General features: G+C 37.3%; 6 protein-coding genes and 3 long non-coding RNA genes across 9 annotated transcripts; 2 read left to right on the top strand and 7 right to left on the bottom strand.

Annotated features, from left to right (window-relative positions):
- Positions 1-4,422: 4,422 nt before the first annotated feature.
- LOC126818653 (uncharacterized) lies at positions 4,423-7,463 on the top strand. Its single transcript, XR_008787775.1, has 3 exons — positions 4,423-4,561; positions 5,757-5,882; positions 6,795-7,463. It is a non-coding gene; the product is annotated as an uncharacterized LOC126818653 (long non-coding RNA).
- Positions 7,464-30,280: 22,817 nt separating this feature from the next.
- Positions 30,281-33,268, top strand: LOC126818689 (uncharacterized). The gene is made up of 3 exons (XR_007679305.2): positions 30,281-30,514; positions 32,382-32,501; positions 33,029-33,268. It is a non-coding gene; the product is annotated as an uncharacterized LOC126818689 (long non-coding RNA).
- Positions 33,269-36,237: 2,969 nt separating this feature from the next.
- On the bottom strand, positions 36,238-40,989 carry LOC126818646 (inactive pancreatic lipase-related protein 1). Its single transcript, XM_050546171.2, has 7 exons — positions 40,907-40,989; positions 40,321-40,616; positions 39,697-39,925; positions 39,139-39,255; positions 38,574-38,696; positions 37,092-37,328; positions 36,238-36,400 (listed from the first exon to the last, which is right to left on the bottom strand). The coding sequence occupies exons 1-7, from the start codon at positions 40,956-40,958 to the stop codon at positions 36,387-36,389; spliced, it is 1,068 nt and encodes a 355-aa protein (XP_050402128.1). The 5' UTR covers positions 40,959-40,989; the 3' UTR covers positions 36,238-36,386.
- A 2,988-nt stretch (positions 40,990-43,977) lies between these two features.
- On the bottom strand, positions 43,978-49,980 carry LOC126818645 (inactive pancreatic lipase-related protein 1). Its single transcript, XM_050546170.1, has 6 exons — positions 49,898-49,980; positions 48,718-49,016; positions 46,926-47,274; positions 45,662-45,781; positions 44,769-44,998; positions 43,978-44,048 (listed from the first exon to the last, which is right to left on the bottom strand). The coding sequence occupies exons 1-6, from the start codon at positions 49,941-49,943 to the stop codon at positions 43,995-43,997; spliced, it is 1,098 nt and encodes a 365-aa protein (XP_050402127.1). The 5' UTR covers positions 49,944-49,980; the 3' UTR covers positions 43,978-43,994.
- Positions 49,981-50,024: 44 nt separating this feature from the next.
- LOC126817831 (pancreatic lipase-related protein 2-like) lies at positions 50,025-78,719 on the bottom strand. The gene is made up of 9 exons (XM_056100195.1): positions 78,710-78,719; positions 76,665-76,957; positions 75,926-76,268; positions 75,535-75,654; positions 74,663-74,848; positions 57,765-58,109; positions 55,386-55,505; positions 54,402-54,631; positions 50,025-50,030 (listed from the first exon to the last, which is right to left on the bottom strand). Exons 1-9 carry the CDS (start codon positions 78,717-78,719, stop codon positions 50,025-50,027), a joined length of 1,653 nt encoding a protein of 550 aa, XP_055956170.1.
- A 1,895-nt stretch (positions 78,720-80,614) lies between these two features.
- On the bottom strand, positions 80,615-85,242 carry LOC126818647 (inactive pancreatic lipase-related protein 1). Its single transcript, XM_050546172.1, has 5 exons — positions 85,088-85,242; positions 84,469-84,761; positions 82,720-83,068; positions 81,932-82,051; positions 80,615-81,059 (listed from the first exon to the last, which is right to left on the bottom strand). The coding sequence occupies exons 1-5, from the start codon at positions 85,134-85,136 to the stop codon at positions 80,824-80,826; spliced, it is 1,047 nt and encodes a 348-aa protein (XP_050402129.1). The 5' UTR covers positions 85,137-85,242; the 3' UTR covers positions 80,615-80,823.
- An 8,051-nt stretch (positions 85,243-93,293) lies between these two features.
- LOC126817829 (inactive pancreatic lipase-related protein 1-like) lies at positions 93,294-98,172 on the bottom strand (the record flags this gene model as incomplete). Its single annotated transcript, XM_056100194.1, has 4 exons — positions 93,294-93,302; positions 95,134-95,261; positions 97,199-97,547; positions 98,089-98,172. Coding segments are annotated over 4 exons (570 nt in total), but the record flags the coding sequence as incomplete, so codon positions are not given.
- A 16,771-nt stretch (positions 98,173-114,943) lies between these two features.
- Positions 114,944-117,936, bottom strand: LOC130012348 (uncharacterized). Its single transcript, XR_008787776.1, has 3 exons — positions 117,620-117,936; positions 116,951-117,070; positions 114,944-115,145 (listed from the first exon to the last, which is right to left on the bottom strand). It is a non-coding gene; the product is annotated as an uncharacterized LOC130012348 (long non-coding RNA).
- An 8,816-nt stretch (positions 117,937-126,752) lies between these two features.
- Positions 126,753-130,687, bottom strand: LOC126818598 (tripartite motif-containing protein 59-like). Its single transcript, XM_050546084.1, has 2 exons — positions 130,598-130,687; positions 126,753-130,037 (listed from the first exon to the last, which is right to left on the bottom strand). The coding sequence occupies exons 1-2, from the start codon at positions 130,681-130,683 to the stop codon at positions 128,270-128,272; spliced, it is 1,854 nt and encodes a 617-aa protein (XP_050402041.1). The 5' UTR covers positions 130,684-130,687; the 3' UTR covers positions 126,753-128,269.
- Between the last annotated feature and the right edge of the window lie 12,073 nt (positions 130,688-142,760).

Below are 142,760 nucleotides of genomic sequence, written 5' to 3'. Positions count from 1 at the left end.
TCGTTTTTTTTTTATTTTTAGCTTTTAGTACAAATGTATATTCTACCACTGTAATGACTGTACGGTTTGAGCAGTGGTGGTCGAAATCATGTCGTTGGTTTTGCTCTCTCGGTCCAATTTATGAAAAAAAGAAAGAAAACAATGAAATCAGTAGTGTCGAAATTAGTACAGTGGCGTGAATAATTTAACTAGTAATTCAATAGACTGAAGAGCAGTCTACCTATTGTATTATAATGTTTTTTTTATGCACCTGTAATTAATTAAGGAATAGCCTAGCCTTGTGGGTTTTCTCCACGTACCCCGGTTTCCCCTCCCTTATAATTTCTCATGAGTGCAAGCGAAAATATTGAAATAAAATTTTACAATATGTCAGTCCCGAAATAATCTTGTTTATGTTGAGTGAACTTGAAAAATGAAAATAAAAAAAAGTTTATATTAACCAAACACATCTGCACGAAAATGAAATATAAAAACCGAAAAAAAAACAAACAAAAAAAACAACCAGGCGTGTACAGGATCTAAAAATAGATATGTCATTTTATCCGTCTTCACTAGCCCAGTTGGTGCAGAAAAGTAGGACGTTAAACCCAATAACATTTCAAGTATTTTTTTTTTATCTTTATCGTTCTAGATTTTGTCATATGTGAGTTTAACAATGTAGTCCTATTAATTAAAACGTGGGTTATGGATGTAAGGCTACACTATCTATGACATGTTTATTAGGCTACTTCCAAGCATATTCTGGCTAACAAGGGGTGTGTATTACTGCGTTAAATTCTTTAACTTACCCACGTCAAGGATTGAATAATTAATATAAGGGGTTTTTATGTTGAAGATTTCATTGCTTCCCTTTTGTTCAGATAACTTTCGTGTTAGATTCTTGTCATGACCGTTACAGTATCCCTCTTGTATAGCAATAGCCTTTATCATCCAATAATATATTAACAACGGATATCTACTGCAATATCCAGGGAGACAGATTATGACCTTTTGTGTCAGTCTACCTTCGAAAAGTCAGTATGTTTTATTTTTTCCCCCAGTTTATCGTTTATTGGGTGATATAAATCAAATCTTATACTCGTCATTTTTGATAACAAATATAACGACACTAGTTGAGTAGATAGCGTATTGGTTTTTTTTACAGTATCGACTTATATTCGATATATATGATATCAAAAAGACTTAGCGAGATTCTCTAGAATGTGTGAAATAGCTTTATTTAACGTCCGCTTCCACCGGGGTGATATCGCAGACAATTTCTCTACGATGATGATGAGTTAGTTGTATTTTACGTCCGCTTCCACCGAGGTGATATCGCAGACAAACAAACCTTTGACTAAAATAGTCTAGTTATGTAAGGTAGATAACTCCAACAAACAACGTTGAAAAATATAAACTCAAAATGAATAATACGTGTTGCGATCTTCCATTCTACTAAAATTAAAAGTCATTTTAGTGTCGATCAAATTTACAAAACTGCCGTGTACTGAATTCTCAGGTGCGAAAATGTTCGTTTTGTGTTTGACTTTTTTGTAGCAAGTATTTGGGATACTTATGTCGAATTGGTTTCTTTTTTCATTCACAGCCGGGAATAAGAAATCGGATAGAGTGGAGTTTAATGTCCTACATTTTTGCACCAACCGCCTTTCCGCGTACTCTTTCGTTGAATTAACTGCCAATGGTTAGTTTCCGTGCACGTCAATGTTTATACGGGGATATTTTTTCGTCCTACTCCAACGATTACCCCTTGTTCCTTTTTGTTAAGATAACTTTCGTGTTAGATTCTGGTCATGACCGTTACAGTATCCCTCTTGTACAGCAATAGCCTTTATCATTCAATAATATATATTATAACTGCAGATATCTACTGCAATATCCAAGGATATCTACTGCAATATGACCTTTTCGCGTCAATCTACCTTATTTACATTTCTATCATTACATACATGGCCATATAAAAACAACATGCTCAAAATAACCGAAGTATTTTGGTTGACGAGACGCTAAACTCCATTCATACCCATTCCCATCTGTGCCTTTAAAAGGATATCTTTTGTTGCTATAATTGAAAAGGTACGACAAGACGGATATATTCAAGTTAAACATACATGATGCAAGAGCTAAATCTGTCTATTGCAGGTCTTTCTTTAGGCCTGAAATGTTTTCTAAATTATTTTAATTAGACATTAATTAACCTATCCAGACCATAATCAACTCTAGATGGCATCGCTAGTCTGCGATCTTTAGTGGATTATGAGCCGATTTACTGCATAACTTTCCTTCACGATTTAACAATTAAGTGGATAATTGAGACTATGCTGTTTATCGTATTGACTTTAGTAATGATGAATGAGGCTAGGCGGAAATTTCATTCGCTTAGTTCTGGGTTCATAGTTGATCAATTTGAATGAAATTTTCAGCAAATTGCCTTTACGTTATCTAGTTTTTAACTATTATAATGAGAACTGCCAACCCGTTATCGAATCTCCCATAATGTATCTTTAATATTTCAAAAAAATATATTATACCAAGCACGACATGATTAAAACGAGACGCTAAACTCTATTCATACCAATTATAAAATGATATTTTTTTGTAGCTATAATTGAATAGGAAATATAAGACGGATATATTCAAGTTAATATTTAAAAAGATATATTATACCAACCAGGACATAACTAAACTCAAGATGTCTGATTTTAATCATTGAGGAGTTGAACTAAGATAATAACAGTTATATAGGGAAGGTCTTATCTAACTTGTTTACTTGTGTGTATATGACTCGTATCACTAGTGATAACGATTATCTCATGTGAACAGTCATGTCTCTGAACACTTGATTATGTGAACGGTTTAACAACGATAAGCACGTTGACGCGTGTTTGTGTACGATAGTATAGGTTTCCCTGGTGTGAGTCTATGTGGCTTGGAGATAGGGGCGTCCTTTCAACCACATTGGTTTACTCCAGGTATTCCGGTTTCTTCACACAGGAAAGACCCATGTGTATGCACTGAATATATTAAAATAAGACAATTTGTCTTCGATATCACCCTCGGTGGAAGCAGACGTTAAACCTACTAACAACAATAGACATGGACTTTAACATCCACTCAACAGTTAGATACTACATAGTCGACCCCATTTCTTGATACTTACAATTATGTGATCAGGTCCATATTTCTTACATCAAGCACATACATCTAAATATCTTTAATTTTATATAAACCCAACTATTCGATATCTTCCATATAAAGTGGTATTTGGTGTTCCAGTAACAGTAAAGATACCATGCCTTATAAATAGTAGACAACTTGCTATATAATGACTATGTAAAAAAACACTTACAGCTTTGCTTAGATCTTGTCGAAATAACCATGATTTAAATTATCGCTACATATCTTTTCTACGTAAAACGCACGCACCTTGAATACGGATCGCCTAATTTAAGCACACTTATGGACAAAAACATAAAAGAGTCCAAATAAATAGCAAGTGTTCTACAAACTGTGTATGCATATCTGATGCACTGTTTGTAGTCTTTGGAACTAGTAGTTTGACCCGGTTTTCAAATAGTAACGAGTTATATAATTGCATATGAAAATATTATTTCATATTCCATTGACAACTAAAATTTATTTTGTAAAGGAAATAAATACCACAGTAACCTTTCATCTGCCATTGATTTCATGATACACGCCGAATCAAATGTTCGGTCCACATGTTCTGGTGACGTAGGTCTGTTAATATTGCAGCAGTTTCGAGCCAAATTCACCAACCACAACGATCAAATAACATCATTTATTTTCTTTACCTTTTAGGATTAAAAAGCTTGAAATAATTTAGATCTCCACATATATAGGAATAAAACATAAGCTGTATACGTTTAAGAATAACAGCAATATTTCGGTATCGTGGTTTGTCTCGGTACCCGATTGGACACTATACGGAACTTATTTTTTTACAAAAACACAATGTATAATGCTATTCTCAATAGAATAAAATAATCCTAATAATATGAATTAAAAAAAGGAAAAAAGGAAATGAAATAAAATGTGGTTTAACGTCCTACTGTTCTGCTTCGACTGGGCTAATGAAGACGGGTATACGCCATACAGTGTGATATGAGGGAAATTTTGTCCGGACAGTGGCACTATGATGTACTCTTATATCGGATCTGTAATCTAAAGTTAGGAATATTTTTTGCATTATTCTAAATATTTAAGATGGCGCCTGTCAGTTGTTAACAAAACGTGCCAAATTTAACACTTTTTTGGTCGTATTTTTACACGGAAATATGGTATGACATTAAAATAATATTATGTCATAATTTAGACAAAGGCCAACCATTGGATAACTCAAGTGTAAATAAACACTGGTGTGAACATAAGGGGGTTAATGTGAACACAGCCAATAGACGCGGATGAGGTTCGTGTGCAAAGTTAGTTTATAAACTCGGGTCAAAACCGACAATTTTATAGATTCTGTTGTTGAAACAATTTGGAGTTAATTCCTGGAACGTGAATTATACATTTCCTACAGCGATGTCTGATAAAGCTACATGTGAGTACATTTTAATATTGTTTTGTGTATGGTATATTTGACAGGATACTGAGGCCATTGTAGCTGCAATTAAAGGACAATATTGGTGCCAGTCATTATCACATATGTGATAGAACTGGTTAAACACGTTCCAAATATTATTTTTTCACAGAGATCATTGCTACGATAGATGAGTAACCAATGTTTCAACAATAGGAAGTGACGAACGCAAAAGGAAAACACGAGTTATCCCTCTATAAAACTGGCTGAAGTGACGGGTGATAACAGATACATGGGCGAATTTCTGCTCACTAATAATTCCTTCGAAGACCAAAAGTTGTTGTATGGGACTGTGAAAGGATATCTGACAATTCATAAACAAAATTGACTGTCACTAGATAAGAGAACATGAAAGAAAAATAGAAAAAGTCGTGCATTACCATGTTTTTATAAGTATAGAATGAATAAACACCCGTGAATGTACGGACTGTTTCTATTTTTCTCGTGTTCTCTTATCTAATGACATTCAATTACTTTTTTGAATTGTCAGATATACTCTTACAGTCTCATATAACAACTTTTGATCTTCGAACGAATTTTTAGTGAGCAGAAATTTGCCCATGTATCTGTTATCACGCGTCACTTCAGCCAGTTTTATATAGGGATAACTCGTGTTTTCCTTTTGCGTTCGTCACTTCCTATTGTTGAAACATTGATTACTCATATATCGTAGCAATGATCTCTGTGAAAAAATAATATTTGGAACGTGTTTAACCAGTTCTATCATATATGTGATAATGACTGGCACCAATATTGTCCTTTAAATGAAATGAAAAGGTGTGCAACGTCCAACCGTTCTGCTCCAACTGGGCTAATGAAGACTGTGTATACAGCGTGCTCTGAGAGAAATTCTGCCCGGACAGCCCGGCTACGGTCTACTCATATCGAATTTCAACTGCCAAAAGATCTTTTACGCGCATATCAATATGTACACGGGACCTCGGTTTTTCGTCACTCTGCCCTGCACCACTGACAAGGGCAAACCACGTCGGAAAACCCCGATGAACTTCCCCGGCCAACACTGGGGTCGAACCCCGACCCCAAGACTAGCGAGCCAGCGCCTTTCTCACTTAGCCACCGTGGCTCCCAGCTACAATTAAACCCACCCACGTGTATTATTTTAAAATTGACTGTAAGATAATAATATTTTGATTAGGTTGTGAAGGTGAGACTGATTGTTGTGCAGATAAAGATTGCTGTACAACAGAAACAGATTGTTGTAAAACTGGTACCACGTCTACATGTTGTACTACTATGTCCGATTCCTGTAAATGTACAAAAGGTAAGTCAACAACAGATTAATTTTTTCAAATGTGGTTTTAACGTTCTCTTTGCACCCCAATGTATACAAGCACCTTGGCTTTTCGTCCCATCTGAACGTCTAGACGATCTTACATTTCAAGCATTCACCCCACCACCTCCTGTTCTTCACCACTGACTAGAAGAAATCAGGCTGGACAATCCCGAGGAACGTCCTCGGCCAACATCAGGATCTAATCCAGGACCTCCATGTTGGTGAGATAGCGCCTTATTCACCTTGCCATTGTGACCCCTGAGTTTTTATATATATAAATATATATATATATATATATATATATATATATATTAGTGAACGGTGTCCTAACTTAGCATGATTTAAATGATTTAAACAGTCACCCTTTGATAGCCTGTTTACAGTACGTAGCTAAAATTGCTACAACATAATATTCAACCATAAAAAAACCCACAAAAAACAAATGGCTTCTTCTGGTCCTCTATGTGCCCTCTTCAATCAAATCTCCATTTCCGGCTGTATGCCACCATGCATGTTAACAGCTTAGAATCCAAATCATTTCAAATCAAATAATACTTTTTTATCTTCCACTTTCTGTCATCATGTTAACAACTTCCAATCCAAATCAGTTCAAATTAAATAACAATTTCCATCCCCGGCTGTCTGCTATCAGGGCCCTGTTTCACGAAATTTTAACTAAAGATAAAATCCAAATTTTAGTAGATACTTCAATTTTGATTGGCTAAGCACTAAAATCAATCTAATATTATCCAATCAAATTACTAAAATTTGGATTTTATCTTAGTTAAAATTAACAACTTCCAATCCAAATCATTTCAAATTAAATAGCAATCTCCACTGGTGGGTTGTTCTTGCGCAAATGCCCCAAAAGCATAATGTATGTTTTGTACATATTTTCAGACAACTGTACCTGTGGATCGGGATGCACTGGTACGTCCAACTGTAAATGTGGCCACGGCTGTGCCTGTAAATAATTCCGGAGGATATATTTGTTTTATTTACATTATTTATGTATTATAGTCTATGATACAATCGTGTCCTACGATAAATTAACAGAACACAGTTTTTATGTGAAACAATCACTGGTTTATTCTAAAAGCACGACGTTTCGACAAGTATCCTCTTATCGTTATCAAGCACAATGACATTTAGTAAACTTAGGATGAATATATAGGAGTTGCATGGTATAACATAGTTTGAGTTAATAGAAATAAAATGTTGCATCCAGATCATGTTTTATTTCTATTAACTCAAACTATGTTATAATCATAATTTGGGGACCGTGTCCAGCGAACAACTGTGGTTGTATGAAAGATACAGAATAGAGTAGTGGCAGCCGAATTCTCTCCAGTTTGAACCAAGTACAGAACCAGTCAAAGTCAGAAAGGTACGTTAGCTTTGTTATTTGTTATTTTTCGTAAAAATGGCTGAACAAGGAGATGTTTCTGCGCTATTTCAAGGTTTAACTGGGGAGTTAAAAGGCTTGTCAACTACTTTAAAACACCATGGCGTTTCTCAGTTAGTCGAAACATATTCAGGGGAAAGACAAAATTTTGAAACTTGGATAAAAAGCATAGAGAAATATGCAATTTTAGCTGAAATTGCCATTGAAAAAGTGAAATTAATCGCTTATCAATCCAGTAAAGGTTCTGTTAGTGACTTTTTAAGTAGACATTTGGCCGACAATCCAAATTGTACTTGGGAACAATTAAAAAAAGAACTATCGAACAGATATGGTTCAGTTGCTGACCCTCAGTATGATTTAGTAGTTTTACAAAACGCCCGTCAAGGTAGATACGAGAATGTTCAGATATTTGCTGAGAGATTATTAGATTTAGCTAAAAAAGCATACAATGCACAAGAAATTGTGTTAGTACCAATACAACGACAATTAGTAGGTTGTTTTATAACTGGAATAGGCAATGTTCAATTAAAAATGAAATTAATGAGAGAAAATCCTGCTACGTTACAAGAGGCAACTGTTTTGGCAATGACGGAACAAAATTTACAAGAACGATTTGCATTAAGGATGAATCCAGATATTTCAGATCACTGTCACGAACCCATGGAAGTAGATCATTTAAGACCTATGCGAAAATGTTTAAATTGTAATAAACATGGTCATAAAACCCATGAATGTCGTTCTGCAGCAACTATTAATACAATCTCTAATAAAAGAAAGTATGACAATAGTGCAAGTAAAGTCAGGTCAAATTTTAATAGTCAACCAAATCAATTTAGGTTCAATTCTAATAATTACCCAAATCAATCTCATTACAATTCGAAATCATATATAATTTGTTGGAATTGTAATCAGCGCTTATATTACCTCCATTGCCAACAGTTTGTGAAACAAAAAAAAAATATAATCACCCTATCCTTAATGGATATAAAAAAATAATATATATATATATATATATAAAATTATTTGAAAAGTTCCTCTGAAAAATTGTTATAATGATGATCCAATTTTAACACATTAATAGTTCACAGTGTACACTAATTATCCACGGAATAAAATAAAACACACACAACAGCAACAACAGGATCCACAAAATTATCGGCACATCTATTCAGATCTTCTATATACAGGCCCGTTCAACGTTGATTCAACAGGAACTATTTATATTTCCTATAACTGGAACAGCCAGTTTGTTCCGTATATCATTTGTATCAATTTTCTTCCTCTTACGACAAAGTTAACGTAGGATAAATTAACTTTTCTTTTGGTGGTGTGGAGCTAATATCTTCTCCTTGTAGCGTAATTTCGCCCTCGGTCTTCGCCGACACCATCTCGGTCAGAGCAGAAATAAAACATGATCTGGATGCAACATTTTATTCTAGCATACTAGATATACTATAAAGTCGTACCTGGTCAGCCGCCAAAGCTGGTCTGATTTACATGAAAAACCAAAGCCAATTTATACTAAATTCACTTTGATAACACGGGTAATTAATAATATGGAACAAAAGGACTTATGTAAAGACTACATAATTAAATCATTTGTCATTGATAGATTATCTCACTATAAGCATATGGCAGGCTTCAGAACAATTGATGTGTGACAGCTAACGCTAGTAAACGTCATTAGTGATCAGCGGATTATCTAACTTGACCATTATACATATGGCAGCATCTGGTTCTTTATTAAATGAACAATAGTGTGGTCAATTAGAGAACAGTGGAGAGTTTATTACTCATGCGGTCATAGGATAATTATAATCTTTTACCTATCACTGTCTCTCACACTATGTAACAATGGTGAAGCCATTTACAAAGATTAATAAGCCTTTCATCTTGTTTGTTTTTTTGTTTATCTTTTACTCTTATTGTTTTGTTATTTAATCTCTGTAAATCCTAAGTTTACTAAATGTCATTGTGCTTGATAACGATAAGAGGATACTTGTCGAAACGTCGTGCTTTGAGAATAAACCAGTGATTGTTTCACATAAAAACTGTGTTCTGTTAATGTGTTTGCCAATCGCTAAATGCCACTTAAAGATTATGCCCTACGATAAACCATGAATCTTTGCCTCATTATTTTTTTGTAAATTGTAAAAAAACTTCTAAGTGAACAGAAATAATTCAGACAATTAATGAAGGCAGAATAGGATTAGAGTGGATAAATCTATATTCTTTAGAACCTAAAATGGAAGAAAATGGGTCCGAAAGTACATATTTATACAATATTAGTGTATAGAAAATGTAATTTCTAATCAGATTTGTTCGTCAAAATACGCGAGCAGTCTAAATTGATGGCAGTTGCTCGTGCCTGGTTGGTCTAGTCTACATAGGAACTACAGTTTGACATTTCACTTACACACTTATGTTTTCCCTCGGTCACCAAGACACCCTACACAGAGTACACGCCGTTGTGTACTTGTTTTAAAATTGTTCACTGTTTCTTAAATATCTGATACAAGGAGACCATATTTTTACGGTAAGATTACAACATCAACGTAGATTCAAATGCACCAATATTGTTTGTAATGTTGAGAAGACCGTGGATAATGTTGAGTTAAAGCTTTACGTCCTTTAATGCCTGTCTTTCGAAAATATCCCATTAATAATTTCATGTAGATGTAATAATTTTGTGTTTTATAATGTCAATGTCATGAGATAAATCGATGTTTATTTTATATATGACAGAAATTCTAAACGCTATTATAATTATGCATTTGATTGCTCCGGGAAGTTTCATTGTATTTTGTACATCTCTATTAATTTTTTGTCAAATTTCTACACGTTAATATATGAATTTGATTGCTTGAAGGCTTAACATTTATTTTGTATATTCTTTAAATTTTTGCCAAATGTCATTTTTTTATCCATTGCATCTTTCATCATTATAATCTTTTTTGAATAAAATAATATACCTACAATTCTTTAGTTTTTCAGTATTTGGCCTATTCGGCTATTTCATTCAACGCTGCAGTGGTGAGTATCACTGGCAGGTCGGGTATTGTATTCACTCTTCATAGAGGAATATTTTTAAGATGAAAATCAATGGCTTGAATTGGACAATTGGACAGTTTCGCCTCCATTCGAAAACGTGTTGGACCACCGACAAATTAACGGAGGGACTACTGTAATTAGACAATATAACATTGCTGGTTGCGGAAATTCTTTCATGACGTCATTGTTAAAGCAGGTGGTTTCTGATTAATTTGTTTATGAACCGATACTTCCATTTCGCACGACCACATAATGAATAGCAGTGATTGGTTGGTTGGCTGTGCAGTCTCAATATACAAATCAGAGGATAGTGAGCGGTGACGAATCATCGTCTGGGTTGGAGAGAAAGAGAGAGAGAGAGAGGGGGGTAACGTCCACTCGACACAAACTGGATCATTTCGTTCGGGACTAACTTATCGTTCAATTTTTTATTTCAATAATTCGCTTGTGCTTAGGGGTCTTTAGCAGTGGGGGGAAACCGAAGAACCCGGAGGAAGCCCACGAGATTTGACAGGCGACCCTACTCCTTTTCACGTACAACCGGGCAATCGAACCACGCCAGTTGACTCAATGACAGACCTTATGATACAGCGCGCACGTGCTAATCATTCGGCCATTCACCCCCCCCCCCCATCTGGATTGGAGAATGTGATAGTGAGAGATATGTTGATGACGTCGTTTTAGTACATGGATTGTAATCACAAGTCTACCGAATACCAACATGGACGCGAGACTATTACATATGCTTTTGGGAGCCACGGTGGCTAAGTGAATAAGACACTGGCTCGCTAGCCTGGGGGTTGCGGGTTCGCTCACGGTGTTGGCCAAGAAAGTTCTGGCGTGGTTGATTCCCCTTGTCAGTGGTGCAGGACGGAGGGCCTGACAAAAACAGCTGTCTAGTAGTTCGGATGGGACTAAAAACCAAGGTCACGTGTACACATTCTTGTGCCCGTAAAAGATCCCTTGGCAGTTGGAATTCGATATAAGAGTAGCCCGTAGCGCCGCTGTCCGGACACAATTCCCTTATAGCACACTGTATGGCGTATGCCGGTCTTCATTAGCCAAGGCGGAGCAGAACAGTTGGATGTTAAACCCCATTTCATTTCATTTCATTTCACATAATAATGCTCTTTTAAATTGCCTGTACAGTATGATTTGTCCACTTCCTAACTACCTTGGTAAGACTAGGGATATCACTTTTGTATTACTAGCTGATCGAAGATGTACTTCCGGTCTAGAATCAAATATCCACTAAGAGGAAATAAAGTTGTAGAAGGCCGAGGTAAAATTATAAATTATTAAACCCATACATATTGGTTAGACAGGTTGTGTTCATATTGGAATTAATAAATTCGTTTAATTCTCGGGGAAAAAGTCAGGCCTGTTAATTAATCCACGCTAGGGGTCATTGTAACAAACTGATAGTATAGGCTATAACAAGGAACTTCAGGGGAGAAATGAAATAAAATAGGGTTTAACGTCCTACTTTTCTGCACCAACCGGGTAGATAAAGACGGACATATACCATCTGCGGGTTATGGGTGAATTTTTGTTCGAACAGCAGCGTTTCCGTCTAATCTTCTTCGAATTCCAATTGTCAAGGGTTCCTTTTGCGTGCATGCCTTTTTCCGTGACAGGCCCTTCGCAATGCACAACTAACCAGAGAGGAGAGGTTCTAAAGAACCCGCAAAGAAGCCACAAGGAGCCGATTAGATCGTTCACAAATAGTCTCAAGCCATAAAAAAATATCTTCCTTAATAAGGTAAAGAATATCTTCCTTAATAAGGTAAAGAATATCTTCCTTAATAAGGTAAAGAATATCTTCCTTAATAAGGTAAAGAATATCTTCCTTAATAAGGTAAAGAATATCTTCCTTAATAAGGTGAAAAATATCTAAAGAATATCTTCCTTAATAAGGTAAAGCATATCTTCCTTAATAAGGTAAAGCATATCTTCCTTAATAAGGTAAAGAATATCTTCATTAAGAATGTGCGGGCTCACCCCCAAAAATAAATAACAAAATTATTATTACTTTATTTGTCTAAGACTATTAAAGATTGAAGCGTAAAATCAATAAAAGTTAATTTTAAACCATAGAAGGAAAGTGAAAGTAGAAACGTATTTAAATATTATATGTTATAATGCATTTTGTCTGCTTGTCGAATTCTGATCTTGTCATAAAGTTTGATCTAAATATGTCGATATGCTGATAACTCCTGTGAAGGCTAAGGGTTGTTATAAGTTTTGTTTATATATGGAATGTGTTTACCCAGTTCTATAACATATGTAAATTTGTTAGACACAAACATTGCCATTCATAGTTTGAACTTCAGAAAAGGAAGGTGAATACAGTTCTAAGCATCTGCGTTCATGGATTATTTGGATGTGAAAAAAAAGACCAATATTTTTAAAATAAGACCACAAGAAGTATATAATGTCAAGTCGCAAAACTATGAACTGTAAGCCATCGTGTGCAAAAGTAGATGGAGATCAAGGACGGCGTCCGCAATGTGAAACATTGGCAAGCCGCCACATTGGGAGATGACGACGCAATCACGTTCACGTTGATAATATCTGAATAAAATCCATGGACACATTAGCCCAAGTTAAAATATTGTTTTCGTAATCAAATTTATAAAGTCGTTAATTCAACAAATAGGCGATTTAATAAAGGTTTAGATTTCTCTGAACACGTAGACTGCGTGTGTGTGTATGTATTTTTTTAAAGCAATATTTATTCACAGAAACTGGATTGGAGAACAGGCAGTAAATACAAACATAAATATATGTTGAAAAAATTAAATTATCGTTATAGTCAAATTATTACATGGCTACACACAATATATACATGATATGTGCATGCCACAATCAACAATTTTATATTCCATACATTCAGAATCTTTGGGAGATGTCGAATAATAAAATTGTGGAAGTTTTGTTATTGTCGCAGATCGTGCATCAATATGTAAAGGGCAAATTAAAAGAACATGTCCAGAGTCTTCAAAAATTTATTTAGTCAGAGAAATAACGATATTATAGATTCTTCCATCATGAGATTGTAATATTTTAAAGAGACTTGTTGAATGCTGCGGAGGTCGGGTGTTCGATCCCTGCATTGGTCGAGAAAGTTCATCCAGATTTTTCGGCGTGGTTCCCCCTTGTCAGTGATGCAGGACGGAGGGCCTGACAAGGACAGCTGTCTAGTCCTTCGGATGAGACGAAAAACCGAGGTCCTGTGTATACGTAAAAGATCCCTTGGCAGTTGGAATTCGATATAAGAGTAGGCGATAGTGCCGCTGCCCGGGCAAAATTTCCCTCATTGCACACTGTATGGCGTATGCCCGTCTTCATTAGCCCAGTATAGGAGCAGAACAGTAGGACGTTAAACCCCATTTCATTTCATTTCATTTGTTGAATGCTGCAATGTGAAGCTTTAAAGGGGAAACGGTTAAAGATACATTATGTAAGATTTAGATAAACAGCTAACCATTCTTTCTATAATAGCTCAAAATAGATAATCCAAAATGAAAATATTGAAAATTTCATTTAAATTATTTCATTCTGAGTCACGTTATCACTGCTTGTAGTTTTGACAAGATGTGTGCATTGTGGTAACCAGGGCACTGGCATATTCGAGACTTAGCCTCGCTTTCCTATTTTTAATGGCGAACCGTTCTAAAACATCTCGAGTATCCTTTGGCATCGAGAGTTGATTATGGTCTTGTTTTGTTGTTTTGGTTATAAATGCCTAATTAATTATTTAGATAACATTTAAGGCCTACAGAAAGATCTGCAATAGGCAGATTTAGCTCTTACATAATGCAAGTTTAGTTGTTATGGACAATACAGTGGTCAGTTAAATGGGGTTTAAAGTTCACCTAGCGCAACCAGGTTATCACGAGACTAATAACATATCGTAAATCTAAAAATTCACATGCAATTGTTAGCAGTGAGTGATTGTAATTAGGTTTGCGTAGAATTGTAAATTTTATTTTTTGAAAAAAGAAAATTGATAATAAATCTTTATCGTGAATGATTTGCACACGATATAAACATAGAGTAGAGTAACGTGAAACTGGGGGATTGTTTTAAGATAAGAAGATAAATCTACGGCCTTAAGACTGACATGGGATATTTTCAACACAGGACGTGAATCATCTGTGTCGTGTGCAAAATTATTTCCCTGTAGATAAATACGCAGACGTTCATGAATCAGTCAGTCAGACGCCCACGTTCAGATCACTAAAAACGTCAGAAAAGAAAATCAGAAAAGATGTCGTCCGAAAAAGCAGCTTGTAAGTATTGTCAGTTTTAATATGATTAATATGATTTTGTTTTGCGACAGGAAGGCTTCTGTTTATGATAAAGAGTACCATGTCCATTACAAATATCATAATGTAGGCCTCTTTATTGATCGATGAAAGGAGGTTTAACGTCTTACTTTTCTGCATCAACCGGGATAATGAAGACAGTTATACCATGCAGCGTATTATGATGGACATTTTGGCCCGGCAGTGGCGTTTTTCGCCCACATTTCACAAAATTCCTACTGCCAAGAGTTCTTTTACGTGTGCGCAAATTTGAACACGGGATCTGGGTTTTTGATCCAATCCGAACAACTAGGTGCGCTGACCTTGCCAGTCCATGCTGCTTCGTCTAGATGCGGGTGTGTCTTTATCAAGTCATTTTTGACTATTAGAGTAAATTTACATGGTTTAACAAGACAGGAACTGACGAAATTAGTTACTAGTAGTTAGTTTTTAATTTTTAAAATATATATTTACGGACCGCGTAAAGAAATGGAGAGGCAGATTTGAGCTCTTGTTTTTATATTTATTTCAATAAAATGTTGTAAGGACTGTTGGTTTTATAATACCTGTAGGGAGACGCACCTATTGTAGGTTTCATTGTCTCGGAATTTATAAGTATCCTGCTAATCTACATAGGCTTCATTTTATTTTATTAATAAATTTATTATTAAATTGACATTGTTTATACCGTTTTTTACTGTTATTGGACCCTTCCTTATACTTTTATTTCACTTTTAGGTTGTTTGGCAGAATATGAATGCTGTAAAACCAAATCATGTTGTGCAAACGGACCAGAAAATTGTTGTAGCCCTGGTAGCACCGTAGATTGTTGTAAATCGAAAAACACTTGTAAATGTGAGGGTAAGTAAATAGTAATTAAACATTCACCTTAATTTGAACATGTGAAGGGGGGGGGGGGGCTGCATTTGTGTATGCGGGTTGGGTTGTCTTGATCTAAAACATTCCGCTGTAGATTTCGTGTGCTGTGCCAACATGGTTGTTGATTCATACTCACGGCTGTATATAATATAATATCGGTTCTAAGGCTTCTCTCGGCTGTCTTGTACAGAATGGCGCTGAACTTACGAATGTTTATATGTTAAAATAATTGAGAAATACTCGTAAAGAAGGTGTTTTCGGCACAAGAAAAACAAGGACAAAAAACAGTTATTTTCTACAATTTCTGTGAAACGAAATCTTATTCTGCTGCACCGTATTCCTTGATATTATTCAGCACCGAATGCCCCAATGTTATTCAGAATCGTGTTCCACAATGTTATTCAGTACCGTGCTCCCCAATATATTGGCACCAGATACCCCAATGTTATTCCGTAACGGATTCCTCAATCTTATTCTGCAGCGTATTACTCAATGCTGAGAGGGCCTACCAATTAGTCTTGAACTTTGTTCATTTTAGCCATCATAAACAATGTTTCGAGATGGTATCATTCCATCTGAACGACTAGGTACTACTTCCCTTGCCAGCCCCGTCACCTCTGCCCCTACGTCTGTTTTAGCCTCAGGACGTTCAGGTCTATTTTTCAGTCGATGACAGTGAGTGTATGACAGCCAGAACAATTTGTCATTGTTAACCAGCCTTTCAGCATACTAAATATTGAATCTGTAATATTAAATTAGAATTTCTAACGGTTTATGTAAGCTCAAGTACTTGCAATATTCTCAAATCACGTGGCTAAGTGGGTAAGACGCTAGCTCGCTAGCCTGGGGGTCGGGTGTTCGATCCCTGCATTGGCCGAGAAAGTTCATCCAGAATTTCCCCTTGTCAGTGATGCAGGACGGGGGGGCCTGACAAGGACAGCTGTCTAGTCGTTCGGATGGAACGAAAAACCGAGGTCCCGTGTACACATTGGCGTGCACGTAAAAGATCCCTTGGCAGTTGGAATTCGATATAAGAGTAGGCCGTATTGCCGCTGCCCGGGCAAAATTTCCCTCATAGCACACTGTATGGCGTATGCCCGTCTTCATTAGCCCAGTTTAGGAGCAGAACAGTAGGACGTTAAACCCGATTTCATTTCATTTCGTTAATTTCACTTATTATAAACACACGTTATTTTGGATGTTAAACGTTACATTTGAAAAAAGTAGTAGTTTATAGCGGGGCAAATACTTGATGCGTTTTTTTATAAATTAATAACACTATTAATATTGGATACACTTGCGTTATATTGAATTTATTGTCAATTTCAGGGAACTGTGCCTGTGGGGCTGGATGTACAGGAGCAAACTGTAAATGTGGTAGCGGATGTTCCTGTAAATAGTACGGAACACGAGTTCAACGATAAACTTTTTAGTGCAATGACTGATTAGGCTAATTCAACATCCTGTATTCATAAAAGTCTAAAAAAGTTACATCATATCATTTCAACAACTGATCTTTGTTCATTTAAAATAATAAATTTATACTTTATCATCGTTTTGTTACTTGTGTCTTTTATCCCCGGACACACTAGACGTGTTTTTACGACGAACTTCCGGACCTGCGACATTCGTCCAAGCTTCGGCCGATACATTTTGCCAATATCAGACATGTTTGATATTTAACGCCCGAATATTTATTTGTCTGAAAACGTATCGGCGCATGCATGAATTAAGTTTCAAGCAACTATTTCGCCATGTTTGTCCTCTGCGTTGCACTAGTAACTTCGGCGTATCTGGCAACTTTTCACCGAATTACAACGACCAGGAGTTACGTCTTATCTAGTCGACTAGATGTTCAGAATTCTTACTTACCAGATCACCCGTTATGCAACACCGACAAGGAGGAACAAGGTTCCAAAGGTTAGTGAGGCAGCGTCCTACCCACTTAGTCACAGTGGCTCGCAAGTTTATAAATAAAGCAGCGGACGATGTCTTGGTGTGGTTAAATCAGCTGTCTTTTGAATAGCTGTTTTCCGTACACCAGCTAAGAGCATTGACTACAGTAAAAAAGAAATACGGAATATAAAACGAAAGAAAATCAAAAACTAATTACTCCCCCCCACCCACCCAAAAAAATCTGGTTTTAATCAGATTGCATGAGGTCCCACATTAAAGTTACAATTTCATATTTTTAAGTTATATTTTTAAAATATATTAAAATAAAGCCCTAAAATAGACGGTATCTATAAACATCCCTACCTTGTTAAAGAATAATCCTATTAATCCTATAATTCACTATGGCCAGTTGAGAAATTGGCAAAAATATCATTTTCAACTTCAAATTCAAACGTTTGCAGATAGCTATTCCATGGTGGGCAATAGGAAAACAAGGGGGGTAATTGGGAGGTAATTATGTTATTATTTCCGGTGTGAAGATTTTTAAGTGTGAGAAAGATAACCTATGATCATATAATAGTGAGTTGACAACCTATTGAGCAAAAGACATAGAAATAATTATGTTTTGACTTTCTTAGAAAATATGAAATTGTAACTTTAAAAAATCAAACACGGTCGATTCTAACTAATCAGATAAAGTATCCATTGGATAACTTAAGCAGATACTGACTTAACATGAAGTTAATTCCATAATGGGAAGTGGTACCGTCTGTTCCACAGAGTTAACAACTTCTGCTACAAATCATTTCAGATCAAATAGCCATCTCTAGCACCCTACTACGTGTTTTTACGTGTAGGTGTGCAACGTCGTGTAACATCTTTCAATTCAAATCATTTCAGATCAAATAAACAATCATTGCTCCATTTACTTTCCACCATCTACAGCTGTTAGCATTTCAAATAAAATGCCAATCAATACCTCCTTTATTTCCGGCCCCATGTTGGCATTTTGACATTCCTCTTTCCCTTTTTACTTCCGGTTCTCTATGTTTACACGTGTTAGCATTTTCTAATCCATATGAACACCCACTTTACTTCCGGTCATCTGTCGTCGCGTGAACAACTTCGAATCCAAATCATTTCAAATCATATAGCAATCCCCACCACCGATACTTGCCTTACATTGCGTCTACATATTGGAAATAGGTGAATTTTCACATTATTTCCTGAACAATTGTGCAAAAAGCATAACTCATATTTGTATATATTTTCAGTCGCAAATCGGGATGTACTGGGAGATCCACGTGCCATCGTGGTTGTTCTTGCAAATAATTCTAGGTCAGGGTGAGTTTAATTCTGAATGATTATCTGATTCACATTAATATCACAGATGTTTACATTTAAAATATGAAAGAAAGAACAATAATTATAAACGTTATTATAGGCAAACCTCGGCAGATTCCGTCACTCTACATCTAGCCTCAGCTGTATGACGGTAAGTTATATGTACCTACACCCATACAACTGTTTTGCGGTTATCGATTTGCTTATTAGGAAAACTTGCCGCTTTTAGAAATAAGTTCTCAAAATTGCGTCGTTCGAAGAGCGTGTAGAATTTTCATTGCAAATTGGATAAACTTGAAAGAAAAACAGCTTCAGACTTTGAAAGCTTTGTATGATAAAACACTCTTCAAATTCGTCGTCATGGGCGACGCCGTTGGTAATCCGGGGACTTGAAAGTAGTTCCAATGGCGGACTTCGGCATACAGCCGAGGCAAGAATCGTGATAGTGGGAACCTAGCATTAAGACGGTTGTATTAACACCTTTTAGTTCTGTGTAATTATTGTAAAACCTCACTCGTTTGCACGAAAAAATGAATAGTCAGACCTTTAATGCTCCTTAACGCCGTCACATGTGCAAAAGAAAAATAGATATTTGAGTAACATCCTTGTTGAATAAGTGTGACAATAATAATACTCTTCAAAAAAAGTAGGGGATATTCAGAAACAATACAAAACTGCGGAAATGCACTGCTGTTTTTATTAGAGGTAACCAGTGTATGTTAATAACAGGCCAATTGCCTACACAAGAACATAAACAGTTCATATGGGCGGCTTATCTGAAGGCCCAATTTCACTCGCAAAGAGATTCACCGTCAAAAGTGAAAATGGACGTTTTTGATTTTTGTCTTAATAATGTGTAATTGCTCCACCAATCCTGAGACATTCAGCAATTCGTCGTGGCATGCTCCTAATCAACCGTCCAATCACGATTTGCGGCAATCTGACCCACTCCTCTTGCAGTGCCACGGTCAATTCTTGCAGTGTTGTCGGTTGACGTTGACGTCGACGACCACGTCTCCCGATCAAATTAAACGTAACACACTAAAGCAAAGATACACTAAACAGTAAATCTTATGCAAGAACCGATACGAAAGCAAACATGGATAGATAAATCAGCAGGCGGCAGTTTTCATCGACTCTTCCTTGAAGTGTCAAATTTGACAATGACCCCCCCCCCCCCACGTGTATGGCGCTATTGCGTGTCGCATGTGCAGCTCAGTGATTCTGTTGGGACGACAAGTTCTTCATCTGTGAACATACTCTCAAAGCATGTCAAATGTCCATGACTATTTATCATATCGCAACCTGCATAGGTATTTGCATTTCAATATCCCCCACTTTTTTTAAGAGTATATATGACTTTTTTATAACCAGAAACCTTTTATGAAGGGTGTTTCACCATTCACCGGTGTCCTCGTACCAAGATAAATCTAGAAATATCAGATAAATTCATACATAAAATGGTCCCGTGATGCATAGGCGTACGAGGTCGATCTATGTAGTCCAATATAGCCTGCCTTAACCAAGCAATCGTCGCGGGGTATGGGAGACCCGCGCTTCCCGAGGAAATTTTGAAAATTTAACCGCCGCAAATGTGTTTTTCTGCTATTCTAGCCCCTGAATTAAGCACCTTCAAAGTTTCCAAACGGGTTGCAACCGAAATCCCGCTCTATCCCGACCTGAATTCCAATCAACCAATCAGACTGTTGCAGCTGCATTCACAAATAATAATCGATGTCCGAAAAATGTCGCACAACGTAGAGTGGCTCCAGACAAAATGCTTTAATCCATAGTAAATTCAGTACAAGTTCGTGGTATTCAATTAAAAGAAAACTAAAATTAGTGTTTTATTAAATTTCGGGCACTTTATTTTGCCAAATAGATGAAATGATAATTTTTGTTTTCACTTTAGCCGTCAGCTTGCCCGAAAGCTAGGGGGGAAAGTTGCCCCCATCCCCGCCCCTCGTACGCCTATGTTTGCCGAGTGCTAGAGTATTGTCCTTGTATTTCGTAAATCCTTTAAATTGTTGTCAAATGTCATAGCAGTAATTGTATCATTTTTTTATTCACTGAATCTTTCATCATTAAAAATAAAAGATACCTACAATTCACTAAATGGCATACTCGATTTTTCATTTAACACGTCATGTGTTAGTCTTAAAAATTAGAACATGTAGTAACACTCTCGAATATGAGATTATTCTTGTGGAGCAAATCCTTTGATCCATGTCAGCCCCATTGTACAACACTGTGACTACTGTAATGGTTGAGGAATGTTTTATATGTTGTAACTGTCCGAGTAAGGTCATTCTGAATGGTATGTTTATGAACCTATACTTCCGTTTCGCCGGACCACCGGACGTTGGTGAACGGTGGTCGGTTGGTTCTACAGCCTCGCTACAAAAATGGCAACAGAGAACGTTGGGGGGTATTGAGCAGTAGCGAGTCTTTGTTTGGAATGGAGAATGCGAGCGATTGTACATTACGTTTAGTGAAATGAAATGAAATGGGGTTTAACGTCCTACTGTTCTAGCCTAATGAAGAGGGGCAAACGCAATACAGTGTGCTATGGGGGGGGGGGAGAATTTTACTCGGACAACGGCGCTACGGCCGACTCTTATATCGAATTCCAACTGCCAAGGGTTCTTTATGTGTACATGGATAACGTTTAGTGGGAGACAAGATAAAAAAAAGAGCATATTGTAGAAATATGAAAACAAGAATTGTGTAAGGCAATGTCGCGCACGTGGATTAGAGAATGATTACTCTTTCTAGAACACCCTTGTCCATATATTTGAATAATATCTATATCAAAAATAAATTGATTCACATGTTTCACGGTTTGTGACTCATTACATCGTCAACTACATGTTTTTATCTAATGGAAAATAACATGTTTCACATAACTATGAACAGTGTGCAAAAGTAGATCAAGTTCACGGACAGGGTTCGCAATGTGAAACATTGGAAGATTGCCAAATTTGAATATAACTGCGCAATCATTTTCACATTGCGTATAATATATTACCAGCCTAAGTCAAAATTAATTTTTAAATCCAATTAATAAAAAAGTTAAATGAACAATTTACGTTGTTGAAAGCCGGGATTTAAACCGGATGGTATCCATGTGACATGACCCTACTCTTTGTCACGTAAAAGCATGAGATCAAATCCACGAAATGCATGTCAACTTTAACAAGTAACATTTGAAAGTTTAAGGGGCGTAAATGTAAGCAAATCAATCAGTATGATCGATATGCCATATTAATTACAGTACAGATCTATGATATCCCGAAATAATTAAGATACATTTCACAATTTTAAAATAAATCTTATTTAATCAGAGGCAGTATTAAAGTGTTAACACGACGGTATATGGATTCTAGAGTATTCCATCAAGTGATTGTAATATAGTACTGTAGCTAGATTATTTGAATGCTGCAACGTGAAGCTTTAAAGGGACTCAGCTTATTTTTTTACAATGGGGTTTAATGTTCACACAGCGTAGCTAGGTTACCCTGCGACTAATATATGGCATATCTTTATTCTATTAATGCGCAATTTATTCATTTGTTCAATAATATGTCTATATCTGAAGAACAAAAGATTTAACATTTAATTTTCCGATCTATTGGGTGGCGAAGATTTGCAATATAAATCACATACGCATTTTGGTATAAAAAATACAGATGGGAAGTTTCTAGTTTGTGGTAGTTATTTCTTTTCGAACAGAGTGGGATTTGTATATTTGGTTTTATAAAGGCGTGAAACAAATACAAATATAGCCACAAGCTTACCCCAACCCTAACCCTAACATAACGCTAATGCTACCGTGGTTACGAAAGAATATATCTTACAGGTTTTTATCAATAACACCACTTTAACATTTGCAATGTGAAACAAACTTAAACGTTTACATTATTATATAATGTTTATTGCATAAAAAATAATATAAGTTGCTAATTTTGATTTCACAATTTAAGGTTCCCCAATGCCATATCCCCCACCACCCTTCATCCCGACCAATTCCCCATTCCCACCCGTAGCAATCGTTACCCCAAGTATTTTATGACTAGTAGCCTACTTCATGATATTGTCATTGCGTTTGTGTATTATAAATTCAATAATTTGAAGAAAAAAAAATATTAAGACGAACCTTTGCCTTGTGCGATTTGCACACGGTATAGAAGTAACGTGAAACAGGGGATTGTTTTAAGATAAGTAAATACATATACTATGGCTTTATGTCATAGTACGTGTCACATAGAGATTTATTGACATTGAATATTTTCAACCGGGCGCGAGTTATTTTGTGTCGTGTGCAAAATATGTTTCCGCAGATAAATACGCCAAGCGAACAGACGCCCTCAGTCAGATCACTAAAACGCCAGATCAATAGACAGCGTAAATAACCAGAAAAGATGTCGTCTGAAAAAGCAGCTTGTGAGTATCTGTGTATTTTTTGTGTGATTAATTTGATAGCGTCTTGTGACACGAAGGTTTCTGTTTATGAAAGAGCATGTCATGCCTATTTTACACATCATACTATAAAGGCCACACGCCTACAATAGAGTAGATAGTGTGCGTATTGAGAATGAAAACACTGATGGGTCACGCTAACCTTGATAATGAAAACTACGGAATGCTGTAGAGGCGATACTTTATATAGGGAATTGCTATTAAAATCCTCTGTCCATGCTATTGACTAATACAGTATAGTGGTTGGCGTCAGCGGGAGGATCCTCGTGGGTTTTCTCCGGGTCCTCCGGTTTCCTCCCACTGCTAAAGACCCCTACGCGCAAGCGAATTGTGTAAATAAAATTAAACCATATGTTAGTCCCGAAATGACCTAGTTTGTGTCGAGTGGACGTTAAACCCCATTTCTCTCTCTCTCTCTCAGCGGGAGGATCATCAAATCTCTTGACTTTATGACCTGGGTATTTTGAAAATTCGCCATATTGTTTATAAAACAAGTCGCATATTGACATAATTAGGTGTCATACATGCACAATTAAGTCATGTTATATATACCGATGGCGCGTACACAATTTCGTGTGTTGCATATAACTATATGAAAGGTAAACTGGGAATCATATATTAGAATATGTTTGTGGTGGTGGGGGGGGGGGGGTGCTTAGTAGTAGTAGACCTGTTTAATTACAGGTGCTAATTATGATATTCTATTTAAAACGTCTTTTTTAATCCGAGAAAGTATTCTACATGTAGTGTTAAAACGAGGATACAAATTCTACATTCTTTCATCATCTAATTGAGTTATTTTAGATAGACTAGTTGAATGCTGCAATGTTAACAGGATAACGCTCAATGACAAGGCACGCAAAACAATGACGAAGTGACCATATGATGACGGACTAGGGGGTCAATATGTGGACGCGCAATGACAAGGCACGCAAAAACAACGATATGATGGCGGACAATTGAGTCAATATGTGAACCCATGACGATTTATTGCACTGCACAACTACTTGTATTAAAACATATCACTGGTTAGAACCCGACCAACTTAGTTTCTAGTATTTAGTTGAAATAAATATATATTGGGGCCGCATAAGATGCATATTTTGACATTTGTTTCTAGAATAAAATATTTCAACAAATGTTTTAGAGATGTTGGACCTTTGTTTATATTGTTTTTTTACTGCTAGGTTGTTTGATTGGACCTTTGTTTATACTGTACTAGCAGGATACCCGGCTTCGCTCGGGGGTCATAACTCCGAAACCTGAAGTGGTAGACTAACGCCACCTGGCCTATGTTACTCCCCGGTCCGAGCTACCCCTATACCCCAAATTTCAGACTCGGGGCAGACCTAGTGTAGCCGCCAACAGACAGACAGACAGACAGACAGACAAACGACAGTCACAAATATATCTATATATAGATTTTACTGCTAGTTTCTTTGATTGGATCTTTGATTATACTGTATATTACTGCTAGATTGTTTGATTTGACCTTTGTTTATATTTTATTTCACTGTTAGGTTGTTTGATTGGACCTTTGTTTATACTATATTTTACTATTAGGTTGTTTGATTGGACCTTTGTTTATACTGTATTCTACTACTAGGTTGTTTGATTGGGCCTTTGTTTATACTGTACTTTACTGCTAGGTTGTTTGATTGGACCTTTGTTTATACTGTATTTTACTGCTAGGTTGTTTGAGTGGGCCTTTGTTTATACTGTATTTTACTGCTAGGTTGTTTGATTGGACCTTTGTTTATACTGTATTTTACTACTAGGTTGTTTGATTGGGCCTTTGTTTATACTGATTTTACTGCTAGGTTGGTTGATTGGACCTTTGTTTATACTGTATTTTACTGTTAGTTTCTTTGATTGGATCTTTGTTCATACTGTATATTACTGCTAGGTTGTTTGGTTTGACCTTTGTTTATATTTTATTTTACTATAAGGTTGTTTGGCAGAATATGAATGCTGTAAAACCAAATCATGTTGTGCAAACGGACCAGAAAATTGTTGTAGCCCTGGTAACGCCGTAGATTGCTGTAAAACGCAAAACACTTGTAAATGTAACGGTAAGAATATAATTTCTTTACAATTTCTTTAATTAGCACGATGGCAGCTGGTCGTGTGTGTGTGTGTGTGTACTGGACTGAAACGTTCCGCTGTAGATTATGGTTGTACCGGTATAGTAGTTGGTTCGAGCCCATGTCAAAGATTAAGTTCTATGCGCTCTTTTCAGGGTGCTAATGTTTTCCTCAACTACCAAACTGCCCTGTGCTAAATGGTGCTGGAGTTACGAATTATAATTTGCTATTGTAATTACGAAATTCTCAGACTGTCGTGTGCGAAATTGAAGTACTGAAATTACGAATTACCATATGTTAGTAATGAAATGTTGTGGAAGTGGGCGTTAAAAACCACTCACGTAATAAGGGTAAACTGTCAACTGCCACCAAGGAAACGCTTTGGGCACACGGTCAGACCTCGGTTTATCACGCCACACTAACTTTCCCTGTAAGTTCCTTAGGCGCTACCTCGGGATCTGGACGTTAAAAAGATTCGTCTGGACCCGGGCCTGATTCTACTAACTGTGAATTCTTGTCTGTTGTTGGGGGTTTGAAGGGCGAATGGTTAGCACGTGCGTGCTGTATCATGAGGCCTGTCATTGAGTTAACTGGCGTGGTTTCGAATCCCCGGTTGTACGTGACACGATTGCCTGTCCAACCTCGTGGGTTTTATCCGGTTACTTCGGTTTCCTCCCACTGCTAAAGACATCTGCGCGCAAGCGAATTATTGAAATAAAATTAAACCATATGTCAGTCCCGAAATGACCAAGTCTGTGTCTAGTTGACGTTAAACCATCTCTCTCTCTCTCTCTCTCTCTCTCTCTCTCTCTTGTCTGTTGTGCAAGGCTATACATACGATATCTGTGGATATAATTATTACGTATAAGCGCATAATTTCTTTATTTTTCATTACAGGAAAATGTGATTGTGGTGCTGGATGTACAGGGATAGACAGCTGCAAATGTGCTAGCGGATGTTCCTGTAAATAGTACGGAACACGAGTTCAAAGATAAACTTTCTAGTGCAATGAGTGATTAGGCTAATTCACATGCATTATTCATAAAAGTCTAAACAAGTTCTCTCTTTATCTCTTATAGCATATCATTTTAACAACTGATGTTTGTTCATTTAAAAAAATAAATTACTACTTTATCATTGTTTTGTATTTTTATACGCCCACAACGAAATGTGGACGTATATTGCCGTCGCCCCCGTCCGCCCGCCTGTCGGTCCGTCGGTCCATCGTCCACAATTTCTTGTGGACGCTCTAACGCCAAAAGTTATCATCCAATTGATATATGTTGTTTACATAAGTGAGATGAAGAATCCTATTTAATTTCAATAATTTCCGTGTATTACGTCTAGAGTTATGGCCCTTGTTTCACTTTGTTGAACCTTGTAAACGCTCTAATGCGAAAAGTTAACTTCCTATCTTTGTGAAATTTATATGCAATATTTAAGTTAGTGAAACAAAAAAGCCTATTGAATTTCAGCAATTTCCGTTTATTACGTCTAGAGTTGTGGTCCTTGTTTCACTTTATTGAACCTTGTGAACGCTTTAACGCCAAAAGTTATCATCTGATCTTTCTGAAATTTATATGCATTATTTAAATTAGTGAAACGAGGAAGCCTATTGAATTTCAGCAATTTACAATAATTACTTCTAGAGTTATGGCCCTTGTTTCACTTTATTGAACCTTGTGAACGCTCTAACGCCAAAAGTTATCACCCGATCTTTGTGAAATTTATATGTATGATTTTAATTAGTGACACGAAGAAGCCTATTGGATTTCCGCAATTTCCGTCAATTAATTCTAGAGTTATGGCCCTTGTTTCACTTTGTTGCACCATGGGAATGCTCTAACGCTCTGTCGATCGGTATGAAATTTACATGTGTCATGTAAATTAGTCAACAGTCGATTATTACTTCTAGCGTTATGACCCTTGTTTTACTTTGTTGCACTTTGTGAACGCTCTAACCTCTAAAGTTAACTGCCGATCTGTATGAAATTTATATGTGCCATTTAGGTTAGTAAAAAGAACAATCCTATTGAATTTCAGCAATTTCCATTTATTACGTCTAGAATTATGTCTCTTTTCACTTTATTAAACCCTGTGTACTCTCCAACGCCGAAAGTTATCATCGGATCTTTGTGAAATTTATATGCATTATTTAAATTAGTGAAACCACGAAGTCTATTGAATTTCAGCAATTTACAATAATTACTTCTAGAGTTATGGCCCTTGTTTCACCTTGTTAAACCTTGTTAATGCTCGATTGATGAAAGCTATCCATGTATGAAATTTATATGCATCATTTAAATTTGTGAAACAGAGGTCTATTGAATTTCAGCAATTTCCGTCAATAATTTCTAGTGTTAAGGCGATTGTGAACCTTGTGAACGTTTGAATGACAAAAGTGATCATGTGATCTGTATGAAATTTATATGCATTATTTAAATTAGTAAAACCAAAAAGCCTGTCAAATTTCAATAATTTCTGTAGATTACTTCCAGAGTTGAGACCCTTGTTTCAGTTTGTAGTATCTTGTAAACCCTCAAACGACAAAATTTATAATCTGATCTACAAAGGAATAAATATGCAACAACCCTTGTCGACTGCACGAACGATTTAGCTGCTGTGGGCGTATGTTTAGTTGCCTGGCAACATGTCATTGATATACGCTAGGAGCTGAAGCATGACCAGACAATAAATAGTGGGGTGGGGGTGCGAGTTGTTGGATGTGGGTCATCCATGAGGGAGGTTTTGCCGTTCGATCCACTCCGGGTTTGGTACCTTATTCGAAATGAAGTGTTCATGGGGGTGGGGGCAAATCGATTGAACAATTTTAAACGATATTTTAATACTTTATTGACCTCTTCCTTCTTATAGTTGTGCCGTTCCGTATATACAGCTATATATGATATGGAGGCATCTTACAATATCAATATGTGGCTTTGTAAACAAACTGCTCCCCAATCTCCAACTACGGTGGCGTAGCGGGTGTGGCGTCGTGTCACTAATCTACGGAGCCCCGGTTCCATCCCATTATTGGCCAAGAAGGTTCCTCTGGATTTCCCTATCTTGATATCCTTTGTTAGTGGTGTCGGCCTATTGCCGAACAAGGAAAAGCGTCTAGTCGTTCGGGACGGCAGTTAAAGAAATAAAATGAAATGGGGTTTAACGTCCTACTGTTCTGCTACGAACTGGGTTAATGAAAACGGGCACACGCCATACGGTGTGCTATGAGGAAATTTTGCTCGGACAGCAACACTACGGCCTACTATTATACCGAATTCCAACTGTCAAGGAATATTTTACGTGCACGCCAATGTGTACACAGGACCTCGGTTATTTCATCCCACCAGAACGACTAGACAGCTGTCCTTGTCAGGCCCTCCGTCCAGCATCACTGACAAGGGGGAACCACGACGGAAAATCTGGATGAACTTTCTCGGCCAATGCCGGGATCGAACACCCGACTTCAAGGCTAGCGAGCCAGCGCCTTACCCACTTTGCCACCGTGACCCCTCTCGGCAGTTAAAAATTAGACGAAGAATAACCTGAAACCACGTAGGAACTTTCTATGTCAACACCGGAATCGAGAGAGAGAGAGAAATGGGATTTAACGTCCACTCGACACAAACTATGTCATTTCGGGACTAACATATGGTTCAATTTTATTTCCATAATTCGCTTGCGCGTAGGGGTCTTTAGCAGTGGGAGGAAACCGGAGGACACGGAGAAAACCCACGAGGTTGGACAGGCGACCCTACTCTTTGTCACGTACAACTGGGGAAACGAAACCACGCCAGTGGTCTCAATAACAGACTTTATAATACAGCGCGCACGTGCTAACCATTCAGCCCCCACCCCCCGAATCGAACCCAGACCTCCTAGTTAGTGAGCGAGCGCTATCCCTCCCACATTGTTACTAACCATGAGCAACACCCAAATCCAAAACACCTTTCCGACTCTCATGCTTGGCAAAACAATATTCACTACTTGAGGCTGGCTAGTGGCTACACCACGGTAAGGGTGAATATATTATTTTCCAACAGCTAATACAAGGTGGTGACCCTTGGATACAAAGGTCAAAAGTTCAATTCTACACTTGTGTGTTATCATTCAAAGGAAAATCTCAATTTCATCAATTTCCTAATCTCTTTAACAGCAACTTGTTAATTGAGTTTTAAATATGATTTAACAGTGCGCGACTGTGTTATGCTTAGAATAGAATGGGACATACTTCCGTCATTTTGAGACAAACGTGTAATATTTATTTTCTACATTTTGTCTGGACAAGGCATTCGGCTTACTTTTCATCGGGTTCAAACTGTCGAGAGACCCTTTACATGCATGGGAATTTATACAAGAGAAGGCCAAGGCATACTTTCGTTGTCGTCCCGACAGCTTGACATACACCGATGGTTCTTCATAGCCCAACCCTGGATTTGAACCTGGGAAATTCTTGTAACGAGCCCAGTGTCTTGATCGCGTGGCTATCGTTACCCTCACTGTATATAACGAGCAAAAACAACACAGTGTACAAGCAAGTACCATATATGCAGGGGAAGCAACGGTGGCTCAGTGAGTTAGACGTTGGCTCGCTTTTCATAAATAAATGGGATTGGAGAAGAGGCGTGGCTTATTTAACCGCTCTCCTAGAGGCAGTCGCTCCAGGGTTCAGATTTGAAAGGAGACACATTTTCCCGTCTTCATTAGCTCAATCGCTGCAGGTCCAACCTCGTGGGTTTTCTCCGGGTCCCCCGGTTTCCTCCCACTGCTAAAGACCCCTTCGCGCAAGCGAATTATTGAAATAAAATTAACCCATACGTCAGTCCCGAAATGACCTAGTTTGTGTCGAGTGGACGTTAAACCCCATCTCTCTCTCTCTCAGTCGCGGCAGACCAGTAAGACGTTAAACCACATTTAATTTCGTCTTCATTAGCCTGGTAAACGGAACCCGATTTATAAAAATGAACGCGTCAGGCGTCCGCGCGATTTACAGTGTAGTTTACGTAAATCGTGTCATGATTGATACATGATTTCATTCACGTATAGATATGATACGAGGTCGAGTTTAGTTGGTTACCTATCATAAAGTAAAAAGAGGACAGTATACGTCTACCAGTATTATATATCAATATCTGTATATCGAGCTAACAATGTCGTCTCAAGAAACATCATGTAAGTTTTAACTAACTATCTTGGTTTGGTGAATTATTATGTAGTTTTATGCAGCAATGTTTACGTGACATGTACAGTGTCGAAAGAGAAAATTTGTACTGTGTAATGGATATATCTATCATGTCGAGTCTAACACTGATAACAAAGCTAACCTATAAAGGTAGAAGTCTGTTTTGATAAATCAATTTTGTTTACTTTGTACGGTTACATATGCAATGGGAGGATCACGTGGCTATGTGGGTAAGACGCTGGCTCGCTATCCCGGAGGTCGGGTGTTCGATCCCTGCATTGGCCGAGAAAGTTCAAGGACAGCTGTCTAGTCGTTCGGATGGGACGAAAATCCGAGGTGGCAGTTGGAATTCGATATAAGAGTAGGCCATAGCAACGCTGCCCGGGCAAAATTTCCCGCATAGCACACTATATGGCGTATGCCCGTCTTCATTAGCCCAGTTTAGGAGCAGAACAGTAGGACGTTAAACCCCTTTTCATTTCATTTCATATGCAATGCGTGGAGAATTTTTGGGCTGCAACTCGACTAGTCGGAGGTGTTTCGAATTCCAATAGCCTTTGGGCAGTTAGATGGGCGAATGGATAGCGCGTGGTCGTTGTATCATAATGTCAGAAAGTACGTGCACACCAATGTGTACACTAGTGGACATCAGTTTTTTCCCATCCTAACAACTAGACACAATAGCTTACCTTATCATCCCGGCAGCGCCAACTGTGACAAGTATGAACTGGGCTCGAATTATACACATTTTATTAAAACAACTCACTGTTGATTAAAATATCAAGTCTTACATCTAATCAATGTATTCAAGATAAAAGACCAAGTATTTACTGTAAAACACTTGAAATAATTATCTTACTGGGCCTCAGAGTTATCTTTTATTAAACCAAACAAGTTATTCTTTTATTAAACCAAACAAGTTATTTTTTGTCACTGTACTTTTTAATATATACTGATGTCCAAAAGAAAGTATACACACTTAAAGTAAGACTAAGTTTTGTTTAGATTAAAAACATTTGATAAGGCATTACTGAGTTTGTCTCTTGCGTCCAAACTCAACATTTCTAAGCAAAATAAAAATGTGAAACAAATTGACATTCTACCCAAATACCGTATACCATGGAAAAACGACTTTGGTTGATGCAGCACAAAATGCACAGTGTATACTTTCTTTTGGACATTAGTATATATGCATTTATTGTGTTCAAGATACCTATATTTGTACTTGTTAACATTGTTCCAACCTCGTGGGTTTTCTCCGGGTCCTCCGGTTTCTTTCCACTGCTAAAGACCCCAACGCGCAAGCGAATTATTGAAATAAAATTGTACCATATGTTAGTCCCGAAATGACCTGGTTTGTGTCGAGTGGACGTTAAACCCCATTTCTCTCTCTCTCTGTTAACATTGTGTGAGCTATATCTGTATATTTTAATGTATAATGTCTTCGATATTACATTAAATCCAGCCAATTTGGTTTCTGAAACCCAAATCCCAAATATTCCTACATAATTATAGTTATAGGTGCCATGCATAAGACAGAATGCGTACTCTTTCTAGAACGACTGTTAACACGACCCCATTTGAGGAGTTCCCATAGCTAACGATTATATTTTGTATTAGAGTGTGATATAAAGGTTGTGAAAGTAAATTTATTAGGCCAGGGACAGATCCACCTTTTTCGAAATTGAGTGGAGGGGAAGTGGGGCCACCGAAATAAACATTCATTGACTAGGCCAAGGGGCATAGCCTTCGGGGACATTGGCCGGAATATGTAGAATCTCGGATTATCGATGAACATAAACATTATGTTTGTAGATATTCGCTAAATCCGCCTCTGTATTGTTGTATTTTATGTAGATTGTGCAGCGGGGAACAATGAATGTTGCAAGACAGAGTCTAAAGATAAATCGGCTAACTGTTGTAGTTCTAAAAACAACGTAGAATCTACAAAAGGGATAACGTTACGTAAATGTTCCGGTGAGTAAAAATGAATTTTATAGATGGAAGGGAGGTAACTATAAATTGTTATGACTTAAGGGTACAGACCACCGTAAAAATTCACATTGACTTTAATGGCAATGCTAGTAAATTGGTTCATCTGGAATCGTTTCTCAAAATTACGTTGGTCAGTAGGTTTTCTATCACAAATAAGCTACATGTACCAATGTCTTGCTCTAGAGCAATAGCAAGCAAGTCAATGAATGAAATGGGGTTTAACGCACCAACTGGGCTAATGAAGACCGTCATACGCCATGATGCAAGTCAGTCCTAAAAGTGATTATTTAACATTGGATTCAAAACGGGGCCCACCAAAAGATTTTACCCACCACGCATAGGTGGTGCTAAATTGTTTTTAGTGTCCGGATAGGATGGCGAATATTGTGAAAATTTTAATTCACCATATTCGGAACGTTCAATTTTCACATTATTGTACTTTGCAGCGGGCAATGGCGACCAGCAGCGTTAAACAATGCAAACAAATAACTGTCATTTTCTTACTACAGGTAAATGCGATTGTGGTACGAAATGTTCCAGTCCTGACTGCAAATGTGGCTGTGGATGCCTGTGTAAACTTTAGTAGCGTTTTTTCTGCTGTCTTCCAAAACATTATCTCGCATACACATGTACAAAAAAGAGACAAACCTTTCCTCACCATTTTCTGTGTTACTTAGACAGAATGTAATGATTTTGAAGTATTAATTGTAGTGTTGATAATAATTAGAAGTTAAACAGATTTTGTACTTTGGGTTTGTTGGGTTTTTTTTTGTTTTGAGATGTTTGATGGGGAGGAGGCAGCTAGGTTCTGGCAGGTCCCCTCAGATGGATTAAATAGATAGGTGTTGTACTACTGAAGCAACATGTTGATTTATCTTAAAGGAGAAACGTATATTGATATGTTTAAATATGTGTACACCCCCCCCCCCCCCAGGAAACCCGTTTTGGGATAGCCCCACCCCGGGCGTGAAATATGCTGTCAGCGACGAGGTTCAAAATCAGATTGATTCAGAACCTGTAAAGATATTGTTTAGGTCACTAAACCTGTTTTGATTTTATGGAAAAATTTGCGCAATGTTAAGCACTGTTATATGTAGCTTAGGGGATTTCTGTCTTAAATTATCAAATCTGTAGCATAAGTGAAAATGATATCGAACCGCCCCCTTTTAGATAGCTGCACAACACCCCTTAAGGATCTCGATCTTTTCAAATTATTGTCCGATTGCCGCAATGAAAAACATATGTTTATCCCAAAACGCAATTTTTGATTTTGACTTAATACGCCCAGATCTAGTAAGTAATTTATTTGATAACAATTATTGGTTGTTCTCTTCAACGATCTACTTATTTAATTTTCAGACTAATTCAAATTTTCGACTTATCCTCTGATGTTTTACTTTGCATTTGTATTAAACGTGGTTATAGTAGACTTCCGTGACTTATCGCCAACCATATATAGACAGTCAACTTTGTTATCTCTACGAAAAAGTATTAGATAATTATACAGGACTGGGATAAAGGTCTTTATGACTCTTCAAAGCATAAACAACTCGTTGGATTCTCTATCTGTAACATCCCTTTGAGCGTTCAGGAAATTCATAGTTCATCTCAATCCATACAACAATCGCAGAGGAATTAAGAGCGAGTCCGCGAGAAAACCATGCAGAAGGTGCTAAGGCTTCAATCACAGATTTTGACCAAATTTGGTTTATAAGTTGGGATAGTCCCAAAACACATAAATGTGCAATATTAGATAAATCTTTCAATTACTGTATGAGAAAATTGAAAAAACATTTTTCATATGGTGAAATTGCCAAAATCTGTCTTTTCTGAAATACCAACTTTGGCAAGTCCTTACACCTTTACTATACGTAGCAGAAAGACCAAACTCGCACAGTTTATCGATGACTCAGTGCTGTTACCACAATATAAACTTCAGACGATTCGGGCGAACGAGATCTGTATACGGACTGGATATCAAAGCCTGTCTAAATTCCCCATTTTTCGTCACCCAAAGTTTGACGCCCTATAGCTACTTCTTTCATGGGGTGGGTTTAAAAAATTTATGCTCACGTGAACAAGCAACCTCCCAACATTTGATACAAAATATAAAAATGACCGGAATCGACTTGACAAAAACGAGGTAAAGGAAACAATAACCCATGAAATTAACCTGTAATTTCCCTATTTTGGAGATAATTAACCGTAGTAGATAAAACAAACTAACAATTTATTTTCCTTTTCATTCATATGGTGTTTACTACCAGCCCTAAAATACATTAGTATCTGTTTTATAAAAATATCTTGAAAAAAAAAATACTTTCAAAGGCCTGTAATCGTTCATGGCTCATCTGGCGTCAACGGGAATTGACTTCTGCAGTTGTTCACGACCTTCCATTGGAGTTTCGAAGTGCTCAATCTTAACAAACATATCCATTACTCTCAAATAGACATTATTTTAAATAAAATAATCCAACGAAAATGAAAAATTCACCTAAAAGTGAGATTCGAACCACCAACCGCTGACTTCCCACGACCCACCTTCTCACCGAGTTGCTTGTCCCAGGGCCCCAAGGTCCATGTCGTGGGCCCTGTTCAGGGGGTTTGCCTAGGGCCTCTCTTATTCTAAATCCGGCCCTGAAGGTGCAACTGACAGTGCCCGAGAGCTGTAGCTACCATACTACACTGTTCAATGTCACCCACTTCGACGCAATTAGGCTTCGTTGCCGTTAATATTTAAGCTTCCACATTTCTGTATTGTAGAAATCAGTGGATGTGTCCCAAAATGAATAGTGGAATCATGCTCTGAAATTAAACATTTTGTAGCTATTTTCGGTAACTTGTTTGAAAATGAAATCTTAAAGAGACAATACAACAAATATGTTAAAGGGACAATACGACAATACCAAATATACAATAAATACAAATACACACTTATATAGAGTACAACATGGTACAAATAATGGCTATGGATATGATGAAAACGTATAAAAGTCAAAAAATTTCTCTAATTAAATTCGCAAAAAAAATGTATCACAAAAGCTTTTTTTTAGCACTTTTCAATAAGCTGTATATTTTAAGTATGTTGCATTCCGGTCATTTTTTTTACACCTATGGATACTATGTGCTTAGCACTTCAAAACCATCCAAAGAAATTTTACTTGCGACCATGAAAGAAAAAGTTACAGTGTATCTTTTTCTGCACTATAAGGACAATGTGAATATGGTACCCTAAAACAAGTCCACACAAAATTAGTATGTACTGATTTTTTTTTTCAAATTAGTGCTGGGGTAGAAGTTGACCACCCGCTTTATCAGACAGGGTCAAAATTAGAAGGTTGCTATTCCACCATAGAATGCAGTCTGTGCTTAAAAAAAGGTGATAAATACACATATGAAAACCGCAATTTTACCCATAAAATGAATAATTCCTGTACAGTCCTTTAGAGCGACATCAGACTGTAACCACTTCAGCATGTTACCTCATGCCCCTAGGGGGTGTCATACCATAAGTTTAATCAAAAACTTCTGACCCCCCATCTTAGCACTTTTTGCGATTTTTGCATGGTCTTCTCACGGATACACTCTTAATAGTTGAAATATTGACAATACCAAGTTGTAACAACACACGCAAGGGACACGAAGCTAGGTCCTTGACAAAGTCTGTTTTTTGTGCTTAGCCAACCTCTAAGTCAAGTTTGGGCCGCACCACCAAGAAGATATCTAATCAGAAATGCCAATGTACCTTAGTAAATACATGTATAGTAATGGTTAATGATAATAATCGTAACCATTGCTTTGGAGAACTAAAATGGATCAACTTCAATACAAGTGTACGTATCAAATAGTTCTTTATTTGTCGCCAGATTAATATATATTTTCTGTAAAAAAAAATGAAAATACAATTAGATTTCGAATTAGCATAATTTATCTTATCGCCTACTTTTGTGTGCCCCACCCACTACACTCATAATAATCCATTTCTCACATATGTATCAAGGTACGTCTTCAGTATGACAATAGTCTCAGACACCCATAATTGTCTTCAACGTACGGGGGCCTGGTCCAGTTGTTCACATTTGGCGATATGTTACAGGATAATCTAGACATAAAAAATCCAAACCCGCCTTCACACATGGGCATATATAATACGGAGGATCTGGTCCAGTTGTCTATATTTGGCGATATATGAATGGATAATTCACCACGTAAAATACCAAATCAACCAGTCACCTATGGGCTATAGAACGTTTTAGCTAAAGACAAGAAAGCAACAGAGAAACATTTTTACAATAAAAAACTTAGGAGCATTGTAGATTTGTATGACATGGTATTTCATTCTTGAAAATATTTCACGGGGGTCGCCATGTTATTTCAGTCGTATTGCCTCCCTTATTTCGCATATGGTAACATAAAAGACCGGATAAACTAAACCATATATGCTCAAATGTTGACAATTTATCCAGACAGATATTCGTAGAATAGCCAGTTTACATCCGTATATTGGGTATTAGTAGTAAGATGGAATGCTCCGTTACAGTGACTTATGGTTACAATATTTATGATACTTACGACAATATGGAGACTGGGGATTAGTTGTGAGATAGAATTTTCCTTGACGGTGACTGTTAATAGAGCCATAACCAAGAACTGGACATGGACCATCACCACAGCTGGTGCATTTTCCTTTTACATAATCATCATAAGAAGAACAGGGATGACCCGCCATCTGGCAAGTTGTATTTTGGAGAGACTCGATAAAGTAGTTAATAGACCGGTGATGGCTACACGATACATCTGATGATAATTCTGGAAATAGGACAAAATAAGGGTTTCATAATAGGGGGACTGCACCACACATAAACAATTTCACAAGACAAACCTACGGACAGGACACAATATACACAGACACCACAAGCAACAAACGCACGCATCAGATCAAGTGAAAGGATCGATGGGCTAGCCGTAAGCACCCAATACGCTGTACAGTCCCGGTCATGTAGTGATACAGACTTCACTCAAAATGAAAAAGAAACTAACCATAACGGAAGTAACTCAAGCCAAACGGGGGAATACTTCCCAAACGTTGTATAATACAGGTTTGAGTCTTATCCACAAAGTATCTATCCGTCCTGTCGTTAAATGTATTGTTAGCACACACCAATCTACAATAACCCATGTACCATTTTGAAATTGATAGGAGTTGTCGATTTCATTGGCATAAAGTAGCATGTTGACTTTCAACGATTTTCGATAATAACTGCTAGAATTATTCCCCTTTGTAACACAGCAGTGTTGTCCTCAGATGTTTTAATTATAATTCGATTATTCTAAAATGTATATTTGTTGTCTATCCCATTGCAAGGAAGGGCTTATTCATTTTTAAAGATATTCCTATTTACGAAGTCTTGCCACCACCCTAGAGATTTTAGTTATTATTCGATCGTTTTTAATATAATATTGGTTGTCCATCTTCTTGACAAGAAGAACCCTATTGATTATTATCGATTTGTTAATGATAACGTCGATAGGTATATGTCTGTTTAATGTGAAGTCTACGTCTGTCTTTCACATTCCTTCCTAATACAATATGATAGTTGGGCTAACTCATTGTCAGGAAGAAACGCATTCTTTTCAATAATCACCCCCAGAGTTATGCTCCTTTGTTACTAAATCTTGTTAGAACTCTATATGCTTCAATTATTAACCAATCATTCTGAAATTATGTTGATTTTCGATAATAACTCCAAAGTTATCTCCCTTTGTTGAGAAATATTGGCGGCTGTCATTGAAATCTGATTTTTTTTTTATAATTTGTAGGAGTTGGTGAGTTCATAACTGATTGATGATTTAGCTGCCGAAGGGTTTATGCTTCGTTGCCTGACAACCTACGTTTCCACTAATCACAGATTGGTGAGATTGATTTTTAAAATCCACGCGTGAATGATATATAACACGATACTATGCGTATCTCGATCAGTAGGTTGAAATTGATTTTGATCTCCCATACCATTTGTGTTCGAATCTCTAAGCAGTATTAAGACTAGAGCTTACCGGAAAAGTGCAACGCAAAAATATCCTTGGCGGCTCCTTCAGCGGGCAATGGACAGCCTGGTTGGTTACCACCTCCATTTGGGTAAAAATCTATATTTCCCCATGCTTCCGATGTTCCTAGACCTAAAGTCGATAAAAAAAATAGTGGCGAACTGACTGGGAAGAAATATATTGACTCTATCTCATTGAAAGCTCTCAAAGTTCGTATTGTCTAACTAGTTAACTGGTTGAATGTTTATACATTTAAGGTGATTAAAAATGATTTTGCGTGACTAATCGATCTCTAAATTTGCACATACTAGGATAATTATGTAAGTACATTGGAATTCAGACTGACAAACATTATGTTCAAGTTTTACGACATTTAACCAGCTGTATTTTAAACTTATATAATTATAATTTACTAAAATAAATATAGTTTGATTATGTTATCTTTTCCCCGTGACATGACGAAATTTAGGATATTGACCCAAGTTTATTTTATCTTAAAGTACAGTCCAACATAGGTTTTCTGATAACACTGACAAATTTGTAATATTATAACGTCATGCTGTTTTATACTCACCTAAATCATACAATGGTAGACCATCTGAATGAATACAGTCAACAAATGTAGCATCAGTAGCGTCCAGATGAACCTCATTATCAGTTCCATCAAATAATGGTCCAGCTGGGTCTAATCCTAAAAAAATATATTGATACTTCTTAATGGAAAGCGCGTCTTTATTAACCCAATCGGTGTAGGAAATTAGAACGTTAAACCTCATTTCATTTCATTTTGAGGTTCATCCGCATATTATTTCGCTGAAAAGTCTCATGTTTGTGTTCAGAATCACAATTAGTAGGCGTTCTAAAAAAAATGATTAGACTACTCAGAGGGACACAGGCTAACTATGATATTGCTTTCAGGAAACGTATGTCAGTCAGCAATCTGAATTTGGTAGTTTTTTTTATATTTTATCTACCCTTATTAAATTACACTTTTACGGTACTTGGATTATCCTTGGGTATCACAGTAGTTCAATGCGTATGGCGCTGGTTCATTAAACGCACGGTGTTGGCCGAACAGTTTCCCCAGTTCACCATTCTAAAGACTGGAAAATATCAAGAAGGTTTAAACTACCTGTTATTCTGCCTATATTTTTAACTCCACTGCCAATGTATCCGGCGACATGAGCACCAAGACTATGTCCTATGACATGGAAAGAAGCTGGGTTCGCCTGATAGCTGTCTTTAACTAGGTTGACAAACGTTGCCACAATGGCTCCTACTAATCGAGTATTGGCAACCGCTTTCGGGTAAAATTTGTGAGCACCGTCACTCCAGTCGACAACAATAATATTCATATCATCCTGCAATAAATTATTTATCAGGGTAATCCCCCCCCCCCTCCACTCTCAATTTTGAAAATATGAAAATATATTTTCAGAATTAGTAATTTTACATTTCAAGATTTTGATTATATAATTTCAATTCCAACTCTGGCTTGCTCCCTAGCTTTCAAAGGTTATTGGATTAATCTATATTTTGAATGTTATGTTTCAAGATTTTGGTTGTGTAATTTTAATTCCAACTCTGGCGTGCTCCCAAGCTTTCAAAGGTTATTGGATAAATCTATATTTTAAGAAATTGTGAAAGTTATGTTTCAAGATTTGGGTTGTGTAATTCCTTCTCCGATGTTATCTCAGATTTTTGTAAAAGTATTTACTATAACCCAATATCATTGTAAAATTATTGTTAGACGTACTATTTCCAAAAAGCTTTTGGTCAGCTGAATCATGTACTCTTGGTGTCCATTGCTAAGAAAGCCGTGTACAAGAATCTTGGTTGGCATGCGTGGGTTGTAATTAGAGTTGCTTATCGTAGTTTTATCCTGGTAACGTAATAACTGACTAGTGATGGGGTTCTTCCTGGTGAACAGGTTTAAAGTGGCGTTGACAGCTTTTGGGGAATCGGGAAGTTCATCCAGTGCGTTGTTGAATGGTTCTGCATTCATGAAGCACCCCAGCTCATGGTAACACACTTTGGACTTGAATAAAAGACCTAAATGACAATCAGATAAAAGAGTATATGGTCATTACTATGAGATATAATTATATTTATCTGGGCCATCTCTTCAATTATCGACATATTTTCTAGTACCTACACTAAACTGGCCTGAGAATCACGGTTATCGAGCAACCAGAAAACTTAATTCTCAGTGAGATCGTATAACGTCTTGTGGTATAACGCCCACTCCCTCTCATTCCAAACGTAACAACATCAGGTCAAATAAGATTACCTTACCTTAGTTTCAAAATTATCAATCTAAATGGTCAATTAACCGTCCTTACCTTGTGTACTTAAGGCTAGCAGGAGGCAACCCAAAATACTGAAAGTGGCCATTCTTGTTAATTCAACTGGTATAAATGTTGAATTGAACGCTATCGGTACCAACCTTATCTCTTATAGTCAACAAACTAGATCACGTGACTATGTTTAAAACTGATAAAACTTAATTTTAATATGCCCATAAATACATCCTTTACTAAATTTTCTCTATTAATACAAACAATACCACAGGAAGTAAGATGTAAGGAAATAGACCACTAATTTTACTGTGTCAATATCCATCTTTTTAACAGAACACAATGTTTATGGGGAATATCACTGGTTTTATTCTAGAAGTACGATGTTTCGACAAGTATACTCTTATCGTTATCAAGCACAATGTATTTGTTGTTTATGGTGAATGTCAGGAAATAGATCACTAATGTTACTATGCCAATATCCATCTTATTAATCTAAATATTGGTATGTAGATATAAATATATAGACATATGTCCCCAAATACGTACTCAAGTATATATTATTAATAATAATAATAATGTCATTTATATAGCGCTAGTCCCCACAGAGTATGCCCATAGCGCTTGTGATTCAGTTCTGTACAATAAAAGTTCAATACCAAGGCACCACAAAACATAACGTTTAAATAAATATGTCTTCAATGAGGTTTTGAATGTCGATAAGGATGGACATTTTTTGAGGTGGATAGGAAGATTGTTCCTGTATACTGCAGCAGTGTATTTAAAAAACCGCGCACCAAAAGATTTCAAGTTGTAATTAGGAATCGTTAGAAGAGGTTTATCATTTGATCGAAGGTTTCTAGACGAGGAATGGTGATGGTAAAGCTCTTGTAGGTATGCAGGTGCAGTTCCATTCACTGATTGGTATGTCAGACACAGCAATTTGAATTCATTCCGCTCATTTTCCCGAAGCCAATGTAAAGCAGTCAATACAGGAGATATGTGTTCACGTGGGTTCGTTTTACAGATTATTCTGGCGGCTTTGTTTTGTATTCTTTGTAAAAGTTGTGATTGTTCATGTGTTATGCCAATTAAAATACTGTTGCAGTAATCAAGTCGGGAAATGACCAAACAACGAACCAATGTTGACGCAGCATCTTCAGTGATCAGATGGCGTATTGATCCAATATTCTTGAGATGATAACTACATGGTTTACAATATTCCGAATATTATTCTAGTAGCTAAATAAAACCACCTTGCAAAACCCCCTCCCCACCTTCATCCGATAATAGAATCATAGACCTTACGTCCTGATAAAATGCATACCTTTAGGAACTCCCTAGTTTTATTCCTACATAATTTAAATGATTTCATACAAAACTGAAACAAAATCAATATTGATAATTAAAGCTTTAACGTAGATGGACTGATTCAATGCAAGCCGTTTCTATTTTGAGATATCCCCATTTAAAGGGGAAATAAATGTATGCTAGGTAGAATAATGTGACGTCATAAATCAGCTTTTAATCATACTAATTGTTGAATATGGATATTAGTTTAGCAATTCAAACAGTTTAAGCTCACGTACATGCATTCTACTTCATTAAAATACAGATGTGACGTCATCCTTTGATGTTGGTGTAGCATTATTTTAAATAATGGTATGGGCAATATGCCAAGCTTACATTATTTATACTAGTTGAAATATTGGACCCGCGTGACGTATTTCATTGATATGCACGTGCTGGATAGTGTCGGTAATTTAAGTTGTTTAATGGTCTCGTGCAAGATATTGCGAAATATATAGCTATAGACCCCTTGCTGAACGCACTCGTGCAATCTCGCACTTGACCATTAAGCTACACATAATGTCCATTGTTTATCTCTATGCAGGAGGACCGCACTACACGTAATACAAAAATCTACAAGATAAACCGGCGGACAAGACAGAAAACAGACATTGCACCAAATAAACAAATATCAAATCAAGTGAATGGATCCGGGGGCCAGTCCTAAGCGTCCACTGCGCTGTACAGTCCCGGGCCTGTAGTGACACAGACTTCACTCAAATTTGTAAACAATCAGGAATACAAAAAAAGACGTAACAGAAATAATGCGACCAATCTTGACAGTGGTCGTCACCTCAATGGCACTTACTGTAACCTATGGAAACCTGCTGCGACCTTTTTGCAAATTCGTCATCATCGACTTCTTGCTTTTGAAAACTCTCTCCTTCGACTTGATTAAAAAATGGCCGCAACAAGGTGCAATAATACCACAGTAAAGAAACCTTAAGAATAAAGTTCTCAAATGTGGAGATTTTTAAGATTCACTATTTATAAGCTTGCAGGGACCATAATATAACATTTTTAACTCCATGGAAAGGTTGGGGGTGGTTGGTTTTATAAATGAATAACAATAATGTTTCTTTAATATTTATCCTAAAGTAGTCACAGATCTATCTAGTAATGTTTCATGTATATTTCGTATCTTAGTCCTTGTCTGTGTTTGTATCATGTTCAGTGTTGAAAAAAGATGATTTGTTGAGACATTTATGGACCCTTAACCCACTTTTTCAAAGTTCAGTTATCCATATACAATGTAATTCATTTTTTTTTATGAAATCATTTATATTTAGGATATGGTGTGTAAAATATGCATATCAATAGCACATCTTTGATTCTCGGTCACATTTTGCAATACTTTGGGCGTTATTGAAAAAAAAAATAGTCTTGTCGGTTCTTATACGTAGCCTGGCTGGACGAACAAAGAACAAATTGTCCCCGCCTCGTCTACAACAAATATTGACCTGGTTAAGGGGTAACCCTGGACCAAATAGCTGTATGGGTACATAGTTCAAGTAATGAGTTTTAATGGAAATGTCCCTCTCCACCGGTTAACAATACATACTTCCAAGACAAGGGGGCGGCCACGCTTCCACTCACGCAATCAAAAGAAGTACGGATATCTGCGTTTGCTCTTTGACACTGGATGGGGAAATCAAACCTTACAAACTGGAATACAATTGGAGAGTGGCGAAACCCTTTGCTGTTCGGAACTATATTGATATTTATTGTTATTGTAGTGATTATTGTTAAACATTAAATGAGAAATATTTCACTTGTACTTCATTTATTGTTTAAAGAAATTTTCTATTCCTCTGCGTAAGGACCTCCTAGATTGGGTCTGAAAATATATAAAAGTTTGATAGTCAGGCTAAAATCTCAACAACTAAGTAATACTAAGGGCTCTGATTATCACAGTTTGTTATTTAGGTGGGGGACGGGCTGTTTGAAACAGCGGACTACAGCCAAAATTATCTTTACGACCAAGCTACCCTTGGTCCTATAATTCACTGTATATCCAATATGAAAATCGCCACTCTGTACGCTTTCCGTTTCTCGGGATTTCTGAAACGACCTTAATCACCAACTGGATTGACTGTTTTCCCAGTTTATTCGTTGATATTCTAATAATATGCGCATAAGAAATATTGTATTTAAAACCTTTATAACTTACACGGGGGATCACGTGGCTAAGTGGGTAAGACGCTGGCTCGCTAGCCTGGAGGTCGGGTGTTCGATCCCTGCATTGGCCGAGAAAGTTCATCCAGATTTTCCGGCGTGGTTCCCCCTTGTCAGTGATGCAGGACGGAGGGCCTGACAAGGACAGCTGTCTAGTCCTTCGGATGAGACGAAAAACTGAGGTCCCGTGTATACATTGGAATGCACGTAAAAGATCCCTTGGCAGTTGGAATTCGATAAAGAGTAGGCGATAGTGCCGCTGCCCGGGCAAAATTTCCCTCATAGCACACTGTATGGCATATGCCCGTCTTCATTAGCCCAGTATAGGAGCAGAACAGTAGGACGTTAAACCCCATTTTATTTCATTTCATTTATAACTTACACAGAATGGATGGTGACTCTTTGTATTCAGATAGAAACTACCATGGTAATGATGTGGTTGTGTGTGGTATCCCATTACAGCGCAACCATGACCACAACTTTTACAATGGCCACTATTATATTGACTCTCAGAGCTACAGGGATGGGATGTAAAGACACACCCACCATTGATAGACTCCGTAAAATAATCAATGGCTCTGTGATGATTACACCCAACCTTGCTCGTTATAGCTGAAAAAATGGAAATATGGTTATTCTGAGAATAAAATATGCATATTATTACACCTATGGTTAAGTATACAAAGCGAGTGATCTTATACTTGCCATTTCGTCACTGATAGAAATAACACGTAAGAACAACCGAATTCAACAATGTATTTTGACCTACACCAGAGAGACTTAATTCTGTAGCTCTTTTCCCATAATTGAATATGGCTGGATGCAAATACTCTATATTGATTAAATGTTGAACTGATCATATTTTGTTTATCTCCCTTGATTCGAGTCACTGGAGGAGAACGATGGAAATGCCTGGTACAACAAGTAATTGGATAAACTATATTTGTGCATACAATAATCTCATGATGTAGTCACAATCATCAGAAAATTCGTGTTCAACCACGGTTGACATTGAAAAGAGGATTCGTGTTTTAAATTTAAGTGAATCTTGTATAACCGTAGGCCCGGAACATTACGTTCAACGCAGTGGATGATTACGACCGCCCTCACTTATTTGATCAGATAGTACTGCTAATTTTATTGCCAATGAGTTTTTTTTGTATGGTGTGGTTTGTCCACGGGGTTATCGTTTGGTCTTCTATAGTTTCGCTAATACTACTTCTAGCAGTATTAGCGAAACTATATTTTTGAATGTAAAAAATCCTAACCACTTACTATCAATTTGTCCGGTGATGAGATCGAGAGCATGGTTACCAACGTGGGGACATCCTGGTTGATTTCTTCCACCGTTTGGATAAAAATCTGTGTCACCAATTGCTTTAGCTAAACCAAATGCTTAAAGGGTAAACAAATTACAATGTTAATGAGATATATTAAAAGAGCCCAGGTCGCTGCAATGTAATCCTATTTGGTAATTCATGCGAAATTGCACTAGGCAAATATAAGTAATATGTGCCCCAGAGGAAATGATTTATAATTTGATAAATACCTAAGTTTTATCTGTCTTCTCCATTGTCAAAATATTAACCTGGATATGAGTTTATTTGAAAACGCAAATTAAATTGGTTTTGAAATATTGCGAAGAGTACTCGCGTCATTAAACATGAGTGCCAATCATTATAATTAATTACGTCATATTTGATTAATTAGATAATTGAAATTCGAAACCCAAGTGTAGAAAACCACCAGAGGTCTGAGCGTTAGAACAGACACAATGTAGATTCTTAGAGGGGAAGATGTAGCATGTTCTATCAGCACAATCGCTCTTGCAAGTTTGGATGGGGGTGGCATTGAGAGAATGACTTTATTGGGGTCTATGCTTGTAACCTATGTATCCACTGCTTGACATAACCATGTAGAAACGAACTGTGGTATTGTTATTCCTATAACCATAAACTGAGAATAAATTCACAACGTTTAAAGTGGAATCTAAGTAAAAAAAATACAAATACAACCAGAGACAATACTAATAAAATGTCTAGCAGAGCATGCTGTGGGGATGTTTTGGAATGTGGGCTTTCGACATCTAACCGCTGACGCGTAGTGCTTCATAATCGCTCTTCGGCGGATATCGATCAAGAGAAAACATTGGTGTTTGTCCTTCCCACGTGCATCTGTTATATCCCTATGGCACTAACCCTATTTGTAAGATAACCACAAAAGGCACACTCTCCACTTCTATTTTAGAAGAACACGTGGAACTGTCCAAAAATGTTTATTCGAACCAATCTGAATGAGCACCACCCAATCCATAGAGAATGTAAAGATAGTCCTTTGGGCTTTTTGGTTAAAAATGGCAATCCATTTTGAACGTTCAACATATTTTAAATCGTCAATCGATTTTTTTTTAATAAAATAAAATCAAAATATTTTAAAACTGATACATGATACATGAATTTGGATACATGGAACCACGTAATACAAATGAAAAATTTTGTATACCATATTAATAAAGATTAAGAACAAGTTGAAAATATACCCAATGTAAAAAGAGTTCCAGCATCTGAGTGTATTACATCCACATAAGTAGCATCAGAAGGGTCAAGTCTGACTTTGACATCATAGTTTTCAAAAGACAAACCAGCAGGATCTAAACCAGTTATTCTTCCCAACCCTGGAATAATTTCTCCAATGTATCCAGCAATATGAGAACCCAGACTGTGACCAATGACGTGGACATTGGAGTAACTGATTCCGCCAACTGACCTCAAATCTTTGATAAGTTGAGCAGCTACAGCACCAACTACTCTTGTATTAGCCACGGCTTTAAAATAGTTGACATGGGCAGCGCCTTTCTGCCAATCAACACCTATTACGTTGACGTCTTCCTTTAAAATAACAATAGAATTTTATAAAGGGACTGCAGTGGTATGTTCACTGATCGTTTCGGGTTCGCATGCTTACGTGGGCAGAAAGAGCCTAGTGTCTTTTGAAGCCTAGTTTCCACTCTACATGAGTGGTGCCTAACAAGTAAAGTGTTACCCAGTCGTTATTCTTCCATTAAATGCCCAACGAGTTACAGCAGACACGTAATGACAGTAGAGAAAACCTAAAATGCCAGGTTAACACGAACAACCGTATTGCCCAAAATAGATTGCATTGATAGATGATACACGTGGTCTAATTTCAAGCAATGCCCAACGAGATGCAGACATATGATTACATTACAGAAACAGCCATTTGGCCCACCTACATTGTCTGAATAAACCAATCGGGTAGAGATAATATCAGTCTTGTTCAATCATAGCTTGAAAAAATGCATATGCTGATATCTCTAGCGGGCTGGGATGGCCTTGAGTGTCGCGCGTCAAGCGTAATGAGATAGGGGCGCCTTCTCAACCCCTTGGTCTCATTCCGGGTATACGGATTTCCTTCCACCGGCAAGACGCATGTGCATGCGCTAAGTGCAATAGAATAAGACTTGTTTGCGATATTACCCTCGGTGGAAGCGGACATTAGACACCATGAACATCAATCACAACAACCCGCTACTTCGTTAAACGGAATGGGGCCTTTATAGTTATAGATAGTCCCGGCTAATAAAATTGAAGAAAGCAAGGCTGGTCACACATCTGCCTTCTCTCGCCTATAAGCTAATTGACAGTTCGGCCCGGATTAAAAACCAAAAACTGTCAAATATAGAAACGAAATTTATTAAATGAAATAGGGTTTAACGTCCTATTCTGCTCAGAACTGGGCTAATGAAGACGGGCATACGCCATATAGTGTGCTATGAGGGAAATTTTGCCCAGACAACGGTACTACGGCCTACTCTTATATCAAATTCCAATTGTCAAGGGATCTTTTACGTGCACTTCAATGTGTACACGGGACCTCGGTTTTTCGTCCCATCCGAACGACTAGACAGCTGCCCTTGTCAGATCCTCCGTCTGGCATCACTGACTAGGGGGAACCACGCCGGAAAATCTGAAGGAACTTTCTCGGCCAATGCAGGGATCTAACACACAACCCCAGGCTTCGAGCCAGCGTCTTACCCACCGTGACCTCCCGAAATTTATTAAAACAAATGAAATGAAATGAAATGGATTTTGACTACCTACTGTTCCGTTCCGACTTTTCTAATCAAGACGTATACGCCATACAGTGTGCTATGAGGGAAATTTTGCCCGGACAGCGGCACTTCGGCCTACTCTTATTTCAAATTCAAACTGTAAAGGGTTCTTTTACGTCCACGCCAATGTGTACACGGGACCTCGGTTTTTCGTCCCCTCCCTAATATATGTATGATTTCAAATATTAAACATACTTACGTGTTTGAGAATTTCAGAAGCCATGGTCACAAGCCAATCAACAAGGCCATTGCTAGTAAAGCCATGTATTATGAAAACTGTCTTTGCGTGATGTTTAAAATGACTTTTCTGAATGCTGGAATGGTCATGTTCTCTGATTGTCTGATAACTGTGGCCACTCTGTCGGGTATACAGATGGAAGGATATTTGCTGGTGTTGTGGGGAATCGGGTAGATTACTCTTCGCGTTATTAAACGGTTTAGCATTGGAGAAACAACCATAAGGCTGGTAACATGTTTCTTTTGAACCGAATATTAAAGCTGCAAAAAAGAGGGATATAATCACACATAGAAATCAGTTAAACACCTCAAAATGATCAATTACATGTTTAAAAATCCCAATTGTGTATCTTGAAAACGCTCACATTTTGAAACAAAGCACAGCTGAAAAATAGATTGTGCGTTGTTTGGAGAAGGGGAGTAACTCTTATGCCCTTATATCGTTATTCAGATTAGATTACAATTCTCCGCTCACGTAGAATTAAGCAAAACATGTATGGATTTTGTTCATTCTTATCGCTTCACCTGGGTTTGATTTATTTCATAAGGCTAACGTCAAGTTTAGTCACGAGTTGTAAACGGAGCTAGCGATGATCCTAGCCCTAAAGCTTACCCAAACCTACAATCTCGCCACCAATGACATGCTCTAACCGTGTTTGCATCTCTTGATTTGGCCTTAAGAAATAGATCTAGCCTTTCACCTGGCAAGGGGCGTAACTCTTATACCCGTATATCATAACTACAAAAATGAAATGAAATGGAACGGGGTTTAACGCCTTACTGTTCTGCTCCTAAACTGAATAATGAAGACGGGCATACGCCATACAGTGTGCTATGAGGGAAATTTTGCCCGGGCAGCGGCGCTACGGCCTACTCTTATATCGAATTCCAACTGTCAAGGGATCCTTTACGTATATCATAACTACGTTTAGACCACAATTCTGTACAGATGTAGAAATAGGCAATACAATATGTGTTGAGATTTGTTCGCCGGATGGTAGAAAATCAGAATTCAGTCCCTAGTATACAAAGAATATGACACTTTCGTGGACTTTCGCTATGAAATCAAGCACAGCCCGAATAGGTAGACCCACATCCGAGATTATGTGGTCTTGTATTTGATGTCATGCTCATTTGCTTACCTTGTGAAACCAAGCACAGCCCGAAGAAGAAGACGACCCTGAACATGGCGCTGATCTGAATGTGAAGACTTTCCAAGGTATTGCTAACAGATAACATCGTGGGATTCACACAGACGATAAATGGCCATTATCTCTAAATCACTTGCATAAAAATTATTTTATCATAAATCTGGGTTGTGGATCGAAACAATATTTTTTTCCTTTCCTGGTATGATTTCTTTATTAGCACTTTTAGAAAACGTCATATATAGGAAGGTCTATATATCAGTAGCGGAACACGGGTTCTTAGCTTCAGTGGGGTAAAGACACCTTTGGCGCGCCCATCCCGCTACGCCACTTGTATATTATACGTACAATTACGTATCAGTACATTCAATCTGATTAAAACACAGATCCTATCGTTTTGTTTTTATAGTTCAAAATTTCGTTTTACTGGTCTTTCCTACATTAGGATCTGGAAGAGTTGTTATCTTTGACGTGTTCTGGCTGATGTGAGGGATTAGTCAATGAAACGGTCTGTTACGGCGAGCTTTTAACCTTTTGGTGCACGGAACTGTGGGTAAACCACTAGAAACATCAACACTGATTGATTAATGCCTGACGTCATAGGGTCAAAACCCGCTCGTTTGACCCCTCTACGTGAACTCCCACTATAACTTGACAGATCTTCATGTAGTGTAGGCAATCGAAAGTATAAAACACGAAACGAAATATAGATCTGTATTTTAATGAGATTGCAATACATTTAGTGATAGGAATATATCAGTGGCGGAACACGGGTTCTCAGCGTCAGTGGGGCAAAGATACCTTTGGCGACCACATCCCACACCCTGCTACGCCACTGTATATTAATACATTTAGTGATAGTAATTATACATTGAATTGTAGCATGCAATATATCCGGGAGAGAGAGAGAGAGAGAGAAAGAGAGAAATGGGGTTTAACGTCCACTCGACACAAACTAGGTCATTTCGGGACTAACATATGGTTTAATTTTATTTCAATAATTTGCTTGCGCGTAGGGGTCTTAAGCAGTGGGAGGAAACCGGAGGACCCAGAGAAGACCCACGAGGTTGGACAGGCGACCCTACTCCTTGTCACGTACAACCGGGGATTCGAAACCCCGCCAGTTGACTCAATGACAGGCTTTATTATACAGCGCGCACGTGCTAACCATTCAACCATCCAACCCCCCTGCAATATATCTAGTGATAGTAATACATTGAAATGATACCATATCCGTACATCTATTGACAGTAATACATTGAAATAAAAGCATATCAATACATTTGGTGATGGGAATACATTAAAATAATAGCCTATCAAGACATTTGGTGATAGGAATACATTCAGTGGTAGGAATACGTTGAAATAATAGCATATCAATACATTTGGTGATATGCTTTGAAATAATAGCATATCGATACAATTAGTGACAGAAGTGCATTGAAATAATACATTATCAATACATTTAGTGACAGAAATACATTAAACCGATACAGTATCAATATATCAAGTTATAGTAGTAAAACATTGAAATAATAGCATATCAATACAATTAGTGATGGCGATACATTGAAATAATATTTTTGTCCCCCGCCTTTCGAAGAAAGCAGGGGACTATTAAAATGGGTTCGTCCGTCTGTCTGTCCGTCTGTCCGTCTGTCTGTCTGTCCGTCTGTCCGTCCGTCTGTCTGTCCGTCACACTTTTTGGGACACAATAACTCTCTTCCTAATTGAGCTAGAATGTTCAAACTTGGTGTATGTGTTGATTAGGTCAATGCCTTGATGGAGTTCGAAGATGAGCATTTTCCGCTTAGGGTAAGCAGAGATAAGCAATTTGATTGGTTGATGCTTTGGGACACGATAACTCTCTTCCTAATTGGGCTAGAATGTTCAAACTTGGTGTATGTGTTGATTAGGTCAATGCCTTGATGGAGTTTGAAGATGAGCATTTTCCGCTTAGGGTAAGCAGAGATAAGCAATTTGATTGGTTGATGCTTTGGGACACGATAACTTTTAATTGAGCTAGAATGTTCAAACTTGGTGTATGTGTTTATTAGGTCAATGCCTTGATGGAGTTCGAAGATGAGCATTTTCCGCTTAGGGTAAGCAGAGATAAGCAATTTGATTGGTTGATACTTTGGGGCACGATAACTCTCTTCCTAATTGAGCTAGAATGTTCAAACTTGGTGTATGTGTTGATTAGGTCAATGCCTTGATGGAGTTCGAAGATGAGCATTTTCCGCTTAGGGTAAGCAGAGATAAGCAATTTGATTGGTTGATGCTTTGGGACACGATAACTTTAGTTCTAATTAAGTGAGATTGATGAAACTTGGTGTATAGTTTCATTACAGTAATACCTTGACTAAGTTTGATAATGAGCATTTTCTGCTCAGGGTAAGCAGCAATTTGATTGGTTGATACTTTGGGGCACGATAACTCTCTTCCTAATTGAGCTAGAATGTTCAAACTTGGTGTATGTGTTGATTAGGTCAATGCCTTGATGGAGTTCGAAGATGAGCATTTTCCGCTTAGGGTAAGCAGAGATAAGCAATTTGATTGGTTGATGCTTTGGGACACGATAACTTTAGTTCTAATTAAGTGAGATTGATGAAACTTGGTGTATAGTTTCATTACAGTAATACCTTGACTAAGTTTGATAATGAGCATTTTCTGCTCAGGGTAAGCAGAGCGATACGCAATTTGATTGGTCGAGACTTTGGAAAACAATAACTCTCCTACTTTGATTGTTAGACTATAAGTAAAGATATACTGTTTGATTGTTCAATACTTTGTAAAAGATAATTTGTGATAAATTTATATGTGTCCTCTAATTATTTTCCTTTTCGGCGGGGGACATCAGCCTCACTGTTGGCTTGTATCTATAGAATTTGGCGATAATTGAAATAATATCATTTCAATACATTTAGTGATAGAAATACATTGAAATAATATATCAATACATTTAGTTATAATAATACATTGAAATAACAGTAAATGATAAAAATACATTGAAAATCAACACATTTAGTCGTAGCAATACATAACGTGTTTAATGTCAATATTATCTAAATTCCGGTTTACTAAGAAAAACATAAAATTTGAAGATCTGTTAAATCTTTACTTTTTATTTTGTTTAGGAAAAAATAATTTAAAAACAAAATACTTCATTGTTTTTACGTTTAATTAGCCTGAAATTTAATTTATCAAGATACCGAAAGGTACGGAGGTACAAGAATGATTACTCTACTTTACTCAGTACCTTGAATACCTCGTTTCATCTTACTATTAAGCAGCGAACTTCGACTTCAAAGATTTTTCTTAACTCATAAGAAAAAGCGCAATTTTATGAACTCCTTCTTCTAAATCTTGTATTTCATATTGTGAGTTATGTGTAAACTGTGATGATTATATTTTTTGTATAAGTTTTAATATTGATTTTAAAGAAGGAAGGCCAAGTCGTTCACTCCTAAGCTCAGCGGTAGCAACACTTTATTCAGTCGGATCACTTCACATCTCATATCTGAGATTTTCATGTAGAGACAACATTCTGGACACCCTTGAACAATATGGGAATGTAAGTATCGAAGGGCAATGAAATGGGGGTTTAACTAGACTGCACCACTAATCGGGCTAAAGAAGATAAGCATACGCCATTCAGTATGATATGAGCGAAATTTTGGCCGGACAGCGGCGTTTTTCTGCTGCTTTTCATTGAATTCTTACTATCAAGTGTTATTTTACGAGCAGCCAATGTGTACACGGGCCATCGATTTTTCGCCCCATCAGAACAACTAGACACTTGCTTACCAGGGCCTCTTTGCTGCATCACTGACAAGAGGAAAACATGCTGGGAGATCACGAGTTTTCTAAGCCAACAACAGGAACGAACCAAGGACACCTTTGTTAGTGAACCAGCGCATTATTCACCAAGCAACCGTGACTCCATATATAGAAGTGTGTCGACTGCATGCCAACACGATTTGTCGACCATCACAGCGACACACCGTGGTAGTTGCAATCAAAACAGTTAACGAGAAACGATTCACTTGTACTATATTTATTGTTTAAAGACATTTTCTATTCCTCTACGTAAGGACCTCCTAGATTGGGTCTGAAAATATATAAAAAGTTCATAATCAGTCTGAAATCTCAACAACTAAGAACTATTAAGAGCGGGAATTTTCAGTTTGTCATTTAGACGGGGGGGGGGGGGGGGGGGAGGGGGTGTTATTGATTATTGATAATCAGACTAATTTAAAACGAGTCGCGATTAATTGTCTTGAATTAAAGATATCTCAAGAACTAAGTTATATTAAGAGCCCTAATTTTCAGTTTGTCATTCAGGAGGGGGGAGGGGGGGGGTCTCATTTATATTTGAGCGAGTATTCCCAATAGAATCAAATGTTTACTAGTTCTTTCGTTGATATTTTAATAGATTTCTCATTGAAAATAATTAAAAACAATTTCTAGATTTTAAAATTAAAACCGCATAACTTACACAGAATGAATGCTGGCTCTTCGTAGTCAGATAAAAACTACCATGGTGATGACTTGATTGTGTGTGGTATCCCATTACAGCACAACCATGACCACAACTTTTACAATGGCCACTGTTAAATTGACTCTCAGAGCTACAGGGATGGGATGTAAAGATACACCCACCATTGATAGACTCCGTAAAATAATCAATGGCCCTGTGGTGACTACACGCAACCTTGTTATTTAAAGCTGAAAAGATGGTTAATTTGAGAATAAATATGGATATTATTATTACTATGGTTACATTCAATGGCCCCGTGATGACTCCATCCAACCTTGCTAGTTATAGCTGAAAAAATGAAAATGTGGTTATTTGGAGACTAAAATACGATTATTACTTCTGTAGTGAGGCAATCTTATCTACGGTTACTATGGTTACACACAATGGCCCCGTGATGACTACATCTAACCTTGCTAGTTATAGCTGTAAAAATGAAAATGTGGTTATTTGGAGAATAAAATACGATTATTACTTCTGTAGTGGGGCAACATTAGTTTGCAAAAGGTCGTTATCGTAACGGCCACATACCTATAAAGACACGCATGCCTTGCCAGAATCTTCAAGAACAAGATTTCTGAACTTTTCTATTAATGTAAAAATAATGCATTAGAAACGAATGAATTAAATGAAGATTTTATGGCACGTCAACTCCAACCGGGCTATATTGCGCCAAACACGTTATGATCTTAACGAGACAAACTAAACAATATACTTATATACATAAATAAAAACAAGCATCCACAGACAATAAATATGTGCTTTATAAATATAAAAAGTTAAAATGACAATACATGTTACATATATGTATGTATATTGTATATATTATATACAATTTTAACTTAAAACAAATTGATAATAAAAGTTTGTCTCTATTAATAAGTTTAACGATTTCTCATAAAGCTTCGGTTAAGCAAAAAAGTTAGAAAAAACCCATGTCCTTACAATCTAGCTGTCCGGTGATGACATCGATTGCATGGTTACCAACGTGAGGACATCCTGGTTGATTTCTTCCACCGTTTGGATAAAAATCAGCATCACCAATTGCTTTAGCTAAACCAAATGCTTAAAAGATGGACAAATTGTAATTTTAATGAGATAATTACAAGAGCCCGAATCGGCTCAATATATTAATTACTTTATCTTATGTTTACATCTTGAGATTAAGAAAACATATCTGCAGTTGTCCTTTCAGGGTGCCACTGATATATCCCAATGGTACTATCCATGTTTAAAGTCTGGTTAAGTGGAAAATATCTAATTTTCTCCTTCAATATGCCCACAGACGTCACCTGCCCCACCTCTAGTTCAGGCAAATAAGAGGAATTGTCCAAAAATGTATAATTTTGACCTATAATTCTTAGTTCTATGGGGTCTTCAAGCAGTTTAGCAGAAGTGAAAGATGTCCACAATTAGTTCTTTTAAAGTGTCATTTGTCCTCCAAGATGTCTAGGTGAACAAATATGAATAAGCATAACTTAGGCAACATATCTACTAAAGTTGGTTCAATTCCTTTTAAGTAGTTCAGAAATTCACCCCTTACTTAAAAGGTAACCTGCCCACCCAGCCAGTCCCAATTATATCATGGCAATACCAAAACAAATCGAAAATGTATAAATTATCTCTTGAAGGAGCCCTTGTTCCTTTCACAATGGGTTCGACCAACTTCGTTTCATCAAATCTTAAAACACTACCAAGGATGGGGTGACCCGTGCACCGTACAGAAAGTTGATCTCGACAGTGGCTTGTCTAGAAGTGATTTCTCGCATACACTACGCACTATGAGAACACTCAGCGGAAGAGTCTATGATCCTATAAATAGCCATCGCACGTGGAATTCTCTACACATCTATCAACTATTACAGCCGTAAAAAAATCTATTATTGACGATTCTGAATAGCAGTAATATTTAGCTTAGTTATTACAGCAGCTTTAGAAATTACGTTCGTTTTATTTTTTAAATTGCTTTATCATTAACTGTACCATTAGGAGCGGCGTCTTTTGGTTGAGTGCAAATAATATCTCTGAAATACTTGTGTTGGACAAGAACATGATACTAGGAGTAGTTTCATTTTAATTTTACAGAGAGATAAATGGGGTTTAACGTCCACTCGACACAAACTAGGTCATTTCGGGACTTGCGCGTAGGGGTCTTTAGCAGTGGGAGGAAACCGGAGGACCCGGAGAAAACCCACGAGGTTGGACAGGCGACCCTACTCCTTGTCACGTACAACCGGGGATTCGAAACCACGCCAGTTGACTCAATGAAAGGCTTTATGATACAGCACGCACGTGCTAACCATTCGGCCATCCAACCCCCCTTTTACTTTTACAAGAGAGAGAGAGAGACAAATGGGGTTTAACGCCCACTCGACACAAACTAGGTCATTTCGGGACTAACATATGGTTTTAATTTTATTTCAATAATTCGCTTGCGCGTAGGGGTCTTAAGCAGTGGGAGGAAACTGGAGGACCCGGAGAAAACCCACGAAGCTGGACAGGCGACCCTACTCCTTGTCACTTACAACCGGGGATTCGAAAACACGCCAGTTGACTCAATGACATGCCTTACGATACAGCGCGCGCACGTGCGAACCATTCAGCCATCCAACCCCCTTTACTTTTACAAGGTTCTTAAAACAATTGTTGAGTTGCCCAACGTGCGTGTTTCTAAATTCAATTTATTGTTCCAGCTTTCTGTTATGTTTCGTAAAAAAAAGTAGTCTTGATTATCCCGGCCTGTTAATCAAACGTAGAATGGTCGGTAGACGGGTTAAGGGAGACTACTGTGCTCGGATGTTATGGCCCACACTCGGAACCAGCTTTCAGTGTATTATTTACGGATGATTAAATTGTCATATTAAGTACAGCATATTAAGTACAGCATAACCGTTTATTTAGTGACTATAAATGTTTGAAGCTGATTTAAGGCTTGGTGTATATATAGATATTGTGGTGTAATTGTCGCGAGATTTGGAGATATTTATTTATGGTGGGGCACCCTACCACCGAAACTTTTGTGAACAAATCTTAAATTGCCCAGTTTAGGTGACCCCGTCAAGTCCATGTTAAGGCGAACAACTTTCTTTTGTCAGATCTTAATAAGCGCCGCCATACCTACCAGATTTGGTGGCAGTCCATCAAGCGGTTCAGGGTAAGAAGTCTAATCTGAAAAGTTAACGGCCGACGGCTAACGGGCAAGCGATATGGAAGAGGCTAAAATTGTCAACCCATATGTCAGTTGAAAACATTTCAGAGCATGCTTATTTTTACGTTAAGCCAGGTTACAATTGTAAATTGATCATAGAATAGCTGAAAATATACCCAATTGAAAAAGAGTTTCGCCGTCAGTATGTATGACATCCACATAAGTAGCATCAGACGGGTCAAGTCTGACTTTGATATCATATCTTTCAAAAGACAAACCAGCAGGATCTAAACCAGTTATTCGTCCCAACCCTGGTATAATTTCTCCAATATATCCACCAGTATGAGCACCCAGACTGTGACCAATGACGTGGACATTGGAGTAACTGATTCCACCAACTGACCTCAAATCTTTGATAAGTTGAGCAGCCACAGCACCAACTACTCGTGTATTAGCCACGGCTTTGAAGTAGTTGATATGAGCAGCGCCTTTCTGCCAATTAACAGCGATTACGTTAGCATCTTCCTTTAAAATTAAAACAGTATGTTATCAAAAGATTATGGGGCCACTGTCGTCAAGCGTTAAGATCATTGGGTTCGCATCGGCATCTCGTCTACAAAGAACCTCTGGATTATACAATCCAGGTTCCCACCTGTCAAGAGTAGTGCCTGCAAGACCGACAAGTGAAGCATTGACTAGCCGTTATTCTGCCCAACGAGTTATAGACTCACAAATCAAAAGAGACGTAGATATCACAAACAGTATTCGCAGCTCTCTGCTTTAACAATAGTGATATCGCAGACAATGAGAAGTTTAGCAATCTGTCCATTGCATGGTTACTGGTATAGTGGGAATTTCGCCCCATTATCTATAAAAAATATAGTGCCCTCAACTGGTGGTGGATCTTATAGAAGGCATTTATTCTAGCTGGCTCACTAACCTTGATCCCTGCGTTGGCCGAGAAAATTTCATCGGTATTTTTGGCGTTGTTCCCCCTTGTCTGTGGTGCATGACAAAGGTCAGTTAAGGGCCAACGTATAGCCAATCGGATGTACACATTGGCGTGCACGTAAGCGGCCTCTTGGCAGTTGGAATTCAATATAAGAGTATGCAGTAGCGCCGCAAAATTTCCATCACAGCAATATGTAGGGCGTATACAAGTGATCTAGCCAAGTTAGGTCAGAACAACGGGACGTTAAACCCTATTTCATTTCATTTCTAAACTGATATCTCATTAATCGGAAGTGGACCTTTATACGACAAGTTATTGTTATGTTAACTAAAGTCATAGATAGTGCCGACTATTAAAATCTAAGAAAACAAGCTAGTCACACCTTGCCCTCTCGCCGAATATTAGTTAGCGAATTGAAATTTCGGCATTAAAAATCGACAACGAACTTATATCACGATTACAATGGACTAAAGTTATTAAAACAAATGACAAAAGTTAAGCGTTTTATTTCAATCAGACTTACGAATTTGAGAATTTCAGAAGCCATCTTCACAATCCATTCAACGTGGCCATTGCTAGTAAAGCCATGTATAATCAAAACTGTCTTCACATTATGTTTAAAATGACTTCTCTGAATGCTGGCATGGTCATTTTCTTTTATTGTCTGAGGATTGTGGGTATTATGTCTGGTATACAGATGGAAGGATATTTGCTGGTGTTGTGGGGAATCGGGTAGATTACTCTTCGCGTTATTAAACGGTTTAGCATTGGAGAAACAACCATAATGCTGGTAACAGGTTTCTTGGGAACCGAATATTAAAGCTGCAACAAAAAGAAGCAGAATATGATAATTCGTACCATATGATACTATTTGATAATATACTATTCAAAAAAAGTAGGGGATATTTGATTTTGGGGGCATAATACTAAAATATGCAAATGACTACGAAAAAAGTCACTATAGAACCTAACAGAAGAAACATTTCCAGTTACATGTGACGCCCAAACGCACCAATAGCTACCGCATGGAATGCAGGTGATGCTTGGGATCATCATGGGGGGTCCAACCCAAGATTTGCACGACTCTGACTTTGAATGTTACAGTCATTGTGGCATTGAATTCCAGGGTGGAAACATCAGTTTAATTGTTTTAGTGACCAGAAAACAAATTTTGATATGCGTCGGCTTACCCAAAATGAAAGGTTACGTGCCCTTGGCATGCTACAGATCGGCACAACACAGGCGGTTGTGGCGCGGACGATGAATGTTTCTCAGTCTGTCATAAGCAGGCTATGGTCCGGATACCGTGATACACAATCTGTACAGGACAGACCACGTTCAGGTCGACCAAGGGCGACAACTCAAGCCCAGGATCGATTTATCCGTACCTTGGCCTTGAGAAATCGTGTCATCACAGCAAATCAGATCAGCGCTCGTCTTCAAACAGACACTGGTGTGAGAGTGAGTGGCCAGACGATTCGGAATCGACTGCATAGGGGTCACCTTCGCGCCCGACGTCCTCGCGTGATCCCTTGTTTGAGAGATCATCACATTCAGGCAAGACGTCGTTGGTGTAGGGATCGTCAACACTGGGATAATCGACGCTGGAGCAATGTGATGTTTTCAGATGAGTCAAGGTTCACTGTTGATTTTTTGGACAGACGTAGGAGGGTGTGGCGTCGTCGAAACGAGCGCCTCCAAGACGTTAACGTCATCAGACATGATCGATTTGGGGGTGGTTCTGTTATGGTGTGGGGAGGCATCACTGTTGCTGGAAGAACGGCTTTACATGTTGTTGCAGGGCGTGTTACAGGCCAGTACTACCGGGACAACATCTTGGCAGTCCATGTTGTGCCGTTTGCACGACGTCATGGCCGCCGTTTCATCTTCCAGGATGACAACGCAAGATGTCACAGGGCCAGGATCGTTACAGGTTACCTCCAACAACAGAACATCACCACATTACCTTGGCCAGCACTGAGTCCCGACCTCTCCCCCATCGAGCATGTCTGGGACATGCTTGGACAGAGGTTACCTCAACGTCAACAACGTCCTGCCAATGTCCAAGAACTTGCTGCTGCGTTGCAACAGGAATGGGACAATCTGGACCAAAATGACCGTAGACGTCTCATTAGGAGTATGCCACGTCGGATCAATGCTTGTTTGGCAAACAGAGGAGGATTTACCCGTTACTGACTTGGTTGTGATGCTGTGGTAACTTTGCTGTTTGACCCCGGGTATCATTTTACCCTTATAATGGTCAGTCTGTGCCTTACTTAGTCTAACGATCATTTGGAATAAATCGATGAATGTGAACTTCATTTCATTTTGTCATTTGTTTCTTCGTCAGTTTCATTAGGTGACTTTAATAACACTTAAAAATCAAATATCCCCTACTTTTTTTGAATAGTATATAATAAGAGCCCAATTCTCCACCCCAGAATTCTCAAATACGTCAAAATACAAATCACAGCAGACAATTGTTTCGTGCCGTGGTAGGGATAAGGAATGGGGGTAACTTTTATGACCAGGTGTCGTAACTGAGTTTAGGACCACATTTCTCGACTGATCTAGAATTATTATGTTGGTGACGTTTTTGGGGTTTCTTTTTCCATTCCTACCCTTTCGTCTGAAATTATGATCATGATCAAAACCATGTTAGAAAATCGGAATTCAAAGCCTACCTGAATCTATTTTGCAAATAAGTTGACCTGCAGCCGAGATTATGTGGTCTTGATTTTGATGTTATGTTTATGCACTTACCTTGAGAAACCAAGCACAACCCGAAGAAGAAGACGACCCTGAACATGGCGCTGATCCGAATGTGAAGACTTTCCAAGGTATTGCTAACAGATAAGATCGTGGGATTAACACAGACGATAAATGGCCATTCCCTTCTCGGTCACTCGCATACTGATTTTTTTAATCAGAAATCTGGGTTCTTTCACTTGTTGACTTCTTTATTTAATATCCATTTTTATAGCGCCAAATCAGCGGCACAACAAGGGTTCTCGGCGCCCGGGGGAAATGACACAATTGGTGCTCATACACAGTTTAGTCATAATTTCGGCCTATTTAACTGACTTTACTATTTTACGCCACTGATATAATATACATACCAATTCATTTTTCGTGCCTCGGGTAATTTCAATTCTAGATGTAACATGTCTAATATTAATATTATTGGGGCATTTTTTTTCGTTTAACATCACTTTACGAAGATATACATGTATATACAATTAAATACATCCTTCACCGTGTTGTTCTCTCAATTTTTTGGGAAAATCGTATTTGAAACAGATTTTGGACATTCAGTTTTCTCCCCCTTGAAAGGGGGGTGGGGGTCAAATAGTGTAATTTCGATTCCCGCTTGTAGCGATAAGAAGTAGGGTCGTCTGTCCAACCCTGTGGGATTTTTCCAGTTCCTCAAGTTTCATCCCACTGCCCCCCCCCCCCCAAAAAAAAAAAAACCAACTATGCACAAGCGAATTATTAAAATAAAATTGAACCATATGTTAGTTCCGAAATGACCTAGTTTGTGTCGAGTGGACGTTAAACCCTCGTTTTTTCCCCTCCCTCTCTGTCTTTCCATTGAAAAGTGTAAATGATAAAAGATAACCTATTTTATTTTAGAGGTCTGTACTGGCACGATCAGCCAAGAATAGTAAACTGACCAGTTGTGGATTTTCTTTATATAAGTGCCAAGTCATCATTATTATTCATGACATACTCTTAGAACTTGAAAAAATATTCGTGATGACATATCTTCGCAAATTTCAGATGCGTTAAATTTTCTTTCACATTTTGATTTTTCAAGTTTGTGAACACAATACAGAACAGATTTTTGCGTGAAATTTTTTATTACTTGGAGAGCACGTTCATAAGAGCAAAATTCAGAACGTTCGGAACTGTGGATTTATCTCCATATGTATGTTTGACCCTGGATGATTATGAACGTGTTACAGGACAGGGTTAATAATGACATTTTATAGTTGATTTTTTAAAATAATATTGTAGCTTAGACACAATTTTATAAATCTACTTATAGCGGGGTTGGGGGGGGGGGCGAATATTCCTATCAGGTCCATGAATCCTGTTGGTCGTCTAAGTATAGAGACAGACAGGATTCGGATGAATCTATGTTTCCGATTTCATGGCCTATTGTGTCTAGTTCATCAAGTCGTAAAGTTTTGAAATATTGACTATTATATCATACAATATTATTCCATCATTTCGAAGGCTTCGGTGTGTAAATGCATTGGACTCATTCAAGAATAAATGATTTGATACTGTTTGTCTTCTGGGATAATAGTTATCTATTACGCTGACTTCTGCACAACCCAGATGGTTCACCTATTGTTTATTGTTCTGTAATTTGTACAAAAAAGAACGCTACGACAAAAACGATGGCGCCCTGAAAGCCATAGAAACAGCAGTCAGGCAGTATTTCCAGATACTAATCCAAGTATCATTCTTTGGTTTGTGCATAATGTTATAAAGAAGAACCAGCCGATTATAATCTATTCTTGTGACAAAAAAGAGAGGGGTTCACTAGTCCGCGGGTTCACTAGTCAGCCGCTATAAATATGGTGCAGGTATAATAAAAAAAACACCAAAAATAACCAGATGGTATGGTGGCTGATTGGTATCATGTCGTGAGGTCGCCCTTCATAAGGCGACAACCCAACATTTTAATCCGACACCGCGACAACCCGACATCACATTTTAACCCACGTGACAAGGAGTAGGGTCGCCTGTCCAGCCTCGTGGGTTTTCTCCGGGTCCTCCGACTTCTAAAGACCCCTACGCACAAGCGAAATATTAAATTAAAATTAAACCATATGCTAGTCCCGAAATTACCTAGTTTGTGTCGGGTGGACGTTAAACCCCATTTTTTTCTCTCTCTCTTCTCTCTCTCTCTCATTTTAACAGGACACTACGACATTAAAAATGTCGGGTTGTCGGCCATCTTCCTCTCAATGTACAGTTCGATTTTTTACACTGATCAAGTAAGGTCCCCGGGAAATTACAGCGTGGTTTCTCCTTTTCGGTAGTGCAAAGAAGGGCCTGGCAAAGAACAGTGTCTAGTTGTGTAGATGGGACAAAAAAACAAGAACCAGGGTACACATTGGCGTGTACATAATATAACGCCCCACAGTAAGAATTCGATGGAGAAATGTCCATCATAGCACTCTGCCTAGCGTATGGCTGTCTTCAATACTCCAATTGGCGTAGGAAAATGAAATGCAGTGGGGTTAAGCGTCCTACTGTTATGCTCCGAGTGGGCTATATAGTGTACTAAGAGGGAGGAAACCAGTTTACCCTTATATTGAATTCAATCAATTCTTGGAAAAATGGTTACATACCATTGTCAGTGTGGGTGCGTTGCGTACATACCATTGTCAGGGTTGGTACATTGCATTGTCGGGGTTGGTGTATTATAATGGTGATAATATTGTGAACTGTTGGTATTTCCTTCTTTCAATATTTCATTCGTTCATTATTCATTCTTTCATTCAAACATTTCTTTTTTTCTTATGTTTCTCTTAATCCTGCGTTGTTACTTAGACGTTAAGCTACTTATCTAATGACTGATCGATGACAGCTGACACATTAATGAGTTTAATTACTATCTTATTGTTTATTTTATTGCAATGTCTTGTATAGTTTAATCTCTCCTCTTAAATGTTAATAGTAACCCTGGTGTATATTATTAATTCCTAAGATACCATTTTATTATAAATACCGATTTGTACATTGACAAAACATTCTAGGTTTCATACTGTTTCCAGGACAGTTACTCTGCTTGTCGGACGTGCTGTTCTCCGTATATGATGTTTAATGTTTCCGGTAATAAATAGTTTCAAGGATAGTTCAAGTCTTTAGTTATTACCGAAGATTTACACTGCTACAGTATTACATTTCATTGCCAGTGTGGGTGCGTTAGTATTATTGTCAGAGTGTGCATTTACATGTGATCATCAATCGTAAAAATGGCAATAGTGGATATTGGCGGAGTAGTGAGCATGCCTCTCCCCCACCCAAAGTATCAACATAACATAGCCAAGTTTCCATGCTACTCTAGTTCATTAAATGGACACCCTTGTCATCCATATAGTTTCTGAAAGTACAAAAATATATAAAATAGTTTGCTCAAAGTGTGTTATTTTACAAATGTTGATATTCGGGACCCCCTTCAAAAGTTGTAGTTACCCAACTCATTTATGAACATAATAATATTTTCTATACGCCCACATTTTCATGTGGACGTATATTGTCGTCGCCCCTGTTTGTTCGTCCGTCCACAATTTGATTGTGGACACTCTACAAGTCACAATGTTTATCCGATTTCAACGAAACTTGAAATATAGGTTTATCAACCTAAGATCTCGGTTCCTGTCGATAATGGCAGGTATCGGATCGTAACTTCGTGAATTATGGCCCCTGATTTTCATGAAACTTGAAATGCATGTTTATAACCCAAAGATGTTGGTTCCTGTCGATATTCGCGCATATCGAATCGTAACTTCCTGATTTATGGCCCCTGATTGTACGAAAAATCGCGTTTATGGCTTGTGGTCTCGCCAGAGGTCACAATTTTTATCCGATTTAAAAAGATGTTTGATTATAACACCGTTACACCGTAATGAAAGTGGAGTTCGAATTTCGTGAAAATCGGACCAAAATTGCCAGACAAAATGGCCGCCGCTTGTACGCGAATAGTGTAAAAATATGGAATATCAAGGTTGTGGACCCTGTAAAGGTCACAATTTTAATCCGATTTTGATGAAACTTGGAATGCATGTTTATAACCCAAAGATCTTGGTTCCTTTTGATATTTGCGCATATGGAATTGTAACATCATGAATTATGGCCCTTGATTGTAGGCAAAATCACTTTCTTTTTAGCTTGTTCTCTATCCATCTCTCGAAAATGTGGGTGTATCCTGCCTATTATTTTCAGTGCGAAAATAGTTAGGGAAGAAAAATATCAGACCTAATATGAGACCAACTACTGCTTGTCAAAGTGGACGTTCTAAAAATGATGCAGCCCCTAGTTTAAGCATTTTATGTGCTTGCAGAACACTGGATATTTTGTAGCGCATATACTATCACTACCAACCATATCAAAGAGAATATACCAAGTCTCTACACAAGGAAAAATGAAAAATATAAAGAGAATGTTAAACTATTTTTAAAACACTGAATCTTCTGAACCGTTTGATATCCATTGTGACGATACAGGGGTTAGAAAGCGCCTAGAAGGTTTTCATTTTGTGAAAATGGCTTTTGTCGAATTGGATTTCTTGGAGGATCAACGAGGCGAGAGGACAATGGTATTTGAAAACTTTACTGATAAACAGTGGTTAAAAACTATGGAGACATTGACCTACACCAAAATGCTGCTCTAAACGTTTTTTTATGCATTCCCTCAAAGATTAAGAAAATGTAACTCCCATGCCAGTAAGTAAAATATCGTAAATGTCCATATCGAAAATACATTAAAGTATTATTTTAATAAATCACCAATATATTGACCAATATTTCTAGGTTTAAATCCAGCTAACAGTCTTGTGTTGGGCCAATGTCGGCAATGGTTGGCCAGCGACAGTGTCGCATGGCCAACGTAAGCCCATTAATTATTGGGCCAACATTGTACATACTTCTTGTAAATTTTCACGTTAATTATCACGTGACTTTAATGTGGCAGTGGCTAAATATCACGCTCGTCCCTGCTGTTTCTATTATAATCCTAAACTTTGACGTGGAAAAAACAGCTACAAGGCACCTTGTTTGATGTCTTTTTGGGCCAAATTGCGGAACTGGACGTGCGAGAGCTCTAAAATTTGAGGCCGTGGCCCAAAACAGCCCCACAAACTGAGCCGCATAGTTCAAAGCACCCAACTTCGGCCCCTTTGGGTTCCAGGGCCCCCAAAGGTCCTATTTCAATCATTATTTTTCCGATCTTCCCCGGAAATAGTCCTCGCGGCAACCCCCACTAAATCGACCCTTGTGCGCCACGTGGTGCCCTTGAAATCGTGTCATTGAACACGGCGAATTTGTACTACATTGATTGTGGATTAAAACATTTTGTCGGATCCTACTCGGCGGGCGACATCGATAATTTATTTGTTTTATTATCTTTCGGGAACCATAATTAACTGATAAATGCATTAAAGTTATTAGTGTAATAAACAGGCGATACTGGCCTACTTTCATGTTGCTGAACACACGTGTTGGGAAAGCAAGAAAAGGCGTTTGCGTCCGTCAAGTATTACTCCCGCGCCTATTTGTCACGGTTTTACATTCGGTGTTTTCAATTGAAATAATAACACAAAACACAGAAAATGGTGATAAATGTATACTGCGTTGCAGTGCGGCGTTTGCTACACACATTCAGTGCATAATACGGACCTAAAACAGGAATTGCAATGCGCTTATCTATAGAAATTGACGTATGATCTCGGGTACAGTTTTATTGGTTAACGACGTAGATCGAGATTTAATAACACCAGATGAGGACATTTCCTTGACTTTTTACAGATACTAGAATGTTATTGAATCGTCTGTTTGGCTTGTTGTCCGTCGTACAAAATGTTAATGTATCTTTCATGGTAACCACTTGTTATTTATTGGAAATATAAAATGACATTTATTTTTACAAAAAGAAACAGATAAATGGATTGTAAATATACTGAGCGCCATGGAAAACCATCACTTTATTTTTCCAAATATTTTATTACTAGGTGGTTTTGTATGTATAATATAATGCAATACTATGAACTATTGTTTCACACAATGCTCCCAAACGCAAAAAATATCGGCCCGTGTGCACAAAAAAAAAAAAAAAAATTGCATTGTGTGTGAGCCCTTTAAAAGCATGTTTTCAACTTAATGTGCAGTAAATGAACTGTGAAACGTCAATCTGTCGTAATTTGTTGTTGGACGTGTGAAGGAATCGAGCTAGAGATGCCGAGACTTACTGAAAATCAACGGAATGGAGCCATGGGAATGTCCTGGACTGGCATGTCTACACGTGCTATTGCCAGACACTTCAATTGTCATCAGTCCACTATTGTAAGGTTGGTGGAACGTGTTCGAGTTACTGGATCAACACGTGACCGTCAACGTCCTGGTCCACAACGCGTTACAACCCAGGCTCAAGACCGCTACATCCGGGTCACTCATCTGCGTAACAGATTCCGCCCAGCGACTCGAACAGGTGCAGCAGTCGTCGGAAGACAAGAACCAGTAAGTGCCAACACCGTAAGACGATACGTCTAAGAGAAGTAGGACTCCGTGCACGACGACCTTATGTTGGAGCTATCCTCAGGGATCATCACCGTCAGCGGCGTTTGATATGGGCTCAAGGACACCAGACATGGAGAAGAGTAGACTGGCAAAGTGTGCTCTTCAGTGATGAGAGTCGCTTTCATCTTTATCACGCTGATGACCGTCAACGTGTGTGGGAAATGTCTTGGGGAACGTCTTGCAGACTGCTGCGTCTTCCAAACGAATCGATGGGGTGGGGGAAGTGTAATGGTGTGGGGAGGCTTCACATTTCATCACCGGACCGCTCTACACATTTGCAGGGGTCGCGTTAATGCTGTATACCGTGATGATGTCTTGCAAGCAATTGTTGTTCCGATGTTTCGAGCGCACCCATAAGTTCAGCACTTCCAACAGGATAATGCACGTCCGCATACCGCCCGTTTTAGTATGGACTACCTGGCTGCTAACAACAATGTCTTGGACTGGCGAGCCATGTCTCCGGACATGGCACCGATAGAACATGTCTGGGATGAGATTGGACGCCGTCTGTATCGGAGACCACAGATGCACACCATTGCTGCTTTAGAAGCTGCTCTTGTCCAAGAATGGAACAATTTGCCCCAGGCCTTCTTTCAAACATTGGTAAATTCCATGCGACGTCGCTGCACAGCGTGCATAAGAGCCCGTGGAGGACACACGCGCTACTGACATATGTGTCGTACTTTTGGTTTTGACCCATCTGACTTTGTACCGTTGATTACAGATTAAACATCCATAAGTGTACAAATGTGTTGTTATTGATGTGTTCCCATTTGAATATTGTTCACAATAAGAAGCAAAATAAATAAGATATGTTTACAGGATCATTTTGTTATACGAAAAACTAAGTGATGCGTTTTCCATGGCGCTCAGTATATAATGCATTTTAATTAAGGCTTATTGTAAAACAATCTACAAGTTGACAAACGTCTCAGTTAATTCTTCAATGAATAATCTGGTAACCCCAGCGTTGTATTTTGCCGCGGAAACGGATCACGTAATTATAACGTTGCCGCGAAAGCTGTTTCTGGGACGCCTTATTCTTTTTTTGGTTCGTGCGGATGGTAAGTTCAGTTATTTTAACTCTCAACTGTGTATGTGGTTAGGATATAAAAATCGCCAATTGTGTCTTCTATTACTACCAAGATGAGATCTGACAAGATTTTATTGTATCTAAACACTCCATTATTAGAAACAGAATACAAACAAAACATTAGGCTAGAGTACGTACGTGATACATACCGGTACGATGGACAGGCAAGGGCTAATTAAAAAAAACAAACGGCGACTAATTTACGTATGTAGGCTTATACATGAATGTAAAACACGCACAACTATATGTAAATAGATGTAGTAACACTAACGGGCTACTAAATCGGCATTATTCTAGAGCTAAATATGAAAGCTGCCCGAATTTGTTTAGGCTTAGGCTAACCGAAAGCTGAATACTAATACTAGAGTAGTTGTTGTAAGCTTGGAGTTGTATTACGATGGCGATGTAAGTGGCGACCTTCATTTCAAAACACACTCAGACTGCTGCTGAGTGATCGTTTATTCCTTCTTAAAATCTATGATCTACTTAAATTATAATTTCTAGTCATCACGGTGAGCGATAATCGCTTACCTATCGTGACCCATGCAGATGGCCTAGAGGATTGGGGAGTCGTGTTTAAACTAGCTGGACCAGCTGCATTATATTGTGTCAATCAGCTGAGACTGTGCTAGTCTAGGCCTAGCGACGCAGAATTTAGAATCGACGTGATCTCTAATCTGATTAAAATACAGATTTATATTTCGTTTCGTTTTTTTATACTTTCGATGGCCTACACTACATGAAGATCTGACCAGTTGTAGAGATAGGTCGCGTCAGGTCATACGATCGGCTGTCAATCATATCGAAAGAAACCGAGATCTTTGGGATATAAATGGGTCAAATCAAAAATACCCCTCCCTGTTACAGACGGGAATCACACAAAATTCAAAATATTCAGCTATACTTGAAAAGCCTAGTTACGTCTTACTTGATGACGAATAACAAACGAAATGGGAATGTGGACTGATGTTTTCCTTTTTTTAGTGTTACAAAAATAACTACAGAAGCTAATTTTAATAATTATATATTTTTATAAATTAACAAAAAGTAACATTTTACATCATCAAACAAAACTCGACAAACAACAATATTTAATCCTAGAAAAAATAAATTGTCAATTTATTAAAGTTAATTTAATTCAGGCCTATACAATAATTTAGAATTAAAATTCTTAGAATAATCAGCCACCATTCCTTTTCATATATAATTATGGATTATGGCCCCATACAAAAATGCATAAAATTATCTTTATTTCAGACTGGTCTTGGTTGGCATTTGGATTGAACCTGAGAATTAAGTTATTTCCCAAATCCTGTCTTGCACAAACTTTACCTCATTTTATTTATTTAAAAGCTTATGTATGGCGTATAGCAATAAAAAAATTTGTGGACGTAGTATTCTTCGCCATTAGAGGCGTAGCCGTGAAATATATATGGGAGGGAGAGTGGGGGAGGGTCTTCTGACGGGGGTGCCGTATTCATATTTTTTTCATGTTACGCTTGAGTTATGAACAACACGACAAAGAGAGTTTAGTAGGGGAATTTTTATGAGGCGGATCCAAATGAAACAAAACTTGATCACATAATTTCAGTTTATCAGGATGCATATTTGACAATCACCAAATTGTTAACTACAATACATATACACATTGACATTTACAAGAAAGTTGTATAGGTATTTAAATTATTTTATACATTTTGTTTATTATAAATGGATATGAAAAAGTAAACATAAGTGTTTGTGGTTTAATTTGTACATTTTTTGTATGCAGAAAGAATCTTAACTTATCCTAATAATTGTTGTAAATAAATAGGAGTTGGGGCCTACTATGTAAATTGGGGGGGGGGGGCAAGTATATTCAGACCCCCCCCCCCCGCCCGAAAAACAATTGGGAGGGGGGGCGGACCATGTGTGACGCCTATGATCGCCATGCTCAGAAACGAGCAAAAGAGATTTTAGATTCTCTGACAGAAAATAATCTTATTTTAATAATTCGGAAAATACATTACACAAAGACAATAGTTTTGATAATACTATAACAGTGCAAAGAAATGGAGATGTATCTGTTGGTGAATATATGGATTTCATTACAACTAGTATTAGCAACGATATTGAATATGATCAATTTTCATCTTATATGGAAAGCGAAAGCATTTCTACATATGATGAATCAGAGCAGTCTGGGTAGGAAAGAGATCTTAAATCCAAATTACAGGAATGGGCTGTTAATAGCAATGTTCCTCATTGCCATATAAACACTTTACTAGATATTTTACATCTCGAAAACCCAAGGCTTCCGAAAGATCCCAGAAAATGCAGGGGGTTTTTATTTTTATTATACTTTCATTATGTACAAAACTGTCTCTTCAGTTAAATATTGATGGACTTCCACTTTTTAAAAGTAGCAATACACATTTTTTACCGATTTTATGTCTTTTTATGGAAGAGAAGATAAAGGTGCGCTCTGTCATTGGGTTGTTTGTAGGCCAGACCAAACCAAAAGATGTCAATCAATATCTGAAGTATTTCATTGATGAAGTAAATGAAAGACACCAAAGAAAGGACAATAGTTCAAGTGCGTGGTCTCCCAGTTGGAGTTGATATTTTAAATTTTGCCTGCGATATCCACGCTAGAGCAAATGTCCTTTTTTGCAGATCCTCAAATGCAAACACAAAGGAATTCGTCGACAAGAGCCTCTTCACATCCGGTAACCCAATTTGAAAGCTGTTACCTCAGTAAGTATTTTGAAAGTATCAAAATAGTTTCGGGTAACTCTTTTTTAGCTTATATACTGTAAACCATTGAAATTAATGTACCTTATGATTTATTATAGTTAACCATTAATGAAATTTGTCCTATTATACACATAAAATGTAATATTATTTGTTTTAGATACTCCGCAGCAGTCAAGAACTGACCCCAACTGGAAGCCGTTGCCTCAGTAAGTATTTCCATGTTATTAAAATAAATGTTCGTAGAAGAATGGTAACTGCCTTAGATCATATGTTGATGAATGTTTGGATTGATTAGTTCGAAGCATAATAAACCAGATGAGGACATTTCCTTGACTTTTTACGGATACTAGAATGTTATTGAATCGTCTGTTGTGCTTGTTTTCTGTCGTACAAAATGTTAATGCATCTTTCATGGTAACCACTTGTTATTTGATCATAGTTACCGGATAATAATAATAAAGGGTCATAAGGAGATATAGCGAAAGAGAAAATATCGTACCAAAGCTGCTGTTTTTGTCTGAATATTTGTTTTATCCAGGAAAAGGATTTACATGGTATATGTTCCTTTAAGTTCACCATTTTTAAGCCACCGGAAGCATAATCTTTACATATGACCTCGCGCTTGATTTTGTCCTTGCCATTCCATACGAATCGATAAAATATCGTATTCAATTCATCGATAGTTTTGTCAGGTATGTATAAGGATTGTAATTGATGTGATAGCATAGAGAGGCAAAAAAGTTTTATAATGATAATTTTACCACTTAATGAGAGGTTTCTGAAAGACCATTTGTTATTTAACATGTTTTTGAAGTGTTCTAGTTTATTGTCAAAATTAAGTCTGTTTCGCAGGTTTGTGTTAAATGAGAAGAAGATTCCTAATATTTTTTATGGCTGTAGAATTTACTGTCAAATTGAAATTTATTGCAAGCTGATTGCTTGAGTTTAGATTTTAGGCTTCAGTTTTAGAGTAGTTGAAAGAAAGACCAGAAATCAGCCTGAATTGATTTAAAACTTCTAGAAGGTGACGTCCCGACTTAAAGTCCATTAGCAAACAGGTACGATCATCAGCGAAGGCAACAATTTTAGCACTGTTTTGTCCAAAACCTATTCCTGTGATGTTCCCGTCGTTTCTTATACATTCGCATAACGCCTTGATAATTAAATTAAATAGATTTGCAGACATCGGATCCCCTTGTCTTGGTAGTGTACCCATTGTTTATTACAGCACATTCTATGTTGGCGTACAGAATCTTAATCCAACTTATAAATTTTCTTTTGAAGCCAAAATGGCAAAATACTTTAAACACATATGAATGGGAGATTGAATCGAAGCTTTACTGAAATAAACTGCCAACAGAAAGCCTGTAATACGCCTTTGTTGAGCTAGGGAAAAGCAGTCGTCTAGAATTCTAATACTTTCATAAATATGTCTTCCAGGCACAAATGCCGTTTGATTGGGATGAATTAGTTTTTCTAAAAAGGGTATCAATCTATTGCATAGCGCTTTACTGGCTATTTTTATATCAACATTTATTAAGGTAATGGGCCTCCAGTTATTTAACTCGTATTTACATTTATTGGGTTTAGGCAGAAGTTTGATGATAGATTGCCGTTGGATAACTGAAAAGGAGCCGTTTTCAAATCCTTCGTTCAGAGAGTCCAGAATAAGATGTTTGAGTACTGGCCAAAACAGGAGTAAAACTCTGGAGTCGAGCCGTCGTTTTCAGGCGAAGTTCCATTTTTAAACGAGTTAATCGCCTTTTGACACTCTTGAGTATATAACTTGTGCTCTAGACAGTCTGCTTCATAATCCTCAAGTTGTAGCAGAGAGAGATTAGTTTTATCAATAAATTTTTCGATGCCACTTAGTTTTGTTACCTTTTCTTAATATAAATTTTTGCAATATAATTTCTATTTCACCCATTATTTGATTAATATTTTGAATAAGTTTATCGTTAATTGTCGTGGAGATCTGTGTCTGTTTCTCTAAATTTAAAAAGAACTGTGTGTTTTTGTCACCTTCTGTATAGTAATGTAATTTTGCCCTAAGTATTGCCCCTTCTGCTTCGTGGTTGTAAATTGAATTTAATTTGTGTTTGACATCCTTGTAGTCTGTCATATACTCTTCATTTTCATTGTTTTCTATTAATTTTGTATCAAGGTTTTCAAATTGTTGTTCAATATCTGCCTTGAATGCTCAGAGGGATTAGTTTTAGTTCAGAAAAAAATAATGCCAGATTTGGGCCCCTTTTATGTTTGCAAAGATTTAGACAGATCTGTATTGCAAAATTATTATTAACGTTTGTCGTGAGTTTCTATTTGACCCACGTGGTCTGTGTCCTCGATTTACGGCCATTTCGTGGTGTTGCACTTATAAAGCTGTTTTGAGGGAAATTATCTCTCTGTTTTACATTGTGCTGGTTTGAGAGATTTGATCTCTCTCATGTAATCTAAATTTCGGATTACTGTCGTGGATTATTACCACGTGGGATTATACCGATTCAAGGATCATTCATCCTGGCAGATTTGGATCATCCATGTTTTTTTTTAAATTAAATATAATTCATCTTCACGATTCATGTTTGTTTATAATAATGGATGAATTGTGGGATTTATTTCGGAAAGGGACGCAAATCTTACTTGACATGGCGAAATTTACCGGATAATCAACCACATACGTTGGAGACTACGAGGTTCTGGGTAACCGATACTACGCAATACTACCCTAACCCAACTAATCTGGACTGTCGGAATAGTGGGGTTTTGTTGGTTGGGGGGGGGGGGTGGTAGGGTTTAATTACGATTCAAAAACGGCACGGTCTTGGAGCGATCTATATTTTAAGATAAATTAAAGAAATACATTATTATATAAACAATGAAACAGTAAAATATGCTGAAAAGTGTGTGTTTTAGTTTAATAACTATACAGCTAATTTACACAGTAAGGTTCATCTGCTGAAGTTTTTAAGTAAAAGGAACCCCGGGATTGTATATTTGAGTGGTATCCCATCACAGCACAGCCAGTACCACAACTTGTACATTTATCCTTTTTAAAGTTAGACCACGAGCCGCACGGAAAGGAGTTAAATGTACAGCCGCCATTTATAGATTCTGTGAAGAGCTCGATAGCTCTTGAATGGCTACAAGCAACAGCGCTGGTAAATTCTGTAAAAAAGAGTTGGTGAAATATTATATTGCATATTGTTACCTTAGACAATATTTACAAAATAAAATGTCAAAAAGTAATTTAAAATGGCTAGACCTATTTGATTTGGGTAAAAAATCAAATTGTCGATTTCCTTGTTTCGTGGGACCGGATGTCCTTAATACAGCAAATGTTGAGATATGGCACGCTGGCTCGCTAGCCTGGAGGTCGGGTGTTTGATCCCTGCATTGGCCGAGAACGTTCATCCAGATTTTCCGGCGTGGTTTCCTCTTGTCAGTGATGCAGGACGGAGGGCCTGACAAAGACAGCTGTCTAGTCGTTCGGATGGGACGAAAAACTGAGGTCCCGTGTACACATTGGCGTGCACGTCAAAGATCCCTTGGCAGTTGGAATTCGATATAAGAGTAGGCCGTAGCGCCGCTGCCTGGGCAAAATTTCCCCTATAGCACACTGTATGGCCGTCTTCATTAGCCCAGTTTAGGAGCAGAACAGTAGGACGTTAAACCCCATTTCATTTCATTTCATTTCATGACTCCATGTTTAGCTATTAAAATTATTAACACAAATATAGCGTAAAAGAGACAATTTTCGGCAACAGTGGATTCCTGAATATTCGAATACAATAGGCTCAGAAAATAAGTCGGAAATAAACATCTACGCATAAAGTACCAGTTGGAATACTTACTGTTGAATTTACCAGTGATGAGCTTTAATATGGTACCACCAGTATTTTTACATCCAGGTTGATCCTTTCCACCATTAGGATAAAAATCTGCATCTCCCACGGCCTTAGCCATACCAAAAGCTGCAAAGCATAAATAAAGATTGTGCTCAGTGTATTGTGTATTTGTAAACAATATAATGTTATTTCTTTCTTTACCGTGATTTACATTCTGTCTCAGGTGTGAGTAAGCGTGTACGAACACGCACCTTGTGTATAATCCAAGTTAGAGGCAAAATGCTAATAGAACTCTAATTAAAATGGGCGATATGATGGCTTCTTGACAACAAATTATATTTACTATATGTTATGAAGTACATTCAACATAATTCTGTTTTTAAGTAACATTCCATACCTAACTGAAGAAGTGACTCGCCGTCAGTATGTATGACATCTACATAGGCCGCGTCAGAAGGGTCCAGTCGTACCTCAGCTTTGTAATCTTCAAAAGCCGAACCAGCAGGATCTAAGCCAGTTATTCTTCCCAACCCTGGTATAATTTCTCCAATGTATCCAGCAATATGAGAACCCAGACTGTGACCAATGACATAAACATTGGAGTAACTGATCCCACCAACTGACTCCAGATCTTTGATAAGATGAGCAGCCAAAGCACCAACTACTCTTGTATTAGCCGCTGATTTATAATAGTTAGTCTCACCAGCACCCTTTTTCCAATCCACAACGATAATATTGGCCTCCTCCTGAGAAGCAATAATCGCAATTAGTTCCACATAGTATAAACACTGTGATCTACACAAGAAAATATAAAGACGACAACATATCTCCATAAAAAAAATCAAAAGTGACATGGCAAGCAGTTGTTAAAATCATTTACATTTAACTGGCAAGTTCCTGTGTACGCACTGGCGTGGACGTATAAGAACCCTTGACCGTTGAAATTTAATATAAGAGTAGGACGTACCGCCGCTGTCTGTGCAAAATTTATCTCACAGCACACTGTACGCCTCCTGCCCGTCTTCATTATCCCACGAGGTGCAGTAAAGTAGGACATTGAAACCAATTTCATTTCTTTCCATTCCTTACCACGAGACGTTCGTAAATTTTAAAATTAGATTTTCAAAAATACCTACATATATTAGAATTTCATCGACCATCTTCATAACCCACTTATCAGCCCCCTTATCTGTATAGCCATGTATAATGAGAATGGTTTTCAAACCACCGTTAAAAGTACTGTTGCTGATACTAGTGTGGTCATTTACGCTGATGACTTGACTTCTATTCGCCCTGGTGTTCAGTGAAAAACTGATATCTTGCTTTTTTGGCGAATCTGGGGTGTTGCCCTTTGCGTTGTGGAAGGGTTTGGCCGTAGAGAAACATCCGTAAGGTTCGTAGCATACCTTATGGCTACCCAACCACCACCCTAAAACAAATATAAATCAGTGTTGAAAAATAGTGATTACAAAAACTGTTAGAATCTATCGACAATTTCTTTCATAGTTTACCCAACAGCAATATAGTGGGGCAAATTCCCCACTGTGGAAAATCACAGAAAAGCAGTGGGGAAATACCGTTGTTTGTATTATTTGGCAGGCAGATGAAAAGTAGCATATTTAGGTAAAAATTACACTTGTAACACAAAACACGGGGCGTCCACATCCCAAAACATCTCTAAGGTATGCTTTATTCAATAATTTTCTCGAACCCTGTGTCTGTCAGCCTGTCCGGACTCCCATAATGCCCCATTGCGTCAGATTTCTTGACAAAAATGCTCTGATGGATCCGTGTGTAAACTGGAATCGTGCATGAAACAGGGATACTCGGGACTTTTCTTTTGATTCCGTGACCTCCAACCTGCCTTGGCAACTATGCGTAGCGAAATACACCATGGGGTTTAAGGTCCTACTTTTCTTCACCAACCAGGATAATGAAGACGGCCTTTTCCAAACAGTATGCTAAAGTTTTGCCCGGACTGAGGCGCAAATGCCTCTTATTTCAAATTAAAATCTCAAGGGTTCTGTTTTGTGCCATTGACATGAGGAAAAACCATACTGGAAAATCATGGGACCTGTTACTTAGCGAGCCAGTAGCTTAGTCACCAAGCCAACTAAATACGCAATGAAACTTATCCGATATGTACCATTATTTCTTATTACGCATTAAACAATTTCGTCCAGTTCTAAAGACGTTTCATCGAACACCTTGTCCAGCTTCGATTTAATGATCTGAAATTAAATCCATCGTAATATACCATTGAAATATTCAGAATTTCAACCGGGTTACTTCTGCACAAATTAACAATCCCATCAACGTTTAAAAAATTCCATTAACTGGAATCTAGATTTGGCGTGATTTGGTTATGCATTTACATCATAGAGTTTTGGGAAAAGTATGAGACCAATCTGCCAAGGTTTATATAACATATCATAAACCTGTAACGGTAATTCTCTTTGATCTTTGGGGTATATTCTAAACCTGGAATAACTTGCGGTCTGGAAGTCGGAGGCGGCTTTGGATATATACAAGGAAATTTGGGGTTATTCATCTGAAAGTTTTTCTTTAAACCTGTAACGGGTTATTCTTCCAGGGTAGGTTTTTTTCCCATAAGAAAACATGATATAGAGTTTTTCTTACGGGAATTCTGGGATATTCTCATCTTGCGTACATGTAAACATAGACGGCTTATAAGCAAGATAAAGTCCTCGACTTCGGTTATGCTGGGAAAGAAAGACTTTAGAAAAAAACTTGACAGCAAAACCTGGGCCTAACGGCCTCGGTTTTTCTTTTTCTCAGGCTATTTTCTTGTCTTTCTTTCCCCAGCATCTCAGTCTTGTGCTTTATCCTACACTCAAAGTAGATAAATAGCAAGTACTTCTACGTTTACAGTAGATAGATACATAAATAAATATAAAAATACGTCAAGGTGAAAAAAAATAACCACTTTACTTCATTATGATATACATCAAATCATTAGCTAGCTGTCTGCTGTTTATCAGGCTTCACCAGATGTTATAATGTATATAAATAATTAAACATTAGCCATATATATATATATGCATAAATAAATAAAAAATACGTCCAGGTAAAAAAGTGTTCACATAATACATAATATGACATAAATACATGAGTAATGGGATTTATATAGATATAGACCTTTCAATTTTATTTTACATACTGGTACACATCTTTAAGATATTTCCAGGAATTTAACTACACGTGTAATATTATGAAGCTTAAGTAAAACACCTTATCCAAAGTGCTTGGATTTTCGACAGTAAGGTGGGTAAATGACTGCTTTGATTACGGTATTATATCAGATTAATTACATTTGTGGAAAATGATAATTATTCTTTAAATATTACTACTCATAAATAACCGCAAAAAAGATTCACCTCTATTGATTGATCTGGGAGGCCGCGGTAGGCAATGAGTGAGGGCACCGGACTAAAAGTCACAGATTCAAATCTTATTTTGGGCTGAGAAAAACTTTAAGGATTTTTATGCGAGTTACATTTAAAGTGTGTCCAGGTGTTTGGATTGTGCGATAAACCGGGGTACTTCCGTGTGCATGTAAAATGGAAATCCAGGAAAAGTAAACGCAAGTCACTTTCTAGGGCAAAATTCGTCTATTGCACATGTAAACATAAAACATAAATAGGTGTGTGTGCCTCAATATTGTGTCGACGAGATAGTAATAAACCCCAACCGAAAGACTAAAATAATCAAATTGATGTAGACTACCCATTGATGACTTTTTTTCTCTCAAAAAGCTTACCTTGAGTGACGGAACACAAAACAACGAAAATATAAACTTGGATTAACATCGTCCACGATACCTTAACGGTGAAGTGTTTACTACTTTGTCAACGTGAGGTTTTATACGTCCATCTGTCAACCGCTCTCACATTTTGTTAGGCGATTAATTAATGGCTAATGGCTATTTCGCCAAGAACAAAGCATTAAATATCCCAGTTGGATTTGATAAAATTAAAAGGGTGACGGATCTTACAGCCATAGTACAAATTTAAAATGTTATTAAACCAGTGATGAAATCGGCTTGATTAAAGTTGTTAATAAATGAAAATTGGAAAACCAACCACTTTTACTTCCTCATTCTTCATCAAATCATAATATGCTAGCTATGTGCGCTAAATTGGGCGTCTTATGATGTTATAATGCACTTCTATCTGATTTGTTATGATCCGAAATGTTCATTGAATGTAACTTTCAGGAAAAAAACCCCTATTTCTTGTTAAGTAAAATGAGAAGTTGATGATTCCTCTTTTCTACGTTGAGGTGATGTTAAAAACCAGGTGAAAAATGGAGTTTACACTTTGTAGACGCTAAATCATCTCCACCAATTATTATCATAGTAAATAAATGTTATTTAACTGATTAAAATTATTATCATACCATAATTGTTATTAAATGATTAACTTATTATCCTTTGATCTGACAAAACTCCCCGGGCAAAAATTGTTGATCTTCTATACCTATCCGTATACAAAATCGAAAAGATTACCAGTCTATAAAAGTGTATTAGTCTAAAAAATAAAGCTGTGACCTATAATACATACGGATTTAACTTGCCTTTATTGCAATTAGGTAACCGCAATGAGGGTATTTTCCAATGCAATTCCCCCTTGTCAATGGTGCATGACGAAGGGTCTGTCAATTTAAGTGTCTAGTCGGATGGGGTCTAACTTCCTACATTTTTTCTGCACCGACTGGGCTAATGAAGACGAGTATGCGGCATACAATGTGTTATGGGGACAATTTCCCCCGGACAGTGGCGCTACGGCCTACTCTTATTTCGAATTCCAACTGTCAAGAGTTCTTTTACGTGTACACGGGACTTACGGTATGCGTCTCATCCGAACGAGTAGACACTCCCTTACTAGGGAACCACACTGGAAAAGCCCAATGAACTTTCTCGGCTAACACGAGCATAGAACTGGTTAGCGAGTTTGAGTCTTATCCGGCTCGGCTCCCCGCCTCCCCCTGTGCACGAGAGGTTCTTGGGGTAAAATAATGCACGAGGGCAGCCTTTAAGGTAAATATAATAATAAAACAGAATACATATAATTTAAATTTTAATAAACAAACAAGGTTTAATATTCGCAATATGTGCTGAAAAAAAAATATGCTGTTTTTGTTATCGCATTATGTGCTAAAAAGAATTTATGCTTGGGTTTTGTTCTCGCAAAATATGGTGAAACGAATGAACATTGTTTTAGTTTTAAAATTGAATTCAGGTATTATGAGAAAAGAATATCACGCTTTCGTCAGCTAATTTACACAGTAAGGTTCATCTGCTGAAGTTCGTAGGTAAAACGATCCTCGGGATTGTTTCTTTGAGTGGTATCCCATGACAGCACAACCACTGCCACAACTTGTACATTGACCGTTTTTAAAGTTGGACCAAGAACTACAGGGAAAGGAGTTAAATGTACACCCTCCATTTATAGATTCTGTGAAGAGGTCGATCGCTCTCATGTGGCTACAGGCAACATTGCCGATCAATTCTGTTAAAAGAATGGAAAAATATTTATAATATAATAATGTAAATTGTTTTCCGAGAAAATATAACTTAAAATGATAAGTATTCTTTGAATTTGTTCAAAAATAATATTGACAATTTCAGTGAATTTTATATGTTAAGTTTGTTTTGACCAAAGAAAATCTTTGTCCTCTATAGATAAAGATAGTTTTGTAATGTAACCGATTCTGCGTTCTGCTGTCGACATAGTAAACCAAAATGAGTAAACAGGTGGACTTCCGCGGATGTTAACCTCCTAACACAGAGATGCGCCCAATGTGACGTTATAAAGAGGGCGAATCAATTGTAATCAAACTAAGGGGGATAACTCCCGGTAACATAACCTCAATTCTCTGCCCATTGACTGCAATGTTAAATCCATGATATTTCTTGAACTATAATATTCTTTAACTATTCGATGATCTTAATCTTTATAACCACTAAGAGATCAACATGTCGCAATCCTCTGATATTGAACATTTCGATTTATTGCTGGGGTTGACGCCATTTTAGTAGAGTATCATCCTAATTCATGTATCTTTACTTCCTCATCCTTCCGCCTCAAAATCATGAATATTCACAAAAACCTGACAGAAAGTAGAAATCCAAACACTCTTCTCAAAAGGCGCCATTCACATTGGGAGAAAGGGGGGATTGCTATAAGAAATCAGCGGAAACAATTATTAGTCCATTGGCGCTTTTATGTATACCCTGCTTGATATGGCGTACATAATCCCGAGAAATGCAGTTATTCAAAGGGTTTAGGAAAGAAGGCAGCAATACGAATAAAAGCACCCGGGAAAGAGGCGGTATTATGTATGAGCTAGCGTGCTGGAAACCACTAGTATGCATACTTACTGTTAAAATTACCAGTAAGGAGCTCTAAGAAGATACCACCAGTATTTTTACATCCGGGTTGATCCTTTCCACCATTAGGATAAAAATCCGCATCTCCAACAGCCTTAGCCATACCAAAAGCTGAAAACCATAAATTATGTGATCAGTGGAGTGTATGCAATTTGCCCGTTATCATTAGTCCGAAATGAAATGGGTTTTACTTTTCCGTATGAATTGAGCTAAATTTTGCCAGTGCAGCGGCAATACGGCCTACTCTTATTCCGAATTCCAAGGGTTCCTTTACGCAGATGTCAGTACACGGGACCTGCACCCTGAAAAGAGTAAACTGCGTCGGAAATTACCGAATAACTAGTTGTCGGATTAGTACTGTCTGTCAGTAGGGCATATATATAACCACCGCGATGTTGGGGACAATCTGTTGGGCTGTATAAATTACCACAGATCGTTGATGAAAATTGCCTCCAAATAATACTTCGTGTACGCAGGCCATACTATTACAGGAAAAATTATAACTTAAAGTAGTGTCATTCACCGCTATCAGTGCCCACGCATGCTGATGAAACGTCTAATTCTACGAATATGTGGAAAATTCTAATCAAATCATTTTCTACGCATTTTTGTTTAGTATCAGATTTAAAGTGTTTTTTGACAAAATAGTTTCAGAATTTATTACTTTATTTTTAGTATTGATGGATTGTTGTTCGCAAAATCATGATTCGAGATAACAATATAAATTGTATTGAGGAAGTAAATTCAACTTATTTGCGCTTTTAAACAACATTTCGTACCTAAATGAAGAAGTGTTTCGCCGTCAGTATGTATTACATCTACATAGTCAGCATCAGAAGGATCCAATCGGACTGTGACATCATAGTTTTCAAAACCCAAACCAGCAGGATCTAAACCAGTTATTCGTCCCAACCCTGGTATAATTTCTCCAATATATCCAGCAATATGAGAACCCAGACTGTGTCCAATGACATAAACATTGGAGTAACTGATTCCACCAACTGACTTCAGATCTTTGATAAGTTGAGCAGCCACAGCACCAACTACTCGTGCATTAGCCACTGCTTTAAAATAATTTGACTGAGCAGCGCCCTTTTGCCAATCAATAACGACGACATTGCCGTCTTCCTGGAATACAATAATGATATGATGAGACTAAAATAATGAAACCAACAATGCCCATGTAGGAAAACTATAGGTCATGTATACAAAGGGGTTTAAAGGGGAAGGCCAACGATTTTCAACAAGGTTTCCATAAATCTTAAATATATATTCATATATAATTCCCTATGTAAAACAAGCAAAAATGTTTTTGTTAACGAGAAATTAATTTTTATTAAAATCGGAAGTGACGGTATGTTACCCCCCCCCCCCATAAATTCGTGTTTATAATATCCTAATAAACAGCCCATTTGATCAGATTTGTGTCCAAAGGACAACGCGTGAACAAAATACAGCAGTAAACATACAAATCTGTATGCTTACTATAGAGACCAGTGAGCGTGTTGAACCAACTACATCACTTCCGGTTTTAATATATATTTAAGATTTATGGAACCTTGTTGAAAAGCGTTGGTCTTCCCCTTTAACATCGACTAACAAACTAGGCCATTTCGAGACTTAACATGCCTAGTTCAGTGTAACCTTCAGTGGTGTAAATTAGTGCACAACATTCGTCGACCAATCGCAGATTCCGACCATAGCTAAGTAGCCATGTATACAAGAATTCGGTATTCAGTTATTGTGACACCACGGGCACGGGATCAAACAATCCTTCGAACCGAACTAAAATGAAATAGGGTTGAACGTCCCACTTTTCTGCTCCGACTGGGCTAAGGATGGTGGGCGTACGCCATAGTGTACTAGAGCGAAATATTGATTGGGCCAGAGGGATCAGAACGGTAGGACGTTAAGTCCCATTTTATTTCATTCTTTTTTCAATTCTTCAGTAACTGACATTATCCCAGCTCTGTGTATAGCAATAGAGTATGGCTATACCATGTTTAACCACATGGCCATATGTACCTGACGATCTTCAATGTGTTACATTTTCTGCCAATTCATGACATTCACGTCACATAAGAATGATTAACATTTACCATTTTAGACCTTTACTCTCATTTTACAAGTCCGTTTTATCTCATTTTTTCGGTCTTCAAATGGTGAATATTTAATCCTGTATTGAATTCGTCCTAATCATATAGGACCCCGTACATCTATAACTTAACAGATCTTCCTTAGAATATTATCTTGACCCGTACCCCTATAACCTATCAGCTCTTCCTATGCATGTATAGGTCCCCATACGCCTATAACCTATAATTCCTCCTACTTATATACCACCCCGTACGCCTATAACCTAACAACTCATCAACATTATATACCACCCCGTACGCCTATAACAACCCCTTCCCAAAACAGAGTCGCAGAAAGGCTGTTTTATGAACCTCAAAAATTATTTATGGCTACGATGAATGGGGTGCGTGTCGGTGTATTGTACAGAAATACTAGAATTTACAAAAACTTACAAATTTCAGAATTTCGTCGACAATTCGCTGAATCCATGGTGAGCTTTTATCCATGTAGCCATGTATAATGACAATGGTTTTAAAACCAGAATAGAAATGGCTATTGCTGATACTAGAATGGTCATTTACTCTGATAGTTTGACCTTTTCCTCGTCTTGTGTTCAGTGAAAAACTGATACCTTGCTTTTCTGGTGAATCGGGTGTGTTGCCTTTGGAGTTGTCGAATGGTTTGGCCGTAGAGAAACACCCGTACGTTCCGTAGCAAACTTGCTTACTTTTTGACCACCACCACCCTAAAACAAAGATACCAAGGATTACATCAACAATTTTTAAATACATTTATGGTAATGCAAGGAGCTACCACCTCAATTCGTATTTCAAATATAAACGAACTACCCACGCCTTGAGAAGATGTCCACTGCATGTCTAATATTAAAATTTGGTTTTCTAATTATATATTTTTGACTTAAATTTTTATGGCTTGCATTTTTAATCGATTTATTTTTATTACTCTGCTCCCAGTTTTTTTTATCCTCCTTTCAATTTTTTTTTCAACTATTCAAGATCTGGAAGCACTCAAACTTCATATGAATTTTAAAATATTTTAGAATTAACTTACCCTGGGTGACTGAACATAGAACAAGAAAAAAGCCAACTTTGATCAACATTGTGTGATTTAAAACTGGAACAGGATGTTGTAGTAGGTTAGCACGGTCTATTATACCCTGGCTGTCAGCTGCCTACACATTTAGTGTCTGATTAATTAACGTTACGTATGAATTAATTGATGAATAATACTTCCGTGACGATTATTAGCTTTCCGACAAATCAAAACGGTATATACGCCCTCCTTCCTATTTCTAGGATCTCAAAATTGGCTTCCTTGTCTGTACCGGTATCGGAAATGTATACAGCATTTGAATCAGATCCTCAGTATAAGTACAAAAATGCAGGGTGAAATCTCGAGGTGATAATCAACCGACATTGACTGTAAATATTGCTTCAGGAATAGCCATTGTTATTGACTAAAACATAGATTTGTTCATCTCAAATTAATTCGAGCCTCAGTTTTATAAGGGATTTTTTTTTTTTTTTTTAAAATCTTCTTTTTTGATATTTTCAGTTTTATTAACCTATTGCCACAAAACTAAAAATTTCAGTTACGGATTGTGAACACAATATTAAAGCCACACTGCAGAATATTCTTCTGCGCTCAGGTTTATGTAAAATCAGTTTATTAATTATCATGATATGTCCTCCCCCTTCTTTACCAGAATTTTTATTTCTGCTTAAATATAAAAGTGGCACCATTAAAATTATGCTGCACCTATGGTTTATCAACAACTTATTTCTGTTCTAGATATTGATAGTGGGTTTAAAAGGGACCTTTATAAATATTATCAAGAAAATCAATCTTAACATTCAAAATAAATTTTAAACATTCTTTGAATAAATACTGAACCAAAGACAAATCAAAATCAGAATTTTTACTGATCGGCGAGGATCGCTCAAGTCAGAATGGCTCTAAAAAGTTGATTAACATGTAGCATTAAAAAATACGAACTATTATTTAGATTCAGTGAACTGGTTTTGATAATAGATGATATCAGCTTTTCAGCAATACACTTTGTTCTAAACACTACGCACTAACTAAAGACTATCAATACCACATGTATATATTTATATAATCGAAATTAAGATAACTTGTAAATGCCATAGTAATGATGCCGTGTGTGTAGACCCAGTTGAAAGGTATATAACCACCAGTTTATTGGCAGAGAGAAGAGACGCAGGCGGGAGAGGAGTGGGGAGAAGAGAGGAGAAGAGACCGACGAATGGGCTCATCCTAGTTCAGCCGAGGCAGAAGGGCGCAATGGTTGAAATATAGTCATATACTATTATAATGTACCGTGTTGATGTTTGATTTATGTTCGTGTGTATTTATGTTCCTCTTCCCGAAGTAAATAAATATTATATTTACTAAACTGATTTCTGTTATCACTAAAATAGTGTTAAGATCAATTACTTGGCAACAATGTGAATTTAAATTGTCATTTGTTGTACACACATTAAGTAAATTGAGTTTCACAGGAACAGAAGCAATTAGTTTTGCCACGTTTTACGGGCATATCAATAGTGATGTCGATTTTAATCAAAATGCTTCAATAATTGTCATTGGTATGCGAGCTTAGTTCGCCTGAAGCTAATAATAGCGCGTGTGCTATATAAATTGTTTATTTATTAACAGGACAAGCCCACAATCAACGATACTTTTAAGTATAGCTTAGAACACTGTGGTCATTTGAGAGTTAAACGATGAAATGGATAATCTAAACTTGGTTTCGATTGTCAAGTACTGTTGCCACGATAATCTACGCTACATTTCGTCAAAACGTCAAGCATTCATAACTTCGCTCAGAACAAAAGCTTTTGAACAGTTTGTCTTTGACCATGGTCCCAACCATACTGTTATGTGTAATTTTTATTTCAGAATATGAGTTTCCCATATTAGACTAAATGTGAATAGATTCGTTAACATTGTGATGTAGAAACGTATCGTTTCCTGTGACACATGCTTATTAAAGATAACAATTTACTGACATAAGATATATTTCCGTTACGCGAAGAAATCGAAAAATCACCGTGATTCAGCTCTTCCCTAGTAAAAAGTAAAAAACGTAGGCGTTAAATTAGATTGGCCGAAAAGTGACGTCGAATGTGTATAACAGTCCCCTGAAATTCCTAGGCGACTCGCAGCGAATGGCTCTAAAAAGTTGATTTACATGTAGCATTAAAAAAGATGAGTGTGACAAAGTGCTTAATTTTTTATTTTATATAAATATATTCTAAAAAAAGACTAATTTCCATACACAGGAGTTTCTTTTCAAAGAAAAAAATCATACCATCAAAATGACAATACAAGTGCTACAATTTTAAAACAAGCGTAGCAACCGTACGCTACATATCATTTTATATAGACCGTAAATAACTGATGGTCATATATTCTATCAAGCTAACAGTGAGGCTGATGTCCCCCACCGATATCCCAAAATAAATAGATGACACATATTAATTAATCGCACATTTATTTTTTTCAAAAGTATCGAGCAATCAAACTATACACTAAGTTTTATCACTCTCTTTCAGATAGAACCAAGATTATCTTGTCCCAAAGCATCTACCAATGAATTTGATTAGCTCTGTTTAGCTTTAGCTTAAAATATTAATCATTGAACACAGTCAAGACATTCACCTAATGAACATCTACGTCAAGTTTAAACATTCTGCCCCAATTAAAAGCAGAGTTGTTATGTTCCAAAGTCTTGACCAATCAAATTGCTTATCGCCCCCCCGTCTTCATTAGCCCAGTTCGGAGCAGAACACTAGGATGTTAAACCTCATTTCATTTTATTTCGCTTATCGCTCCTTAGCCTAAGCAGAAAATTTTCACCATCGAACTTAGTGAAGGTAATGATATAATGAAACTATATTCGGAGTTTCATCGCTCCAACTTCATTATAACCAAAGTTATCGCGCCCCAAAGCATTAACCAATCAGTTTGCTTATCTCTGTTTACCGTTAGCAGACAACATTCATCACCGAACTCCATCCAGGCATCCAAAGTCTCAACTAATCAAAATGTGTATTTCTCTGCTTAGTCAAGGTATTGATGTAATAAAGCTATACACCAAAATTAGAACTAAAGTGATGTGTCCCAAAGCATCAACCAATCAAATTGCTTATCCTATGCAGAAAATTCTCATCTTCGAACTCCATCAAGGCGTTCACCTAATCGACACCTACGCAAAGTATGAACATTCTAACGCAATTAGAATGAGAGTTATTGTGTTTCAAAGTCTCGACCAATCATATTTCCTTTCAATCTGCTTACCCTGAGCAGAAAATGCTCATTATCGAACTTAGTCAAGGTGTTGATGTAATAAAACTATACACCAAGTTTCATCACTCTCACTTAATTAGAACTAAAGTTATCGTGTCCCAAAGCATCAACCTTTCAAATTGCTTATCTCTGCTTAGCCTAAGTAGAAAATGCTGTCCTTCGAACTCCATCAAGGCATTGACCTAATAAACACCTACACCAAGTTTGAACAGTTTAAACATTCTAGCTTAATTAAAAAGAGTTATTGTGAGTGACGGACAGACGGACCAACCCGTTTTAATAGTCTCCTGCTTTCTTCGAATGGCGGGGGACAAAAAAAGTACAAGACAGACATACTGGTATGAAAAGGACAGAGACTAATTTCCATAATCAGGATTCTTTTCTAAGAAAAAATCACACCGTCGAAATGACAGCACAAGAGCTACAGTTTTTAAAAAGCAAAACCGCATACGTACGCTACACATCATAAATCAATAGAGACTTTTGGCAAGTGGAAGTTTTCCCATCCTTATAACGTATCCGTATCGTCACGTGATACGTTGCGTTAATTTAGTTTTAGAGTTTTGGCAGATTTTCGCGCCGGGTACGTATGGGTAGCTGAGCTGAGCGTAGTTCTGTTACAGCATAATGGCAGTTATCTACCAAGATCAACATCAGAACTAGTCAAGTATCTAGCCTTCAAATTCCTGAAGGGAGTGAAGTCTTTCGACAGTCGCTGAGTTATTTAAAAAAAATAATTAAAAATTAGTGTCGAATCTTATTAAAAATCTTCGACTTTTTTGGTTTCACTAATGTATCATTTCAGAAAGTATATACCCCTTTTACAGATTTGTAAGGTCCCACAGGTCCCGGCTCCCTAAATTTAGCATGTAGATCAACCAGCTTGCAGACAGACAGGAAAAATATGAAAATTCCGCGAACAGCTCAACAAAAGTAATGATTAAATTCCAGTCTTTGCCATGGTTAAAATCACGTCAAATATGTACTTTCGTGTTCTAGGATACACATCAAAAGTAATGATTAAATTCCAGTCTTTGCCATGGTTAAAATCACGTCAAATATATACCTTCGTGTTCTAGGATACACATATAGTCATAAAAACGCTACGGCACAATATTTCAGCGTCTAAAAGTAGCAAAACAAAGACGACGATGTTATACGGACCTTTTCCGTATGAAAGCTGTTCGATACGTGCTGCCGTATCCGTGTGCCGTATCACGTATGAGAATTACACACGCATTGATTACGTCACACACAAAATCGTTACGGTGCGCGATACGGACCAGGAATTTACGTTTGCCAAAAGTCTCTAATATGGTCACACGGGTGTATGGACATTATCAAACATAATGTGCAATTTCAAACCTAGTTCAGGGTTTGAATAAAATCCTACAGACAATATTTGGGGTTTATAAGGCTTACCATAAAATTTGATTTTTGAGGATAGAACCATTTGGACATCTTTTTTTTAAATGGCTCAAAATATGATCGGCTCCCATTATCAAGGGAGTTAACTCTTACTGACAATACAAGTTACGGTTCTTGGTTAATTTTGCTCTGGAACGAATACTTATTTCTGGATTCTTCGGGTTTTTTTTAAAGTACGTACAAATAACGTTTGTATGCATGCACAGCACTAGTCGCTGCCAGGGCTGGGGTAAATAGTTTCACCGGTGGTACAAGACAGGTGATTTTGGACGGGGACCCGGAACTGCTGCTGGGACTAGGGTAGGCTAACGACCAATGATGGGACCTGGTTCTGGCCCTGAGTTCTTGCCGGTGCTGGGGACTGGGATTAGCCTACTGCCGGTGCTGGTTGGTCATGCAACTGGTTTGGAACATTATTTTGATCTAACTTCCAAAATTTTATTTAGATTAACACAAAAATTCAGCTACATTAGGTTAAGTCTATGTAGCAGACATCTTAAAAGTTTCAAGTCTGTACCACAAACACTCTTTGTTTAACTGGCACTCAAAAAATGTGCTCTAAACGAGCTCCCCGGTGCTGCAAGCACATTTGGATCCGGCGGGCAAAGTTCTCGATGATCCTCCCACATTCTTCCCTTGGGGTCGCTTTTATTGCTGCTGTGATTGCTGCCTTCAGATCAGGGATAGTCTGGGGGTTGTTGCCATACACCCTTTCCTTAAAGTATCCCCACAGATAATAATCGGGGGCGTTCAAGTCCGGTGAATGCGGCGACCACTCCGGGTCACACCTGCGGCTGATCAGTCGGTCAGGGAAACGCTGCTGTAGCCATGCCAATGATTCGTTTGAGGGTGGCACCATCCTGCTGGAACCACTGGAGGTCCCCGACGACCCCTCTTCGTTATTCAAGTTTAGGTGATGAACGCTTTTTTTGTGTCACCCGGTACATAAAATACTTAAAATTTCGCTCTTCAAAATAATCGGAGAGTGATCTCCCGTTTCAAATAGACACAATTAACCAGTCGCTTAGTGAACAAATCGAATGCGAGGGCCAAATCTACTTGTTATGACCAACTCAATTTTCGTCAAGGTCGCTGAGATGTAAATAAGGTTAGGACACGTGATAGTTGGCGAGACAAGCATTCGGGCTAGGTCCAGGGTAAAGGTTCGGATTAGCGCTAGTACTGTAGATCTCGTGGGCTTCGACAAAACTTGAAGTTGGCCTTATCAACTAGATATAACCGAATGCGGGGGGGGGGGGTGTACAATTACGTCACGGATGTTTTCTTTAAGTACAAATTGATTTTTATTTGGTTTTTACATCATTAAAACCAAAACCCGGGCGTCAACCATGGGGGGAAAAAAGAATTTCAAGAGAATTGTTAAATATTTTGTGCTACAATATCAATAAACACCTCCTGTTTAGAATTTATCGGACTGTTATTGTCCATATAATACCGCAATCTCTGCCTCTAATGGTTTAAGCTGTATCAAATGGACAATAACAGTCCTCAAAATTCTAATCTGTTGGTGTTTATCTCCTAATTGTAAACTCAGTAACACTACATCAACATAGGGATACGAATTTTGTTACGAACAGTAAATAAAAATAAGTCGGAAGGAACTCTATTGCATGTCTGGTTTTCTGTTAGCCAAACTCATGGTTATATAGCGTCTAACAATAGGGAAAGTGGATAGGAACAACTTATAAAGAACTGGGTCTCAAAACACAAGGACATCATTACATGGATTTGTTTTTACACCACATGTTATATTGTATGATTAGCTGACCACTGTGTATTTCATTTGACGAAATGGTCAGACTGTACACAGGTCATACTGTAAGGTTACCGACACCCTGTCCGCATCGGCGCCTACGATTAATTAAATGTGGGAATGGGAGGGGAAGATCGCCGAAGGCGGGTCTTGTCAGGATATCCGTGTTGGCGTCTGGTGATGTTGTTTTCCTCCTTTTTCCGGTTCCATTTATGCGCTCCCATCCCTCGTTTATTATTTAACACCCAGCCCAACCTTCCGATATACGGGTTCTTTGGAAGCTAGCCCCACGATTGAAGGGGAGTAACTCTTCATTTACTCTACCATGTAAGTAACGACTAAGGCTAAATATACGTTCAATATGCCTGTTCCTTTATTACGTGAAAAAGGATTTAAAGTATAATATGACAATGAAATACATTTATATACATGTTAAAATATGGGTGTCCGGCGTGGTGGGAGATAACGTTCGTGATTATTACATATTGTTAACCCGGCGACAATATTAATGGCGGCATGTTTAGGCTACTACAAACGAAGGTAATAGTAGCAATACTCTTATATTCGAAACATTACAGATCCAAGTTCCCCCGCGGGCATGATTCTCACCTTATTATTTAGGTAATTGGTCGGGTAATTGCGACAAGAAAGATTTTTCCGCTTTTGATCACTTTATGAAAAAGGTAGTTTGCCGTGGATACGACGAACCGTTATCTGCCCTTCCGACGTTCGATCACCCTTTATATAGAAAAATTAAAGTATCACGTGACGTCATTAACCAATCAATTATTGTCCTTTTTGTTGTTGTCGGCACTTCTTTGACAATTGAAGTGTTCGACGTTAAAATAGTCTATTAAAATAACGAATCCAACTTGTCCGGTACTTGTCCGTTTCACTTAAATTTGACAAGGAATTATTTAATACGTACAGCGAAGAGATTGATTATAAACAGACAAAACGGACAATAACTATCAACAGCGTAATTTTATGAAATGTGATCAAACCACGCGTAACTATTCAAGACGTAATGGGTAACAACATAATCCAGTTGAACTACGTCAATCCTGGCCATAAAACATATTAAAACCCGATACAATTATTATAACAACCAAGATAAATTACTATACTTGGCAATGATGTACAATAAGCATAACCAGAAGACTAATAGAAACATTATATGTAACAATCTGACAGGTCGTTGTTAAGAACGACGTGACACAAAATGGACGTCTACGTATTGAAATATATAAATGTGCTCGTATTCGTAACTAAGGACTATTCCAATGCAAAATTGAACGTTCGGGAAAAGGACTATGCAATGTTATAATTGACAATAAGTGCAAAAATACCGAGAAGATTATTCGGGAGGCTAACAAGTAAGTAAAACTTGTTCGTTTTATACAAAATATTACTTGAAATGGTTTGTTTACACGAGGCCTTGATTTCACGACTGACGGTAATCACGTTATAATAATAATATGTCCGTACCAAAATACCCGCCGCATGCTGATAATTTAACGAACAATCTAAGACTTAAACAACAATATAACAATCAAGTAATGCAATAAAATGATAATATGTACAGGGCTGAATTCGATATATTACAATACGTAGCTTGTCATTTACATGTGGGATTTATTAAGTCTGTAAATAAAACACTTGAAATATGTGTCTATGAAAAGTTGAATAGCCAATATCATATACTATCAAAAAAGGTGGGGTTCAGTGCAACTAAATAAACGTTAGTACTTTATATGATAGAAAATAGTTTACATTTGATGAAAGTTATGGAGTACTTTGTCATATTAGTACCAAACGAAAGTAGGGCGATTAAATCCCTATTTTATAAAAGTTTAAGATGTATCAACGTTTTCATTTAAAGACCCTATGCGTGAATGCCATGCAAACAAAACAATTATGAAAGTTGGATCTCTCTAGAAGGAAAATCAGTCAAAATAATTATGGTTCAATCCCATTCACATTTACAAAGAGATGAATTAAAAATTCTATCGATCTTTGCTACTCCCTATGTGAATCAAAATGAAAGGCCTGTTTTTTTTAATCCTATTGAATTCACGCCGGGTATACTTACCTAGCATTTGCCGTTTAGTTTATTTAAACATGCATGATGCAAGAGCTAAATCTGCCTATAGCAGGTCTTTCTTTGGGCCTGAAATGTTTTCTAAAGTATAAATTAGACATTCATTAACTGATCCAGGCCCTAATCAACTCTCGATGGTATCAGATTTCTCCGATATTAAATAGATTAGAATGGTTCAGCGATACTTTGATTTAATCAAATATGGAGGACCGAGACTTAGCTTCGATCAACCAGTACGGTGGTTGAAATTATGGCACACGTCTGTCAAACCTTCAAAGGCTAATATCTTCGCTTGCAATAGAGTAATTTGAATGAAATTTTCAAATTATTCTTTTTACATCATCTACTTTCGAACTATTATAGCAAGAATGACTAGTTCGTTATCTAAATCTTACATAATGTATCTTTAATTAAATATTCAATAATCAATCTGAGAAGATAAGCGTAGATTAAGCCGTTAGAAATTTGACATTATCCAAAAATGCAATTCATGCATCGTTGCTTTAATTTCACAACATCATTAATCGTTATAACAAAGTGTTAAATTTAATATGTAACTTAACAACATATTTAGCCCATCTTTGATGTAATAACAATGTTTACACATAACAAAACATTTATTTGAGATTTTGATGATACCAGTATGTCATTATTTCGACGTGTCACTACATTATGTGAATATGGATCATAACTGAAAACACATTATTGAATTGATTGGATTCAGACGTCATTTAGTTTTTCTCCTTGTTAGAAACCGGTAAGGGTACCGACTGATTTGGACTATTTTGTGACGTGGGCTTTTTTAACAACCAGTATAGAAAATGAAATGAAATGGGGTTTAATGTTCTACTCTGACTAACCAGTATTGGCCTGAGTATATTGTAATGTTGGCCTATCTATACTAAGTATTATTAACCCGTTTGTATTTTGCAAAATAGCACCTTGTTTATAGTATCCGGGCCGTTATTCATGAACACTTAAGCTAAAGTATATATTTTAAGGGTGTGGCCCTATCATTGGTTGAGGTTTAAAAGCCCAGTACACACGTTAGCTCTAATTATAAGCCTATTTCAGGGCTATACATTCGTAAAATAGTTTAAGCTTCAGTGAATAACGCCCCTATTCCACTCTTATTTCCAACTTTTCGAAATACATATATACAATTCCTCCTCGACACGAAGCGGGTAATAGAATATAACATCTCCAGATAAATCAAAAAGTTCTGTGTTACCAACAAGGGATGTTTACCAGAGCGCCATGACTGATTTAATTCACATATAAATGAGCAAAGAAAATTAAATAATAGTACACATTTGTAACTTTATTAATATATTTTGAGGTAAGACATTTTCTCTAATTTACACAGTAAGGTTCATCTGCAGAAGTTCGTAGGTAAAACGATCCTCGGGATTCTGTGTCTGAGTGGTATCCCATGACAGCACAACCACTTCCACAACTTGCACATTGACCGTTTTCAAAGTTGGACCAGGAACTACAGGGAAAGGAGTTAAATGTACAGTCGCCATTTATAGATTCCGTGAAGAGGTCGATAGCTCTCATGTGGCTACACGCAACATCGCTCGTCAATCCTGAAATAAAGATGAGTTAGAATATTGTTATTAATTTGGACCATGTTAAAACATACTATTTTATGATCATCTACAAACTAATTGAATCTTATAAAACTGACACATTTCTGAAATTGAAAAAAGTCTTTTGTTTACGTTATCGAGAGATAATCAATGGGCATTATTACAAATGAATTATTCATCCTGTTATATAAATGTTGTCAATTAAATCACAGTCGTAACCGTCAAATTTAGTCGCTGTAATAGAACACCCCCCCCCCCCTCCCAAACCAAAGCAATATTCATAGTATCGCGGTCAGGCTTCTACGTTATAGATAAATATATAAATACAGACACCAGGTGAGTGTTACTCAAGAAGATCGTCTACATCTCGTTGAATAGGTATCACACAATTATGGTCGTGGAAGCAGACGTTAAAGGACAAAGGTACTACCAGCTTTAAAGGTCGTAACTTAAGGAGATAACTACATGGTTTACCACTGAAAATATTTGAAACAAGGTTAAACTATTCAAGGTCCGGAGCGAAACCAAACTAATACATTACTCCATAATCCCTTTAGAGTGAATGGGGGGATCACGTGGCTAAGTGGATAAGACACTGGCTCGCTAGCCTGGAGGTCGGGTGTTCGATCCCTGCATTGGACGAGAAAGTTCATCCCGATTTTCCGGACAGCTGTCTAGTCGTTCTGATGGGACGAAAAACCGAGGTCCCGTGTACAAATTGGCGTGCACGTAAAAGATCCCTTGGCAGTTGGAATTCGATATAAGAGTAGGCCGTAGCGCCGCTGCCCGGGCAAAATTTCCCTCATAGCACACTGTATGGCGTATGCCCGTCTTCTTTAGCCCAGTTTAGGAGCAAAACAGTAGGACGTTAAACCCCATTTCATTTCATGAATGGATGAATGAGCGGTGGGGAAAATACTCGCCCAAGTGGGTACATGAAGATTTGAAAGTAATGATCCATATAATTAAAAGCTAAACGGAAACAGTGTAGGTTTGAGATAAATATTCTGAAGATAAAGTTATCGTCTATATCACTGAAGTGCGCTCGTCGTCAGAAATTGGTGATAGGCAGGACAGTGCACAAACGCGGGTCTCAAATTATATCATTAATATGCGTCTTATAGACTGAAAGAAACGTCGTTAGACTTGATGGCACACAAACATTACAGCATAGCCATAGCGCAATAATGTTGATGTTTTTACCAAAGAGCCCTAATTGATTGATGACAGGCAAGAATTACTGTAGCATAGCGCGTCTCATACTATCAACAGAATCACGAATACTTATACTCACGGCCAATGTTACCAGTGATGAGATCTAACAAGGTTCTTCTAGTATTTGGACATCCGGGTTGATTCTTTCCACCATTGGGATAAAAACCCGCATCTCCAATTGCTTTAGACATACCAAAAGCTGAAAGTAGAATAGACAGGTTGTGTCTTAATTAATAACACCTGTGGGGCAAATCTTTGAAACACAGAAAAAAAGCTTGAGGCTTGGCACACTTAAACGTCTCACCGAACTCACGACTCTTAAAGATCATAAGCTGTAGGACAAGAAAAAGAGAGAGGGCACCTCCATGTCCTATTTTTGTATCAGAATATGTATAATTATCCACCTCTTCGCCAAGCAGGGACGTGGCTGACCACTGGTTTTGAATCAAGAACTATCTAGAGTCGAATAGTGTCGTCACAGCTGAGCAACGGTATATGTTTGACACTGGTTGAGCAATATGAATATAGGGCAATCTGAATATTTGTAGTAACATTAGAACGTAGTTCGTGCCAATAGCGTTGAAAACCGTATTTAAATCGCTCCTAACGTCTCTAAAGTCGTATAATAATTAGTAATAAACTGAAATACATTTTACCACGTGTATCTTTAAATTGTACTGTCATCTTTTAGACAAAATATATAGGGTTTCTTTGATTACCTAACTGAAGAAGTGTTTCGCCGTCAGTATGTATTGCATCTACATAGTCAGCATCAGAAGGATCCAATCGGACTGTGACATCATAGTTTTCAAAACCCAAACCAGCAGGATCTAAACCAGTTATTCGTCCCAACCCTGGTATAATTTCTCCAATATATCCCGCAATATGAGAACCCAGACTGTGACCAATGATGTGAACATTGGAGTAACTGATTCCACCAACTGACTTCAGATCTTTGATAAGTTGAGCAGCCACAGCACCAACTACTCGTGTATTAGCAACTGCTTTAAAATAGTTGATCTGGGCAGCGCCCTCTTTCCAATTAACAGCGATGACATTGGCATCTTCCTACATAAAAAAAAGAATAGTAGAAATACAAAGCTGCAACTGTTGTATTCGCCTGTTTTTCAACAATAATTGTTGGGTTACTTATCTTGTTCTCGGGGGCGACGCTCTTTGCAAAAAAGCCTAACACTCCGCTAATTAAGGTACAATGTAACTCGGTATGCTTGTTCCTTGGACAATTGAGTCGGTATTATTGACTTTTTGGTACAATACAAATCGTTTCGTGTTTATTTAATAAAAGGCTGTGACATTCGCAGGGTCGCTGTCTTCCAACTAAAAACAAACACCTGTGCCATACTTGCAGAGCCACCGTGACTCTTCGCTACCTTGAGTATTAAAGTGGATTGTCTCCAAGAAAAGTGTATGTCAATAGCACAGAACTCGACTTTAGTCCTTAATGGATTAGATCTTAATTAGTAACATTTTTGACATACATTTCGTATATTTTTGACATACATTTCGTATTTCTTGTCTTCAAATTGCATAAATCAAACGAAAAAAAACTTCCAGAATATTCCAGAATTTCGTCGACCATTTTCACAACCCATGCCGCGTCCCCTTCATCTGTGTAACCATGTATAATGAGGATCGTTTTTAATTCAGAGTCGAAATGACTATCCGTGATACTCGCATGATCATTTACGTTGACGCCTTGATTACTACTCTCTCGTGTTCAGTGAAAAACTGATCCCTTGCTTTTCTGTCGAATCCGGTGTGTTGCCCTTTGCGTTGTTAAAGGGTTTGGCCGTAGAGAAACATCCGTATGGCTCGTAACAAACATTTCGTGGGCCAAAAAGGATTGCTAAAAAGAAACAAAAAGATGCTGAATGCCAATTAGAAAAAATTACAGCGTCCTTTATTATGGTAAAATAGGTAGCTAAACGACGAATGTACCACAAATTTACTAACAGTTTGTTAGTTAAAAGGGCAAACTATCCCTTTCCGATGAAGGGCGAGAGTTTTGTGAAGGACTGGCGGTGAATTTTAATGTGGTCTTACCCCTTATCACCAGTTCAGAGTTACTCGCTCTTGATCTATTGTATCAGATATTCGGTGTTTTAATCATTTATCAGAGACACCGCCAGAACAGAGGGGCGATTTGAGTGTTTATTCATGTTGGTTATTCCTTCTTATTATAAATACACTCGAATTTCCATTTTGTGGATGTTTTGTAGACTTGATTTTAGATTTGTATATTAGGACCTAATACGTAGCATATTTAGAGATTTATTTTAAAAAACATTTTAACAATATGGCAACCGCACAAAGTTTTTTGGCATTTGGGATTCGCCGCCGTATGTGGTCATTGAATAATTCCACTATAGCCCGTTCAAAATCCCTGTTTTACTTACCCGTCTGAAGCAATAAAGATACATTCCCACAAAAGTATTTATCGGGTTGTTAATTCCAATAAAAGTATTGCAATTTTGGTATATATGGAAAGTAGAGATACCCAATCTAATATTAGAATAAATACTGGATTCCTTGAAAAACATCCTTGGAGCGCGCACAGGACAAACATGAGAGAGCGTCACTAATTGGCAGCCTGGCGATTAACAGCTGTCGGCTCGCGTGACGTCAAAGGATGCACGCGTAGATTGTCTGAACTCTTGGCATTAGGGAACGCTTGAGGTATATGTTGGAAGTCATTTGGTGCAATTTAGATGCAAAATTTGGATTTTGGATACAGTCAGTGTCTAATTATTCTGGTCTAAATTTTCGCGATTTACCAAATGGCAATCTGTAGTAGGCCTACCGTATTTATAGTATGTAAAATCATTGATGCAAAGTTTGTTTGCTTTTGTTTATGTCTACTCGGGTTCAAAGAGCCTCAAAAAGATTTTTGAATTTAAAAAAGAATCTCAAAAAGATTTTTGAATTTAAAAAAGAATCCCAAATTTTCATTTTTTTCTCGAATATTAGATAGATCTATATAGGACCTAACTCAATCCCAATATTTCTTAAATAATATTTATTGACCATTCATAAATTTAGTTCTAGTAGGCCTATTGATTTACATACAATGCCTAGGCATTTAGCATACTCTTAAATAAATAGTTATTTTTCATAAAAAGTTTTTTTTACAATTTTATATTTCATTTCAGAACAACAAGTTAATAAGAAAATTGGACTACTCAGATCTTATTAAAATAAAGAGTTGGCCAAGGTGAAGAAGGTTGTCAGTGGTCAATCTACTTCCAGTGGTTACAGAAGTATGTGGCAGTACTTTGACCTTTTGGATGTTTTTTTTAGGGATAACACAATCCCAAGAAAATTAAGCAACAATTTAGGCCTAGTAGTTGTAAGTGATATAGAATCATTTGTATACATTTTTAAACTTAAGACCTTTGGATACTGTTTGAATTATTGTAACTCAAATTTTCGTTGTTCTGGAATAAGTGAACTCGTTTTACATTTATTAGTCTCAAAATCAGACCTAGTATATAAGATGTTGGTTGCAATCTACGATCTCAGGTTTTAAGATATATTGAGCACTAATAATCGTGCAATGCAGGCCTATCACCATTTAATGTCAAAGTAATTATTTTGTACTGTAGTGCATACAGATTTCTACATGTCAAAATAAACGATTTCAACATGTCAGACCAGAAAAAGCTTTTCCTAATCCTATTGATTTGTTTTTAGTGTGGTTATCTGCCTTGAATTGAAATAGTTGTCCTAATTGTATGGTTGATGAGGTTGTCTCCCATTATTATGGTAATTTATTTGAAATTTGCATGGTGGCCTTATTAAAAACTCGAGAGTAGTTATTTGGTGCTGCAATCAAGTCCCATTGATTAATCATAACATTAAATTGAATGTGTTTTTTTAAAATATATTTGCAGGAGTCAACTGAAGCGGATAGTGATGTTGCCATTTCTCTTCCTCCAGAAGGAGACATTTTACAGCTTAACTCTATGTGCTCTCAGCACCAATTAGCTGAAGTCACTCCTGAAAAAGACAATGAAAACTCAACAACTTCAAAGTCATCACTGTGTTCCAAAAAAAACCCCAAAACAGATGATCTGACATTCATACACTGCTTTAATATATGGAAGGGTATCGCTGCCAATATTAAATGCTCTGCGACAATGTCGTTTCCATTGATTATATGTAAAAACTACAATGTACAAAGTCCTAATACCGATATTGATAAAGTCAAAATACCTCTACGACAGGAGTTAAATGTAAAACGTCAAATGTTAAGTGTTAAATGACAAATGTTTTGTGGGAAAATGCTTTTTTTGACGTGTCTACATTTTTCTCATTACATTTTACATTTGCGCTCTGCCACATCCCATTTGTCCTTCACGCTTTCTACATAGCATGTTTCGTACAGCATCAACTTGCATATACAAATGTAGGATATCACGTGACTTATTAACATATACGGAAACCTGGCACACTATAAGCCAGAACAAGGATATTCACGACACTGATCAATTTTTAGATCAATTACATAGTCATTGTAATTTAATATGTTAGAGCAATATGATGATGAACAACTGACCAATTTAAGGACCCCTTGCATTGCATTTATTTATTTATTTATTTATTTATGTACATACGCAATTAAATTTATTTAATTACTGTGACTACTTATTACTATAACTTTGGTTGTAAGCGTACAAACGTTTATGCCATTGCCACTCAACCTGTCCTGCTGTATTAAATTACTGGCAATACTCTTCCCTAACTGTCCTGGCATCTGTTTGATTTCTGTTGCCTCCCTGCTGTGCGAAGAAACGAAGTTGTGATTCAGGGGGTACATCCAGGTTGACAAAGTCACTATTAAAGTTGTAGCTTGTATCCTCAAAAAGTTGTGGAGTGAAACAATTTCTTGGGACAACCAACTCTGCATTACCAGGTTGCAGTAACATCGGTTTCTGCAGAACCCCAAACCTCTGCGTGATTATTCCAAAAGCTCAATCTATAATTAAAAATTATTTTTTCAATAGTAAGTCCCCTCGTAGGAAAAGGTTTCATTAGATTGGTTTTCAGAGGAAAAGCATCATCCCCAACAATCACACATGGTACTGGTGTTTCTCTACCTGGTAGAACTTTGAGAGGAGGGAGTTTGAAAGTGTTCTCTTCTAAAGCTGATGAAATGGGTGAATTGGCAAATAAACCGGCATCCCCTACCATTAGCCCCAATAATCCGCCTCAACTAAAGCAAGCAATGTAATGCTGCAGAAGTCTTTGTAATTATAAAAGGTAGCACCACTGTGAAATGGCTTCCTAAGAGCAATATGCTTGCCATCCAGTGCTCCGATGCAGTTTCCATCTGCTGTTGAAGCCATGTATGACTGTCTCCCATTCATCTGGTTTGTTGGGGACCTGAAAAAATTATTTTGTAAAGGAATTATTTTAAGTATATTTGGCAATGTGTAAAAAGTCGTCTGGCCTTAAAAGAAACGGATTTGTACTCGGGTGTCTTGTAAATCACTTGCCTTTAAATAATCTTCTCTCAGTACATCGTAAATAGCTTTACAGGTTTCTGGAACAATTAAGCTTACTGTGTTTCTTAGAATTCTATACAAATATTCAAGAGACTGGTAACTGTCACCTGGAAAGAATGTGAAAAAATATTCCATCTCAATCCATAACTTATAGTAACCTTAATCTTAAAATGTAGTTATCTCCCTTTTATTTAATTTTTATTCCAAGCCTTAACTTTAAATTCGATTTGATTTTGATCACAAAAAATGTAGTTATCTCTCTTTTATTTAATTTTTATTCCAAGCCTTAACTTTAAATTCGATTTGATTTTGATTACAATAACAATTCAGCTATTAGTATAACCCACGGTTGTTATTGTTATATTTGATTAAAGATATTACCTGTTGCTACTTTCACGCATTTGTGTATCCTTTCTTGTAATATACGGCTTTACTTTAATAATTCCTCAAACGTTTTCCCCGTCCATTCGAAGAAAATTTTTAAGGACTTTCTGGTCGTGTGACTTTAGTTCCTCCATAAGAGAATAATAAGCCCCAAACTGATGTCTTGGCCTAATCCATGGTCTGACCCAACAAGATCTTTCTCGTTTTTTTCTTTTTGTTTGATTAATAAAACGCAACATACGGCCGCAACATCAATTTCTTCATCAGAAGTTAACTCAGCAATCTTTTTACTTTCCTCCATATTTACATTTCTGCTGTGTCACATGACCAAAACCCATAGGATTTTACTTACTGTATGATCACAAAAACCTAGACGATTGATCCTTTAAGACTTTCGGTGGGATTTGACTTAAAGAATAAATCCACTAGTGTGACTCAGTCTTTAGGTATCGCGATATCCAAGACACGAGATAGCTTCGGGTGTTTCCTTGTGAATACAATGTTTTCAGAGGGATCTGAAGCTCATTTTGACATATTAATTAGTTTGAATAAGTTTTTAGTCCAAATATATCATCAGAGAGAGAGAGAGAAATGGGGTTTAATGTCCACTCGACACAAACTAGGTCATTTCGGGTCCAACATGGTTTAATTTTATTTCAATAATTCGCTTGTGCGTAGGGGTCTTTAGCAGTGGGAGGACCCGGAGAAAACCCACGAGGGTGGACAGGCGACCCTACTCCTTGTCACGTACAACCGGCGATTCGAAACCACGCCAGTTGACTCAATGACAGGCTTTATGATACAGCACGCACGTGCTAAACATTCGCCAATCCAACCCCTGTTATATCATCAGATCATCCAGTTTGTACGTGGGAAGGTATCTTTAACATTGCCGACTCCAGCAATAAGCTACCCTCCTTCCAAAATGGCGATATGTGGTGATGCGTTGTTAACTTTAACCGATCAGGCCAAAATTGCAGTTAAACTGGTTTGGCTTATAGTACGTGTAAACGGAACATTATCCTGTCTTAAAGTGCCCGGTTTAAAACGCATGGAAAACGCATCACTTTTTTTCCCAAATATTTTATTACTAGGTGGTTTTGTATGTATAATATTATGCAATACTATGAACTATTGTTTCACACAATGCTCCCAAACGCAAAAAAATATCGGCCCGTGTGCACAAAAAAAAAAATTGCACGAAATGCACATGAAAAACCCAATATTCAGGTGCAGCATTGTGTGTGAGCCCTTTAAAAGCATGCTTTTAACTTAATGTGCAGTACAAGAACTGTGAAACGTCAATCTGTCGTAATTTGCTGTTGGACGTGTGAAGGAATCGAGCAAGAGATGCCGAGCTTTACTGAAAATCAACGGAATGAAGCCATGGGAATGTCCCGGGCTGGCATGTCTACACGTGCTATTGCCAGACACTATTCGAGTTACTGGATCAACACGTGACCGTCAACGTCCTGGTCCACAACGCGTTACAACCCAGGCTCAAGACCGCTACATCCGGGTCACTCATCTGCGTGACAGATTCCGCCCAGCGACTCGAACAGGTGCAGCAGTCGTCGGAAGACAAGAACCAGGAAGTGCCAACACCGTAAGACGTCGTCTAAGTGAAGTAGGACTCCGTTGGATCTATCCTCAGGGATAATCATCGGCGTTTGATATGGGCTCAAGGACACCAGACATGGCAAAGTGTGCTCTTCAGTGATGAGAGTCGCTTTCATCTTTATCACGCTGATGGCCGTCAACGTGTGTACAGACGTCTTGTAGAACGTCTTGCAGACTGCTGCGTCTTCGAAACGAATCGATGGGGTGGAGGAAGTGTAATGGTTCTGGGAGGCTTTACATTTCATCACCGGGCCGCCCTACACATTTGCAGGGGCCGCGTTAATGCTGTAGCCTACCGTGATGATGTGTCTTGCAACCAATTGTTATTCCGATGTTTCGAGCGCACCCACAACTTCAGCACTTCCAACAGGATAATGCACGTCCGCATACCGCCCGTTTTAGTATGGACTACCTGGCTGCTAACAGCATCAATGTCTTGGACTGGCCAGCCATGTCTCCGGAGATGGCACCGATTGAACATGTCTGGGATGAGATTGGACGCCGTCTGTATCGGAGACCACAGATGCATACCATTGCTGCTTTAGAAGCTGCTCTTGTCCAAGATTGGAACAATTTGCCCCTGGCCTTCTTTCAAACATTGGTAAATTCCATGCGACGTCGCTGCACAGCGTGCATAAGAGCCCGTGGGGGACACACGCGCTACTGACATCTGTGTCGTACTTTTGGTTTTGACCCCTCTGACTTTGTACCGTTGATTACAGACTTAACATCCATAAGTGTACAAATGTGTTGTTCTTGATGTGTTCCCATTTGAATATTGTTCACAATAATAAGCAAAATAAATAAGTTATGTTTACAGGATCATTTTGTTATACGAAAAACTAAGTGATGCGTTTTCCATGGCGCTCAATATATACTATTAAAAAAAAGTAGGGGATATTTGATTTTGGGGGCATAATACTAAAATATGCAAATGACTACGAAAAAAGTCACTATAGAACCTAACAGAAGAAACATTTCCAGTTACATGTGACGCCCAAACGCACCAATAGCTACCGCATGGAATGCAGGTGATGCTTGGGATCATCATGGGGGTCCAACCCAAGATTTGCACGACTCTGACTTTGAATGTTACAGTCATTGTGGCATTGAATTTCAGGGTGGAAACAGTTTAATTGTTTTAGTGACCAGAAAACAAATTTTGATATGCGTCGGCTTACCCAAAATGAAAGGTTACGTGCCCTTGGCATGCTACAGATCGGCACAACACAGGCGGTTGTGGCGCGGACGATGAATGTTTCTCAGTCTGTCATAAGCAGGCTATGGTCCAGATACCGTGATACACAATCTGTACAGGACAGACCACGCTCAGGTCGACCAAGGGCGACAACTCAAGCCCAGGATCCATTTATCCGTACCTTGGCCTTGAGAAATCGTGTCATCACAGCAAATCAGATCAGCGCTCGTCTTCAAACAGACACTGGTGTGAGAGTGAGTGGCCAGACGATTCGGAATCGACTGCATAGGGGTCACCTTCGCGCCCGACGTCCTCGCGTGATCCCTTGTTTATGAGATCATCACATTCAGGCAAGACGTCGTTGGTGTAGGGATCGTCAACACTGGGATAATCGACGCTGGAGCAATGTGATGTTTTCAGATGAGTCAAGGTTCACTGTTGATTTTTTGGACAGACGTAGGAGGGTGTGGCGTCGTCGAAACGAGCGCTTCCAAGACGTTAACGTCATCAGACATGATCGATTTGGGGGTGGTTCTGTTATGGTGTGGGGAGGCATCACTGTTGCTGGAAGAACGGCTTTACATGTTGTTGCAGGGCGTGTTACAGGCCAGTACTACCGGGACAACATCTTGGCAGTCCATGTTGTGCCGTTCGCACCACGTCATGGCCGCCGTTTCATCTTCCAGGATGACAACGCAAGATGTCACAGGGCCAGGATCGTTACAGGTTCCTCCAACAACAGAACATCACCACATTACCTTGGCCAGCACTGAGTCCCGACCTCTCCCCCATCGAGCATGTCTGGGACATGCTTGGACAGAGGTTACGTCAACGTCAACAACGTCCTGCCAATGTCCAAGAAGTTGCTGCTGCGTTGCAACAGGAATGGGACAATCTGGACCAAAATGACCTTAGACGTCTCATTAGGAGTATGCCACGTCGGATCAATGCTTGTTTGGCAAACAGAGGAGGATTTACCCGTTACTGACTTGGTTGTAATGCTGTGGTAACTTTGCTGTTTGACCCCGGGTATCATTTTACCCTTATAATGGTCAGTCTGTGCCTTACTTAGTCTAACGATCATTTGGAATAAATCGATGAATGTGAACTTCATTTCATTTTGTCATTTGTTTCTTTGTCAGTTTCATTAGGTGACTTTAATAACACTTAAAAATCAAATATCCCCTACTTTTTTTGAATAATATATGTGTCTAAACGGGCTGGCTTATAAGTATAGCTGGAATGAATCTGGAGATATTTCAAGTCCAGTGAAGTGTTGTTATCGTTCGGATGATGCCAAAAAAAAACCCCAGGTCCAACCGTGTACACGATGGCGCGCATGTAAATTGGAATTTAACAAAGGGGGTCCAAACGCGGCTGTCCGCTCAGAACTCTCCACCCGAGGATTGTACACGTGACCACGGAAAACAAATAATTTTGCCTCAAAATGACCAAAGTACTGTGTTGACGTTGACGAGACATTGGAGATTCAAAACGTAAATGATCTGAACATTCTGAACTACGATAGGTTTCAGTTAAATTCGAAAACTATTCACACAGGGACCCTGTTCTGTGGCATGGGCACAATAAACGTGGGCGTTTAAAAAAAAAATATAAGAACAAACAAAATAGAATGAAAATTTACCTTGCGTAGTGGAAAACAGCGCTACCAACAGAACAACCTTTTCCAACCCCATTCTGATGTCTTACAATCAATATTGTGGCTCATGGTGGCTTTATACCACATGATATTGTGTAGCCCTGCCCCTACTAAATTATATTTTGCCCGTTAGCAACATATGTCCTCATTTGCCCATTTTGTGCAGAAAATGGAAAGTTATCCCCCATTTCATTTCAGTTAGCTATATCACAAAAACCGAATTGATGAGCGATATTTTAATAGTTCGATCGCTCAAATAAGAAATGAATCCATCAAACAAATTATTCTAATCATGGTATAGTTTATTTAGGGTTTCACACTGCATAGCCAGTGTGAAACACTATTGTTTTTGTTCGGATTATTATTCTAATTATTATTTTTCCATTTGAGCATATCTCAGAAACTACTTGTCGGATCGATTCGATGTCTTCGGTTTTACTGGAAAAGTGGGTTTGACTTACATTTTAAAGCTATTTCCAACGTTCTGCGACAATGTGAAATGTCGGAAATCACCGAAGTTGTCGTTTTTCGATATTTTGCCGTAATGTCATCAATAATTGTCGGATTGTAATATTTGATACATTTTGACATAGCCAGAGACAAGGCGCATAGCTACAGTTCTTTAGGCGCCAAATTTTGAAAATTTTAATTTTTACATAAAAACTTAATTATTAATGAATATTTTATGCGGTAATTTACTTAGTGTTAAAGAGTCATCTGATTTGACCAAAAATGGCAACATTTTTTTGCCACCGTATTTTTCCTTGGCCCCCATTGGCTAATTCGGTTTTTTAATCCTGGATTAAATGTTCATTGTTCGATTTGCATAAAACAAAGTTCATATGCTCCGTGGTCCAAAATGTCATTTTTTTTTTGTTACCGGTAAAATTGCCTTTCGGCAACGGAAGTGACATAAATTTAGCAAAAACTACAATTTTGAGAGTTCGGTACCACTTTTTGAAAGCAAATATTATTTTTTTTAAATCTGGTATGACTGAAAGGGTGTGCCATGTAAAGGCGCAGAAAACGTCGGACTCACTTTTTTAATTTCGATTTCGTTTTCGGGTAATTTAGATTTAAAGGTGAATAAATGAGCTATTTACAACCCATTCAGGCTTTTCATATTTTAATATATTTTTTCGCAACTTTCATAAACTAGTAGCAATAATCCATACGAAGAGAATGTATGTGAAAATTAGTTTTTAATATAAGCAGTTGCCGAGAAATGGGCAAGAGTCCCTTTTTACGCAAGTTTGCCTGTAAAAGTGTCAATTATTATTCGATTTTCATAAAAGTGACACCATTTGATGCGTAATGTCAATTTTAACCAGGTCAAACCAATTTAACATTTTCAAAGTCACCGGAAATGACGTAATTTGGGCAAAAATGTATTTATAGCCTTCAAACCAGCAATTTATTCAAACGAGTCGTATTTGTTATTTGTTTAAAATTTTGATATTTGATTCCAATCAACTAATAGAATGAACCCATACGATCATATAGATATGACAAAATGGTTTCTAACTTGTTCAGTTGCGGAGAAATAGACGATTTTCAACAGGTAACATTTCAAGGTTTTTGGTCCATAATAGTGTCAATTATTATTCGATTCTCATAAAATATCCAGTGTGTGATACCTAATGCCATTTACGATTTTATACAAGTAATTTAACACCTTTTCTTTCACCGGAAGTAACGTCATTTTGGCAATAACTGTATTTTTAGCCTTCAAAACAGATATTTTATTCATTATCACCGGAAGTAATGTAATTTTGTCAGGATCACTTACATGTAACAAATGTATACAATGAATTGATATTGCCGGATTTGGTTGATTCTGCGTACATTTTATTTGATGTGTGAAATTTTTACATGGAAACCTGTTTAATGGTTTCATCGGTACCGGAAGTGACATATGTTCAAGGGTAACGGGGCACCGATGAAACCCGTCATTACTGCGTCGCAGTTCTAGTTGTTTTTTGTTTTTTTTATAATTAAATGTAAGCAGTAACGGGTTATATTCTGTATCAGGTTCACATATAACACTTCTGATTTAATTGTCACACCGGGATTAATCGTTGTATTAAACTGTTAAATTGACAACATATTTAGAGATCAAATTTTGATAGAATTGTATCGAGGGATTTAATTGGGGTGGATAGGTTCATGTTCAAATGACTGGTTGACATGCAGCGATTTTTTTTAATTGGGGTATGATGGATTTTTGTGTGTGAATATATCTATTATCTATTGTTTCTGAGATTAAAATTTGATTTTTTGTCCCCCGCCTTTCGAAGAAAGCAGGGGACTATTAAAATGGGTTCGTCCGTCTGTCTGTCCGTCAGACTTTTTGGGACACAATAACTCTCTTCCTAATTGAGCTAGAATGTTCAAACTTGGTGTATGTGTTTATTAGGTCAATGCCTTGATGGAGTTCGAAGATGAGCATTTTCCGCTTAGGGTAAGCAAAGATAAGCCATTTGATTGGTTGATGCTTTGGCACACGATAACTCTCTTCCTGATTGGGCTAGAATGTTCAAACTTTGTGTATGTGTTGATTAGGTCAATGCCTTGATGGAGTTCGAAGATGAGCATTTTCCGCTTAGGGTAAGCAGAGATAAGCAATTTGATTGGTTGATGCTTTGGGACACGATAACTTTAGTTCTAATTAAGTGAGATTGATGAAACTTGGTGTATAGATTTATTATATGAATACCTTAACTAAGTTCGATAATGAACATTTTTTGCTGAGGGTAAGCAGAGTGATAAGCAATTTGATTGGTAGAAACTTTGGAACACAATAACTCTCCTTCTAATTGAGGTAGAATGTTCAAACTTGGCATAGGTGTCTATTAGGTGAATGTTTAAACTTGATGTATATGTAGATGTTCATTAGGTGAATGTCTTGACTGAGTTCAATAATTAACATTTCGAGCTGAAGCTAAGCAGAGCTAATCGATTTCATTTGTCGATGGTTTGGGACAAGATAATCTTGATTCTATCTGATAGAGAGTGATGAAACTTAGTGAAAAAAATAAATGTGCGATTAATTAATATGTGTCATCTATTTATTTTGCAATTTCGGCGGGGGACATCAGCCTCACTGTTGGCTTGTTTTCATATTGTTTGAAACGATTAATCATTGCAGATATATTTAGTAAATTAAATACTCACAAATGAAATAACACGGCAAGAAATATAGCATGCAACAAATTAATTTCGAAAACGTTATGGGCGAATTATTAATTGAAGGGCCAACCTTGAATATATATTAGAGAATAAAACTTAATTTTTTGTTAAAAGCCCTTAATATTCTCTACCTTAGGGCCGAGCACCTAACTCAATATACATGATACGTTTTCAAATAACTTACACCCGTCAATCTTCATCTGGAAATGGAGACCGATGTCCTAATACCAGACTTTTATTTCATACAAATAACGTGTACGTGAAATTTACTTATCGTTATCAAGTACAGTACGTGGGTCATGCACTGTATAGACCTCTAAAGGAACGGCAATAGATTATAAGGTCACTGAAAGGCAAAAATTGACCCGAAATCTTACGTGTTTGGATAAGCAGATTTGGCGTCCACGTCCAAATGACTCAATATTTTGCGCTGAAATTTTGACACAAGGTAAATAGACAATTCTTCTATATATTGACGCTTGAATTTCATACGTACACGGACTTCTATATTGAAACTGTTAAAATCAGGATGGCTCCTTTAAATATTTGTGTGGAAAAATCTATTATTAATATACTCAGCCAAATTAAAAACTTGACACTCGGGATTTTTGGGACTAGATTTTTAATATTTGGTTTAAGGCAACTATTTTAGTGTTATGTTGTGCACAGACGACCTTGACATCAACAGAACGTCTCGCCGAAAGTCCTTGACATTGATAACGTTCGTGATGTCACAGTACCCCCCAAAATGAAATTCACAGACTTGGAGAACAATCGGAATAAAGTGTTTAGTAACGGTTGTGGCCCCCTCTAACGTCTCGTACTGCCACACAACGTCTTCTCGTGGATCTCAGAACATTAGTAAACACTGCCCGAGGAAGACGTCGCCACTGCTCAGCAAGAGCATGTTGAAGGTCCTGCAACGTCAGTGGTGGATTCACTTGCTGACGAACACGTCGACTCAGTTCGTCCCAGATGTGTTCAATAGGATTAAGGTCGGGGCTAAGCGACGGCCAATCCAGGACTTGGACACCGGCATTTCTTGAAAAATTCTGGGTAGCAATTGCTGTATGGGGTCGAGCATTGTCTTGTTGAAACGTTAGTCCAGGCCCATGTCTCTGCATAAACGGAAGAAGAACAGGTTACAAAATCTGATCCCTGTACTTGACAGCATTTAAGTTCCCTTGGACAACAACAAGAGGAGAACGTCCATGTGCACAAAAAGAACCCCAAACCATGACGCTGCCGCCACCAAATCGGTCAACTTCTCTGACGCATACTTGAGCGTAACGTTCACCTCGTCTGCGGTACACTCGGAGCCTGCCATCGGCAAATCTCAAAATGAATCGAAATTCGTCAGTAAAGACAACCAAATTCCACTGTCTTTGAGCAAATCTTATGTGTCTTGTGGCCCACACAAGTCGGTTACGGCGATGAAGAGGTGTCAATATTAGTCCATTATAGGGCCTCCGAGCTCGAAGACCAGCAGCCTGCAAGCGATTTTGAACAGTTTGTGCAGTTACCCTTCCACCAAACATACCCTACTTGTGGAGGTTGCAGTGACAAATCTGTTTCTAAGATGACGTAATCGTATTGCTTGATCTTCCTGGAGTGACGTCACACATGGCGCTCCCGCCCTTGGGCGGTCGGCAATAGTTCCAGTTTGAAGCACTCTCATTCTAAGATTAATTATTGTCTGGCGTGAACAATTAAAGGATCTTGCAACAGTGACCACAGACTGCCCAGCATAGAGCCTACCTATAGCACGTAGACGTTGTACATTTGAAAGGCGCGGCATTTTCTAACAAAGATGAAATAACAATTTTAATTTGTTTTTCCAGTTCAAGTTACGTGTGCGTGTTCAATTTAAGCAAACTTGCATCGATTGACCTCACGAGTTTGTGTTTGCACGTGTTTTTCATGTTTTTCATCTTTATTTGCTCAAAAGTCACGTGATCCATTTGACTTTACATTTTTATGAAATTAAAGGCTTCTTACTACTTACTATCGTTAGAAACACTTTAAAATTTATTTGACTTACCAGAAAAAATTTTTTGTTGAAATTCATCAGTGTCAAGTTTTTAATTTGGCGGAGTATATCTATGTTTTATGTATAAAGCCAATTGTAGTATTGTTGTTTAGGTTAAAACTTTCCTGGTAATGACCAAAAACGGAATTTACCAAGTAAATTACAAAAGAGGGGTTACCCACCAAATGACAAAAGCGGGGATTTTACCCACCAAATGTCAAGAGGGTGGGGCAATTTACCCACCAAATGACAAAAGCGGGGATTTTACCCACCAAATATGATAATTCAGCTTCACTTGGGATGTAATTCACCTTAGTAGGGTTCAATATTCCTTTATTATTAATATTCTGATGATCCGAGATATACAGGTCTATTGGGGTAAATTGTGGTTGACTAAGTTTGGCATTCTCAAACGTTAAGAGTACTGGAATTAGATAAAAAAAATACTAGTTTCCTCTTTTCTTGGGTCCTTGTCCCATGATTAATTAGCCCGAGTTTAATTAAGCTCATATTTTCGAACAGTGATATGTGATTAGGTCTAATCAGTAACTACCTAGTAAAAAACATAATAATAAACAACTTCTGTGAAGTTACATGAATGGTATTAGCAATAACAAGTTACAATAAATGATATTAAGATATATTCACATGGCAATGCAATGAACAGTGTATATTATACAATATGATCATGTCCAGGATAATAACCTGGTTATTTAAAACGTCGAAGTTAGACAAATTGACATAAATTTAAGATTTCCTCCTCGTTATTGAATAAGTGACACTTCTTTAGAGTTGATGCTCTATTTACATATTTTGTAGCAATGTATTTACTTTTGTCTGTGTTAAAGAATTGACATTCAAAAAGATAATGATATTCGTCTCCCAAGTTGTTGGAGTTACATAGATGACAAATCAATTCTTCTCTGGCGATTTTAAGGAAAATACCTATAATTCGATTAGCAACTTGCGGCTTCTACAACGGAATTTACATATTTGAAGTATCAGGTTAGCAGGTTGGAGTAAATAGACTTAAAGATACGGTAGTTTGCACATTTAGAGCTTTCATTAATTTGACTATGCCATAGTTGCTTGTATTGATCTCTAAGTCTAGTTTTAAGATTCGATTTCAACCATTTAATATTAATACTCTCACTTAGGTTAGTCAATATGTATGAAAGACCTGCTTCGTCCAACACGCGCTTAATATAACTAACCCATTTATTTGAATCATTAGTACTTAGAGTTAATTTATACAACTCAAAAGATAACTTGTTTTTACTTCCTATCACTGTTTTAAGCCAAAAACAAACCATCCGACAATTTATTTCGATTTTCAAAGGATATATACCTAATTCACGATATCCATGGGAAAAAGTCCCAAATATTGGAATTAAAGGTAAATCTTTCAATGGTATCTATAGTATGTATAAATGTGCTAAATCTTGTACCAAACTCAATGGTTCAACTTCCCCGAACTTTAGTTTATGATAGGTGTCTTTCTCGTTTTTCATCTTCCTAGCAGATTTAGAATCTTACTTATCCATAAAGTACCAAGGGCTAAAATACACAAGTTCTTAATCTAACATAGTTATACCTATTATGCTTTACGGTTCTGAGGTTTGGGATAATCGGATACAGCTCCCCTAGAAAGCCTAAAACTTAAGTTTGGTAAGATTCTCTTGAAAGTTAAACTATTGTAATCAATAAAGAGTGTAAATAGTCGTTTGTTTTTACTAAGATATAAATCTATTATAAATTTTGATGTTTCCTGAGCTTTCTGTTCAATTTGTTCACCCTCGCCGGAATTTAATCCAAAGACCACAACTGTGACATTATTGTTAAGAGGGTTCACAATTCGAAACTCTAAAAGTTGACATTTTGGCCTGTAGATCAACAGTATTCATTGACTCATCTGTTCGTGATCGTTCAGCCGTGATATCCATACTGATCTCATCTCTTAATATTTGGATTTTTGAATTCATATTTCCAATAAGTTTAGTTTTTAGGTTCTCCAGTTGTGTTTCAAAGGTCAATCTTAAAGATTCTTGAAGCTTCCATATCAATCTGGTTGGATAATAACCTCTCCAGATTTTTTACTTTGTGTCTCTGGTTTTGGAGTTTCGCCTTCACTTTATCTATCCCGTTTTGAAGATGTATGCCTATTTCGATGATTTTGCAGTCGGTCTTAGATGTAAGAAGTCCGTCAGATTTTACTAGGCAAATGAGTGTGACAGAAGTTTTTTTCAGCGATAGGTAGGTAATGCAGTATACGACATGACCCTAGTTTTTAAATTGTTGTTCAAAGAATGTAGGCTAGGGCATATAATACCGTATTACCCTATAGCTAGGGTAAACTTGTTGGAATTAATAAGATAAGGTACCCCGACTTAATCCGAAACCAGCCTGCAGCAATTGTTCTTCTTCGCTAGAAATGGTAGACTGTTCAGAAAAATCATCGTCACCGCTGTTGCTCGCATTTCTAATTGGCTCGTACTGATAGGGAAGAATATTCGGGGCGAAATCATGCCTAACAAGCTGTCACTTTATGCCGATGCCATATTGAAATATACATCGACTGCTACACGTGTGTCGCCTCTTACGTCATATGACGTGATTTAGCTTCAGCGGAAATCCGAAAGTGTTTTTAACGTATATATATATGAATATATTCTGAAATGCGTTACACAATGAACTAAGTAAATGATAAAATTCTCCTTTAATTCATATAAATGAGCAAAGAAAATTAAACATATAATAGTACATATATAATATTTAATATGCATTTGTATTTTTTATTTTGAGCAAAGACATTTGTAGGATTTTCGCTAATTTGTACAGTAAGGTACTGTTGATGCGGTTGTTAGGTAAAATGAACCTCTAGTTTGTACAGTTGAATGATATCCCATGACAGCACAGCCACTACCACAACTTGTACATTGGCCGTTTTTAAAGTTGGACTCCGAACTACAGGGAAAGGAGTTAAATGTGCAGCCACCATTTATAGATTCTGTGAAGAGATCGATAGCTCTCATGTGGCTACAAGCAACATTACTCGTCAATTCTGTAATAAAGATGGGTTGGAATTGTAAGTCGCAATATTGTTGTTAATTTGGATCGTGTTAAAAAATACTATTTTCTGGTCATCTACAAACTAACTGAATCTTACAAACTACCACGTTTCTCAAATTGTTTACAGGAATCGACGTTATCGAGAGACAATCAATCGGCATATTACAAATGCATTACACACCTTGTTAAATAAATGTCAATTAAATCCCGGTCGTAACCTGCAAATTTCTTTTACTCGCGGACAGGCTTCTGTGATATACACCAATGCAGACAATAGGTGAGTGTTATCCAAGAAGGTCGTCCGCTTGTGAACTTGCCGTTGCCATTTCTTTGAAACCGTATCACAAAATTCTGGTCGTGGAAGGAGACATAAAACGACCAAGGTACTAATACTGGGGGAGAGAACTACGCGGTTTTCCACTGAAATTACTTGAAACAAGGTTAGGGTATTCAATGTGCGGAGGGAAACTAAACCAATAATCTACTCCACGATCCCTTTAGTGGGGAAAATACACGTGCAAGTGAGTGCACGAAGTTTCGAAAGTAATGGCACATACAATTAAAAGCTGAATGGGGGAAACAATGTACGTTTGAGATCGGTGCGCAAACACGTCTCTCAAACTATATCCTTAACACGTGTCTTATATACTGAAAGAAACGTCGCCAGACTTGATGACACACAAAAATTACTGCATACACTATAAACCTCAGAATGCCTCGTTCGGCATTTTTGTCCAAACGTGGCAACAACGTGCTAATAAAATTTTTGCCACAATTTTGCCACGTTGTAACAAAGAGATGTGATAAATGAAAAACAACCAAGTTCTATGTTGCAGTTTCATATGTTCACACAATATTCCCAACAAAGAGATGTTAGAAATGAAAAACAGCCAAGTTCAAAGCGAAGCGAACTCAATAATTGTTTTTTAGGCCTTTGAATATTATTAATTACAAATATGCTGTTCCTTTTTTTATATAATAAACGATATTATATTTAATATATCTCATGAAATTTTATGTAATTGGCACTCAGTTGTATGTTTAAAAATTTCAAAAGCAATTAAATTAAAATCCATCGAAAAATGAAATAGACACAATTTATGTTTATAAAATGACATGCAAAGCGGGGCGATGCGAACAACTATATTAAAAATGATAATTACATTTACATCCTTCAGGTGACCGGCCTACGTCTGGATTCTTATATAAAGGGTCGATCTGGACTATATTTTGGAGAATAAAACTGCTTAATTTTGTGTTAAAAGCCATTACAATCTTCTACCTGTGGACCGAGCAACTAACTCCATATACATGATACGTTTTCATCTTAAACCCGTCGTTTATTATATAAAAACAGGAACAGCATATTTGGTTTGGCTGAACCCCACCCCCAACCCTTTTGAAAAATCGTGTATCCAACCTTGTGATCAGCCTCGTTCTGGACAAAATACATCGTTCCAAAAACATGGCAATTTTTTTTAAAAAAATACGTTTTGGAACTCCAGACAAACGTGGCATTTTGTTTTTACGACGTTACAACTTATGGCAAAAATTTTAATATGTTTTTGCCACGTTTGGACAAAAATGCCGAACGAGGCATTCTGAGGTTTGTAGTGATAGCACAACTTTAGAAATAATGTTGATGCTATTACTAAAGAGCCTTAATGCGCCTGACCAATGTTTCCGGTGATAAGTGTGCTCTATATACTGACAGAAACATGGACATAATAATGGATGACAGCCAAGAATTACTGCAGCATAGCGCGTTTCACACAAAATGACGATACGTATACTCACGCCCAATTTTACCAGTGAGGAGATCTAACATGGTTGCTCCAGTACTTGGACATCCTGGTTGATTCTTTCCACCATTTGGATAAAAATCTGCATCTCCAATTGCTTTAGACATACCAAAAGCTGAGAGTGGAATAGAGAGATTGTGCGGAAAATTACTACAAGGGTCATTTTACTAATTGATTCGCTAATTACCCGTGGGACAAATCCTCGAAACCCTGAAAAAAAAAGCGTGAGGCTTGGCGCGCATAAACGTCTGACCGAACTCATAATAAGCCGTAGGACAAGAAAAAGATGGAGGGCACTTTTTGTATCAGAATATGTATAACTATCCACCTGTTTGCCATCAGGGATGTGGTTGACCAATGATTGTGAATCAGGAACATGCTTGGGTCAAATAGTGGCATAGCTGAGCAACGTTATATGTTTGACACTGGTTATGCAATATGAGTATAGGGCAATCTGAATCTAAATATGTGTAGTAATATTAGAACATATAAGGACACTGCGTGCCAAAAGCGTTGAAATCTGTATTAAAATCGCTCCAGATATCTCTAAAGCCGTCTAATGAACTGAGATACATTTTGCCGTTGATCTTTGGAATGAATTCCAGGCAAACTGGTTTTACCATGAGTATCTTTTAGACAAAAAGTATAAGGTTTCTCGGATTACCTAACTGAAGAAGTGTCTCGCCGTCAGTATGTATTACATCTACATAGTCAGCATCAGATTTATCTAATCGGACTGTGACATCATAGTTTTCAAAAGACAAACCAGCAGGATCTAAACCAGTTATTCTTCCCAACCCTGGAATAATTTCTCCAATATATCCAGCAATATGAGAACCCAGACTGTGTCCAATGACATAAACATTGGAGTAACTGATTCCACCAACTGACTTCAGATCTTTGATGAGTTGAGCAGCCACAGCACCAACTACTCGTGTATTAGCCGCTGCTTTAAAATAGTTGGCCTGGGCAGCACCCTTTTTCCAATTAACAGCGATGACATTGGCATCTTCCTAGATAAAAAAAAATAGTAGAAATACACAACTATTATATTCGTCTAATGTTTTTTTTTACAATAATGTTTGCGTTAATCATCTTGTTCTTGGGGGCGACGCTCTTTGAAAAAAAAGCCCTAAAACTCCGCTAATAAAGGTACAATGTAACTCGGCATGCCTGTTCCTTGGACAATTGAGCCGGTATTATCGACTATTTGGTACAATACAAATCGTTTCGTCTTTAATTAATAAAAAGCGGTGACATTCTCAGGGTCGCTGTCTTCCAACTATAAACACACAGCTGTGCCATACTTGCATAGCCACTGTGGCTCTTCGCTACCTCGAGTGTTGTGAATAAACTTGAGTAATTCAAGATAGCGCTTGTCAATAGCACAAATCTCGACTGTCAGTCCTTAATGGATCAGATCTTAATTAGTAACATTTTTGACATATATTTTGTCTTTCAATTGCATAAATCAGAGGGAAAAAACCTTACATATTTCAGAATTTCATCGACCATTTTCACAATCCATGCCGCGTCCCCTTCATCTTTGTAACCATGTATAATGAGGATCGTTTTTAATTCAGAGTGGAAATGACTATCCGTGATACTCGCATGATCATTTACGTTGACGCCTTGATTACTACTCTCTCTTGTGTTCAGTGAAAAACTGATCCCTTGCTTTTCTGGCGAATCCGGTGTGTTGCCCTTTGCGTTGTTAAAGGGTTTGGCCGTAGAGAAACATCCGTATGGCTCGTAACAAACATTTCGTGGGCCAAAAAGGAATGCTAAAAAGAAACAAAAAGATGCTGAATGCCAAGTCTCGGCCAATCAAATTGCTTATCGCTCTGCTTACCCTGAGCAGAAAATGCTCATTATCGAACTTAGTCAAGGTATTGATGTAATGAAACTATGCACCAAGTTTCATCACTCTCACTTAATTAGAACTAAAGTTATCGTGTCCCAAAGCATCAACCAATCAAATCGCTTATCTCTGCTTACCCTAAACAGAAAGTGCTCATCTTCGAACTCCATCAAGGCATCGACCTAATAAACACCTACACCAAGTTTGAACATTCTAGCTCAATTAGAAGGAGAGTTATTGTGTCCCAAAAAGTGTGTCGGACAGACAGACGGACGAACCCATTTTAATAGTCCCCTGCTTTCTTCGAAAGGCGGGGGACAATTAGCAAAACGACAATGGCACCAAATATGTACTACCAATCTGTTAGTTAAAAGGGCAAACATTCCTTTTGCAAAGACCGGTCGGAGTTTTGTGAAGGACTAGTGGCTTACTTTAATTTATGTGGCCTTACTCGCTCTTGATCTATCCATGGCGAGCGGTGTTTACCATCGTGTTCTAATCAATGTATATAAATAGTACGAAAAATGTATTATCCGAAACTTCATTCGGTGTTTTATTCATGTTTTATTCATTTATCAGAGACAACGCCAGAACAGAGGGGCGATTTGAGTATTAATTGTCCTCCGGGGACTATTAAAATGGGTCTGTCTGGCTGTCCGTCACACTTTTTGGTACAGGAAATGAAATGAAATGAAATGGGGTTTAACGTCCTACTGTTCTGCTCCTAACCTGGGCTAATGAAGACGGGCATACGCCATACAGTGTGCTATGATGGAAATTTTGCCCGGACAGCGGCACTACGGCCTACTCTTATATCGAATTCCAACTGCTAAGGGATCTTTTACGTGCACGCCAATGTGTACACGGGACCTCGGTTTTTCGTCCCATCCGAACGACTAGACAGCTTTCCTTGTCAGCCCCTCCGTCCTGCATCACTGACAAGGGAGAACCACGCCGGAAAATCTGGATGAACTTTCTCGGCCAATGCAGGGATCGAACACCCGACCTAAAGGCAAGCGAGTTAGCGTCTTAGCCACGTGATCCCCTTTTTGGTACACAATAACTCTAATTCTAATTGGGCTAGAATGTCTAAACTAGATGCAGGTGTTTATTAAAGATGGGCAATTTCTGCTCAGGGTAAGCAGAGCGATAAACAATATGCTTGCTCGTGACTTTGGAACACAATAACCCTCCTTCTAATTGAGGTATAATGTCTACATTTCTGCTTAGGGTAAGCAGAGATAAGCCATTTGATTGGTTGATGCTGTGGGTCACGGTAATTTTAGTTCTAATTAAGTGAGAGTTATAAACGTGGCGTTGGTTTCGTGATATCGATACCATGACTAAGTTCGATAATGAGCATTTTCTGCTTAGGCTAAGTAGCGATAAGTAATTTGCTTGGTGCGAAGATCCAGGCAGGTGGCTTATAGTTTTTAATTCACCATTTGTTCCAAAAAAAAAGTTGACTGACAGAATCCGATTGAAATCCTACCCACGCTACTAGGTACCCGGATTCAGAAAAAGTCACCGATTTTGTGTCATCTATTTATTTGGGCATTTCGGCGGAAAACATAAGCCTCACTGTTCGCTTGTTGATGCTTTGTGGATACTTTAGAATTGTATGTAAGGATCTTGTAGCATATTTAGAGATCTGTTTTTTAAAAAAAACATTTTAACAAAATAGCAACCGCACAAAGTTTTTCTGCATTTGGGCTTCTCCACCGTATGCGGTCAATGAATAATTCCACTAACAGCCCGTTTTACTTGCCATCGCCTGAATGCAAAGATCAGCAAATTAACTAGTTTAAAAGAAAAACATTTCAGTACCTGTCTTCGAGAAAGCTTTTCTTACCAGCTGTCTTATCTTGGCCGTCTGAATAGGTCGGCTTAAAATCGCCGGCTTCAGCTTTCTTTGGGCACGCACATTAAGCTATTTTCCTGGCAAAAGGGCGATATGTGGCCATGTCAAAATGGTTAAACTGATTTGGCTTATGGTACTTATGAACGGAACATTATCCTGTCTTAAAATTTCCGGGTTAAATATATGCGTCTGAACGGACTATAAGTGTCGCCGAAAAAAATTTCAAGCCCATATAAGTGTGGTTTAATGGTCGAGAGCGAGACATTAAGTAATATATTGAAACAACACGAGTGACTTAGTCACGAGTTGTTGTTTCCATATATTACGCAATGCATTAAGCTCGAGACCATTAAACAACTTAAAATACAGACACTCGCACGGTCCAAAATTTTAACTAGTATAAATAATGTACCTTGGCACATTGCCCGTACCATTCTTTGAAATAATGATACGCCAACATCAAAGGATGACGTCACATCTGTATTTTAAGTGTGTACACGATGCCGCATGTAAATTAGAATTCGACAAAGGGTGGCATAAACGCGGCTGTCCGGTCCGAACTCTCCTTCCAAGGATTGTACACGTGATCACAGAAAACAAATAATAGTATGTTTGCCTCAAAAGGACCGAAGTACTGTGTTGACGTTGACGAGATATTGGGATTTAAAACGTAAATGATCTGAACATTCTGAACTGCGATAGGTTTCAGTTAAATTCAAAAACTATCACACAGGAACCCTGTTCTGTGGCATGTGCACAATAAACTTGGGCGTATAAAAAAAATTTAAGAACAAACAAAAAACATTGAAAATTTACCTTCCGTAGTGAAAAACAGCGCTACAAACAGAACAACCTTTTCCGACCCCATTCTGATGTCTTACAATCAATATTGTGGCTCATGGTGGCTTTATACCACATGATATTGTGTAGCCCCGCCCCTTACTAAATACTATTTTGCCCGTTAGCAACATCTGTCTTCATTATAGCCCATTGGGTGCAGAAATATGGAACGTTAATCCCCGTTTCATTTCAGTTAGCTATCTCATAAAAACCGAAATGATAAGGGACATTTTGATATCTCAACTAATAAACAATTATTCTGATAATGGTAGCTTATTGTTTTTTTTATAATTAGGATGTTAAAGCCCATTTCAATAAATTTAAGCGCTAACGGGTTATAGTCTGTATCAGATACGCATATAAAAGTTCTTATTCAGTTGTCACACCCGCAGTAGCCCTTGTATTGAACTGACAACATATTTAGAGAAATTTAGGGCAATCTTTTTGAATTCGAAATCAAATTTTGATGGAATTGTAGCAAGGGATTTAATTCGCTTAGAGGGTGGATACAATTGCTGGGTGTTGGCGGGGCTTGGTGGAAGTGGGCGCAAAACTCCAGGAACGAACGAAAGGGCTTGATTTCCATTCTCCGTTCATTTTGGTGGACTTTTTTGTATGAATATATCTATTATCTATTGTTTCTAAACTTTGTTGTTTTTATATTGTTTGAAACGGATAGTCATTGGAAATATTACTATTAAATTTTATTAAATACTCACAAATGACAGAACACTTCAAGACATATAACATGCAACAAATTAATTTCGAAAACCTTATGGGCGGATTATTTATGAAATATTATTTGTCCGGAAAATCGATTTTTAATATCTGTTTTATATATGAACCAATGAGTTTCTGTCCAAATTCAGTCAAAGTCGGAATTTACCCAGTAAATTACAAATGGCAAAAGCTGGGATTTACCCAACAAATGACAAAAGCGGGGCTTTTACCCACCAAATGACAAAAGCGGGGTTTTTACCCACCAAATGTCAAAAGCTGGGATTTACCCACCTTAATGACCTAAGCGGGAATTTTACCCACCAAATGATAAAAGCGGGTCTTTTATCCACCAAATGATGAAAGCGGGGCTTTTATCCACCAAATGATGGAAGCAGGGATTTTACCCACCAAATGACAAAACGGGGCTTTTACCCACGAAATTATGAAAGCCGGGATTTAACCCACCAAATGACAAATGCGGGGATTTACCCACCAAATGATGAAAGTGGGGATAATTCAGCTTTAATTCAGGTTTATTTCGACGGGTCTATTGGAGTAAATTGTGGTTGACCAAGTTTGGCATTCTCAAAAGCTAGGGAAATGGAATTAGATAAAAAAAAATATGCTATTTTACTCTTTTCTTGGGTCACAGGGATTTGCCCCTTGATTAATTATTCCGAGTGGATAAACGGAAATATTGGGGGTTTTTCTGTATTGTAACTGTAAACTTATATACGAATTATCATTTTATATTGCTTGTATTTCTACTGATTATTAAAGTAATTAAGTAGTGCAGAAATTTGTAATGCGCTTTAACGTCCTATCTTCGCCTCCCTTTTTAGGGATGGCCAGAACAGGTGTATGGTAATTTCAGCGCTCCCGAAACTTGTTAATGTTCTTGAGTGGTTGGGAGTCCCCTTTTAATCATGAATTTACGTCGTTGGTATCTCATTTCTAGTTGTGGTGTACCCCTGACAGAGCTATGTAATTGCCAGACATTTTTTGTGGGGGAGTATCCATGACCAGAGTTATCTAATTTCTAGACCACAACTAGGCTAGAGTAGCTTAAATCTGTACCACCTAAAACAGTTTTGGACTTTTTCAGTACCACCACAGAAATCATGAATGACCACTGCCAGACAGTTTGTGTGGTGGGTTACCCCTAACAAGGGCTTACGGATGTCTGCTCGAGTGACGTCAAAAATTGCACGCGAAGGTACCTTGCCAGCCAAGTCACGTGACAAACATGACTTCTTTTAATGGATATACTGTTTGAATGGCATTTAGTAATTGTACACATTAATGGATGTTTTATAGCGATTTGAAACAAAATTTTGATAAATTAGTTAGTTTGAATGTTTTTAGTCCATCAGATTACCAAGTTTGTACGCTGGAAGGTAACTTTAATGTGTCTTAAAATTTTATTTTCTAATATAAAGGTAACAATTATTACTGTGGTAAATATATACATGTAGATAGGTTTTAGGAATATGTTTACTAACTTTGTTTTGAATCCAGATGCTGGAATATAGGTAAGAGATTCCGCTCGGTTGTTAAGATCAGGGGCGTAAATGTGAGGGTAGGTGGTGGTAGTCGGTCTTAAAGTAAGTGCATTTAGTCACAAAATGATGCATCAGTGACGAAATGAATTCATGAGGTAAACACAAAATGCCAAAATAGAAGGGAAATTCCCAAATACTTTTAAAATATATGTGTATACGTATGATTACTTTGATTCGATGTCAAATACGCGCCAGTTTTTAAAAGCTTAAAGATACATCATGGGAGATTCGATAACGAGTTGGCAGTTCTCACTATAATAATTAAAAACTAGATAACGAAAAGGCAATTTGCTGAAAATTTCAATCAAATTGATCCACTATGAACCGAGAACTAAGCGATACAAATTTCTGCCTAGCCTCGGTCATCATTACTAAGGTCAGTACGATAAACAGCATAGTCTCGATTAACCATTTAATCGTTTAATGGAAAAGGAAAGTTATGCAGTAAATCGGCTCACAATCCACTTAAGATCGAAGGCTAGCGATGCCATCTAGAGTTGATTATGGTCTGGATAGGTTAATTAATGTATAATTGATAATTTAGATAACATTTCAGGCCTAAAGAAAGACTTGTAATAAGCAGATTTTGCTCTTGCATAATGCATGTTTAAATTAATAATTAAAAAAACTGCTATGCGTTTAGTAATGAAACGGGTACGACGCAGTGACGAAGAAAGTCGATCTTGACAAAATTGCCGATCGGCCATAGTCAATATTGACATACCGCGGACGATTGATGAAAATATGAGGACATAGTCATATCTTTGCTAATTTATGTATATTCACCACAACAATATATCGAAGATATAGGTCCATGTAAATGATGTAATTATTATCACTTTCAGAAGTTGTCGCAGGGTTTTTCGGCAAAGGGGTGGGGTGTTAACTCCAGCACGAAAAGTCGTCGAACTCTGAATATTAATAGGGTTCGTTTTCTCATTACCATAATGCTTCAAACCAAATTTGAAAATAATCTGAAAAATTGTACCCTCTATCGCGTTCACAGTGTTTTCGGAAAAGGGGAATAACTCTGGAATGAAAGGTCGCAGAACATTGAATACCAATACGGTTCGTCCTATCGTGGCCATATTGCTTCACGCCAAATTTGAACATAACCCGTCAGAAACTATAGTCTATATCGCTTTCAAAAGCCAATTGTTGCGGACAGGACACGGTAACGACATATTACGCCAAGACTGAAATGTGGGCGTATAAAAATTACTAAATCGTGAAAATGCTAGTGGCAGCCGACACATTTGTACATAAAATAATCAAAATCGTTTGTTATTATATTTTATGTAGTCCTAGTATTGGTCAATTATAACATTGTACCAAATATTGGGAGGATCATTATTAAAATCGCTTTCTTTCGTTGTTACACGACCGATCATTAAAATCCTTTTCTCTGTTGTTATACGGCCAATCATTCAAATCGTTTCAATAAATGTCATAACATGGGTTAAAATTTTGTTTTTATTACTCGTTTTTTACTTCAAACTTTTTGATCTTTTCTGTCAGTCATATCCCTCCTGCTCGACAGTTCTCTTTGGACTAATCTCTATCTCCCAATCCACGACATAGAATTTTCCTTTTCTGAATGCATTTTTGTGTGCATGTATGCTTACAGGACCGGAAGTGAATAAATTAACTTTAATGTTACATGCATCATTACTTAAATATGTATCAGGTGTGTTTCTAATTCAATGAATAACGTTGTTTTTTTTTTTAAATACTGCTTTTAATTGCGAAAATGGAAATCGTCTCGTATTAAATTGTTGTGTTTCATATTCACGTTTTCGCGATTAATTTTAGGAGATGTATTTATATTTTTGAACATTTAAAGAAACGGATTGTTTGGCATTCTACGCGCAGTTTTCAGGGCAAGTGCACGAGAACTGGCAATAACTGGATGGAGCCTGGCGATTATTCTGATAGGACCATATACAATTGTGTTTTCGAAAGCTCCGTGGTCTGAATATCCTGAGGGGTTGGATAGCCGAATGGTTAGCGTGTGCGCGCTGCATCATAAGGTCTGTCATTGATTCAACTGGCGTGGTTTCGATTCCCCGGGTGTACGGGACAAGGAGTAGGGTCGCCTGTCCAACCTCGTTTTTTTCTCCGGGCCCTCCGGTTGCCCCCCACTGCTAAAGACCCCCACGCGCAAGCAAATTATTGAAATAAAATTGAACAATATGTTAGCCCCGAAATGACCTAGTTTGTGTCGAGTGGACGTTAAACCAAATCTCTCTCTCTCTGTGATGAACATCGACAATGACAAGGATTTCTAGGATTAAAGTTCCAGAACATCTTATATTCATGCCAAAAGACATTCTTTCCTCATAACTATAACTGTACTGTATGGTAGAGGGGTTTTATACGGACTGAGGATGTTCCTCGATCCCGTTCAGATATCCTGATAAAAGTGTCAATAAAAACATATATTTATTAAAATCTATTTTCTTTACCGGACTTCGTAGTAATCGCTTCAGTTAATTTTATTTTTCAAACATTATAGAAATGGGTAATATGAGATTATATTGAAATAAACAAAAACACAGGTGAGTATCGTATTTCACTGTGATTGATAAAACCCGAATTACGTCGTAGCAAATATCTCCACGTTGGTATTGTTATACACTGTATTGCATACGAGGGGTCGCTGTGGTTCACCGAGTTATGCGCGTGCTAGCTATGCTGGCGGTGTCGGGTTAGATAGCCCGCAAAGATTCATTAGGATTCTCCGGAGTGGTATTTACCTTAATAATAATAATAATAATACTTTATTACATATAGCATTAAGTTAAACAACTTATAGCTTTGAATTATACAATAATACAATCAAAATGAAAAGATGTGTAATTAAAAAGAAAAATAAAAAACAAAAATAATAATAGTTATTCACAAACAATAAATACTATATATACAATAAAATTAACTTTCAAGTTTAGGAAGGTAATGATGTACGTCGAGCAAAAGCGAAATATATAAATTTATCTGTAGATATAATAAGTTTTTGATCAGTTGACGACATCAAAGAGACAAATTTATAGATATTTGGACTAGTATAATACTTAGATGGTAAATACAATTCTCTTAGGGTATTATATGCAGGACAAATTAACAAAAAAATGGTATTCATCTTCCAACGTACAATATTTACATAATCTCTCTTCCCTGGGTGTATTTAAATATCTGTCAGTTTCTATGCAAAGCGAATGCGACGAGCATCTAAACTTCAGTTTTAGGTCCTCAATGCATAGATAAAATTTAAATAGAGGTAAATCTGTGAACGAATTATATGTGCTTAACTTGGATGAAGCAAAACGTGAAGAATTCCATTCTTGGATAGATTGATCAAACAGTTTAGCTTTTAAAATATTAAAATAAGGAAGATTAAAAATCTTGATTCGTCCAGTAAAAGGAACAGCCAAGATTATCCAGTAAACTTTTTAACATTGAACGCCCATGTTTTATTACTGTATTTCCTGTCCAAAGCCGAATTCCGTGAGTGGTTGTTAACAATATATTTTAAACTATCTTTATCTGATAAAACATTTATCCAATATTTTAATATACAATTTAGTCTGGAGTAATATTGAGTTGTTCTTCCAAGCTCTCCATACACCGAAGCACTATGCGTAGACGATTTTAAAAGTAATACCCGTTTACAGAATTGGAGGTGTAGTTTTTCAATGTCTGGAGAACTATGGAAGCCCCAACTTGCACAAGCATAATTAAGAATTGATCCTATATAAGAGGCAAATAGAAAAGAACATTATATAATTGATACAGGGCTTTGGATGCTTTAGATGCAATAGTTTTCTGACATTTGTTAAAATTACCTTAGCTGAATGTTTGAAAAAAAAATCAAAGAAAATTAATTTGTTGGGTTAAGCGTGCTGTTTTATTCCAGTTGTTTTGACCCTTCTATGACTTTAAATGGGAACTAACTATCATGGAGTATATCTGAGTGATGTGCGGTGCATATATTTACTATAACATAAAGGCAAAAAGGCAAACATTGTGGGAGACTATTGATGAGTGAACAATTACTAAAGATTGTGTACATAATCTTTAGTAATTGTTCACTCGATAATACTGGAGGACAGAAACAGCTAATACTTAGCATGACAATCATTTCTTAAGTTAATAAAACAGCAAAGCGATTTACCCAATACTACATAATACCACCCAATACTAACTAAATTACATACTACCTCATTATTGTGAGAAAAAAAAAATAACATTATGTGATAGTATTTAATAAGTATTGAGTACTATTGGGTAAATCGTCCCGCTCCTTGGTTAATGTTCTGTATAAAAATGTTAACTAACACCAACACGCATTATCACCATCCCATATTAGTCAATTGATTCTATACGTGACAGTCTTGTTATCTACCTTGGAACACTACAGAACTGTTATTATAATTTTAAAATTTGACCATGTTATACTGTCAATTGTTGAACTTACTGTAGCTGGAAGGTAAATATGCGAGACTCTTCTGAAACGACATATAACTTATTTTTATGCACGGCCAAGCTGCGAATGACTTCCTTTTTGATATCTTTACAATGGAGAGAAAACTTTTTTTTAACAATACCTCGCCCGTTCATAGCAAATACATTTTGATTTGCATCAACAATCAGAATTCCATCAAAAGAGTCGCATTTTACTCCCATGGGTCGAATGAAAATATCATTGCGCTTATCCTTTCCAAATAAAACATCGCCGTTTTGTCGTAGTCCAGCAACTTTTTGAACTGTGCAGTCTGATACGATGATGACCCCTGTTGATAATGATGCCAGATAAAGAGGATTAGGAAAAAGACCAGTTGAATGTATATTTTGCAAGAGATCGCCTTCCAGGTTAATAATATCAATCACTCCAGCTTCTATACCGGGACACGTGCTAACGGCAAACATGCCCCGACCGATGCCGCTTATACCCCAATATTTCTTGGTTGTCGTTATATGTTTTTCTAAAGCGAGATTCGGAGCTACATTTATAACCATGATTTGCTTAGCTTTAGGTACGGTAACAGCAACCCTGTTCTCTGTATTCATTACAGAGACTGCATGTGGAGGAAGACCAGTGGATATTCGGCTACTATCCTTTTTGGTCCCTGTAATGTTGTAAAATGATTTAATGCAATTGTTCCCCGAATCAGTAACCACCACTATTCCGCTTTGTAACAGGGCAATATCCCGGAGGCATGGGTTGGATTTGTCGCCTTTTACTTTTGTTTCCAATTTAGACAAAAATGTCAACGTGCTTTTATGGTTGAAATAGGGCGATCCGTTTGAAATTTCTCCTGGATTTAAATGTGGAACAGAATCGATAGAACTGTTGTTGCTATCTGAGTACTTCGGGATTTTGGCATCAGCAAACATTAGTATCCGTTTCTCTCTTCCAAAATCGGTAGTTCCTAGTATACCACAAATCTTAAGGTCTGCAGGAACATGGTTGATTTTAAATACTGGAATCTGGAATGAAGTAGGCAATTTATGCATAAGTTTCTGCTTTTCACCAACAATTCGTTCCACGCCATCAAGTATATTTGCATCGGATCCGTTAATTACAGTGTCCATGTCACTACATGTACTTTCTACAGACGAACGCAGTCTTTTGTTGGATTCAATTTCACTTTGAAAAACGTCATCAATTTCTAAAGATATCGAATCTAGTCGCCCCAAACACCTGGTTGTTTCGTTCTGTACCATTCTCAGAAGTTGTTTAGAGTGTGCCATTATCAAATTCTTGATTCTTTCCTTTTCAGTGGCAGCATTCGTCTGTTCCTTTTCAATTTCTATGTTTAACAGTTCCAACCGCAACAGGTATGGCTCTAATTTCGATTTATGGGCTGCAAGTTCGGTTTTCATAATTGGAACTATCTTATTGGATAGAGATTTGGAGTCGCCACAACTAACCAACGTCTTTTGTGGAGCTGTGTTAGCCGCTGCAGCTGCCTCCATTAAATTGTTAACGTAAAAATTGGTTTTAAATTGAGCTGCCCAATCTGGACTTTTGGGACGTGGCACCGTCGCCAAATCTCTACACGTTGGACACTTGAATGATGTCCCATTTTTAAAAAGCGTTGTGGATTTTATGTATGATCTTAAGCAATCAAGACAAAATGTGTGAAGACATGGCAGCGTTTTTGGATTGTTAAATTTCTCGAAGCATATTAAACAGGATAAAAAGTCTTCTTCAAAGTCTTTGGGCGAATTCATCATCCTGAAAAAAATGAAGAAAGGGTGACATAATGGTATTACTTATTCAAAATGAGAACAAAATATACGAATAGAATATATAAAACAATCCAACAGTATTCAGTAAGGCTGAAGAACCTCTCCTTAAACCCCAAATAAATAGATGCCACGCAGTAATAACTTTTTGTCTTTTTGTAAAGCATCGAGCAATCTATACTTAGCCGAATAAAACAGAATATGTTCAAGATCAAACATAGTCAAGGTTTTGCATTGTGAAACTATACACTGGGTTTTGCCCCGATTATATCTGTTTATCCAGGGCGAAAAATGTTAACCATCAAAATCGTCATATATAGAGGGTTTAGTACTTCAACTTCCAGGATTAGTCTTAAAATTGCACTGCGTTCAAATTCAATATCAGATTGCACATCGGTATAATAAAAAAGTATAGTATGGTCAAATGATTTAAATTGACAATCACAGGTAAATCAAAATTTTATATTCTTGAATTTAAAATTTAATTTAATTTTGCTTTAGAAAAAGTTATTTAGAGTTTGTGCGTATATAATAGTTCTATTCACTTACCAGATATAGCTGCAACGATGATGCCAATTATTATTTATATTAAAAAAACCTATGGTTAGTTCTACTACGTTTATTAGACGACGCATATAATGAATTTGATAAAGCTTTATAAATACTTATATGGTGCGCAATATAAGCAAGTGAAAAGGCTCACTTGCCATGCAATATGTGGTTTGTTAAGAAATTTTCAACTGAATATTATCAGTTTTCGGGTCACGCTCTGTTTCTTAACCCAAAACAGCAACGTTTTATAATTTATTTAAGGGGGCGTAGCTGTCTAAATAATTTTACGCTGGTCAGAACGGGACACGTGTTGATTTCAAATTAGAAAATACGACGATACTACTAATATGTTTTACACAAAAATAAAACTGTCGGCCCATATTAAGATAAGATTGGCCAGGATGGACACGAGAGGAATACAGTTAAAAGGTGAGGGGACATGGCGGGGTATCCGGTTCAAAACACGTACGGCGGGATGTGAGCTAAGCTTTACTAAAACCAAAGGTCAATTACGACCAGCTACAATCAACTACGTTCAAACTACTGTCACAGTAGGGTCTTGGCATCCAAGATTACCGTAGAGATATTTTGAACCGCGGTCAATTCATGAGTTTCTTGAAGTTCGAACTACGTCTATAACTACCTTTCATACGTTTAACTGAGGTCTACTACGACCAACAACGTGCGTGACCGTAAGATGTGACTGCGGCTTTAGGCTCATTGATAAACTTAAAAAATCTAAAACATTATAATATATCATTATGGTAACCTGCCATTCTATACGTTGTAATGGAACAAATTACCGATTCAAATGCGTAATTTCACTGTTATTGCTCCTTTTAAAACCAACTAAAGACTTTTTTTTAAAAAAAAAAAGATGGATTTTACCCAGTGATCCTTTAAATAGGTAGATTATATCCAGAGGTATTTTAATTACTTGCAATTATATCTGAATAACAGTTTTTTAACTTATATCTTTTATCAAGTATGCCCTTTGTTATCCCGTTTTCTCATGTCTTGCTCTATATAGTACGTTTTTCTAAAGCGCAAATTAGAACACTTACCATATTGTGTAATAAGTGAAGTGGAATGAACGACACGGTTTGTGTCATGGGTTCAGAGGTTTTGCCACTTTGAGTTTTCGTGTCCCGTCTCAAATGGAGGAGAGAGGGCCTGACAAGGACAGCTGTCTAGTCGTTCAGATGGAACGAAATACCGAGGTCCCGTGTATACATTGGCGTTCACGTAAAAGATCCGTTAGCAGTAGAAATTCAATCTAAGAGTAGGCTACAGTGCCAATGCCCTGGCACAATTTCCCTCATAGCACACTGTATGGCGTATGCCCGACTTCATTAGCCCAATTTGAGCAGAAAAGTAGGACGTTAAACCCCATTTCATTTCTCAAATGGAGCGAGAGCGATATGGTGTTTAAACGTCCACTCGACACAAACTAGGTCATTCTATGTCATTAAATAGCTTGCGTATTTATGAGAAAAATGTCACGGTCAGGTGCTTTATCCTTTATCGTCAGATGGTGGGGTGGGATGTACATCAATGAAATTGAATCGCAAAAAATTCATAATAAAAACGGGGTGTTGGCTTTCTCTCTTTCAAAAGCTCAATCATGCATTGTCAAATGTGAAATTTCCTTAAAGGCTCAATACCACTCTTGTAACTGAATAATATGTCCCAATCTTTATTCTGGTCAACAAATTGCACTATTTTACAATATTCCAATTAATTGATGATACAAATTTCATCTTAACATACCTTATTTAAAAATTTTGAAAAATTCAACATAATGGTTTGAAACGTCTAACGTAAACCTTTTCAAATGAAACTTCGATTTAAAAATATTTTCGAACCCTCTGGACAAGTAAAATAGGATGTAATGGATAATTTACACAACAGGTAGGGCACTTAAACATCTAGTACTTAGATAGAGATATTATTTATTTTCTGGAGCTTTCAAGCCAGCAAGAGTGTTATTGTCCCTTTAAATGCGGTCATAAACTACGTCGTGGTTTCCAACCAAATTTGGTTGATATGTTTATGGAGTGATTATTCAATCATTTCAAGCGGGCATGGCGATGACACCTAAACTAGGAAATATTACGCAGTGTCATAGACTAATTCGAATAAAATACTTGATGAATTTCAACCAAATTTAGAAAAGTGTGTTGTTTGGTCAATGCTTATTAAAAAAAACGACAAAGCGGAGATTCCAGCGTGCTCCCCCCCCCCCCTCATCGGTTGTGCATGACGGTGGGTCTGGCAAAGGACATCGTATAGTCGTTCGGATGGGACGAGAACCCGTGTACAAATTGGCGTGTACGTAAACGAACCATTGACATTTGGAGTTCGAAATACCTTACACATAGTATGGGGTATGCTGGTCTTTATTAGCCCATTAAAAGCAGAACAGTGGGACGTTAAATTCTATTTCGATAGAATGGTAGTTCCAATTGTATGCTATGGTTCGGAAATTTGGGGATATAAACGCCTTGATGTGCCAGAAAAATTACTAACTAAAGTTTGTAAATCAATATTAAATGTAAGCTCATGTACTTGTAATGTTGTCGTATATACCTGGTTGAAGTTGTGATATGTGCTAAATGATAGATTTCCGAAATCTTGTTATAATATGCTTGTAAAATTGGATAATACTGGCAGTCACGTGGGCTACACCTAGTTCGTTTGGGATCTACAATACGTTGGCAATATTCAGATGTTTCTGCAAAGTTTTAGTCAAGGATAAATAAACTGCTGTTCACAACAGTGGTCACACGATGTATCTACAAATTCTAAACTTGAACATTACAGCCATTGTAATAATAAATATCGAATAGCATTAACTAGATTTAGATGTGGGAACCACAACTTGGCAATAGAAGATGGTATAATATAGATAGATCTGACAGAATATGTAAATGTTGTCTGGATAATCTAGGCTGCGTGACTATCGAAGATGAAATTCATTTTACTGTATCTTGTCAAATGTATAAAGACCTTAGATCAAACTTATGTCATGGATCAACGCCTCCTATTGTAATACCAATTACCTGTATATGTATAATAATAAAAGCTATGTCGGATATAAATAATGTAGCGGAATATATATTTAAAGCTAACAACCTAAGAACTAGCTATTTGTTGTAATATAATTATGTTTTATAGTCTTTGTAAATAGTTGGTATGTTATATTATACTTCAAAAATATATGCCAGAGGCCTGAAATACTATTACTAAATAAAAATTTGATTTATTGATTGATACACTCCATTGTTCAGCTTATTAAAAATATATTTAAAAAACATAACACTCCATTGTTCAGCTTATTAAAAATATATTTAAAAAACATAAACACGTTTATATCTACTTTATATGTCCTCCGTATTCTTTAAACATACATTATGCAAGAGCTAAATTTGCCAATTGGACGTCTTTCTTTAGGCCTAAAATGTTATCTAAATTATTAATTAACTTATCCAGACCATAATCAACTCTCGTTGTCATCGCTAGCCTGCGATATTTTCCGGATTAGAATCCTATCTGCTGTTTAACGCTCATTGATAATTAAATCAAAAAATGGATAATCGACACTATGTTTTTTTTTTTTTATCGTACCGACTTTAGTAATGATGATCGGGGCTTCACACAAAATTCAATCGCTAAAATCTCGGTTCAGAGTGGATCAATTTGACTGAAATTTTCAACAAATTCCCTTCACATTATCTAGTTTTTAACTATTATAGTGAGAACTACCAGCTCTTTATCTAATCTCCCATAATGTATCTCTAATGAATGATGCATTTCTTTAAAATCAATATCGGAGTTAAGTGCTTTAAACAAAATGTATAGTTCTATCAAAGAAACACACACAAACAATAAGTAGATGTAATAAACATTTACAATGATTAGATTTAATAAGTATTTTATGTTCTACTCGAATCTATGCAATAAGTTTAGTTCATGGCGAATAAATTTTAAAGTCCCCTTTTCTTTTTTATTCAATTGGCATACAGAAATCAGCAAAATATATTATTACATAGTTGATTAAAGCAGCGTTTATACGGTACAACCAATCCATACAACCACCGGAAAGTCATATACAGAGTCATTAGATATTCTAATTCAGTCGCGGATAGATTTAGATCCTAGATTTATTAACCTTTTGGCGTTGTCTTATCCAGATTATCGCCCTTTTTATTGTTTTTATTATATTTAACTGATGACGTCATTTGGCAAACTACCGTTTACATTATAATCCTTGAGTAGCCTTTAGTGATCGTGCACATTGAGCCACTTGATCACGATAAGAGAATACTTGTCGAAACATCGTGCTATATGTGTATAAACCAGTGATTGTTTTCCATACAAATTGTGTTTTTTCTTACCGCTTACATTATTCTAAAATAAGTTTAAATATCTTTAAAAGTATTTTGGGTTTTTTCTAATTCGGCATTTAAATACATGTGGAGGTATTTCCCCGTATTTACCAGTATATGGACGTTTTATTTTTTTGTGGTTTCGGTTTATAGCTTTTTGGTCATGTTGGCACTGATTCCATTAGATTTGGTAGAATTTGTATTTTGATTTTCATAGAATTCAGATTTTAGTTGTAGTTATTCTTTCTGGTTCAAACGTGTTAGATAATCTGGCTTAGTTCTGTCCTTTTACTAAAAAATTGGGTCCATAAAGGGTGTTAGATCTTGTGAATTTCGGCATTGCCTTGGTGGAAACATCACAGTTTTTTTTTTATAAATTTATCCGAAGATGGTAATGCTTGGCTTTGTTTTTGTTTATCCGCATGTTGATTTGAGGAAGGAATATAAGGAACGCGTCCAAGAATAGACATTTTTTAAAATATTTTCCCAGGCTATCTTGAAAAGAGAATGACTCTTCTATTGGTGAATAATCACTAATCTTATCATTTCCAATAAAAGCTGACGCATCGTCTTTGTTTTCAATAAGATAATCGATCATCCCAATTTCAGCTAAAATCCTCCCAACATCGTTGACATCTGGAGCCCGGGGGTTAAAATCATGTCCCTGATCTACATATTGATGACTTTCGCTTCCTCCCTTTTCTTTGTCCATGGTAATTACGTAAGCATTAGAGGAACTTACTGATAGAACAGGCTATTCTTTGAATGGATGAGCTTCTTGTGAAGTAATTGTAGGGTCATTTCAAAACCTAGGTCAGTCCCTTTTTCCTTCGTTACTTCGGGAGTCTTATACTTCGAAATATGTATCGTCTCCTTTTTTCAGAAAATCTGGTTTCAGGGTTTTACAAGCTGTATGTCCATCCATGATGTTATTTTATGTGCCAACGGAACTGCTTGTAGTGTTCGTGCCGATATAGAAATCTTTGAATGATAACAATTTTATCACAGAAATAGCAAAAGGACGTCTTATTAATTCTTGTAAAAGTTGTGATAAAAACAATCGAATAACATTATCCCGTCGTGACTGTGAAGTCATAATGGGTAAACTTTGAACCCCGCCCCCCTGGGACAGAGCTCACAAAGCATTCTCAGACTTAAGTTAAGAATTTACTCAACGTTCAATCACTGTTTATGAGAAATATTTTTGATCCCGAAACACAAAAAATGTGCACATAGTTTCTTATCAATGTAATTGACACATTAAAACAAAAGTTTTATAAAGGGTTATATTTTAGTTAAAATAAGGCAAACAATTTTGAGTAAATTCTGAACTTAAGTCTGAAAGTGCTTCGTGAACTTGGGGCCAGTTTTATTACCTTATCTTATATACCTATATAAACGTTCCATGCTTCGTATAACTATGTCTTATACGATACCAACTTTGATCAGTTATTTACGGGGTGGCTTATCCGAGATTCGATCCCTCCGGAAATTTTCTTCGAGAAAGTTTTTCGGGATTTTCCGTCCGGATTTCAGATTACCAATGGTGTAGGACTGAGGGTTCGAACGAAACGAAAACCAGGCGTCCGGTGTACAACGTAAAATAACACTTGACAATTGGACATCTTTATTAGTCCAATTTACCGATTTCTACCGATAGGCCATGTATTGCCAGGCCAATTAACGATGTTGAAACAGATAATCGGAACATCACTAATTGATATATTTTTAACAAAAAAGTATTTGATTTGTTCATAAATGGCCATGGAATATGAAGAAAAAAAAGCTAGTGATCAAATAGCAAATCTGCTTCATTATTTTGAGGGTTTGGGGTCATTCAGAATAAAGAAAATGGCATCAAAACTCTTCCGGACACCTGTTACGACTGTTTTTCGTGTATTTTGTACACGGTGAACAGTCCATTTGCTGATTACACCATTTTGCCTATACTGTTTTTTTAGGACTTCGAATTTTGTCTAATGATTTGAATTGTTCGTACTTGGTTTTATTTTATTTCACGCCCACGTTTTTAACCACTAGCCCATCCAACCCGCCTAATCAATTCAAGTACATTTTAACTCAAGACAAAGGCATGAAAAATGAGATACATTTGTATTGCCTGAAAATTTAGATAACGATCAGCAGCTTTAATAATGGGGTTTAACGTCCTACTGTTTTGCTCCGAACTGGGCTAATGAAGACGGGCATACACCATACAGTGTGCTATGAGGGAAATTTTGCCCGGACAGCGGCACTACGGCCTACTCTTATATCGAATTCCAACTGTCAAGGGATCTTTTACGTGCACGCCAATGTGTACACGAGACCTCGGTTTTTCGTCTCATCCGAATGACTAGACAGCTGTCCTTGTCAGGCCCTCCGTCCTCCATCACTGACAAGGGGGAACCACGCCGGAAAATCTGGATGAACTTTCTCGGCCAATGCAGGGATCGAACACCCGACCTCCAGGCTAGCGAGCCAGCGTCTTACCCACCGTGATCCCCGAAATATTTCATAGAAAATGGACTTTAAATGACAAGCAAAATTAAATTTAACAATGTTTTATACATGGATGATTATGAAATTAATATTTTTAAATATGTAACCAGTGCTTTTCATTCACGATACGCCCACATTTTGCAAGAGGTGGACAGAGAACAGGCTAAAACAAACACAGAGATTTTTCGTACAATCCAGAAGTTACCGTTTGATGTGTGTGAATATCGAATCGAAACAAGATCTTTGGGAAAATATATATATTTTAAGTTTTATCAAAATCGGACAGAAATTGTGACCCCTAGAGGGCCCACACACATTGGTATTACATATTTTTTTTACACTATTTGCGTACGCGGATCCGCCATTTTGTCGGGCAGTTTCGTTCCGATTTTCACGAAATTCGAACTCCGTGATATAATTAAAGGTTTTTGAAAATCAGATAACAATTATTGTGACCACTAGAGGACCCACAAGTTCAAAAATTGATTTTTCGTGCAATTAGGGGTCATAATTCAGGAAGTTAAGTTCCGATATGCGCGAATATCTAAAGGAACAGAGATCTCTAGGATATTACATACTTTAACACTATGTGCGTGCAGGGAGCGGCCATTTTGTTGGTATGCTGCGGTCCGATGTTCACGAAATTTGACCTCAACTATCAATATGGTGTAACGGTGACAAATTCGAACGCTGTTTTAAATCTGATAAAAATTGTGACCTCTAGATGAACATGCTAAAAACGCGATTTTTCGTATCTCATGGACCATACATAATTCAGGGCGTTATCGAAAGGAACCGAGATCTTTGGGTTATAAAAATATATAATTTAAGTTTCGTCAAAATCGGATAAAAATTAGTTTAGATCTCTAGAGTGTCCACAAGCCACAAACCTGATTTTTCGTGCAATCAGGGGTCATAATCCATGAAGTTACGGCCCGATCGATACATGCCAATATCGAAAGGGACCGAGATTATCAATCCAAAATTGGTTCAATGACAAAATGAAATTCCATCTAATTGATGGGCCAGTTTCTAATCCGTTTGAACGCAAGCCGGGAGATTATCTAGTGTTGATGTCTTTATTTGGGTCTGATTACATATAACTGTGGATTAATGTGAGAGAAATGTGATATTATCCGAAAAATGCAAATTATGGACAGTTACTTTAATGGTAGAACTGATTTCAAACATTAGATTACGATCCAATCTGTCAGACAAACGTCAAGTGGAGATTATTTCCCATACATAGTGGATATAAAATTCCTCTCATAATTGCCCCCCCCCCCTCAAGAGTTATTTTCTGATTAATATTTTGTCTTGATACCGAACTGTGGAATATGCCGTATATAACCAGTGGTTAGGTATATCAGTTTATCAGATGTAATATCAACTGATGTGTTTTAGCACAAGGATGAAACAGACAAAACCCACAATGTCAGAAATGTGGATGACGGGTGGATATGGGCGAGGCCGATATGCATAGATTAAAACGTGTTGCTAACATTACAGACAATAAAATAAATTGTTTATCGTCATGCTAGACATGATCATTATATTTATCTTAAAATCAACTTTATTTTTATTAAACAAATAACTAATAACGGCTTGGCTGCGTTTTTAAAATGTCTATTATTACTGCTGTCAAATACACCATATAGCAAAACAGATAAATTTTAATTACAAAGTAAATTTAACAGCATGTCAAAATCAGATAAAAATGCAAAACTGTAATTTATATTACACAGAGAACCGGATTTAGACCACGTCCACATGACAAATAAAAAGTGAACTAAAATTAATGATAAACTGAATTGGCACACTTTAATAAGTTATTTTAAAGTAATAAAACTAATTTTATAATTATTACATTTGTTATAAAGGAAGCATGGTGACTCCTTTGTTCCTTTATAAATCTGTCCCTGATAACACAACATTTAATGGTATGAACTCTGTGTAAAGAAATATTGTAAAATAATTCACAGATATAGTTTTGAGCGGATAAAAAAAGGATAGATAAGAAAACAATTACATCTCAATCTTGTTCTACTGAAAATAATGTCTATGTTTCTAGTTATACATAAATTTAATTAAATTGTGGGTGAAACAAACTACAAATTAATTTCATTTACAGTGTTTTATGATTAAATTCTTTCTTTGAAACAAATAATTTCAAGAAATGTAAATTGATTGAATTGTTTCCCAGATGGTCACTACTAGTCCAGACAATCAACTGTGGACATAATGCAAACCAAAGAAGGTAAATAAACACTTAACATAAAATCCTAATGTATATTTTAATAATATGGCCATATTTCCATTGGTGAAGAGCTATAGTCTTGTCATAGAATTTTAAGTTTTGGCCAATAAAAATATCAAGTTGCGGTTGTCATGAATTGGATATATTTCAAGGATATAGAGTTTTCGGTGGCTATTTTAAATAGATAATGTCCCAGCTTAAATTCAATATACCGACTTGGATTCGATCAGAATCAAAATCACTCAATTGACGATCAGCAGATTTAAGGAAGCCAAAGGCTAAGTGAAGAGGACACAATGACACACCTCTTGCACCACATTTAGTTTCTGCACTCGTGTGGATTCAATATGGTTTTCAATGCTATAACCAATATGCTTGATCAACCAGTGTCAAATTTATACCGTGGCTCAGACATGCTACTATTAGACTCTTAGCCTGTTCCACACAGCCCACAATTTCTCAGTGCAGATCACCATTGACACCCCTGTTTATCGCTGATGTTTTCGTTTTGTTTAAATGTTATATAATCAAAGCTGTTCTTAAATTTCCATTTTGTTTCAGTAATTTTATATATTATTTTGGGCGGTTTACATGTATTCTGTTCGTATGTATTGTATCATCTTCAGATATGTGAAGAGCATCTGGCCAGAATAATATGTGAGATATCGCCTGAAAATTTAAATACCAACCTGCAGCTTTAAGATTTCATGGAAAAGGGACATTAACAATGTGTGATACATGAATGATTATGAAATAAATAAATATGTATCATGTATATCACGAATGCACATATTATATGTAGATATTTAATTGAAGGCAAATCATTTATATTTGACAGTGGAAAATATTTTTTTGTTAATGAAAGTATGAACTGTACGGTAACTTAATGTATTATATGTCATAAAATGTAATGGTTGTTATAAAACAGAGTAGCGGTTCATAGACAACATATCAGGGACCCAAATTAAAAGGAAGATACCTTTAAGTGAACACCTTGAAGAGGAAGAGGAGTTCAAAATATAGTCGTTCTTTAAACATACATTATGCAAAAGCTAAATCAGCCTATTGTAGGTCTCTCTTAGGCCTTAAATGTTATATAATTTATTAATTAGACATTAATTAACTTATCAAGATAATAACCAACTCTCGATGCCATCGTTAGTCTGCAATGTTTAGTGGATTTGAATACTTTTTGTTGTGGATAAAATAATCGTAAAAATGGATAATCGAGACTTTATTTATTTTCGTAACAACGGTAGGCTAGCCTAATATTGAATTGCTAATATCTAGGTTAAGAGTGAAGCAATTTGACTGAAATTTTCGGCATATTGTATTTTCATTATCTATATTTTAACTATACTCTTCAAAAAAAGTAGGGGATACTGAAATGCAAATACCTATGCAGGTTGTGATATGATAAATAGTCATGGACACTTGAATGCTTTGAGAGTTTGTTCACAGATGAAGAACCGATCGCCCCAACAGAACCACTGAGCTGCATGTGGGAGGGGTTCATTGTCAAATTTGACACTTTAAGGAAGGGTTGATGAAAACTGCCGCTTGCTGGTTTATCCTATCCATGTTTGCTTTCCTATCGGTTCTTGCTTAAGATTTACTGTTTAGCGTATCTTTGCTTTAGTGTATTACGTTTAATTTGATCGGGAGACTTGTTCGTCGACGTCAACGTCAACCCTGCAAGAATTGGCCGTGGCACTGCAAGAGGAGTGTGTCAGATTGCCCCAAATCGTGATTCGACGGTTAACTAGGAGCATGCCACGACGAATTGCTGAATGTCTGAGGATTGGTGACAATTACTCATTATTAAGACAAAAATCAAAAACGTCCATTTTCACTTTTGACCGTGTATCTCTTTGCGAGTGAAATGGGGCCGTCCGATAAGCCGCCCATGTGAACTGTTTATGTTCATGTGTAGGCAATTGGCCTGTTATTGACATACACTGGTTACCTCTAATAAAAATAGTAGTGCATTTCCGCAGTTTGTATTGTTTCTGAATATCCCCTATTTTTTTTGAAGAGTATATTATAGCGAGAACTATCAGCTCTTTATCAAATCGTACCTAACGCCCCTTTATCATGCCGTATTCAGATCCTATAAAAATGAGATTGAAGGAACAATATTTTATTGACAAATTTAAACCCAAATTAAACATTTCAAAAACAAAATTACAATAGTATGCTATATACATCTACTTCATTAGTATTATATTAGTTGTTATTGTATCATTATCCTTCCATGACGTTTGCAGGCGAAACATGTAGACAATTATACAATAGTACTTTCTATAAGCGCCTTTAACCTTTATTTATTCTATATTAACACTAATAGTCTGTAGGGTTATGAAGCTGAAATCAGTTTTGTAGAAATAAAATGGTAACCGCTTGGCACCGTGTAACAAAATGTTCGTTATGACCCAAACTTTTCGGAATCGGTCGGTGCCATTTTTTAAATTCAGCCAAAGTGACCGTTACAGTCGTTGCCATGGTGGCCACCAATTTCAACGTTTTTAGCCTTGAAATAAGACATTGTTTTGGTGATCACGTTTTTTTTATGCTCCTCGGTTGGAAAAAAACATTTGTAGTACCTTGAGACTATCCATAGATACTGTTTTAATTTACATTACTAGAAGAACGTTTCTGGTCGAAAATATCCATCTTTTTCATACACGCACGGTATTGCAACTTTAATGAATTCTTCTTGGGCCGCGTGCAGATTTACTCTCTTGGAGAAAGCATCGGAGAAGACTATGGATGCCTGTTGCATTTTCTCTCTGATCTCTGGTTGAGTTTAGAGAAATAATTTGAACTTCATCTCAAACAGGGCTTGCTACTTAACTAGTTGTCCGTGAATAGCTCGTTCATTGTTGCCAGCGTCCAATACCTGTGTTGCAGTCACGTTCGAATAAATACCAGCTTCCTGCCAGGCCTGGTCTATTTCTGTACCCTCCAGCACGTTACCAAGACATTTCAGAACACACAACACTGAATGACACGGACC

The sequence above is a fragment of the Patella vulgata genome, chromosome 4 (assembly GCF_932274485.2).
Source record: "Patella vulgata chromosome 4, xgPatVulg1.2, whole genome shotgun sequence".
NCBI classification, from domain to species: domain Eukaryota; kingdom Metazoa; phylum Mollusca; class Gastropoda; family Patellidae; genus Patella; species Patella vulgata.
Note: the sequence above shows the minus strand (reverse complement) of the source record. Positions and strands in the feature narration are given on the sequence as shown.

Excerpts from the sequence above, each read along its gene's own strand:
- LOC126818646 (XM_050546171.2), bottom strand. The coding sequence starts at position 40,958 with ATGGCCACTTTCAGTATTTTGGGTTGCCTCCTGCTAGCCTTAAGTACA. Across the intron at positions 40,617-40,906 it reads GCTAGCCTTAAGTACACAAG|GTCTTTTATTCAAGTCCAAA; the intron begins GTAAGGACGGTT and ends ATTGTCATTTAG. Across the intron at positions 37,329-38,573 it reads TTTTGCGTTGCACTTTTCCG|AATTATCATCAGATGTATCG; the intron begins GTAAGCTCTAGT and ends TCCTATTTCCAG.
- LOC126818645 (XM_050546170.1), bottom strand. The coding sequence starts at position 49,943 with ATGTTCAGGGTCGTCTTCTTCTTCGGGCTGTGCTTGGTTTCACAAG. Across the intron at positions 49,017-49,897 it reads GCTGTGCTTGGTTTCACAAG|CTTTAATATTCGGTTCAAAA; the intron begins GTAAGCAAATGA and ends TCTTTTTTGCAG. Across the intron at positions 44,999-45,661 it reads CATCACCGGACAAATTGATA|CTATAACGAGCAAGGTTGGG; the intron begins GTAAGTGGTTAG and ends CCATTTTTTCAG.
- LOC126817831 (XM_056100195.1), bottom strand. Across the intron at positions 58,110-74,662 it reads CTCAAATATACAATCCCGGG|ATGCTAACGTAATCGCTGTT; the intron begins GTTCCTTTTACT and ends TTTTAAAGGAAG. Across the intron at positions 55,506-57,764 it reads CGAAACTCTTTTTCAATTGG|CATTTGGTTTAGCTAAAGCA; the intron begins GTATATTTTCAG and ends CCATCTTTTAAG.
- LOC126818647 (XM_050546172.1), bottom strand. The coding sequence starts at position 85,136 with ATGTTGATCAAAGTTGGCTTTTTTCTTGTTCTATGTTCAGTCACCCAG. Across the intron at positions 84,762-85,087 it reads TCTATGTTCAGTCACCCAGG|GGTGGTGGTGGTCAAAAAGT; the intron begins GTAAGTTAATTC and ends TCTTTGTTTTAG. Across the intron at positions 82,052-82,719 it reads CGAAACACTTCTTCATTTAG|CTTTTGGTATGGCTAAGGCT; the intron begins GTACGAAATGTT and ends TATGGTTTTCAG.
- LOC126818598 (XM_050546084.1), bottom strand. The coding sequence starts at position 130,683 with ATGCGTCGTCTAATAAACGTAGTAGAACTAACCATAGGTTTTTTTAAT. Across the intron at positions 130,038-130,597 it reads CATCGTTGCAGCTATATCTG|GATGATGAATTCGCCCAAAG; the intron begins GTAAGTGAATAG and ends CATTTTTTTCAG.